At 34.2% G+C, this 121896-nt stretch overlaps 12 protein-coding genes across 20 annotated transcripts; 4 read left to right on the plus strand and 8 right to left on the minus strand.

Annotated features, from left to right (window-relative positions):
• The first annotated feature begins 10884 nt into the window (after window positions 1-10884).
• On the plus strand, window positions 10885-18083 carry TES (ATP binding microtubule motor family protein). 2 transcript variants are annotated; one of them, XM_085670611.1, is made up of 15 exons: window positions 10885-11085; window positions 11609-11865; window positions 12113-12202; window positions 12295-12395; window positions 12589-12702; window positions 12806-12887; window positions 13103-13170; window positions 13307-13420; window positions 13496-13620; window positions 14155-14350; window positions 14820-14957; window positions 15243-15332; window positions 15405-16316; window positions 17347-17654; window positions 17755-18083. In XM_085670611.1, exons 2-15 carry the CDS (start codon window positions 11628-11630, stop codon window positions 18074-18076), a joined length of 2898 nt encoding a protein of 965 aa, XP_085526737.1. In that variant the 5' UTR covers window positions 10885-11085; window positions 11609-11627; the 3' UTR covers window positions 18077-18083. The 2 variants fall into 2 exon arrangements, with proteins under 2 accessions (XP_085526737.1, XP_027920400.1); XM_028064599.2 differs by having other exon boundaries at window positions 13361-13420.
• Window positions 18084-20343: 2260 nt separating this feature from the next.
• EIF3K (eukaryotic translation initiation factor 3K) lies at window positions 20344-23467 on the plus strand. Its single transcript, XM_028064600.2, has 8 exons — window positions 20344-20587; window positions 20701-20757; window positions 20845-20895; window positions 21027-21089; window positions 21729-21779; window positions 21852-21918; window positions 22565-22647; window positions 23081-23467. Exons 1-8 carry the CDS (start codon window positions 20465-20467, stop codon window positions 23282-23284), a joined length of 699 nt encoding a protein of 232 aa, XP_027920401.1. The 5' UTR covers window positions 20344-20464; the 3' UTR covers window positions 23285-23467.
• Window positions 23468-24765: 1298 nt separating this feature from the next.
• Window positions 24766-33899, minus strand: LOC114176109 (Phosphoinositide phosphatase family protein). Of its 2 annotated transcripts, XM_028061040.2 has the most exons (16): window positions 33138-33892; window positions 32538-32742; window positions 32295-32457; window positions 31542-31764; window positions 31340-31416; window positions 30315-30502; window positions 30098-30195; window positions 29404-29537; window positions 29184-29312; window positions 28637-28997; window positions 27610-27731; window positions 27118-27219; window positions 26408-26599; window positions 25801-25977; window positions 25524-25638; window positions 24766-25387 (listed from the first exon to the last, which is right to left on the minus strand). In XM_028061040.2, exons 1-16 carry the CDS (start codon window positions 33249-33251, stop codon window positions 25271-25273), a joined length of 2517 nt encoding a protein of 838 aa, XP_027916841.2. In that variant the 5' UTR covers window positions 33252-33892; the 3' UTR covers window positions 24766-25270. The 2 variants fall into 2 exon arrangements, with proteins under 2 accessions (XP_027916841.2, XP_085527216.1); XM_085671090.1 differs by lacking the exon at window positions 26408-26599 and having other exon boundaries at window positions 33138-33899.
• A 16913-nt stretch (window positions 33900-50812) lies between these two features.
• Window positions 50813-55066, plus strand: LOC114177847 (RING/FYVE/PHD-type zinc finger family protein). 4 transcript variants are annotated; one of them, XM_085671498.1, is made up of 6 exons: window positions 50813-50831; window positions 50960-51033; window positions 51293-52222; window positions 52354-52554; window positions 52989-53184; window positions 54628-55066. In XM_085671498.1, exons 3-6 carry the CDS (start codon window positions 51341-51343, stop codon window positions 54810-54812), a joined length of 1464 nt encoding a protein of 487 aa, XP_085527624.1. In that variant the 5' UTR covers window positions 50813-50831; window positions 50960-51033; window positions 51293-51340; the 3' UTR covers window positions 54813-55066. The 4 variants fall into 4 exon arrangements, with proteins under 4 accessions (XP_085527624.1, XP_027919225.2, XP_085527626.1 ...); XM_028063424.2 differs by lacking the exon at window positions 50813-50831 and having other exon boundaries at window positions 50866-51033; XM_085671500.1 differs by lacking the exon at window positions 50813-50831 and having other exon boundaries at window positions 50866-51033; window positions 51390-52222.
• A 3136-nt stretch (window positions 55067-58202) lies between these two features.
• Window positions 58203-68795, plus strand: FAB1A (1-phosphatidylinositol-3-phosphate 5-kinase FAB1A). 2 transcript variants are annotated; one of them, XM_085670766.1, is made up of 13 exons: window positions 58203-58221; window positions 58406-58706; window positions 59087-59797; window positions 60379-61119; window positions 62146-62299; window positions 62497-62841; window positions 63453-64313; window positions 64410-64741; window positions 65534-65660; window positions 65742-65912; window positions 66106-67614; window positions 67729-67995; window positions 68130-68795. In XM_085670766.1, exons 3-13 carry the CDS (start codon window positions 59184-59186, stop codon window positions 68433-68435), a joined length of 5427 nt encoding a protein of 1808 aa, XP_085526892.1. In that variant the 5' UTR covers window positions 58203-58221; window positions 58406-58706; window positions 59087-59183; the 3' UTR covers window positions 68436-68795. The 2 variants fall into 2 exon arrangements, with proteins under 2 accessions (XP_085526892.1, XP_027919331.2); XM_028063530.2 differs by lacking the exon at window positions 58203-58221 and having other exon boundaries at window positions 58306-58706; window positions 63453-63903; window positions 63985-64313.
• A 577-nt stretch (window positions 68796-69372) lies between these two features.
• LOC114178193 (sec34-like family protein) lies at window positions 69373-80989 on the minus strand. The gene is made up of 25 exons (XM_028063954.2): window positions 80786-80989; window positions 80457-80540; window positions 80278-80385; window positions 80137-80181; window positions 79975-80049; window positions 79777-79872; window positions 79297-79374; window positions 78459-78544; window positions 78244-78310; window positions 78041-78103; window positions 77828-77929; window positions 77587-77691; window positions 77391-77483; window positions 75715-75803; window positions 74996-75215; window positions 74327-74413; window positions 73662-73778; window positions 73526-73558; window positions 72472-72558; window positions 72337-72399; window positions 71443-71559; window positions 70947-71039; window positions 70545-70670; window positions 70062-70162; window positions 69373-69732 (listed from the first exon to the last, which is right to left on the minus strand). The coding sequence occupies exons 1-25, from the start codon at window positions 80867-80869 to the stop codon at window positions 69603-69605; spliced, it is 2349 nt and encodes a 782-aa protein (XP_027919755.2). The 5' UTR covers window positions 80870-80989; the 3' UTR covers window positions 69373-69602.
• A 1779-nt stretch (window positions 80990-82768) lies between these two features.
• Window positions 82769-85261, minus strand: RAD51 (RAS associated with diabetes protein 51). Its single transcript, XM_028062277.2, has 9 exons — window positions 85010-85261; window positions 84669-84813; window positions 84468-84578; window positions 84266-84357; window positions 84021-84115; window positions 83815-83928; window positions 83427-83556; window positions 83217-83338; window positions 82769-83120 (listed from the first exon to the last, which is right to left on the minus strand). Exons 1-9 carry the CDS (start codon window positions 85097-85099, stop codon window positions 82997-82999), a joined length of 1023 nt encoding a protein of 340 aa, XP_027918078.1. The 5' UTR covers window positions 85100-85261; the 3' UTR covers window positions 82769-82996.
• A 1559-nt stretch (window positions 85262-86820) lies between these two features.
• On the minus strand, window positions 86821-87482 carry LOC114178246 (pectinesterase inhibitor-like). The gene has a single exon (XM_028064048.2). It carries the CDS (start codon window positions 87454-87456, stop codon window positions 86881-86883), a length of 576 nt encoding a protein of 191 aa, XP_027919849.1. The 5' UTR covers window positions 87457-87482; the 3' UTR covers window positions 86821-86880.
• Window positions 87483-92093: 4611 nt separating this feature from the next.
• Window positions 92094-95617, minus strand: LOC114178245 (putative 26S proteasome non-ATPase regulatory subunit 3). 2 transcript variants are annotated; one of them, XM_028064045.2, is made up of 8 exons: window positions 95337-95617; window positions 95055-95245; window positions 94673-94810; window positions 94460-94596; window positions 94314-94368; window positions 93700-93810; window positions 93217-93456; window positions 92094-92974 (listed from the first exon to the last, which is right to left on the minus strand). In XM_028064045.2, exons 1-8 carry the CDS (start codon window positions 95413-95415, stop codon window positions 92462-92464), a joined length of 1464 nt encoding a protein of 487 aa, XP_027919846.2. In that variant the 5' UTR covers window positions 95416-95617; the 3' UTR covers window positions 92094-92461. The 2 variants fall into 2 exon arrangements, with proteins under 2 accessions (XP_027919846.2, XP_027919848.2); XM_028064047.2 differs by lacking the exon at window positions 95337-95617 and having other exon boundaries at window positions 95044-95245.
• A 3464-nt stretch (window positions 95618-99081) lies between these two features.
• Window positions 99082-101547, minus strand: LOC114177564 (Plant invertase/pectin methylesterase inhibitor superfamily). The gene is made up of 3 exons (XM_028062958.2): window positions 100415-101547; window positions 100175-100335; window positions 99082-100063 (listed from the first exon to the last, which is right to left on the minus strand). The coding sequence occupies exons 1-3, from the start codon at window positions 101413-101415 to the stop codon at window positions 99372-99374; spliced, it is 1854 nt and encodes a 617-aa protein (XP_027918759.1). The 5' UTR covers window positions 101416-101547; the 3' UTR covers window positions 99082-99371.
• Window positions 101548-101838: 291 nt separating this feature from the next.
• LOC114177870 (putative pectinesterase/pectinesterase inhibitor 12) lies at window positions 101839-103873 on the minus strand. The gene is made up of 2 exons (XM_028063459.2): window positions 102874-103873; window positions 101839-102794 (listed from the first exon to the last, which is right to left on the minus strand). The coding sequence occupies exons 1-2, from the start codon at window positions 103760-103762 to the stop codon at window positions 102106-102108; spliced, it is 1578 nt and encodes a 525-aa protein (XP_027919260.2). The 5' UTR covers window positions 103763-103873; the 3' UTR covers window positions 101839-102105.
• An 894-nt stretch (window positions 103874-104767) lies between these two features.
• LOC114177869 (Plant invertase/pectin methylesterase inhibitor superfamily) lies at window positions 104768-108943 on the minus strand. Of its 2 annotated transcripts, none has more exons than XM_085671126.1 (3): window positions 108569-108943; window positions 107947-108481; window positions 104768-105690 (listed from the first exon to the last, which is right to left on the minus strand). In XM_085671126.1, exons 1-3 carry the CDS (start codon window positions 108926-108928, stop codon window positions 104993-104995), a joined length of 1593 nt encoding a protein of 530 aa, XP_085527252.1. In that variant the 5' UTR covers window positions 108929-108943; the 3' UTR covers window positions 104768-104992. The 2 variants fall into 2 exon arrangements, with proteins under 2 accessions (XP_085527252.1, XP_027919259.1); XM_028063458.2 differs by having other exon boundaries at window positions 107947-108471; window positions 108569-108888.
• Between the last annotated feature and the right edge of the window lie 12953 nt (window positions 108944-121896).

Genomic DNA, 121896 nt, shown 5'->3' on the forward strand with positions numbered 1-121896 from the left:
AACCTAAACAAATTTAAAACTTCACTCATCTTCCTTTCAACACCCATCCTCTTTTCAACTCTTGCTGTTAACAGCACAGTGCGTTTCAGAAAAGCAAAATCAGATTGATAAAAAAAAAAAAACTCTTTTCACTGACATTTTAGTTGTCGTTGTCTCTGTCTTTTACCAGTGTCTTAAATGCAGAACGGTAACACTAATCTTCAACTCAACACTTCACAGTCGGAGATTGAATGAAGTTAGTGGTAATTTTTTTTTTTTCTCGGGATAAAGGTTGTTCCTTTTAAAGTGGTTTAAGATATCTCTTAGGAACCAAGAAAGTATATATTTTATATACTATCTTTTCAATTTTTAGTCAAAAAAAGTGACCCTTTTATTTATTTCTGTTCTAATTCATTATTAATTATTTTTTAATTATAATTATGTTTCTTAAATCAAATTTATAGTAATTTATTTTCCGTTATTAATTATTAGGTTAATTCTGCTACTTTTTGTATTAATGGGAGGAATTTTTTCAAACAAGTGAAGAAAAAACCATGAAATAAAAAAAAAATGACAACGCAATTTCTTATCTCTATCTAATAATTGTTTTGCCCTAAATTTTGTCTGAAACCATTTGAGTGAAAGTTGTTACTGTCTGTCCGCCGCGGTTTTTGTTTTGGTGAATTGGTTTGAGCAGGTTGTCGTGTGCGTTGTGTTGGGTTCCCTTTATGAATGGACGCACTTTCAAGATTTGTACGTACCAAGTGCACTGTCACTATTCCTCACGTGATCAACCTTATCCGTTTCTATATTCCTTTTCCATTAATTACTTATCTCTATTCATTCTTATTCATTATTTATCTCACCTCAAACAAATAATTTATTCAAATATATATAAATAAAGGCATTTTATCTTTAAATATATGCAATTATAATATATATATATATATATATATATGGTGTTTCTTATTTGTTATATTTACAATGTGGCCTGGTTATTTTATTTAACGTTATTTTTGATTAGTTTTTTGAATGTTGTTGTAGCAGTGCATGAGCGTCCATACATGGAACACGTGAGTGATGCAGTGTCAGATAGAAGAGTCAGCCTTTTGCCTTTTCCTTTTTATCTTTTTCTACATCAAAACTTTTATTTATTAACGACGACTTTACGTCACCACTCACGCAGTAGATGGCAAATTACCATCACGATACAGATTTTATTATACTATTTAGTAGTTTCTTATTTTCCAAGTAAAAAACCTATGTTTACCCTCTTTTTATAGTATTTTTTTTTTTTTTTTAAGTTGGTGACAATTGGTACAACCAGTATCGTAATAGACTAATAACACATTGGTATATTTTGAATTGAGTTGGAATATATATTCAGAGAGAAATAACGTCAACTTTTATTTAAGAAATGTTGCATAAATGATAAAATATGGTACAAATAAATTTTATAAGAAATATCTAAGTTTCGGAGCGAGAGTAAAAATATAAAATTAAATATCATATAATAAATAAAGCCACAAAATAAATATTTTTGAGATTTTTTAGTTAAAAGTGATGTAAAATCTTATGCAAGTTAGACTCAATATATATATATATATATATATATATATATATATATATATATATAATTTATTTTTAATAAACTATATTTAAAATTAAATTCATATCTTAGATTATTTTTGTAAACAACAACAACACAACCATAACAACAACGGTTTAAATAGATGTAATAATATATTTGAGAAAAAAAAATTATAAAATTAAATATAATGAGTAAATATTAATTTAAGTTTCATATCGAATAAAAAAAGAGTTAAACATCATCATATAAAAATAAAAATTCAAAATTCTAATGTTGTAATTTTTTTATTAAAAATGGGTTAATTTCTTATTCAGATTGAGTTTAAGTAACATATACGGTAAACTTTTAAGAAAAAAATTATATTTTCTATTATCTAAATTCAAAATATAAAAAAACAAAGTTTTTATTATTATCTAAGTTAATTTAAAATTTTAAAAGTCAAATTCAACCGCATTTCACTGCTTAACATTAATAAAACAATTATGTAAAAACTTTCTTAAACTAACTTCATAATTCAAAGTATTTTTGCGGAGACAAAAGTTATCCTCAACTAATAACTTGACAATGACTAGATGTATTATATACACAGAAAAACGAGTTCAATCACCGTTACAGTAGTCATAAGAATAAAATAAATTTAGGTCATTTTAAACTTTATCACCACCTCCTCCACGTAAAAAAAAAAAAGTATAATTTGAAACGTACGGAGCACAAAGAGTCTTTGGGTAGTGACTGATGAGTGGATTTCTATTAAACTATAAGGTTAATGTAAAACATAATTTTTTTTTTGGTTTTATTAACCAAACTACACAACTTAGTCATGTTTTTTCTTTCTGAAAGTGACTTAATTCAATCTTTGACTTTTTCAAACATATATTTAATCAAACATGCCATGCAAAATATCTACGAGGTGGTTTGGTTTGCCTAATTAAAACCTAACTCATGAGACAATTTTTTCATTAACACACCTTCTTCTATTTCTAACAAAGCTTGGAATTCTTTCCCATCATCATTTGTAAAACTTACATCACCAAACCAAGTTCTCAATATATATATATATTATCTCAATAAACAGTGAACTGACTTCTAAATTAAAAAAAAAATGGAACTTCCGATTGAATTAAAATTTTTGAAGATGAATTACACACTCAAAGATAAGGATAATGCATCTCAACTCAAGTAGAAAAATAATTACTAAAAGATTAATCGATTTTTAAAATCACGTTCACAAGCATAGTTAATTTCCAAACTGTTTGGTACTTTTTGTGAAGTATAGAAACAAGCAGAAGAAAAAACGACGAGGAAGTGCGTTTCTAAAGATGAAAAGTAGAAACAAAAAAGGTGTAAAAGACTCACTTTTTTATTTCCCACTTTCACATGAGCTTAACTTTTTTTTTTTCTCTTTACCAACTCTACAACTAGAAAATTGTTATTGATAAATTATGGCAAAGGTTCAACTAAGCTAATTTATTATACCCACAATATCATTGAAATATACGCATTTTCATCAATATTGTACTTTAAATTGAAGGTGCGCATACTTCTTTTCATGTTTTTTTTTTCTTAGTGTTTTGTTTGTTTCTTTTTTTTACGGTTAAACCCGAATAGGTTTCTTTGATAGAAATGTGAATCCCGAAAAGAAAAAAATTTAATAATATAGCTGTGAACTGTGAACAGATGAAGAGTTTTTTTTTTATTAAATTAAATCAGACTTTTAAATTTAGATTCTCTTTTTTGTGTTTACATCATAAGCATGTTGAATTGTAAGTTACGACAAAACGAAGATATCTCTTCTTTCTTTTTCTCAAGATTTTTAGATGATTATAAGGAGAAGATATGTGGAAAGAATGTTTCTATTCAGAAATTTGAGATTAAGTAGAAGATATGTGGAAGAATTTTTTATTCAAAAATTTGAGATTAAGGAGAATATATGTCGAAGATGTTTCTATTCAGAAAATATGAGTCTAAGTCTCGTCGAAATAAGTAAGTTCAACAGAAAAAAATAATAATAATAAACCAATTATAGATCAGAGGTGGTGTAAATTAGTTATATAAATTGAATTAATGTTTCATTAGTGTTATAATTTCTTAATAATATTTTCTTTCAAAATATTCATCGGTTATTGAAATTGATATCTTGATGTGAATCAAAATTGATATCTTAGTAAGTGATATTAAAGTTAATATCTTAATGATTGACTCAAATGAATATAATATGGATAAAAAATTATATCAACTTAGATAAATACAACATAACTTAAACGATCATTATAAATATTTATTTTATTTAGAACAACTCATAAGAATTTAATTGATATTCTCTAATATTTTTTTTATACTATTGAATCAACTAAATAGTATAATAGGTTAAACAACAAATGATTAAAAAAAGAAAAGTTAAATAAATAATTTCATATTGATAATATTGTTTTCTTAAGTGTGTGACGGCCGAAAATTCAAGTGTGAGTCTAAGTTTTATATTGAATAAAAATGAGACAATTGAACATCATATAAGGATGAAGACCTATAAACCCATCGTCTTAAAGTTTTGGGTTGAAAGTGATGTCAATTTCTTATGTGTGAGTTATACTCATGTCTTATTAGTGTTAAATCTCTCCGGTGATCCCTGATAGTGGGTCAGGTAAGCAAGTCTCCTTAAGAAAAATCTAAGTGTGAATCTAAGTCGCACCATATAAGAATAAAGTGGGTTGAGAGTGATATTAATTCCTTATGTATGGATTGGACTCATGTCTTATTGATGTTAAATCTCTATAATGATCCTCTCGAAAAACCCAAAATGACTCCAACTTTTTTATGAAATTTAAGTTTAACAAAAAAAATAAATAAAGGTACGAATTTCGGTCAGCTTTCTTAAATGCAAATATCTCCCCTATCAAAATTGTATACCATCCTTTTCATAATTATCTCTAAAACTTTACACAAAAAAAAAAAAAAAAGTGCCGTACAGAGAATCCAAACCCATAAGTTGCTTGATATGTTAATAGGAAGTGATAACTTATCTTACTCTTTTATCCTATATTATTCAAAGTGAGGTAAAGTGTTGATATGACCATTGAAATAAAAAATATTTAAGAACATTTTTTCTTCGGAAATATTAAAATTATATATAATTACATTATGGGAGCTTAAAAAGTACGTAATATTCATTTCTACAAACTCCAATTCAATCATACATGTTTATAAAACAATGTATAATTAACTAACACACAAATAAAAGCTGATTAAAAACTTTACAATAGATGTTACTATTTTTTCAGAATAAAATACGTTAACAACAAAGTGTTTATCAACGAATAATTAAAATTTTATAAAATTGATTATGCAAAGTTTGGACGACTTATCTTCGCTTTAAATTTTCTCCACCAACACTTATTTAGAAAAAAGAAATATTCCAACCCCATCTGGCCAGATAATGTATGTTCTGTCTCTGCGAATCGTTTGATATGTTTGTAACATTATACAAAATCAAATGTACGTAGCAACAAAAAACTGATTTTATACTTGTTCTTTAGGAAAAGTTAAAAAAAAAAAAAAGGAAAAGGAAAAGTAGTTGAAAGAAGAACACTCATGTTTGTGCGTATATTTGAAGCAAGAGGGAGTGAGAAAATATAGTGATATGAAAAGGGAACATAAATTCTGAATTGTGTGATTATTAGATAATTTGGAACATGTGGGGTCGTTGACCAACACTAGCTTGTAATTTATAGTGATAATTGTTAAAAGGAAAATCAGTGGGTGCTTAAATGGTTTTGTGGGGACTCAGATCTAATGCAAATGGCTTTTCATTAATTGTTGGTTCTTCACAAATCAAAATGACTTTTCTTACACTCAAAGCGTCATTCATAAGCCTAAACAACATATTACAAACTATTCATTCCCTTTTCGTAGGAGTTGCTTTGGGTGCTTCAACTTTATCAACTCCTAATTTCTTTTTTCAAACAAAAAGGTATTACTTACCACTTCTTGTTAACCAATTTTTAATTTATTTCACAAGGAAAGAAAATATAATTTATCATTATTGATAATATGAATCAATTTGTGTAAAATTATTTTAATTAAAAAGTTGAGTTCAAACCATGAGAACAAATGCTTAATTATATTAAATATGTTAAGAAAATATTATCTATATAATTTTTTAAAATTTAACATAATCATCTTATTGCTTGACAACAAAGTGGTCTTCATAAATTGAGTTTGAAAATTTTATTATTAAAATAAAAAACTTATAATAGAAAATTAATTTAATTGAGTTTTACTTTATAATGACAATTATCTCTCTAAAATTGTTTCTTTTCTTTTTTCTACTTTTTTCATAAATTTATGATTTATTTATTTATTTATTTATTTATCATTTTGAAGAACAAAATTCATCACAAAACTTTTGATATATAGCAAAACAATCATAGTCGGTCAAAATTTTAATATTATATGTTCTGTTGTGTTTTACACAATTAAATTGGTAGTTAACTAGAAAAATTAGCAAACAAAAATATTTTTTACTAATTTTTTGCTATTTAATAAAAGAATGACAATGTAGCTAATTTGAAATTAGTTAGATATACTTTGATAAAGGTATAATTTCTGTCGTTGTTTCCTCGAAAATTCATTTTTTTAAGTTATGGAATAATGTGTTGTTAACCCGTACCAAATAAATGAAATTTATATCTAGGGAGAAAATAGTGTCCAAACTATTCTCTCGTTAATTTATTTATCATAATTCTATCCAAAAAATTTGCTATGATCCATTGGAGATTAGTAAGGGATAAATTGTTATAAATTGCTATTGATCAATTAGAAATAAGTTATTATAACTTGTTATGGACAGGGAGTCCCTAGAGATAAATCCTATGACTTTAGATTATTTAGGAAATAGCGTGATAATTGTATAAATTGAATGATATTTTGAGATTTGTAAGGATGTGATTTTTTTTTTGTTCATATTCTAAAATGTGTTTTGCCTTTATAAAATATGTTAGCTTGTTCTTCTTTTATTATTTATGTAGTTTTCAACTACAATAACACACTGGAAAAAGGAATGTTGCAAATGAGAGTATGAGATTCGTAGTTATTTAATTAAGTAGATATATGTTTACAAAAATATAAGTTGTTTATTGATAGAATTGCATCTTGAAAAAATTTATTCAAGAAAGACTATATTTGGTTTTGAGATATTTAGTAAAAGTTTAGTAATATAGTGGGTTATAATTATGGATAAAAAAAAATTCATAAAAAAAAAGAATTATATTTTATGAAAACATATGTAACATATATAATTTCATGTAAAGGTGAGAAGATGATAAGTTTTAGTGATTTGTTATGCCTAACATAATTGAAATGTGCAATGCAGGAGTGATAGTTACCAACCCAGAAGTTGCTATCTTTCATAGTCAAGTTAGCAATGAGTTTGTTCATATATAGCTGTCGACCATGTTTCCGCATCTTCTCTTTCAAGATATTTTATGAGTTTAGTAATTATATATTTACTACTTTTGCACTCTTATCTAATTTTGTATAATTCTTTATATATATGTATGCTATTTAAAAAACCCTTTTGTGGTTGAAAGCCTTGCTCCACCAAGCTCACTACGTAATGGAAGTTTGGAATAAATATTTTATTAAATTACACAAATATAATGAAACTAAAATAGAATAAATACTCTTTACATATAGAGCCATCAAAATGGGTTATAACCCGCGAGCTAACCCGGTTTATCATGGATCGGATCGGGTTGAGTTGAAAAAAAATTACAAATTTCTGTACAAGTTAAAAATGAACCCAACCCACTAAGCACCCGGCTCATTCGGGTTGAACCTGTGATGAGCCGGGTTGACTCACCAACCCACCAATAAATTTTAAATATTAAATTAATATATATATATATATATATATATATATATATATATATATATATATATATATATATATATATATATATATATGTATGGCTTTGAATTAATAAGTAACATTATTGTTAGTACTGTAAAATTAATTTAATTATTTAATACTTAATCTTTTAATATTATTAGTTAACATTAATTTTTTCTTGTTTGATTGTAGATGGGGATAAAGAAGATGGTTCAGGAGTTGAAAATGTTGTGAATTTAACCATTCAAGACTCTAAAACTATAATTTGATAAATGACAAAAATGATTTGATGTTAGATAGTAATTTATATTTTTGTGATTTTGGTTTGTATTTGGAGTTTAACATAATTTGGGATTTTATTTGGATTGTATTGAAGTTTATTTAGATTTTAATCGGAATTATAATTTAGTTTTCTTGAGATTGAAGAAAAAAAATTGTGTGTTTTTTTTAATTAAGTGAGTCAGTGAGCCAACCTTTTTAACCCGCCAACCCGTGGTGGGTCGGATCGGGTTCTAATTTTGTTGGCTCGCTAATAAGTGAGCCGGGTTGGATTGACCCACTAAGTGACCAACCTGTCACAGGCCGAGCCGGGTTAGATCGTATCCGTTTTGACAGTTCTATATACACATCATATTTATTTATTCACCACGTTGGTTTTAGTTGATGAAACACAAATGCACTTAAATGGAGGTGTTTACTTGTTTGAAATAATTAATAAAAAAATAAAATACATACAATTTAAAACTATAGATGTAAGTTTAAATTCTACAAGTAATAAAATATAGTATTTAAATTTTAAAATGCAAAAAATCAATATATTAATCTTATGAAAGGGAAGGCGTGTGGTTTGATTAAAATTGTTATAATGAATTGATAATGATTACATAATAATCCATCTATCCAAATTTATTTGACATAAAAAAAAGTTAATTTAATTTTTTACAAGTTAAATATGTTTTTTCCTTTAAATTATTTTTCAAAATTATATTTTATTTTTGAACTAAATTATATATTCAAAAATATTAAAATAGATTTTAATGCATGAACTAACCCGTTAAGTTGAGTTGGAAAAGTTTTAAAATCTTTTTTAAATATGGGTTAAAATGAACTCAAGTGAGTTGGTTCGTAAATCATTAATAACATTTTTTTATTAATTTTTTACTATTTTTTATAATTTTTTTATTATAAATATTTATTACTTCTAATTATATATATTAATAATTTTAAGTATAAAAATATTTGTTCAATAATATTTGAATAGTTTGAATGCTTAATTTATTTTTTTTTCAAATGATAAATTATGTAGATTGATACTTTAGTTTTCAAGTATCAAACTGCTATCTTCTTAACTATCTTTGGTAAAATAAATATACATTTTGATTCTAGTAAAACATTTTATGTCATATAAAGAATTTATAATATAACTTTCATCCATGTATCATTTGTTGAAGAAACATATCTTACATGATTTTAATAATAATAATAATAATTGATAAATAGATATATAATTCGGAGAGAGAAAATATATTTAACTTTTATTGTTCATGTAAAATAAAATTCATACTCAAAATCATGTTTATAATCATGGAAGATTGATTCAAGTAAGAAAATATTTGTTTATCTGATAATTTACAAAGGAAGGGAGAGGAATATATATTAAATTAGACTCTATTAAAGCATTAAAACTAATACATATCTATAAAGAAATATAAAGAAATAAGTTGTGATTCTTACGGATACAATAGTTTATATAGTTTATAAAGCATTAAAACTGTGGTTTTGTATAAATTAATTAGGTTTAAGTAGTAATGTTTTATTTTGAAATTGTATCATTTTTTACACAGGTCTTACTCATTTTTATTTTATTTATGATATAATTTAATCTTTTAAAGTTTCATATTCCGATTTAAGTATATTATTTTATATAAATATTTTCGTTTAGGATTTTGATGACTTCATCAAAATTTTGTCTTTAAAAGATTTTTAGTTGACTAAAATAAAAAAAGTGTATATATAATGTTTTAATCTCATGTAATGACATTATTATCATCAATTATTACATCTAACTTATTGTCTATTTTAAAGCTAGACAACTCAATCACCTATAACATGCTAAAATGTTTCCTTGCTTGTAATTGTATCTGTTCATAAAAATAAAGATAATAGAACCATTTTTTTCTTCAAAGAAAACAAAAATGAAAAATTTAATTTATTATTTATAAACAAATTTTTGAAGTGTGAGATTGAAAAAGAGAAAAATAAAATATAAAAGTGAAAGGAAGGAAAATGGAAAAAAGAAATATATATATATATATAAGATAAAATGAGTAAAATAATAGTAATAATTATTTTTTTTACAACCTTTAAAGAAATAAATATTATAATCATGATATGTAATAAATTTCTACACTTACTATACATTCATCATTTTACATTTCACATTAATTTTCTTTATACATATAAAAAAATATGTTTTTATAATCTCATTAAAGTCATCGTGAAATTGTCAAAATATTGCATAGATATTATCGGTGAATTTTGACTACAACCAAGTTGTTGTGTTTTCTTTTTAATTTTTCAATAAAAAAAAAATGTTGGCCTCCGAAGTTAATTATGAATTGGAAAGTTGAAAAAGAAAAAGTGAAACGCCTCAATCGGAACCATATCAGAATCAGGGTAATGATGAACACTCTGTACAATCAGGTTAATTAATATAAAATCACTTTTCCTGTGAAAAAAATAAACCTACTGCATTTATTTAACTTAAAAGTGATATTCGATATTCTCATTATTAATTAATAGATTTCAACAATTCTTGGAACACGAGAGACAGACATCTTCGTATGGAATAGTATAAAGTTAAATTGTACAAGATTTACCAAAAAAAGTTACATAAATGTTCTTTTTCAAAAATGTATACAGATTCAACTAATAAAATATACTCATTTTTTTCCACGGTTATCATAGACAAAATTCTTAAAATCATGAAAAAGACATTGCTGTATAAAATAAAACCCTAGCGTCATAGGCGTGACAAATGACGAGCCATGTTATTTTTCAACTGAGATTAAAATAATTCTGTAACCAACCTCTTAAAAAGGATAGTTCTGTGTATATAATTTTAAATTTAAATGAAGCATATAAAAAATATACGCAATTAAGATAAGTCTGATGCAACCCAGAACCAATTATATCACTGAGTTCTATTTGCATTTGCTCTCGTCATTATTTCACGATTCTAATTTAATTTCCCACTATTTCAACGCAACACTGTAACAAAACGGTGGCTAGCAAGAAGTGAGAGAGGCCCAAGAAGCCCAACAAAACCCACGCATTGAAGCCCATGGCGAAGGCCCGTGAAAGTGGAGGACGTGGGACCAAGAATTTGAAACATCCGTTTTTATTGTTTCCCGTGCCGATGCGCGCTCTGAATGGAAGGGCCACCATAGAAGTAGCCGTTACTATACATCATACTATCTCTGGAACATTGAATTTCAGAGCGTTTTTTTCTCTTTCCAAAAGTAAATCTCAAGAGATTCCACAGTTTGATTTTGGAACTACGTCCTTCACTACTTTCCCCGCCGAGTTCACCATTTCCGGCCACCGTGCACTCTTTCTTCACTTGCAGGTTCTTCTTCTCATTTATTTCTCAAAGAATCGTTTTCTTTTTTTTAGAAGCATGCCTTGAGTGTGCAGTGTAAAGATCAAGAAAAAGATTTACTAACATATCTTATGAATCAGTAATGTCAAATCGCCTTTGTGAAGTAGTGGGAATATTGTTTTTTTTTTTTTTTGTGTGGGTGTGTTTGGATATGTTCTTGTTACTTGATTCGGCAATATTAGTGGTTTCATAGCATACTAGGTTTTAGCTTAGTCTTCTGTCGTTCTTTGCATAGTATCTTATTTTGAAATTTGAAATCAGATTTTTAATTTCTACTTCTACGAAGCTTAGATTTCCGATTTTCTTTCTATTTCTGTTACTGTCATTACTATTCGTTCTCGTCCAACACAGTAAGCTGCAAAGAGGCTAAACGATTTCGGAAGAATACGGCGTAGTTATTATTTATAATCATTTTTCTTTTGTCTCAGCTGTTTTCTCTTAGAAATGAAGTGTTGTAAAATGCTCTTGCTGATGGATGATTGATCTGCAGAAATTAGCGGCGGAGTACGATGACGGGAACACCGGCGGCGGTGGCAACGCCGCTGTCTAAGATGCAGAGGAATCTGTCAGCCACGCCTGGTGGGTCCAAAGTTCGGGAGGAGAAAATCCGAGTCACGGTTCGGATGAGGCCGCTCAATAGAAAGGAACAAGCCATGTATGATCTTATTGCTTGGGACTGTTTGGATGAGCATACTCTTGTGTTCAAGAATCCAAACCAAGAGAGGCCTGCAACACCATACACCTTCGGTACCCTTGTTCAACTTTTTTTTTTTCTTGAGGAAGAGATGTTTGAATTTCTTTTCATTAACTGACATTTTCCTAAATGGGAATTAATGAACTTAAATTCTACATTATTCTGGTTGACGCTAGTAAATTTAAACGATTATCTTGCTCATTTATAGTTTTAATTTTTTGTCCATTGGACTTGTATTTGTTATATTTCTATTTCCTTTTATACAATATATTTTCTTATTTATTGTGTCTTACGTCACAGATAAAGTTTTTGCACCTGCGTGCTCAACTCAGAAAGTTTATGAAGAAGGGGCTAAAGATGTTGCTTTATCAGCACTTTCTGGAATCAATGGTAATTTATTTTAGCTAATGCTTTTATTAGAACTTCTCTCTCTCATTAAGGGCTGTTTTGTATCCGTTCAGCAATTTCCTCTATTTTCGCAGCAACAATTTTTGCGTATGGGCAGACTAGCAGCGGTAAGACATTCACGATGAGAGGCGTCACTGAAAGTGCTATTAAGGACATCTACGAGTACATTAAGAATGTGAGTGACTAGTTAACTGTTGATTCCTACTAAACCATGTCGATTATCTTCCACTGAGTGGGAGATAGAATCTTCCACTGAGTGGGAGATAGAAAGTGGAAAATCATGTTTTGAATCCTATTAGTCGAATTGAGGGATTTTAAGGGTAACTGCTTGTAATTAGTAACGTTTTTTTCCGTTTCGATTTCCGCAGACTCCAGAAAGGCATTTTATCTTGAGAATCTCTGCCTTGGAAATCTATAATGAGACTGTCATAGATCTTCTAAAACGTGAATCTGGTCCTCTTCGGCTCTTGGATGATCCAGAGGTATAGTTCAGAAATAAACCCGCGACTGAAATTTGTCAACGAGTGCTTTAGCTTTTCGTTGATTTGTAGCAAATCCTGAGGTGTATTTTTTCTTTCGATATAGAAAGGGACTATTGTGGAAAAGCTGAATGAAGAAGTAGCTAAGGATGGTCAACATCTAAGGCATTTAATTGGCATCTGTGAAGGTAATTTAGAAATCTGGCGTAATTTACACGTATAGGTTTCTCAAGAGCATACATTATCACCATGTTATTTGGCTAATACTTTTATCTCACTGTTGCTGATGTTCTCTTTGTATAGAATCCATGTAACAGAGTTGTAGAAAATATAGAAGTTGTGAGCGTTTTACACTTAGGTTATCGGCATAGTACTATTGTTCATGTAAATGTTGTATCTACAGCGCAAAGGCAAGTTGGGGAAACTGCTTTAAATGATAAAAGCTCAAGATCACATCAAATAATCAGGCTGGTAAGCTCACTTGAGGAAATATAAGTATTCATTATCATCATCTTTTAAGATGATATTGCATGCTTTTTTTTTCAGTATTTCAGCTTGGTTAACTTTTGGATTTCTTTTTTCTGGCTATTTTATGTGGAGATTAAAGATAGGACATTATGCTTACTGCTCTGTAGTCACTATTTTTATACGAATATTTCAGACTGTAGAGAGCAGCCTTCGCGAAAGTTCAGGTCACGTAAAGTCTTACATAGCCAGTTTGGTATGTCTTCATAGTTTGACATAATACCCTTGATAACTGGCTAGTCATACTGATGAGTGATTCTTATAACCTCAGAATTTTGTGGATCTTGCTGGAAGTGAACGCATCTCTCAAACAAATACATGTGGAGCAAGGATGAAGGAAGGGAGCCATATCAACAGAAGTTTGTTGACACTTGCATCTGTCATCAGGAAACTCAGGTCCAGCAACCGTATATTTTTTAAATACCCAAATGCATGTGGCTACTTTGTCATTGTTCTTCTGCTAAAGTTTTAGTAGCCAGGATTAAGCTGCAGATTAAGAAATCCTAAAAGGCTTATTTGTTTGTTTCTTACAGAAAAAACATTTTCAAAATTAAGAATGTGTTTAAGAGCTCCACAATAACTGCATAGTTTAAAAAAAAAAAATAGAAACCTCAAAACAGGATTTACGTTGAGTTTTTAGTTTATCCAAAGGTCACAGCAAATTTGGTTTTTTGTGACATAAAAAAGTCGCCCTAGATATAAGGTCATTGCTTTCGTCTAGAAACTGGGTTCCGTAAGTGTATTAGTACTCCACTTTCGGAACCCAGTTTTTTTCGTAATCGTTTTTTCATTCGATGACTAGAGATTGTGAATTGTGTAAATTAGTTAATCTAAAATTGATTACTATGATAAAAAGACTTGTAGGGCACCGTAATTTGGTCAATGCACAGAAGTCTGATTTATCTTTTGAAGTTTTCTTTTACTTTGCAGTGGCGGAAAACGTGGTCACATACCGTATCGAGACTCAAAATTGACACGGATTTTGCAGTCTTCATTAGGAGGGAATGCTCGAACAGCGATTATATGTACCATAAGTCCTTCCTTAAGTCACGTGGAGCAAACAAGAAATACACTAGCATTTGCTAACAGTGCAAAGGAAGTCATTAATACTGCCCGAGTGAATATGGTACGCTTAAATGTCTAAATATGATTGGTACGGTTAAATGTTGTGATTTGTTTGATTGGACCGAAGATTGATATGAAAAAGTTTTTACTCATGTTCTACATTATTTTCTAAACTGAAGCTTGCATAAGTTTGACATCTTTCAATTTTATTGACGTGTAATTTGAATGTTGCTCTCCCAGGCTTCTGGTACTTAGTTCATAGACTATCCACCACAAATTTACTAGCAGCAAAAGGGTATTTGTTTGATAGAAATATTTTAAATTATCGAGAGAAAGTTATGTATGCACATTTTTCGTAAAATTCACAGTCTTTTAATTATAGTGGCAATTCTAAAGGTCTTATTTTCCCATGTGCTTACTACGTGATATTCAATTTTCTTTTTATTTCAAGTAGCCATCTCATCGATTACATTCTTTCCACGAGAAAAGGAATGTATCATACTAAGACAGATGGTGATAATTTTTAACAGGTTGTTTCAGATAAGACACTAGTTAGACAATTGCAAAAGGAAATTGCCAGACTTGAAGGGGAGTTACGAAGTCCTGACCTTTCTTCGAGTTCATGTCTAAGGTCATTGCTAGTTGAAAAGGAATTGAAAATTCAGCAGGTACAAACTCCTTTCTTCGGTCTTAACTTTTCTTGTTAACAAACATGTAGTCAATAATTTCTACATTCCAACACTTCAAATATTCATATTCTTGATCCATTCAATGCGTTTAACTTTCCCATTCCATAACTGATCGAAATCCCGGTAACTGGCTTTCAGTTGGCTGCTTTTCTCGTCGCAGAACTTGTGAAAACCAAGTTAATAAACAAAACGTACTTTTCTTGAGTTTTTATGTAAAAGAGAAACTCTTTTGGATGAATTGAACTGATAAATACGAGTTTGCAGATGGAGAAGGATATGGAAAACCTGAGGCGACAGAGAGACCTTGTACAATCTCAACTTGATCTGGAAAGAAGAGCGAATAAAGTTCCAAAGGTATTCTACTGGTCATATCACATTAGTGTAACCCTGATATATTTTCTGAAACAAATTATATGATTTCTTCAGGGATCAAACGATTATGGACCCTCTAGTCAAGTTGTCAGATGTCTTTCTTTTCCTGAAGAGAAAGAATCAGCCAATGGTAAATGTACTCCTGAAAAAAGAGAGGCAGTAGGCAGGCAGGCGATGCTGAAGAGTTTATTGGCTTCACCTGATCCATCCATACTGGTCGGTGAGATTCGAAAGCTTGAGAATCGGCAGCTGCAGCTCTGTGAGGATGCAAATCGAGCCCTTGAAGTTCTGCACAAGGACTTTGCTACTCACAAACTTGGGGATAAAGAAACTGCTGAAACCATGTCGAAAGTATTATCTGAAATAAAAGACTTGGTAGCTGCCAGCTCTACTCCAGAAGAAATTGTGGCCGCAGATAAGGCCGACCTAATGGAAAAGATCACTCAGTTGAAAAATCAAGGGAACACTATTGCATCTTTGGAAAGGAAACTGGAGAATGTTCAAAAATCTATAGACAAGCTTGTTTCTGCTTTTAGTTCAGAGGAGACTCCAGAGAACAAGACCCCTCTGAGAAGGAAGAAAATTCTTCCTTTCTCCTTAACCAACAGTCCCCACATGCAACATATAATACGTGCTCCTTGCTCGCCTCTTTCCTCTTCGCGTAAAACTATGGAACATGAAATTGAGAACAGGGCACCGGAAAGCAACATTGGAGTTACTGGCAGTGATACTTTTCCTAAGTTAAATAAAGATACTCCGCGAAAGCATGACGAAAGTTGTGATTCTATTTTATCACGGGAAGGGAGCCCAGCCACCCGACAATCAAAATCAGTCAACGTAAAGAAGATTCAAAAAATGTTCAAGAATGCTGCGGAGGAGAACATTCGGAGCTTCCGAGTTTATGTTACCGAGTTAAAAGAGCTAGTAGCAAAACTGCACTACCAGAAGCAACTTCTGGTTTGCCAGGTAACATTAGTTTATTTCCACTGCCCTACTAGAGTGCTGCATTGCTCATTTTGTTATGTTAGTAAAACTATTTCTTGCACTGAACCATGTCAGCACTTGATAGTGACCAAATATGCAATGGAGCTTAAGAATATTAAGAAGCACAATAAAAGTCAACTTTAAATATGAATCTCATCACTCTTGTTATTGTGAAAGTAATTTCCAATCATTTTATTAGCGACAACATGTAAACACAACAAAAAGATAAGAAGAATTAGGAGTGGAATTGAAAAAACATATGACCAAAAGTATGGTATGTAGTGGAAATTAATAAAGTCAAGATAGAACAAGAACTTAGAATGTCTTCTATTTTGAAAAATGTTCATATTCAAGGAAAAATACTACTCGACTCTTAGAAGTAGAAATAGAGAAAGACTCCAAATAAAAGAGCATTTTCATAAATGCTACACAAATTCTCAAATTCTAAAAAATAAAGTATAAAGAGATGACATAGCTATTTGCAGTATTGGTCATCCAAAAATATGAATCAATGAAATTCAAATGCTAGTTCTAGAATATATATACTAGGTTCGGTCGAAAGTTAAAAGAAGAAAAGGAGTTTGTTATTATAAATGCTAGTTCTAGAATATACTAGGTTCTAGTATATTTGATTTTCAAAATTTAAAAAGAAGTTTAGAATGTCCCGTTATTGGCCGAACCTCGAGTGGTGTCTAACAATCTTTCGCGTGCTTTTCTTACCTTCACATGAACATGCTTGTCTTGGCTCAATTATTGGCTGAGATTTGTTAATTCTAATTGGACTTTAATTTGAGCTTAAATAATGCTCTTTGGACTTGAGAAAGCTAAAAAAAAGACTATTCTAAATATTAACATTTGCACCTAAATTTATAATAATTAATAAATTCTTGCCAACTCACGCTTGTATTAAATATTTTAAGAACTGTGTTTCATTCTTGCACTTAACCAATAATGGATTTAAGTTTAATATAGTAACTCATTATACTTTCATTTCATCCATGCATGGATTTAGGTTTTGGAGCTTGAAGCAAACAAGTCATTGAATGAAGGATGTGGTACTCCTGATCGATCTTCTCCGTTACCATGGCATATACTGTTTGAACAGCAGAGGAAGCAAATTATCATGTTATGGCATTTATGCCACATTTCTCTAGTGCACCGGACACAGTTTTATCTTTTGTTAGGTGGGGATCCTTCTGATCAGATATATATGGAAGTTGAACTAAGAAGATTGACCTGGTTGGAACAGCATCTAGCAGAGCTTGGGAATGCTAGTCCCGCACTTCTAGGTGATGAGCCTGCAAGCACTGTTTCTGCAAGGTAATCCCCTAAATGAAAAAGGTTTATTTATATTGGCAAGAGCTTTATTTCAGAAGAAAAACATTAATAGTATTATTAATCTTTTGGTGAAATGGTGCAGCATCAGAGCTCTGAGGCAGGAAAGGGAATATCTGGCGAAGAAGGTGAACAAACTTACAGCAGAAGAGAGAGAAGTACTTTATGCAAAATGGGAAGTTCCTCCAGTTGGAAAACAAAGGAGGCTGCAACTTGTGAATAAATTGTGGACTGACCCTTATAACATGCAACATGTGCAGGAAAGCGCTGAAATTGTAGCAAAGCTTATTGATTTCAGTGTATCTGATGAAAACAGCCGGGAGATGATTGAACTAAACTTCTCAAGCCCTTTTAATAAGAAATCATGGGCCGGCTGGAACTTTATATCAAATCTTCTAAATTTTTAAACACTAATTCTTCTACTTGTTCTTCATCTGTAAGTGTTTTTTTAAATTAAAAGTTTACCCCCACATTTTATAAGTGTCTTTTAATTATTACTTTAACATAATAATTACTGGAACTATGTTAATGTCTGCAACTCTTTCTACCTTTCTCCTGAATAAGAAATATTTTTTGAGAATTAAAACATAATGATAATAGAGGTTAAAGAAATTAAAACTGGTAAATAATGTATAAAAAAAATAAAAGTATAAATCAAATTAATTTTAAGGTTAAAGGGAACATCCTTAATAAATTACTTCTACTTATCATCGCAACGATATTTATTCACAACATCTACCCTAAAATTTGAATAAATGTTCAATAAAAAGAATTATAAATTTCGACAATTTTATTTATAATAACTTCATACTAGAAAAAACAAAAACGAGAGTTTGAAAGAAACCTTTGTTTCATTATTTTATTTAAATTATATATGATATGATTGTTATTGTTAAATTTTAAAAATTTTATATTCATATTGTTATTTTTTTATGGTAATTTATAAATTAAGTACTTAACTATTTTTTAAATTAAAAGGATATATATATATATATATATATATATATATATATATATATATATATATATATATATATATATATATATAAAAAGAACTCCTAATTCACAGCCAAGAATTATATGTATAAAATATGTAACATAGCAAAAAGTTAATAACAAAAAGGGTCAAGTTATATTGTTCCAACAAGATATCAATATATCAATTAAGTTTAACAATGTTTATATATTCACTCAGGTCCTTGGTCACATCAAGTATTTTTAGCTTTTAAATATTAATTTTTAATTTAAATACTAATCATCGAGGTCTTCTTTTGATCACAAGAAATGTAATATTTTCATTTTATCTATTATAATTTTTTATCTATTATATATAACTATATATAAAGATAATTCACTTTTTTGTCCACATTTCATAGTTTTAACTTTATCCTTTATAATATAATTATTTGTTAAATTTTAAAAAAATTAACGGTTACTTTTATAAGTTTTTATAAAACTATTACTTATCCCATTTTTTTTCTATTCATCAACAGTTATTTTTTCATGTTTTCTCATTTTTTTTCATACATTTTACTTTATTTTTTATAAATATAATATAATTTTATTTCTTAACTTAATAACATTACAATATCATCTATTACTAATATAATATCATGCATATTAAAAAAATGCGTACACATATACATATTAAATATTTTACAAATCTCTTAAAATAAACAATACTATAATTTTCTCAAATCCCTTCAAATCTTTTTATTTACTCTTTCTCAAATTCAGCTCAATGTAAATAAATCCCGAACGGATTACATGTATTTTCTTTATCTACTAACTTAATAACAAATAGAGATTTTACTTTATTAAAATACTTTGTACATACGCATTTTTTTAATTTGTAAGATATTATAGTAGTAAGTGATAATAATACAATGTTATTAAATTAATATATAAAATAAATTTATATTTTTGAAAATAAAATGAAAAGTGTCAAAAAAGATGAAAGAATAATTGTTGATAAATAGAAAAAAAGAAGAGAAACAAAAATAGATAATTTTATAAAAAAATTGTAAAAATAACGATTAATTTTCAAAAATTTAATAAATAATTATATTTTAAAGAATAAAATTAGTATTTTGAAATACAGACACAAAAGAGGAAATCTCTTTATATATTGTTATAGATTAAAGTAATTTTAAAAATTATATTTTTTATATGTAATTACTATTAACTCCATTCAGTTTTGGAGGCAACTATCTTTCAGAATTCAATAAGAAACTTGATAACAAAGTACATGCGAAACTCACAAAGCTAAAAACAAAAAAAATCTCCCTTACTTCAATCTAATTGTATATTAATCGTATTTCTCTCTATTCAGAAGCAAAATCTTCTTATTTTGTTAACGTTTTATTTTATATTCAGTCCATTACTAAGGTCTTTATTTAACAATTCATTAGTCGAATAAAGGTACATTAAATTTGGGGAAAACTTTCAAATCACACACAAAAACACATATACATCTTATATTATACTGTTTTTAGTTATAGTTTTATTTTCTAAATATTAAGGTAGATATACTTAATTAGTTAAGTGCAACGGTCAACACTTTAAAATAAAAATTGGAAATAAAAATAATTAAAAGTTAAATGAATAAAATTATGAAAATAATAATAACCAGAAATTAAGAATTTTGCAAACATGATGAAAAAAAAAAAGAAGAGAAAGAATACAACTAAACCTTGTATTTACAATTAGGATTAGGATTCCTCTGTTTCATTTGGGGTATAATAAAAAGAGAAGGGTTTGGTAGCAAGAAGTAGGGTTTGCGTTGCAGAGAGCATATGAGAGAGATGGGAAGAGAAAGAGAGGCAACAAAGGTAGCATACACAGTGGAGCAGCTTGTGGCCTTCAATCGATACAATCCCGATATTCTTCCAGATCTCGAAAACTATGTCAACGACCAGGTTTCTAATCCCTCAATTTCCTTCTTCTTCCACTTTTTCCTAAATCAAAAACCTAGGTTTCCAACCACGCGCATCTACGTCAATGCCGAATAACAATTTCTTCCTCTTGCTAGGTTTCATCGCAAACATACAGCTTGGACGCCAATCTCTGCCTTCTTCGCCTTTACCAGGTATTTCTCTTTTTTTTCATCTCAACGAAACTTGTTAATTGACTAGTTGTGAGTCGCTGGTAATAGTTTGGTTATCGATTGATGCAGTTTGAACCAGAGAAAATGAGTTCTCAGATTGTGGCCCGCATATTGGTTAAGGTGTGTTTATTCGTTTATGCGTTGGCTGTGACTGTTGTTTTTAAACTGACTGCAAGCAATTGGTTGGATTGTGAATGCCATCACGTGCTCAAATTTTCTTAATCGATTTTCTTCTTTTTGTATTTGAACAGGCGCTTATGGCAATGCCGGCCCCAGATTTCAGCCTCTGTCTCTTTTTAATTCCAGAACGTGTGGTATGATTCTCACAGATGATGATTCTTTTCTTTCTATTATTCTGTGTTGCTTTCACTCACAAATAACTAGATGTTTGAATAACTTAGTGACTCTAGTTAATGATCAATCGCATGCATGTTATGAATTTCACTCAGTTGAATTTATACTGTTTTATGGGATTTGCTATGACAATAGTTAAAGTATGCCAAGTTGTCCCAAGTGATAACAATACACATTCCAGGGACGAAGCATTAGAATATTGATTTTGGCAATTCCCTCTCAACCAAAATTATTCTTAAACATGTGATAGCAATTCGGCAAATTTGCCAATTCTTTAGTTGTATGACTTCAACCACAGAAAAGAAAACAGACATGGTTTTTTAATAATGCTACATGAACCCAAATAAGAGCCCAAAATCAAGGCAGTGTTGCTAATCCAAAAGTTATAGGATAGTTTTGCTCAAATCCATTAATGAACTGAAAGAGAAATGAGAATGGGAGGTCCATTGAAGTTCCAGTTCAACCTTAAATTTATATGTTTTGGTTTTAAATACCAGTTTAGCATTCAGCCTATCCATATCATTATCAATGCTTTTCCTTGTTTTTGGACCTTACAGCTGTTGATATCTTTCCTTATGTTGTTTTTTTATGAATCTTAGCAAATGGAGGAGCAGTTCAAGACTTTGATTGTTCTGTCTCATTATTTGGAGGTAAGCATTGGCGTTATTTGTTCGAGCACTAATTAGGCATTTAAAATTAGAAATTAATACATGCCTCTTCAGACAGGAAGATTTCGACAATTTTGGGATGAAGCTGCAAAAAGTCGTCATATAGTTGAAGCTGTGCCAGGTTGTTATATATTTTTAATTTATGAAATGATATTAGATATGATGACTAATGAATTTTGAATAATTTAATCAATATCACTTGTTGCTGCTGTATTTCGTCATGCGCTATCTGGTTAATTAGACCTTGTCATTTGGAAGTTCATTATCCCCCTTGCCATGAAATTGAGCTTATATTATAGGACTAGCCATATATATTATATAGTTGTCATCTCTTCCCCTTTTTTGAAATAATGCGCTCTTTGTAATGTTATGCTACACTGTCTTATATAGATGATAATATAGCTTTTTCTGTAAACAACTGGGATTTTCACCTAGGGTTCATTTAATACAGAGGAGAAAAATAGAGTAGACGATGATAACAAGGTGAGTGAAAGAGGTCAGAAATGAAACGAAAATTAAAGGTGTTTAGTTGAAGAGGAATAGTGAATAAATCAGAGATATTGAGATGAATATGTGAGAAATAGAATGGCTAATCGAACCCAATTAAATTTGTCATCCTATTCACTGATTAAGCTTGTAGGCTTCATTTTTTTCCCTCATTCTTATTAAAGATCAGGTTAATGGTGTGGCGTTGACTAGGCTTAAGAGATTTGTTTTTCCCTATTAATTAATGCATTTATAGAAGCTAAATTTGAATTTGATTTCAGGGTTTGAGCAGGCAATCCAGGGATACGCAGTCCATGTCCTTTCCCTGACTTACCAAAAGATTCCTAGAACTGTTCTTGCTGAGGTATATTTGTTATTTTGTCCATTTCAAGCATTGTGTCATTGCATAGTGGAATAGTGTTTCATCTCTAGCTAAGCTAGTTGCCGTTAGCCCAAAATCCTTGCTTTTATTCCCTAATTGCTTGTTGAACTGGTGTTTAATGTGACTCGTACCATAAGAATGCAACACTTCTGAAGTCCGCTATGATCCTCTATTTATTCTTTGAATGTTAAATGGTTCTTCTTGGAAACTTTGGCAACTTGTTATTTGCATTTTTCTCACTGTTTGTCAGAAGCAATTGAGTCAAACCATTGACTGGTATTGTGGATTCTTTTATTATCGGTTGGTTCTGTAAAATATGTTGTTTTTATGACTTTACCTATACGAGTGAGACAGGAACCTAGTTTCTCATTACTTTGAAATATATGATCATTGATTCTGTGTTAAACTTTCATAGGCTATTAACATCGAAGGTTTATCCTTGGACAAATTTCTTGAGCACCAAGTAGCCAACAGTGGTTGGGTTATTGAGAAAAGCCAAGGCAGGGGTCAACTCATTGTCCTTCCGAGAAATGAATTTAATGACCCAGCTTTGAAGAAAAATGCTGCAGACAGTGTACCATTGGAGCACATTACCCGCATCTTCCCCATTCTTAGTTGATTTTTTTCGGGGTAGAATGCGAAATTTCTTTCATGAAGGATATGTGCGAATGAGACCAATTGGGAGCAACATCTTACAATTTTCCCCTCGATACTTAATTACAATTAGTGGACAGCTATTGTAGTTTTACTCATGTTTTATCGTCCTGTCTGAAAATTAATCTATTGTTGGTTTGTTTTAAAATACGACTCTATGTATTATTCTCTTCAGCTTACAGGATGCGAAGGGCGAGTTTAATCAGATTTGTCCCTTTGTTAGTTTTTAACCTGAAATTAAAGATTTTTATTTCGTAATTGTGCTTTTCTTTAGACCGCTAAAGGGAATTAGAATTTTAATAGTATTCTAATTAATCTTTAAAATTTATGTCTAGTTTTATCGTATCAACATTATTCTTCAGAAAAAGTCATTTAAGTGATCATACTATCTTGCCTTTCGTATTGTTTTTACTATTTCTCTAAGTAATAAATTAATTGATTTGTTTGCCAGTTTATGGAGGTTTTAACCCATTTCAATTATTGGATACAAATACAGTGTTTACAATGAAATGAATATGGAAGATATAATTCGATCAAAGTTTTCTCTCATCCTAATGTTTTTAATGGAATGTCTTGGGAGGTATGTAAGACTTGAACCATCTTTAATGGGAGATATTTAAGCACCTTTAATATGTAAAGTCGTTCATTTGGTTGCTGATATTGTTGGTAGATGCTTTTTTTCTTTTAAGCATTGCATCAAACTTTTAAAACTGGTTGTAATTATAATATGGTTAAATCATAATTCGATGAATAGCAAAGCATGTTATAGGCCTATTATTTAGACGAAATCATGCATAATTAAAGATTTAAATGTAGTTCGACAGCGTCATATTGTCTTCAAACAACTCAAAAAAAATTTTCAATAAAAAACAGTTTAAGCAATGAATTTTTTTTTTTATTTGTTTAGATTTGATTACGACATAACAATATTTTTAAGATAATATTTTATTTGTAAAAGAAGGGTATTTGTGCATGCAACTCAACTTACTTTTTTTAAGCAATCTCTTTCATGTAAATAGTTATGGAGATTTCTATTTTATCCATTCCTCTCTATTTAACATATAACCCAATAACTTTGAAGCAAAGATTGGAGAACCGTCTTACCATACTAAAAAAATTCTAAATTTCTTCCAAATTATGTAGTCAAGAAGAATGGAATAGAAGAATGTTTGGTCATTGATGTTGGATTAAATTGGCCCAACCATTTTCACTATTTTCACTTATGAGGTGATAATTTTGTTGGATATCTAGTAGACAATGTGGGGTGCTGTAGGACAGATTTTATATTGATTGAGGCATGCACAGATGGCGACGTGGACAATGAAATCACTCTATTATTGGAATCTCCATCACCACACATTGCCAACAACTACCTACCGGTGATTATACCTACAGTTAAACAATTTATGTCTTTTTCAACTTAATAAAAAGAACGATTTTAGAATATATCAAAAGGTAAAATTGGTGAACCACTTATTCCGCTTCTTCAATGTTTAATTCACCACCTTACAGCAAGCAAAGTTTACTTAAAAAGAATCAATTATCTACAATTCTAAAAATAAAACTCCCATAAGCAGGGTAATAATATTTACAGAAAAGTGCACCACCTACTATAACTGCTCAAAGAAAATTGAAAATATTGAACTCCAAGAAGGCAACAACATAAAATAAAATGAAAGGAAAAGACTGAAGAATTTTACAAGCACTTGCTATGCACTATTTTTCTTTTCTACTATGCCTCGAGGGTTGGATCGAGATTTTGAGATGTCAATACCGAGACTGGCCTCAGGATCGTTCTTAGATTAGCACCACATACACAGAAAGCCTACCCAAATGCTTGGTTCTTCTTTACTCTGTTCCTTCTCTCTAGTCTTCTCTTCTAATCAGCATGTTTAGACCAAGCAAAAAAAAATGTCAATTATATATTAGTGCAAGATATCATGTGCAAACTTCAATGGCAAAGTGTTTGTCCATAAGACACCCATTGTGCAAAAGTATCTGGAAATTCCTCTCCTGTGTTGGATTGTGAATTACCATACGATAACTCAGATTCAGGTCGCTCTCCTCCCTGAGAATATTACATAGAATTTAGTGTCTGAATTCTGAAATAAAGACCGAGTAATTTAAGAAAATACACTTATTGGAAGTTTGGACTGGCATAAAAATCTAAGAATGATATTGTGGTATATCAGAAGCGGTGTTACCTTTAGGCTGGAGGCCCCCCAATCACTTGTGGAGGCAGTTGCTTCTCCTACCATTATTCCATTGACAACATTTTCGGAAGAAACTCCAGCAATTGGAGAGTTAATGATTGATGATCTGCGATCAATATTAATTTTTTTAAACATTTTCGGGTATAACAAATATGTAACACACCAGAAAGGAGAGACACACCGTCAGAAGAAAGAACAGGGTATAACCAAGACTACCAATTAATTAATTGCATAGACAATTCAGTTCCTATAAAAGGTGTTTGTTTACCTCTCAAATGGCTCTTCTTCACATGAATTTGCTGAAGACGACAGCCAATCCAGATCAACAAAGTTGGAGCAGCTGAAGGAATCTCCGTGATCAGGATTGCAAATATGACCACTTTCAACGCAACGCTCTCTTTGCATATCTCCAAAGAGATTTCTCCGAGGAATTGTGGGAGTGTACCTATACAAACAAAATGAATTGTGTATTATACACATACAGCTTCAAATGGAGAAAATGAAGCAGCAAATGGCTGAACACACTATCGTGCAAGCAGGTAACACGAGTTCCAATTTGTATCAGTACAACATTGAACATTTTAGATTACAAATGTACACACTATATCAGGACATTACTACATAGAACTTGTTCAAGAAAAAATAGGACAATCTAAAATAGAACAACTTTTTCACATTTTCTCGACAATATTTATTATATAAAATTTCTTATACAGAAAGTCTTGCTATGCAAAGACAAAAAATTCTAGAATCAGGCAAATGAGAGAGACAGTAGAAAAGATGGACTGTATAAAATGAGAAACTAATTATCTATTTCCTATTGTATAGCTTAAAACAGACAACTGAATTTATTTCCGTTAATACAGGACACAGACCTTGAAAACGTGATGTCATTCTCAGCAGTAGATATTTCGGGTGCTGATTCAGTAAGACCCTTGCCTCCATCTTCTAATCGGTCTGACAAGAATTGGCTTTGGAATTTTACGTGGCTGGCATTTGGGGCTGACATTGGTGTAGAACTTTCATTAAGAATGTTCCCATCTGAGAAGGATCTTTTAAAAAATGACCTAAAAAACCCATTTCAGAGTTACCATATTAGCTTCATAGACAAGCATGTTGAATGCACGTGCTTCAAGTTATGACTATATGCACAGGTTATGATTAAAAGTATTCTAAGGTTTAGGATTGGTTACAACTTAGGGTTTACAAAAACGGGTACAAAAGGTTGTAGCGGGTCAGGGGATAATTTGGCTTTTCTGAATAACAAGTAATTATCTTTCATATCCCCCTGGCCAATTATCGGAAAGATCATCCCTCTATTAGCTATGTACCACATCTCTTCACCCTATCATCTCCCAACATTTTTTCTTTGCTTTTTTGGTGCTTCACTACCAATATCTCACGAATGCAACAATTTAAACCTAGTCCTTTTTGATCTGCATCAACTTTTAATTTCGATTGTTTTATCAAAGTGTCCACAAGAGTGTCTGTTTCATAAAACCCCAATGCAAGATCTTCAAGCAAGGACCAATTCATACAAGGTTAGGAAACACATTATTCGATGGCATAAATTACATTCAAATACCTTGAATCATCCTCTCCAGGTCTTGCTGTATCATAGAGCTGATCTGAATCCAACTCCCATAGAGCAGGCTTACCCTGTTGTGGCTGAAAATGCCCCAGAAATCTGCGCCCAGTATATAGAATGATACAACTTATGATTAGAAGATGAGATTGAGTGAAAATGATAAAGACATCACTACAAACGCATGATATATCAAAAAGGTGAAAGCTGCCACTGAAATCACGAAAAGGCATGCAGAGGGATTGGAAAAGTCTGCTGGTTTTCCCAGTTTTGTTTTTGCTTTTGCAATATCTGAGGAGGATTCCTAATCTGACTTATTCTTTTTCCCATTTAACATAACCAAAACTAAATCTCCCTATTAAATGGAGGGACAGAGACACAACAGAAAAAACAAACAAACCAGATAGCAGACATGCTATAATCCAAAAACTAGAAATAATATAACTTCTAGGCATGTAAAAGAATAAGAAAATGCATGACTGTAGCACGTACACATTGATTGCATCCTGTTTCATAGCATCCATGTATGCATTGCTGTAATAGCGTTGAAGAGTCCTAAAAAATTCTTGAGACTGTGTTGCAGCTCTCCACTGACCCCTCCTCTCAGAGAAAATCTACACATAAACATGTTACAGAAAAAGACCATCCGAAAAGTGTAAAAAAATGTTATATGTATGGCGAAGATATAACAGGATAGAAAACCCTCTACGACCACTAGCCAATTTAACAGCTGGTCGATAGAATAGCACAGGCAGGAAATGAATAATCATCTAAAGATTTACCAGCCCATCAGAGACACATCCCAATAAAGAAAAATCAACTCTAATTTTATATATTATTTTAGATAATTTCTGATAATCATTAAGCCATATTTGTCAATGTTCTCACATACCCACAAAAAAGCTAACAAACTTGAAAGATATTAGTGTTTTGCACAATTGTATTTCAATATTAGCTAATAGAATCTAAACTTTTAAAAAAGTACTAACAGCTCAATAGAACATAAAAACATATAAACGAGCTACTCATTAGCCCTTAATGTCAAGCTGTTAAAAGTTTTGTCACAACTCAAATAATTAAGCATAATCAAAAGTTTGAGTTTATTTGTTTAACTCTACAGACGTTTGCTACGAGTTTGAAAAATTAATTAACAAGCTGAGCACAACAAGTTCACCAGTACTTTGGCTCCTTGACACCCCTAATAGAAAGGCTGCTGTATGCCATCCAACTAAAACAACATAATTAGACAGCTATGAACCCCTTAAACAATTTTGATCGGGAAATAAATAGAGAGGTCTGCATTCTGTACTCACCCCACCCCCTAAAAAAAATAAAAGTTTGATGGTTACCTTTGTATCACAAAATTTAAGATTTAAGCCCAGTGATGATATTTATTAAAAACAAATCAAAATCAACCATGTAATTAAGAAAGAAAAATCATGAGCAAAAATATAAGCTCCCAAGCTACATTAGAATATGCAAACTGAAGCAATTATGACAAGCAGCAAAGTGCAATCACCTTATTGTGCGCTGCTGAACCACCATACTGATGAGCAAGAGTATCACCCATCCGCTCATAAAAACCCATTAAATCCTCAGCTACAGGATCATCGAGATCAATCTTTGGGTGGTCAATAACTCCCACAGCATGGAGCTGGCGTCCAAGAGCAGCCAACCCATATGCATATTGTGCAACATTTGTGCGATCCAAACAGTCAATGCAGTTGGTCCTCAGCACCCCCGTCTGCAACTTAGGAGGCTTGGTAGAATGAGTTTCGATGACATTGTTGTTTCCTTCGCTTGGTTTCCTTTCCAAATTGTTAGCATCCTCGTTGTCATCATTGACAGGTCCAGTAGGTGAATAGGTTGCCTTAACATTACTGCACGCAAAACTTTACATTAAGTAAACAAAAAAGCCTGTGGAGGAACTTCAGGTATTTCATGTCCATCAAGCATTAACTGATCTTATACGCTGGGTTTATTCTTTCCCAAAGTTTTTTCATTGTTCTTATTTAAAGGTATCTTGAAATTGGTTATAGAAGATTTCAAACAATAGAAAAACGTACTCTGTAGTTGGCCAATTTAGAGATTCTTCTAGTCTTAATGTCGGTGTTGCTTGGCAATAGAAAAAACCTGTTAAAGCCAATGCATATGCAGCCACTTTGGCTAGAAGCTGCAAGACATTTGTAGCTTTGCTGGAAGTGCAATATAAGGTAAATCAGAATAATCCCCAAAACACATAGTAAATTGCCAAAAAGGATAAAAATATATAATTAAAAAACCAACCTCTGAAAATGTTTGTGCAGATCCCAATGAAGAAACCTAAGCCTGCTCTCCCCAGATAAATCCTTATTAATAATATCTATAGCATTAGCAAACTCTGCCCGAAGTATGGACTCACGAGGCTTCTTCTCATGGGTCTGATCATTTATAAAAAATAAACTTATCACTCACTACTCTTCTTACAGAAATGATACATTTGAAATTATAAGATTTAGATAAGGAGAAGAAAAGTTCGGAATACAAACTAAAAATAATACGATATTGTGTTGCTCAGTGTACCATTGAGGTCATACTAAATACCAACACAATAGTCTAATTATACTAATACGGGACTTCTAATCCTAATTAGATAAGTGAACAACAACAAAGTCTTACCTTACTACATGAGGTAGCTAAAATAAGGAAACAAAACTTTAAATAATTATTTTCATTGAAATCTATCATGCATACTCTTCCTCTAAATGCAGATATTCTAACAAATCAACATAAGACACATTCCAACAGAAATTCCACATCATTGTTAAAATGTAAATACAAAACTAGTGAAGACATAGCCAATTACAGCATCAATCTGTGTCAACACAACCAAGATACAAGAAAATTTAATGTTCGGGAGTTTAGATGATGGCATGTAATAAATGAGGCGGATGGGGGAATGAATTCATTTCCCAATAAAAAATAAGAAAAAGAAGATTACCTTAATCAAATTCAAAATAATAATGGGATTCCCATATCTTTTGACTAGGTTTTCAAAGTGAAGTCTAGTGGCTTGATAATTCTGATCCCTCTTTGACACTGTAGAAAAATAGGTGACTAAATAAGCAAACATATGCAAAACTCCGCATCAAAGAGAATATAAGCGAAAGATAAGTCTGCTAGTGTCACAATATTGGTTAAATGGGAGGACAACATACATATAATATCTGGTTTAATATTTAGTTTTGATGTTTCCTGTGACCAGAAAAGGGGGATTGAACCACGGTTCTGGATGACAGAGCTTATTTGGATGGGAAAACCTTCTGGAACATCCTCAAAGACCATTTGTTCTGTCTCAACATCATTTGCTACTCTGCCTTTCTCATTAACACCTCGCCTCAAATACCTAGACATAATAATCATACAAGTGAAGCCATGAAATTGTACACATGATTATTGCAAATACATAACCATCCTACCTAGCATATCATCCACTGTTCAAAATTCAAGATTTTATTGTTTGCACTCTGCTGTTTTCTTTAATTTACCCCAGAAAATCTCACATTTCATATTTTTACCCACTGTCAAATTTGTGATGCTAGCAAAAACTTTATATACTTAAAAGATTAGTTTAGTCTGCTACCTTACTTTTCTTTTTATTGACAAGTCACAGTTGGGCTAGGCCATGGACTTGAGGTGGAGTATTGGGAGAATAAATCTTACAGTGGTGGGTAACAGAAAAAATTGTGAATATAAATCAAGCAGTGCAAAGTTCAAATTTCCTCAGGAAATTTCCAGTTACAATCAAGCATAATCCTAAGGAAGACCAACCCACTCTCCGACGCTGCAATACTTGGACAAACGCACCTTAATAATTTTAACATCTTTTACACAAATGAAATTTTGAGACACATACCACCATAAGAGCATGAAAGATAAATTATTCCATACAACATCCCCAATAGTACACTAATTTATAATCCAAACTGCAAAAACGAAGTTACAATTTAAAACAACTTAAAACTAATGAAAAAATAACCAGAGTATAACTGTATATAAATGAAATCCTTAGCACAAGGATATAATCATCAGGGGAAGCACTTAATGGACTGCCAGTTAAGTTTGCACAGAGTCAAATTGTAGAACTGGATGCCAATTGAGTGCCACACAGCATATAATCACAAGGGAAAATAAGTCAAAGGATTTAATGCGTCTGGAAATAAGATATGAGGAATTTACAAACCTAGTGCCAGCATAATGACGTGATCGTCTTGCAATGAGTGTAAGTATAAACTCCCGTCCAGATATCATGAATGTATCCTAATAGATGTCAGATATTAAAGATCAGGATGACAAATTAGCTTGCATTAAGCAGGAACCGGGTACTTAATTAATCAATCAATAAATACAGTATCAATGGAACTCTGAGTGTAACTTATCTTTACCTGTTTAAAAAAGCCATAAACTAGTGCAACTGTCCAAATAGTATTTTGGAGGTGATTTCTAATTCCCCTTGTTAAGAACTCATTCCAAACAAACATTGTCTCATAAAGAACATGGCCTGTCTCATTATCACACATGTTCCTCTGAAGACTACGCATGATGTGATATGAGTAGCTGAAAAAGAAGTCCTTTGTAAGGTCAACCATGCATAAGAGCCTCTTGTACCTTAAAAATCAATGAACAGAGTATAATTAATAAAAGAACCTAATAAAGCATATACAACAACAAAATTTTGAAATAATGTCATCAAGCTGTCGTCAAATTCAAATAGGAACGAATTACAATAAAAGATCACAAACAATGTCTAATCAAAATTAGGTTATCCTCGAAAAATCAGTGTGGTTCTTCAACATGCAACATTTATATTTGAGTCGAACAGAGGGACCTAATCATGTATTTTGACAATAGATTTTCCACTAAATTTAAATCCTAATAAACAAAGAAGTGAAATAATTTAAAAATTGAATAAAGGGTATAAACTGAAAGACCATTACAAACAAAGTAATTTAAACAAAACAACAGTATTTTGAAATGAAAAGTAGCAGAGAAATATATATATAAATATGTAATATGAAAATAGATAGCATCACTTGGCTTAAAAAAATCAGGTTGTCCATGATGAGCTTATTTGACAGCATATGAATGACCACGGATTGCCCATTTGAGCTATAATATATAATATGCAAGATTGTAACCTGTTTTCATTTTTATCATTGATGTTAGACCGAACTGAAGAATATGGCAATGGAATCATCTCACTCTTCGAGACAGCATATACTGTATGACCACAGATTGCACCAATTTGCCTTCTTTTTGTGATAAGCACCATGTAGTAAGGTCCCAAAAATTTGATGAACCCTAAAACCAAAATAGTATATCAAGATAATAACAAATAATTGATCAAAAGGCAGATAGACAAGACAATAGGATTTACATACCTACAATTCCATAACAAGTTGTAACAAATTTAAGTCCACCTGTTGACTTGTTACCCTCATGTATCCGTCTCAAAAGATCAGAACATTCACTTTCTGTATATGTGGTGGAATCTTCACGTAAATTTAGTTCGGAAGGATCTAGACGATCAATCTTTAGTACTCTCCAATATGTCCTGGTCTTGTCCCTTCCTATCATGTAAAAGTTCTGTGATACAAAAATAAATGCTGAAGTTATATATTTAAAATATAAGAACAACACAATAGACTCTGCAACACCAGCAACTCACCAAATAAAGGAAAAATAACCAGCTTTGAGACAATGATCCATGACTATGTATAATAAATGGGCTAACAAGTGTTATGTATATACATACACACATATAGCTATATATGAATATCAACAAGAAACAAACGCACATATTATACTTTTATACTTTTGACCTATAGGAATATTAGAATTTCCCACAAAGGCAGAATATTTACTATTTATCAGAACACAGACCAAGCAAAATCGCGTGACAAAATCAAATAAATTTCAATGTACACGGCAAAATTAGACAAAAGTTGCAAAACAGTGGAAGGAGAATGAGAAAGCATTACCGATCGAGTCTCATATAGTCTAAATTTCTGTATACAGACATCAGAAGGAGGAGGACGACGAGTTTGGTCAGAGGCAGAAGGAGAGTGACAAGGTTCATTCTCTGACGATGCCATGATTTTTTCTGTAACACTCAGATCCCCCGAGCCTCTGGCTCAGGGAAACCACCAAATGGCATGCAAAGAGCCACACAAATAACCAAAATTCAGAATCACCACAATGCAAAAAGTCCACAACAAAAAAAATCCAAGCTCATATCCTGAACTCTAGGCTGCTTCAAATACAGCATTATTTCTTAAAACTGATTCCAATTTTTTTTATCCCTCTCCATCTTTCAGCTCCACCCACAACCACCATTACTGCCTTCACCTCTCTCCATCTAATCTCTGTGGTAAATCAACAACAACCCACTATTTCTCACCCACCTTCCACACACCCAGATCCAAAAATCAATACCCACTAACAAAAATCGAAACTTTTGTAACCGAATACGCGATGGTGCAGTCGCACAGCAGGATTGCTGTATGTTATTCTGAAAACGGAATCTTTTCATCAACGAGTCATGATGAGAAGATCAAGCAGAGAAAAACGGACAAAAACTGAAGAGAAGGAAGAAGATTTGGGAGGTTCGAGAACAAAAAGGTTGGAACCACGGGTGCAGGAACAAGAACTGCTAATTATTGATTGAATTTATTTTTTTATAAAAGATGAATATATAATTTTAATTTTGATTTAAAAAGTTTGATTGATTTCTTTGGCTGTGAAAGGGAGAGGGTGAATATGAAGGCTGAGATCCAAAGAACAAATCAAAACCACAACGACAAATTTAAATAAATAAATTCATATTTGATGTGTGAATTCTCCGTCCACACATTAAAATTTGGAAACGCGTATATATCTGGATAGGTGTGTGAAATTATTCCTCTCCGTAATTATTCACACAACATAACAAAAAATGTCAAATGCAAAATTAATTACTGGTTTTTTTTCTCTACTCATATCTTAGGATTTTTTATTATTATTATTATTATTCAATTATTCAACTAGGAACGTAGATGTGAAACGTGGCATCTGAAATTAGTTGGTGATGGATACAGGTTGATCCAGAAGCTGTAAGAGAAAATGAATTTACAAGTTTAATCATTCTGCAGGACGGCAATACAATAATGTTCATTTCAATTCTTTCCTATATACACCAATTATCTTTATCAATACTAATAATGTAATTCATATCAATTTTATATAAATATTTCTTTATTTATAATTTTTCCTTTATTATGATGATAAACTAATTGTTTATATGTGGTTGTGACTAGGTTTAGTTTGATTTTCTTAAATAAGGAATATAGATTTAAATTTCATATCAAATAAAATTAATATTTTATAACTTAATTTACTTTTTACCATACATAAAACATTATTAGATATTTTGTAATGAAGATTTATTTAACAGAGAGATATATTATTTTCTTAATGATTATTATCGTGTTCATGATTTCAACTTTATATTTATAAATAAACTACGGAATCTAATAATTATAAGTAATAATAATATGATCTGATATTATATTATATTTTCAAATATATATATATATATATATATATATATATATATATATATATATATATATATATATATATATATATTTTATAAAAACATGTTGGCTAACAATAATGGGAACACTATATATTTCTATCATTTTTTATTATGGTAATAAAAATTTAACTTTTATCATAAAAATACAAATAAAATAGAATTTATAATTATGGGTAATTAATTGAAATTTAAAATATAATTATAAAATGTAAAATATAAAATAATTAAATAATTTATATTAATAAAAATTAAATTGATAAAAAATTATATATGTAGATTATTAAATATGGATATAAAAATAAATCTATTTTATTGATAGGTATATATAATAAGTAATTGATTTGGTTAAGTTATTAATTTTGAATTTAAATTTTAAAGTCAATCTTTTGATTGAATAAATTCAATTTTAACTAATTAGATTCTTTTTAATAATTTCATTTTCAAAGGTTGTGGGAATTGTGGCCCTAGTTATTTCTCATGTTTATAAGAACTGTTTTCTTGGTAACAAATACAGTGTTTGTACTTGTTTTAATAGTATTTTTGCTATTAAAGAAAAGTCATATTAAGACTGTTTATTGTATTTTTGGGCTGTTAGAAGAGAAACTTCCTTATATTTGCATTTTTAATCAAATATTTTCTATATACAGATATATATCTTAAATGAAATTTTGATAAATATTCTTAAAGAATCGTTCTTTTTATTAGTCATATGCATGTGAAGAATTTTGATAGTTGACGTAACTAACACTGTTAGAATTTGTTGCTGTTTATGTTATATGTAGTACTAATGAAAGTTTTAATCATAATTTAGAATATATTGCATTATATTTAGTGTTGATGAAAAATAAAAAGTAAATAAAAATTACAACTATCCGATGAATAAGTAGTAAAAAAATATTATGATAATTATTCAATGAATAAGAGTTTAAGAATATTTTAGACGAGAAAGTCAATTGATTCAGAACTTGTTATCACGTGGAATTAGGAAACTGTTTCTTAGAAATGTTCAAAGTTGAGTTATGAATCCACATGGGTGAATTCACTTGAATATAAAACAGAAGCAACAAAAGTGAAAAAATAAAGGGTGTTGAATACATATAATATTCCAAAAAGTAAGATAAAAACCCTAATAAAATAAAGTTAATTTGTTTGACACGTTTGAACAATTAAAAAAGAAAAAAAGTTTGATTTAATGGTTAATCACATTTTAATTGTGGTGGATGAAGTGAGAATAGGGTTGAAATAGTTTTCTATTTCAATTATTATTCTGAAGACTGAAAAAAATCTGAGCAACGTGGCAATGTGACATAGAATATGAGATGCAAATATATGAAACTTAACCTAACATATCACATACACTTAAAATATTATATTTTATGATATGGTAAACGAAACAAGAAAGATAAACATGGAAAGCGTGAGAAGTGGCGAGATTACGTATTGTTAAAATTAAAGATCATAAAAAATTCCTATAATTGATATTCATATACATTTTGTTACACCTTCTATTGGGCTTCTTTCTAATAAATGATAAAATATAAAAATACTATGATTACATTTACAAGTTTTTCACAATAAATTGTAAATAAACTTCAAAATAATTATTAAATTAAATTAAATGAACACTATATATAGGTCTTATTGTCACATAAAGTCAAGAGTATTTTCTAGAACAAGGACAAGTGAAACATAATTTTTAAGTTTTTGGTTTATGACATCTTTGAACAAGGACAAGTGAAACATAATTATGTTCATTTATTATAACATTTCACTTAAACTAGAAATAAACAAAATATCAAAATTTGAAATCTATTTACATGATATAAAAGATATAATAACAACATATTAAAAAATATAAAAAAATAAATTTAATTAATTAATTATATATAACATAACATTTAGTTATATATAATATTTAATTATATTTATTTTGGTATAAAATAATTAAAAATACATTTTATGCTAGTCATCTTCTTTACCATGTAGGAAGTTACGACCCCATTTTTTTCAATATTTATACAAATTAATATATTTTGTTATTAAATATTTTTACTTTCATTTATTTGAATCAATTTGATAATCATAATTTTATTTAATGGTTAATTTGGATTTGATACAAAATGTATTAGTTTTTAATTTATTGTCATTATTTTTTTAAGTAGCTTGACTTCTTTGGATATATTAGTCTGACCATAATTTCAAGATAAGAGATACCAATGAAAGTTATAAAAAATATGTTAAAAATTATAAAAATTATACATTTAATTTGTCTGACTGATATTTTTATAATTTATACATATTATTAAATAAGATCCCAATTTTTATATTTATATAAATTAATATGTAATTTAAATTATTTTTGTAAAATTTTAATATATTTTATATATTTGACGATCTCAGATTTTAGTATATATATATATATATATATATATATATATATATATATATATATATATATATATATATATATATATATATATATATATATATATATATATATATATATATATATATATATATATATATAAAAGAAATTAAAGTGCGACTAAATAAGTACAACATCAAATAAATTAACATGTTCATAACAATAAATATAATTGTATTGTATGTCCCATCGGGCCATTGGCCACGTCCAGTCCTCAGGTCCATCGAATAAGATTGGGATGGCTCGTATATAAAACATACCCATCAGTCGAACGGCCTCGCGGATGAACTGCATAGGACCATCGGTCAATCAGGCGAACAAATAAACCACGTATATCTTAAGGAACCATCGGTCGATCGGCCTCGCAAACGAACCACGTTAGGGGTCATTGGTCTATCAGTATCACAAACGAGTATAAACTTAAAAAGAACAATCAGCCGATCAGCCTACATATTAATTTCGCTTTACTCCATAACGGACCATCGGTCCTTCGGTCCCACACGAACAGCGCCTTAATAAAGGACAATCATTTGACCAGCTACCGGGTCGATCGGTCGGTTAATCTCCTAAGATTCGCGTAGCGCTTTATATATGACCATCGATCCATCAGTTATAAACGAATAATTCACTTGTTAAAATCAGGATATAACTAGCCCAGTCAAGCGGCCATCGGTCGCACGGCCAAACAACACCAGCCAATCGGATTAATTAACGTTAAACAAGTCAGTAATCTTGATTAGAGGATCATTGGGTCGTGATTAAGGAACCCTAATCACAGGCCCACACCGAAAACTATAAATAAGGCCCAAAGGTAGATTGGTGAGCATCTTTAATTCGTATTTATTACGGTAGTTACACTGATACACCGAGCGGTCCTTTAACTGACTTAAGCATCGGAGCCCTTTAGACAGGTACCCCGATCGTCTGTTCAACCGATCGAGCGAGGAAGTGAATTTCTTGGAGAAGAAGTTATTGCAGTTGCGAGAAGAGGAGATTTCAAGAAGAGGAGTAAGATCGAAGAGGTTTTTAGTAGACTCTTGGTCCCTACACCCGAAATATTTTGGCGCCCACCGTGGGGCCGAGCAGTCATCTTTAGACCATACACCCTTATGGTGACCACGAGGAACCGAACTAGCAACATGGACGGAGGAAGGATGGCAGATGATCAAGCAGACACGAGGGAAATGATCAGGCAATGCAGCAGAGGAACTATGAGGTGCAGATGCAGATTCTGTGTGAGGAGAACGCCGCCCTTCAGCGAAAGGAGGAGGGTATCCCGTTAACACCCACTATGCCCGATCCGCTCAGATTGAGTCAGGTGTAGCAACATCGAGACACCGAGCGGGTGGAAAGTCGCTCGCCCCTGACAGGGCAAGAGCAATCACAGCCCCCTCGGGTAGAAAAGACACAAGCATCGAGGGGAAACCTTTCTCACACGATGGCCGAAAGCTTTGGGGCCAACGAGGGAGGTCACCCTTCCCGACAACCGATTCACGCGGCGGGGAACTTCCCCTTCACTCAATTCATTTTGGAGACGCCGCTACCGGAGAGATGGAAAATGCCGACGTTCGATAAGTACGACGACACGACGAACCCTGACAACCACATGCGGGTCTTCACGCACCAGATGATGTTCCACGCAGTGAGTGACCCGATCTGGTGTCGCGTTTTCTCGACCTCCCTAACGAGAGAGGCGCTGGAGTGGTTTTTTGAGCTGCCGGCCAACAGCATCGACTCCTTCGCCGCTCTGAAGGCCAGATTTAGCACGCAGTTTGCATCCATGCGGCCGGCTATCCTAACGGTTGATAATTTGGTGAATATCCGGCAAGAGGATGGGGAGTCGCTGAGGAGTTATCTCGATCGGTACAACTGTATGTCGATCAAGATAAAAGACCTCAACGATGAAATCGCCCGGCATCACTTCTCGTACGGGCTGCAGCCGGGTGTGTTTGTAGACAAGATAAGCCGCAAGAAGCCGAAGATGATGGAGGAGATGAGGGAACGAGCAGCTAAGTTCATACAGATGGAAGATATGCAAGAGTTTATGGTGAAGAAGAGGGAGAAGGAAGATGCAGCATCCCAGAAAAGCACCCCCTGACCGAGCAAACCCCTGGCTCGGCCCAGCGAGAAGAAGACACATAAGTTTACAACGTATACCCCACTGGCCGTTTCCCAGGCGAAGATCCTGCAGGAGGCCTTCATCACTGACTCACTTCCTGCGGCCAGGAAGAAGCCCCCACCTCCCGACGCCGACGGTAGCAAGCAATGTCAATACCATCGACGATCGACCATACCACCGAAGAATGTCACACGTTCCGCGACAAGATTGAGGAGCTAATTCGGCAAGGGCATTTGAAGAACTACATTCAACAAGATCGCCCCCAACGAAGCCCGGTCAGAGACAGGAGCCCCGCACGGAGGCGAGCCCCGGCCAGGTGGGGGAAGCGGAGAGAGCCGGAGCCCGAGAGGCGAGAAAGGGAACCATCCAGGACCCACCGAAGCCCGAGGAGGAGTCACAGCCGGAGCAGGGACAAACCCCTGAGGGGTTATATCAATATCATCTCCGGAGGAGGATCGAGCTCATCCGCTCGGAAGAGGCACGTTCGGGCGCTAAAATCAGTTCATCTGGTAGAGAAGAAGGTGCGGTTGATGCCTCCCATCACTTTCACCGATGAGGATTTCAAGGCTCCTGATCCTGATCACGATGATCCAATGGTCATCTCCATTGAGGTAGCCGAATATGGAATCGGGAAGGTGTTGGTGGACCAGGGGAGCTCCGTCAACATCTTGTACTGGAAGACTTTCCGGAAGATGAATCTCTCCGAAGATCTGATCGTCCCCTACAATGAGCAGATTGTCGGATTCTCAGGCGAGCGAGTAGACACGAGAGGCTACCTGGACCTCTGCACCAGGATCGGCTCACGAAGGGATGGTCGGGAGATAAGGGTTAAATTCCTATCAGTAGAAGCTAACACCTCCTATAATGTATTGCTAGGAAGACCTTGCCTAAACGCTTTCGGGTCAATCGTCTCTACTCTGCACCTGGCCATGAAGTTCCCATCTGATAAGGGAACGATATGCACTGTGCATGCGGACCAGCAGATCGCCAGGCAATGCTATGCCGCTGGGTTAAAGATCGCTCCCTACAGCCGCCGCAGAAAGCAACACCGTTCGGAGGTCGCCATGACTGACCTGGACCCCCGAACGAACACGGAGGATCAGATTCAACCCGGAGGAGATACCAAGGAGATCCCGATCGGGACGCGACCAGATCAGGTAATGAAGATAGGGGGAGCTCTGAGGCCGGACGAGGAGGAACTTCTGGGCGCAGTCATACTGGAAAACAAAGACCTTTTCGCGTGGTCGTCGGCCGACATGTCGGGCATTCATCCTGACGTGATGTTCCATAAGTTGACCATTTTCAGAGAAGCCCGACCGATCGCTCAAAAGAAGAGGAAGATGGGGGAAGAGCGGAGGAAAGCGATCGAAGAGGAAGTGAAAAAGCTGGAAGGGGCCGGTTTTATAAAAGAAATCAAGTATACCACGTGGTTGGCAAACATGGTGATGGTGAAGAAGGCGAGCGGGAAGTGGAGGATGTGCACGGACTTCACCGATCTCAACAAGGCGTGCCCGAAGGATGCATACCCCCTACCCAGCATCGATCGGCTGGTAAATGGAGCCTCGGGGCACAATTTCCTGAGCTTCCTGGACGCGTACTCGGGGTATAATCAAATCCCTATGTATGGTCCAGACAGATCTAAAACAGCGTTCATCATCGATCGAGCCAATTTTTGCTATGAAGTCATGTCGTTCGACTTAAAGAATGCAGGGGCTACCTATCAAAGGCTTATGGATCGGGTCTTCAGAGAGCAGATCGGTCGGTCCATGAAGGTATATGTGGACGACATGGTCGTAAAGTCGTAGACAGCTGAAGACCACGTTCGCGACCTTAAAGAGGTGTTTCACCAAGTGCGCAAGTACAACATGCGTCTCAACCCTGAGAAGTGTGTTTTCGAAGTGTCGACCGGAAAATTTTTGGGGTTCATGTTGACCGCCCGAGGCATCGAGGCCAACCCAGACAAATGTGCCGCCATTGCCGAGATGAAATGTCCAAAGAACTTGAAGGAGATCCAGTGGTTGGTTGGACGACTGACGTCCCTTACACGTTTCCTGCCCAAGCTCACTAAGAAAATCAAGCCGATCCTGAAGATTATGAAGAAGCAGACAGAGGATAAGTGGGACGATCAGTGCGAGGCGGTGTTCAAGCATGTAAAGGAGATGATTAGCAGCCCCCCAATTATGAGTCGGCCATTAGAACAATTACCTCTACAGTTGTACCTATCGGTCTCCGACGACACGATCAGTGCAACCTTAATTCAAGAAAATCCGGAGCAGCGACCGATGTACTTCATCAGCCAGGTTTTACAGAGTGCGGAAACGAGGTATCAGTTGATAGAAAAGATAGCCTTAGCTCTATTGACAGCCGCACGCCGGTTGCGCCAGTACTTCTAGAGCCATCAGGTGATCGTCTGAACCGATCATCCTATAGCCAAGATACTCAGGAAGCCCGACCTGGCGGGAAGAATGATCGCTTGGTCGGTTGAACTATCTGAGTTTGGCCTCAAGTATGAGCCAAGAGGATCCGTCAAGGGGCAACATTTAGCAGATTTCGACGCGGAACTTCACGAGTCGATCCCTCCGTCGGAACAAACATGGGTCCTCTTCGTTGACGGCTCATCGAACAAGCGTAACGCCGGAGCGGGGATCGTCATTGAAGGGCCGGGCTACTTTACAGTTGACCACTCCCTGCAATTCAAGTTCAAGGCGTCAAACAATCAAGCAGAGTATGAAGCACTGATCGCCGGGCTAAGGCTAGCAAAGGACCTGAGCGCTAGAAGAATAAAGTGTAATACTGAATCGAGGCTCGTGGTCGGGCAGGTACAAGGGGAATATCAGGTTAAGGATGATCTGCTGCTGTAGTATTATCACAAGGTGATTGAAGCCATGAAGGAGTTCGAAGAAATAACTATCCACCATATCCCCGAGCGGAGAATGCCAGAGCCGATAGGCTATCCAAACTGGCAGAAGGAAAAGAAAAAATCAGGCAAACCCTGATGAGACCCTCGGCAGGAGAATGCGCAGCAGTGGATCGACGGACAGACTGGATGAGGGAGGTGCGAGAACTCCTGAGAAGGTGTGAGGCTGGGGAAGATGTAAAACCTATCGAGCGGCGACGGACGCTTCGATTTGTTGTCATCGGAGAAGACCTGTATAAGCGAGGCTTCACCGCGTCGCTCCTCAAATGCCTATCGGGAGAAGAAGCGGAGTATGTCATGAACGAGGTCCACAATGGCGTTTGCGGAATGCACACAGGTCGGAGGACGATGAAGACGCGAATACTCCGGACGGGTTACTATTGGCCAACCATGGAGCAAGACTGTGAGGCTATGATACGCAGATGCGAAGGATGCCAAGCCCATGGAAACGACGTTAAGAAAGCCCCGACCGAACTACATAGCCTAACGGCCCCTTGGCCGTTCGCACAGTGGGGAATGGACATCGTCGGTCCATTCCCCATTGGCCGAGCGCAAAAGAAGTTCATACTGGTCGTCGTGGATTATTTCACCAAGTGGGTCGAAGCAGAAGCCCTAGCCAACATCACCGCCCAACAGGTCCACTCGTTCGTTTGGCGGAACATTGTTTGCCGCTTCGGCCTGCCCCACATCATCATCACCGACAATGGCCGGCAGTTCATAGACAAGAAATTAAGGGATTTTTATAAACAAGTGGAGATACGCCACGTAACCAGCTCGGTCGAACATCCTCAGACCAATGGTCAAGCTGAAGCCATGAACCAGGTCATAGTGGTGGAGTTGAAGAAAAGGTTGGGGGAAGCCAAGGGAGCATGGGTAGACGAACTGCCGCAGGTCCTTTGGGCCTATCGGTGCACTCCGCATGGGACGATCGGAGAATCTGCCTTCAACCTGACGTACGGAACGGATGTTATGCTACCAGTTGAAGTAGGAGAGTCGACTTTTCGGCGGGATATGCAGAACCTTGATGTAAACTGTGGACGCCTGCGAGAGGAATTGGACTGGACGACCGAGTAGAGAGAAAGAGCGGTCGTGCGAGCTGAAGCATGCACGAGGATGGTGGCCAGGAGGTATAATGCAAACGTTAAATCGAGGAGCTTCATCCGAGGAGACCTGGTGTGGAGGAAAACCAACGAGGCACGCAAAAAATCAGCACAAGGAAAGCTGTCACCGAATTGGGAAGGGGCGTTTCGCGTGACCAAAAGTCTGTAGAACGGAGCCTATCGACTGGAATACCTGAGTGGCAAAGAAATACTGAATACATGGAACGCATCGCATCTGAAAATGTATTACAATTGACATTATAAATAAAACGAGCGTTTCATGCAACTCCATCTAACTAACCAACGGGGCTCCCTACGGGACCCAAGCAAAAACCTGACCGGTCAAGGCGCGGGCTTCCACGAGGAAGTCCCGCTCGGTCAGCACCAATCCAAGCGATCTAGTGAACCCCACGGGTAAATAAGCGACACGAGCTGTCCATTGCGATCAAGGCACGACGCCAGTGATCTAGCAGAATTAAAATTGAGCGCGCAACGAAGTCCGACCGTTCGGGTCAAAAAACTAACAAGAAAACAATGAGAAGAAATAAGTCACAATTCATGGGCCGATGCCCGATCCAGCGCCAATCGTGACACTTGTTCAAGACATTGTTTATAAAACGGATTAATAGTTTTCGTTGATATCAAAATATTAAAGTACGAAAGGCCGATAGCCAACAATATCGAACTGCTGAGACGCGAATGGTCGATCGCCAACAACCTTAAACAAAAGAGCAAACGGCCAATCGCCAGCGATAACGATAAATAAAGCAGATGGCCGATCGCCAGTAACAACGACGAAATAAAAGCAAACCAACAGATGAAAGAGAGAAGCTACTTGCCATATACATATAAATGTTTGTCAATAAATAGCCTAATAACCGATCGAGCGCGATCGATCACAAGGCCGATCAGATTCGATCGTTTATGTCAAAATTTACAATATTAATCTAAGTCTAAGAGTCTGGAGGAGGAGGGACAATCGCTTCATCAAGCCAATTGAAGACCCTTTCGAGTTTTCCTTCTACCACCCCCATATGCACGTCAAACCGATTCGGGGAACAACGGTAGAAGAAGACGGCCTAATCGACGGCATTCTGGAAGCCCGTCTCATATTGGGCAAAGACCTGCTCATTGGCGATGCGCAGCTCGGCCTGATATTCTTTGGCCTTCTTTCGCCAATCGACAGCTGATCCGGTGGCGGCCAAGTGCTCCAAAGATAAATCATCGAAACGCCTTTGGAGTTTGCAGAGCTCGTCGGTCGCCTCTTTGGCCTTCAGTTGCTCCTTCTTAGCTCGATCGTCCGCAACCTTGAGTAGACCAGTGCACTTGGCATGCTCGGCCTTTATGCCATTCAGCTGATCGAACTGAGCCTTTAGGTCCGACGTCAAGGCTTTCACCTCTTGCAGCTCTACCTTCACCGCTGCTAGCTCTTTCTCCAAGCTTTCCATCTTGCACCGGTCGGCTCGAGGAAACTTGGTATAAATCGCAGCTAACCTGAGGGTCAGTTCCCCGGCCGTCCCCGGCCGTCCGCAAAGCCTCCTCCTCGGATACCTCCTTCAACATGTCCTTGACGCGAGGGCCCAGATGGAAGGAGACTTCCTCGTCAAGTCAAACCTCTCCACCAAGGAAGGCGGTGGCTAAGGACCCGGAAGCCTCGCCCTTCTTGCTCTTCTTGGACGATCGGCCGCTGGGGGAATCATCCCTCTTACTTTATTTACCTTTATCTGCCGCAGCCACGGGGACAGCAGAGTCGGGGGGTTTCATGATAAACCTCAGCCTGGTAACGACACCCGATGTTCCAGTCAGAGCCGTTGCGACAGGAGAAGGAGCAGTTGATGGAGCAGCGGGAACAGTCTAGAGGGGTGCGACCTCCTCAACGGCGTCGTCTTCCCGTCGTCGAGTCTTGGCGCGGGCCATGAACTTGGCGTTGGAAAGTGTCGTTCGGGCCATGATCTCTACAAACAAGAAAAAACGCGTAAGTTAATTGTAACCCCTACAACGATCGGGAAGATCAGAACAACTAACCATAAACCGCCCTCAGCAAGTCCGGAGAGCGGAGGCATTGTATCAACGGCCTCGGGGGGATTTTGTCGGGCAGGGTCTTGAGGACGACCAGGTCAGCCCGCTCGGCGGGGGTCAAGCGGTCTTCTGCCCATGGATCAGTAGGGGGAGGGAACGCCGTCCAGTACAAGGGGAACTTCGGTCGGCCCCCCTCATCGAATATATACTTCCTGCCCCGGTCAGGTATCGCTACCTTGAAAAAACCGGTTTTGAAACCCTTATACGAGGCGAGGTACATAGTGAATAGGCTCTTGTTTGCCCCAAGAAACGAAACCCAACCTTTCGACGCCATGGGTCGAGTCTTGTAGAAGTGCAGGAATAGAGGCATGGTGGCTGTTAGACCAGCCGCTCGGCAAAGAACCTCGAAAGCCTGCATCGACGCCCAGGCGTTCGGATGTATCTGGGTCGGCGCACATTGGATCTGACGAAGGATCGCCATCTGCCAGTCGGCGAACGACACAATCAGACCCAAATCGTTGAATAGGCAAGCATAGACGTAGAAAAACTCTAGCTTCACCGCCCCCTTGCCGTGGCAGACCCTCTCATTACTGGCACACACCTTGACCCGAAGAAACCCGTCCTCCACCTCGTCGCCAAAAACCTTGGTCCGCTCAACCAGATCCCCAAGGTCATTACCCCATCAGAATCTCGTCGCATGTGTATGCGGCTCATAGGGGGCCCAATCGTATCCCTGCACCTCTGGCAAATTGGCCTGTTCCCCCTCATCGCGAACGTCGATACGTCCCCACTCTCTTCCGAAGCGACGACCTGCTCCACCGCCTCGACGACCGGTTGCTCGGCTTCCGAGCTGCCGCTGAGAAGGATAGGAGAATCCGCTGAACTTGACACTCCCCTGAGCGAGGTCCCCGCATCTGAGGAGCTGAACAAAGCGGAGATCGATCGCCGCCCCTGGACACCTCGACCGCCCCACCTGAAGAACCGTCTGAACTCGATGCACTGGAAGACATTTTTTACCTATAGATAGAAGAAGATGATCGGTGGCTCAAGTAGAAAGAGAGAGGAAAGCGTGAAAATAACGACAACCACACATACCTATTTATAGGAAGACTTAGGGACACGTGGCAGCCCCAGAACCACACGATCATGCGTAGATCAACGACCCATACTTCGCGACGCTTCAAATCCTAACTGACAGGCACGATCTACGATGTGAGATAACTGTCAGGGGACGCCGTCGGTCCATCGGGACTACAGTCTTAGTAAACCTTCTCGCTCCACCTGCATTATCGCTCAAGGCTGGGGGGGCTTGTGTACTGTATGCCCCATCGGGCCATCGGCCACGCCCAGTCCTCAGGTCCATCGAACAAAGCTGGGATGGCTCGTATATAAAACATATCCATCGGTCGAACGACCTCGCGGATGAACTGCATAGAACCATCGGTCAATCGGGCGAACAAATAAACCACGTATATCTTAAGGAACCATCGGTCGATCGGCCTCGCAAACGAACCACGTTAGGGGCCATTGCTCTATCGGTATCACAAACGAGTATCAACTTAAAAAGAACAATCGGCCGATCAGCCTACATATTAATTTCGCTTTACTCCATAACGGACCATCGGTCCTTCGGTCCCACACGAACAACGCCTTAATAAAGGACAATCATTTGACCAGCTATTGGGTCGATCGGTCGATCAATCTCCTAAGATTCGCGTAGCGCTTTATATATGACCATCGGTCCATCAGTTATAAACGAATAATTCACTTGTTAAAATCAAGATATAACCAGCCCAGTTAAGCGGCCATCGGTCGCACGGCCAAACAACACCAACCAATCGGATTAATTAACGTTAAACAAGTTAGTAATCTTGATTAGAGGATCATTGGGCCGTGATTAAGGAACCCTAATCACAGGCCCACACCGAAAATTGTAAATAGGGCCCAAAGGTAGGTTGGTGAGCATCTTTAATTCGCATTTATTACGACAGTTACACTGATACACCGAGCGGTCCTTTAACTGACTTAAGCATCGGAGCCCTTTAGACAGGTACCCCCGATCGTCTGTTCAACCGATCGAGCGAGGAAGTGAATTTCTTGGAGAAGAAGTTATTGCAGTTGCGAGAAGAGGAGATTTCAAGAAGAGGAATAAGATCGAAGAGGTTTTTAGTAGACTCTTGGTCTCTACATCCGAAACAATAATTATCTACTTCAAATACATCGATCAATGTTATTTATACAACGTGTAATACCCTTTTCAAATCTATAAAACTTTTCTTTTATAAAAACTCAAACCAGCCCCTATAAGTAAAAGAAAACACAATCCATTTTTTTTCTTTCCTCTCAAAGAGGCGTTTTTTCCTTCTTTTCCTTTAACTTCAATTTGTTCCTTCATCTTTCTCACTCTAATTTCCATCATCTTCATAATAAGAAGGTAGAGTTTTGATCATCCTGAATATTCTTCGAGTTTAACCGAACAAAATATCTAATTGGATAAGTCAAAATTGTTGTTCTCTTAAAATGCTCAATTTATTTTTGTCTTTGCAAACTATTTTAATCGGGTTGCATGTATAATTTGTTAGTGCTGAAGTCAATAAAAATATAATAATTTATAATTTTATAATTTTGTTATCTTTTAATAATAACTCACACTATAATTATTTATTATATTTATGTTTAAAACATCTGTATGACATCAAACAAATTATTAAAACTCAATCCGTCTTTTCTCCCATAATTTTTGTAAAAACGAGAATACAAAATATTTTCCACTTCTCTTACCTAAAATTATTATATAAACTTGAGCATGCAAATCATTAATCAACCCTTGTAATTGGATAGACTGCCTTCTATTTTCTCTTTGATGTTAAAAATTGAAACCTTTATTTAAACACTTGAGTGCGATATAAAATTGGACTTACATATATTAAATTCAAGCTCCTAATTTTTTCCCTCTCTAACAATCCAACTTTTTTTTTATTCACAATAACACTTATTATTTTATTCTCCAAAACTCAGTTAAGTAATTTAATTAAGTCAAAAAAACATTTATATTATATTTTTTCAGATAAAATTAAAATGTTCCATTTTTTTCTTATCATGATCATGACAATGTATATTGCAAATACCTATTTTTGTGTTTGTAAATATAATTATGTAAAATAATAGATGAGTGTAAAGCCCTCTTTATTTTCTGCTCTTATTTTAAAGGTTCATCCTAAATCAATTTAGCCTAAAGGCGGGCCTATAGGGTGCCAAAGAACCTAAAGTAGCCAAAACACTCTCATTCAGCTCTCACTTTGCCAACCGCCCCTTACACTCTCCTTGAACTGTTTTTAGAAGCTCTGCTAGGGTTTGAGTGAGCTCCCCTATTTTTCCTCTCCGTTAAATGATTCCCTCCAAGTAAGTTGAGCTTTCTACGTTCCCTTCTTTCCTTCAAGCTTTAGTTCCAAGCTAGTCTCTGTCATAGCTCATTTTCATTCATCCCTCACTGTTTTGAGTTCCGTTGTTTGCTTGCTAGTCCGCTAAGGATCTCATTCGCTTGAGTTAGCATTTTTTAGGTAAGGGAAGTTAGGATTTATGTTTTTTAAAGTTATTTTGCCGATTTTTGGTTTGTTGTATGAATGTGATGCTTGAATGAAGTTGTTGGTCGAATAAAAATATATGGTGTGCGAGTATGTTTGATTGACGTGGTGCTACTCTTGTTTCTGCACTGCACACTTTTCGTAAAATGGAGATTTCTACTACGTTTGATCGAGCTGATATTTTAACAGCTGATCCTTAACACATAATTTTTTACTTTGACCAATCGGATCTTTAATCGGAGCTCTATAGTGAAAGCAATTTTTATCGCAAGGTCACTGTAGTTTGGTTGTTGACAACACTGCACACTTTTTGTAAAATGAAAGTTACTACTTCGTTAACCGTTGGATCAAGCTGATATTTTAACCGCCGATCCTTAACACATAGCTTTTGACTTTAACCGGTCCGATCTTGAATCAAAGCTCTGTAGTGAAAGCAGTTTTTATCACAATATCACTGTAGTTTTGTTGTTGACAACATTGACCTTTGTTACTTGTTTGGTGTACAACTTTCTTTATAGTTATTCAATTAAGTTGGTTCTTGATTCAATCATATTTAATTTGAATATAAATACAAAATTTTTGGAGCTTTACACAAGCTGCAAATTTATTTCTAAAATCCTAAAATCGTTTGCATAATGTGTTGTTATGTTGAATTGCTATGTTAAAGCATGAAATTAGTGAATATGCATGAGTAAATATGGTTTATGGGTGGTGAATGATGAGTTTGGCATGATTTTGGCATGATTTTGGTATGGAATATACATGAATGGTTGGTTATATATGTGGTCATGAATTCGGTATGAGCAATAATGTTACATTGATGGTTGGAATCATGGTTTTGGTTGGGTTAGGATATAATTCCACGATAGTTTCGTGGTGGTGCTTCATTTGTTAGAACGTAATTCCATGAGTTTCTAGGTGAGACTCAGTTAGTCGGGACGTAATTCCATGACTCTTGTTAGTGAAAGTTCATGGTGCCTCAGTTCATTACTTTTTTCATCAACAAGAAATTAGTTATATTGATTAGACAATATATAAATATACACACATAATAGAAGAATAAAGGCCTAAACCTTCACCTTCATCTAAAAAATTTCACTTATTTAATTTTATTTTCTAATTTGTTTACAAATAATACTCCATATCATTAAGTTGAGTATATAGTTGGTTATCTGTTTTTATCAGCTAGAAATGGGTTGATCAAATTAATCAATTCAATTGATGAACTATAAATATTTTTATTTTTCACGTTTCAATCAATTTCTGAATTCCATGATTTTTTTTTCAATTTTTTGATATTTCTACAAATGGATGATAATATCAATTTATTAGGAGTAAATAAAGATTACAGCGTATCCAAACTGAATCTTACAAGTCAATTTAATATTACATCATTATTAAATATGATTTTTTACAAAAAAATAATAATTAAAATATATTAATATTACAATTTTATATATTAATTTAATTATGAATAAATATATTTATAACAAAAAGAATTCTCTTTTTATGTCTACTTTTCATTTTTTAATATATAATTATTTTTTTTAACTTTTTTTTTTAAATTTTTTTATTTTAACCGTTATTTTAAAAATATTTTTTTAACAATTATTTTATTTAATAACTACTTCAAAATTTATTATATATATTTTAAAAATAAATATTATTAATCTTATAAAAATTAAAAAATCAGATATAAAGGCGCGACCTTGTATGTGTTCGTAGTAATATTAAATTACTAATCTCATTATTGATTTGAATTTCTAAGTGTATATACCGAAGCCAAACCAAATTATATGGGTGGTTTCTTCACGCAAGTATATACCTGTCTTTCCGTTTCAACGACGTCGTGTCATTTACAGTAATATGCGTAGTTTCCTTCGCAATTGAAGTGGCTATTATCTCGGTTTAAACTCTCTCTTGTTATCCTCTTCTCCCTTTTTCCTCTTCAATTGCAAGTATATACCTGTCTTTCCGTTTCAACGACGTCGTGTCATTTACAGTAATATGCGTAGTTTCCTTCGCAATTGAAGTGGCTATTACTCTCTTGTTATCCTCTTCTCCCTTTTTCCTCTTCAATTAGGTTTATCGGCAATTCCAAAGTCTCTTCAACTCGGTTACAATTCCAGCGCAAAAGGTTATTATTATTATTATTATTATTATTATCATGTAATTTTCCCACCTCATCCTTGATCCTCTTGGTTATCTTTCTTATGCATCAAAACCCTAATTTGCATCCCTCGCGCTTATTTTTATTGATGAACTTTAATATGTTATTTGAATTATTGGCTTTTGTGCGCGCAATACGGTCCAATTTTATTTTTGCCCTTGAAGTTGTTTGCCTTAACTGATTCGCTATACAATAAAGTGTGTTACTTTGGGACTTTCTATTGCAGTTTTGCATTGCTATATTTAAGTAGATGCGGTGTTGCTTTGTTGTGTGAATGGCAGCCTCTGATGCTAGAGTTACTTATTCTTCACTTTCTAAGCTAGATAAGGAAAACCCTACCCATTTTGGCCACAGTGCGATGAATCATCACGGCGAATCCGTATGGATTGAGCCTAAGCCTGACACCACATGTGGCCAATTAGGCTCAACGTTCGCTGACAAAGAGATGTTATATCAGTTCCCCTCCGAGGATGATGATCTGTTTGATGGAGGTTATGAATCAGGTGACGATGCTCGTGGGTTTGTACCGTCTAAAACGCCTCCGGAGGTGAACTTAAAGAACGTGCTTTCTGGGATCTTTGCTATTTTAACTGGACGGAACAAGGGTCCAAGTCCGAGGGCTACTGCAAACCAGCAGCTCCCAAGTTCAAATGTATCATTTTTCGACTCTGGAAAGAATGGGGATGTCCTCCTTGATTCTTCGGTTTACACGCCAAGTGCGCCACCGCTCTGTCTGCCCAATGGGAGTGACTATAATTCATACAAAGAGGTTTTGGAAGCTGAACCCCCCGATTGGCTCCCTGATAGTTCCACTAATGTTTGTATGCAGTGTGATGCTCCATTTACTGCACTTACTCGTGGTAGACATCATTGCCGGTTTTGTGGGGGGATTTTCTGTCGAATATGTACCAAGGGGCGGTGTTTATTGCCTGTTGGGTTCAGGGAAAGGAATCCTCAAAGGGTTTGTGATGCCTGCTATGATCGGCTTGATCCTTTGCAGGGTGTTCTTATCAACACCATAAGCAATGCTGTGCAGGTGGCCAAGCATGATGTCGTGGACTGGACTTGTGCTAGAGGATGGATTAATCTTCCTATTGGTTTATCTATGGAGCATGAGATATATAAAGCATCTAATACATTAAGAAACTACTGTCAGGTTAGTTTCATTCGTTGTAATTTAACTGAAGAAGGTTTCAGTGCAAATATATCCATTAAGCATCTTATTAAGATTTTTCAGAATATGAACCTTGCTGGTTTTATCTCATGTGAAGTGCTTTTTTTTGGCAGGTGGCCAAATCCAATCCTGAAAAGTCCATCCCTTTAACGGTTCTTAAAAGTGCCAAGGGCTTAGCTATTTTAACAGTCGCCAAAGCTGGTGCACTCGTCTCTTACAAACTGGGTACTGGTTTGGTTGTTTCTCGAAGATCAGATGGATCTTGGTCTGCACCATCAGCTATATTCTCCCTGGGTTTGGGATGGGGTGCTCAGGTATGGAGATTATATATGGGTTTGGTTTATTTGTAGATGTTTGAAACTATGGTTATGTTCCCTGATATGATTTGACAGAATCAATGGAGAAATAATATAACAAATAGAGGGGGAGCCGTTTTGAAATTTTGTTCGTGCTTAGAATTTCCCCCAAATATTGACATGATTATTCTGTCTGTGACTTATTTATATGAAATACTCTTGAATTGCTAGTATAGCCAACTTCAAATAGTGGGATAAGGTTTTGTTGTAGTTGTACTTTTGGATTTGTAGTGACCATTTTTGAGCTATCAATTCATTCAATACTATCCTTATTATAGATATGTAAAAAATAGAGAATATAAAATTCCTCTCTGGTCATACATGACTAAGTTAACTTAGCCAGGAATTCATTTCTGACTGATAGATTATATCTGTTCATCCTATATTCTCAGATTGGTGGTGAACTTATGGATTTTATAGTTGTTCTTCGTGATATGAAAGCTGTGAAGACATTCTGCAGTCGCATGCATTTTTCTCTTGGTGCGGGTTGCAGTGCCGCAGCAGGGCCTGTCGGGAGAGTGCTTGAGGCAGATATTCGTGCTGGTGACAGAGGCACTGGCATGTGTTACACTTACAGCTGCAGTAAAGGTCATTTTTGTGTGATTTTTTCCTTCATGTCACTGGATCGTTGTATGTTTAATGCCAAAGACTTCTTTTAATTTCATTTACATGCATGGATGTATATATATATATATATACATATATATATATATACATATATATATATATACATATATATATATATGTATATATATGTGTGTGTGTCTCATTAGTGATCATGTTAGTGTCCAAACTATTGCTTTCAAATTGAATAGTTTCAACATCTGATCTAATATTTTGTCAAGGTCATGTAATAAGCAATAATCTTCATAATGTTTTTAATATGCAAACCTAGATTTCTATTTGTAAGCATACTAAAAATTGTTGGTAGATAATTCCATGCAAGTCCCACTCTTTGTTTAGTGGAACCTACACGTATTTTTGCCAATAATATTGAATAGTGTTGCTAAAGGCAAGCCTTGTCGCTAGGTTGTTGCTACCTCGTGTTTTGATCCATAGTAGAGTTCCTGAGTTCAATTTTTGAAAATAGTTTCTCCAATTGTGAGGGTAAGGCTACATAAACGTTCCCTTGACCTACTTTATAAAGTGGATTGAAGGCACTTACTTGTTCGGGTCTTTGTCTTTATTGCCTAACATTATAGTGTCAATAATTTGTCAATTTTGTACGTGCTAAATCTTTGTATAGTTTGATAAGGACTTAGGTATTATGTGGTGTCTTAATCTCACATTGAATAGTGTATGGAATGCTTGGTGGGTGCACTTTAGTGGCTTTATTCTCCTTCACTTTTAAGGGGAGGGTATCTGAAGTGCTTTGGTTGCAAAGTGACTTGGAAAGAGCTACATATGGAGGGATGACCATAAAGACTGAGCAATGCATTAGAAAGTGTAGCTGCAGGAGCATAAGGTCTTTGGGTTGGCGTTGTGTTATGATAAGAACTTGTGTACTGTGGAAAGTCTAAGATGCAGATCAAGTGATATAAGATGTTCCGTGGAGTATTAAGTAGCTTGGTTTATCCCTTGGAATAATTTTGAGTGATATAAGACGTTGAGTGGAGTATTTGAGTAGCCTGGTTTCTCCCTTTGATTACTTAAGTGCTTTGGTTGCAAAGTGATCCCAAAAGAGCTACCTATGAAGGGATGCCCAAAAAGCCCGAGCAAAGCATTAGAAAGTGCTGCTGCAGGAGCATAAGGTCTTTGGGACGGTGTTGTTTTATGATATGAACTTGAGTACTGTGGAGTCTAAGTTGTACATCAAGTGATATAAGATGTTCAGTGGTGTGTTGAGTAACTTGGTTTTCTTCCTTGATTACTTAAATTCTCTGTTGCTTTGTTTGGCACATAATTTATTGTTTGCCTGTGCCTACTACATTGTTTTTATCTTTGTTCTTATGTTATTTTCCATTATTAATGTCCGTTTTAGATGACGTTTGAGTATAATGGCTAACCAAATGGAATGTTTGGAAACCGTAGGTGCATTTGTGGGAGTGTCTTTGGAAGGAAATATGGTGGCAACAAGGATGGATGCCAATTTGCGGTTTTATGGTGATCCTTACCTCACCACATCTGACATTCTACTGGGGATGGTGGACAGACCAAAAGCTGCTCAACCCCTGTATGCCAGTCTTCAAGAACTGTATTCCTGTTTACGTTTCTAAGCAGGTCCACAATTACAGCTTCTTTCTGTCTCTGCTGCTGCCGGTGTCTTAAATACCTGCCTCTTGTATATACACTTCTTGTTCTTGCATGGATTTCTGAATTATGATTCCCATTGTTAATTCCAACTCCTCCATGTTCGGTCATATTTTCATTACGATTGATATTGATGCCCTATACACGAATTTATGATGTGAATATTATACTAATTGTACATAGACAATCCATGAAATCAGTTATTCGTTTGCTTTTCTCTCATTCTTGCTGATGGATTTTTCTGGAATTGGAAATATTTAAAATAGAGTAATATACTGCCTAAAGGCAAATAATGTGTCTGGAAGCTCGAGGAGACGGCCAATTTCTTTTGTTTACTGGTTGTTCAAATTCAAGCAACGAGTTGTGCATGAGAATTGGTGTTATATAAAATGTTCTGTTTTTACTCTTCTGGTTGAGTAGAGGTTTTTTTAACCTGCAGATGCATTCAAACATGGTTTAAGTGCTATGTGGTTAGTAATTAAGAATAAATCTTACACATCGTGATAATACACCGTGACATGTATTGCTTAAACTATATAGTAATTAAGATATTGCTTAGTACAGGAACACTTTGAGTTTTAACAGGAATTGATAAAGGTTTGTTTTCATTGGTTTATGTTTAAAAAAAATAATAATTCGAGAAAATCGTGTAAAATTACATTTTATTTGAATGTCGGGACACGGGGGATCTTGATATATTCTTTTATAATCATGGTTTGATTTTCTATTTTTAATCAGATGATTGAAGATTTTAGTCATTTATATTGGTTAAATTTATTCTCATAACTTAGGCATTTATTTAAGACCCTTTATGTTACGTTAGTTTCAGGGAATATTATTTTACGATATCCAATCTTAAGTTTAAAATCCTGACTATGAACATAGAAGATATATCAAATTTAAAAGGTATAATTATTGATTTTGTTTTTTAATTTTTTAGTTTAGTTTAATTTGGTTTTCATATTTTTTGTTGGTTCAATTTAGTATCTTAATTTTTTAAAAGGGTTTAATTTAGTCATTTTTGTTAAGTTAATATCGTATAGGATATGTGTCAAGTTGTAAAATTTTTTAAATTTTTAATTTTTTCTAAATTTATAATCTATCATGTGTCACGTGATACAATAATAACTTAATAGGTGATAGATTATAAATTTTTTACAATTTGACACATGTTATTTTCTGTCACGTGATACAATAATAACCTAATAGGTGACAGATTATAAATTTTTTACAATTTGACACCTGTGTGAATATGTTATTAATTATAATTTAATAAAAATAATTAAATTAAACCCTTTTAAATAGTTAGGATATTAAATTAAACTAACCAACACCCAAATTGAACTAAATAAAAAATTACGAAATAAATCGGTAACGATACCAATTTAAAAAAACTAAAAACTTATAATAATTTCGCACATTAAGATGTCACGTCTCTGATCGTCAAACTCTATCTGTAGTCAAATTCTTTTTTTTTTCCCTAAAAATTGATCAAAGTTGTAATTTATTCGGGTTAACAAAGTTTTAATTTGGTAAAAGTATTCTACCCCATTCATATCAATTCGTTGAATGTGAGAAATAATTAAAAACTTGGTAAAATTATTAAACGTTACTCTTTAATCATTCTTAAAAATATCTTTTAGAAACTAAATTATTTTAGGAATTCTAAATTATGATTTTTATTTTTTTATGAAACGTTTGGTAACAATTATTTTACTTTTTTTCGAGATTCGAAACTTTATTTTATCTCCTCGTAACACTAAATTAATCCCCAAGAAAGTACGTTGATGCAGACTTCATCTATTGAACCACTTCTAGAATTTTTTTAGTCATGATCGAATTGTAACTAATTCTATTATCTAGACACCAAGGCAATAAATTTGTGAATCAATACGTGATTAAATTTTCTTTTCCTTCGTTGCTTTAGAAAATTCCTAAATAATGCAAAAATTGCTTGAAAGTTATCATTCTATTGATTACTATCTTTCATGTGAATATTGAATAAAGTTGAAAATATGGCATATATCATAAACTCAACTACCAAGTTTGTTCCTATCGTTGCCAAATCCAACTCTCCTTTCAGAAATCTATTAACTTTTTGAAACTGCGTGATTTATCATGTGACTAAGACTTTGCCACACGAAATAAATTTCTTTTTCTGTGAAGACGTATTTATCAAAATACAATGATTTAAAATCATTGACTTCTTTCCTTCGAAGCTATGAAAAGAATTAACATATGAATTAAAATTCTATTTACTGCTTCCTTTTATTTCCTCTTTCAATTTCACAGTTTCATCTCAATTTATTATGTTAAATTAAAAATAAAAAATAATTCATTTTTTAGGTACATGATCGATTGGTTGTCCATAAATTTATTGTGGCTCTACTTTTGAAAACTATAGCAATGGATAGTTTTAGTAACACGTCATTTTAGCAAAAGTTGGTGAAATTTCTCGTGACTTTGAGAGGAAAAAAACATAAATAATCGTGATCAGAAGAAAAATAGAAAAGAAAAGAAAAGAAAAGAGTTTAGTTATAGAAGAGACGAAAAGTATTTTTGAACGTAAAATTTTTATATTATTATTTTAATCAATAAAATTACTGCTAGTCTAATTTTATAAAACTAATAAATTTATATATACAATATTCTATTGAAGTGATAATATAAAATAACTTAGACTTAACAATGTTTTAGATTCTAATAAATTTGTATGATTTATTGAATATTTAATAAATTTAAGTTTTAAACTAATTTTTGAATTTTAATGTTAATTTTTTCTGTCAAATGATATGTTATTATTGGTGGTTAATTAGCTAACCAATTATTATCTTGTTATTATGTTATGTTGTTTAGTTGTTCATATTTAATTTTATTATTTTAAATTTGTGTAAATTATAATTTTGTAATCCGCACCATCACTGGATTAATAAAGAATGTCAACGATAGAAGTTTGATCGAAAATTTAAATTTACTTACTACTACTATAAATTTATTAGAAACTCCACTAAAAAATATCAATTTTCTTAATTAAGCCAACAATTTATATTATTCTGGGTCATTGATTGATGTTTAAAAATTTAATAATATAAAAAAAAGAAAACGACAGAACGTATAATAATTACAGAAACCACGTGTAATTATAGAAGCTCGTAGTTGTCCAGATGTACAAAGCGCGTGGCGGTTGGTTGGTATTTCTTCTAACAACTTTAAACAAAATAAGAATAAAATAATGTATGAAAAATAGGAACAATAATTAACCTGAAAAATAAACATCACAAAATAAATGATGAAAAATAACATATGGTAGAAAATGTCGGATATGCACGTGAAAGGGTGGCGCTATGTGAATGAGGATTTTTCTATGTGCTTTTGGTTTGTCATCACTTTCTTTTCCCTTCATTCAAAATACGTATTTTTTTATTTTACGATAATTATAATAACAAAAACAATTTATTACAGTATTATTTTATTTGCTCAATCACTGTTTGTAATTATTACTCTGCTGGGTGTTTCTGGAGGGCTTGTGAGATCTGATTTCGGTTGTTTGAGGTTTCAGGGCCGCAAAAAGTTACTGTCTTTACATGCATGCTCAGAGTTTAACGGTTGATTGCTTGGTGGGTCGGTGACAGAGTGGAGAAATTTTTGTGAACCAGCTTAGGGTGATACTGATTCTGCGCTTGGTTGCTTGAGTGGTTGGTGTTTTTGCATCTGGGTGGTTGTTTTGGATTGAATTTTCTTGCTGTGTATGCGCGGAAGTGAGGCATTGAGCTGAGCTGTTTAAGATCCTATGAACTGAGATGATGGGTTTTTGCTTGCCATGGCGGTGGCCAATGGTGGTCTCTGCCTTTGTTCTGGAAGTTAGTCTGAACCATTTCATTTGTTAACTATGTATTATCTGTTAGCTGTTATTGGCTTTCCAATGTTTTCAGTGATAGGATTGCAGTAATCATATCACTTTGTATACTTACTATTTCATTGTTCTTTGATCAACATTAAATTTAAACCCCTTGCCAGTGTATTTTTCATTACTTATGGTTTATGCAGCTGTTGATTTTTCAGCCGTTGAGAATCAGTGAATTTCTTTCGTAATTTCTTTAGTAGTATATAATTACTATTGTTGTTCATCAACTAGTTATATCTTTAAAGGAAACAAATGGTGATTACTAGTTCAAAGAAGTGGTGTTGTTTCATTTTTCTTTGCTTTTTAATTTTTGAAGAATATTTATTTGTTTATCAGGATATGCTTCTTTCCGGCATCATAGATCAGATGGCATGTTAACAAGGCTGGTCAATGAGGGACTCATAATGAGAGGGCTTGGGTTGAATCACAGTCCATGGGCACCCCCGACAAGAAAAGATCTGATATTGTTGATGTAGTTAGGTCTTGGATCCCTCGAAGGACTGAGCCACCAAATGTGTCCAGGGACTTCTGGATGCCCGACCAGAGTTGTAGGGTATGCTATGAGTGTGATTCGCAGTTCACGATATTCCACCGCAGGCATCACTGTCGAATCTGTGGGCGAGTTTTCTGTGCAAAATGCACTGCCAATTTTGTTCCAGTGCCTTCAGATGAGCCAAATACTGTCCGTGAAGAGTGGGAGAAGATAAGAGTCTGTAACTATTGCTTTAAACAATGGGAAGGGTTAGCAACAGTTGATAATAATGGCAGTGCAGACCCTTCGTCCACCCCTTGTCTTAGCCCTTCACCATCTACAACAAGTTTGGTCAGCACTAAATCCAGTTGCACCTGTCATAGTAGCAGCAGCACTGCTGGTTCAGTTCCTTATACAACTGGGCCTTATCAGCGTGTGCCTTATAGTCCCCGTCAATCTTCGCAAATGAATCAGATAGCCGATGAACAAGATAATTCAAATTCTAGTGGGAGTTCAAATCCCTCCGAGGCTGTAGGGAATTTGACTTCTAACCAATTTGGCTATTGCTTCAACAGGTACTCCTTCTTTTGTGGTTCTTCTTTTAGGACTGCTGAATGCAATTGTCTTTCCTTGCCCCTTAAATATTAGAAGTCATTTAAGTCATCACATTTCGGATGTCTACATCAAATATAAAATAAGGATGAAAAGGAGCTAGAGTTTTTGGTTATTGATAATCTGGTTGTACACAGATGAATGTGTCTTGCAAGCAAAGATGTGTTTTTCTATGGCTTTGCTAAAATTTGGATTTTGTATGTCTGTGCGGCTAAGTTTTGATATGATGACTGATCATGTTCTGATCTAGAGATGAGCCTAATGGTGCCGTTGATATTGCCTGTGAGATTTTGGTACTGAAAAGGAGGGTGTGTATAGAAGAAAGGATCTCATTTCACATTAGTTCTTAAAGTCATTTGTAGACTCTAGAAAGACATATTTGCCTAGTGCATGTGCAGCTTAGTAGAATCTGATTCATTGACTTTAGAAAGATATATTTGACTATTGCATGTGCACCATCAAACCTATATGATGAATACTGCTGTTGTCATCAGACTTTTGTTTTTCTGTTCTTACTATTAGTTTGTTTATTCTTCTGAGTCAGGAGTGATGATGAGGATGATGATTACGGTGTTTATCATTCGGATACAGAATCAAAACATTATTCTCATGCCCATGACTTTGAAGATCCAGTTAACATTAATGGGGTTGAACATGTCTACGGGCCTCATCAAATGCATCCTGATGAAGCTAGCATTCATGAAAAAAGCTTGAGTAGCCTAACGCCACCACATAATCTTGATCTAGAAGGTATAGATGGAATTGAAGCACCTGGTAAAGAAGCTCATGAGCAGGATCATGCTGATGGATGTGAACCCTCTCCTTATCATGAAGAGAGCAATAATGCAGATACTGTGGATTTTGAGAGTAATGGACTACTATGGCTACCTCCTGAGCCAGAAGATGAAGAGGATGATAGGGAAGCCGTTCTTTTTGATGATGATGAGGATGAAGGTACTACTGGAGGTGGGGAATGGGGATACCTACGATCCTCCACTAGTTTTGGCTCTGGAGAACTTCGTAGCAGAGATAAAACAAGTGAGGATCATAGGAAGGCCATGAAGACTGTAGTGGAAGGGCATTTTAGAGCTCTGGTCGCTCAGCTCTTACAAGTGGAAAACCTAACTAGTGATGAAGACGGAAAAGAGAGTTGGTTGGATATAATTACTGCTTTGTCTTGGGAAGCTGCTACAATTCTGAAGCCCGATATGAGCAGAGGTGGAGGTATGGATCCTGGTGGATATGTAAAGGTTAAATGCATAGCTTGTGGACATCGAAATGAAAGGTAATTTTCATAAACCAACTATCACAAGCTTAATCTCTTAGGTGAAGACAGAAATGGTTATATATATGTATATTATCATATTTTTAACAGAAATAATTATGGAGTATAAAATATTAGTTGATAAATGTACTGAACTGCATACATGTTTTATTATTTTCTTTTCTTTCAGTATTATGGTAGATTTTTATCTGCTTTTAACTTAATGCTGTTGACAACTATGCTTCTAATTCGTTTCAGTATTTTCCCTGTACCAGAAAGAAAAGAAACAGGGAAAGTATGTAATAATAGTATGTGCTCCCATTGAAACAAAAAAAATAAAAGAAAGAAAACGAGCAAACAATATGTGCAGTCCTTGCCCTTTTCTTTACCCATTATACATAGATAATTCATAGCTCACGAAGCTATGCTCCTGAAATTCATTTTACGTAGATGGGTGTTCCATTATGTTGAAGGACGGTTGATGTTTTCTCCTCATGTTAATCCTTTTCTCTCTTAATAACCCCATTAATAAAACTATGGAACGAAGTTCGAATAATTGCTAGTACTATACACTTGTGTATATTTGTTGTCTGCTTAAGTGTGTAAATTCATTGTGCCTCTATGGGGCCACTGGAGTTGGGGCAATCATAGGATAGTAGAGTGTTAAGATTTGTTATATTTCTGTATCGTGATTTCCTTTTATTTCTACGACTAGGTTTCTTGACAAATTTGTTGCCTGAAATAGGGCCTTATTCTATGCAATTAGTTTTGAGCCTAAGTCTATATGATGTAAATACCACTGTGGTGTAAAATAATCAATAATAATATTTAGAACTTTTTCATTTTTTGAGTTAGAGTGTATGCTAGTGTGAACCTGTTCTCTTAATAATACATCAATGTTATGTGAGCAAGCTGGTGAATGGAAAATCGTGTTATTCACTGCATATGATTAATGTTTTGGGCGAAGTCTTTATAATTTATAAGTCTGTTCATTATTTCTTCTATTTGTCTGTATACACTCTTGATGTTCTAGTTTTCTATTTCCAGCATGGTGGTTAAAGGAGTTGTATGCAAAAAGAATGTGGCTCATCGAAGAATGACATCAAAAATTGATAAACCACGTTTTCTAATACTTGGAGGTGCTTTGGAGTATCAGCGTGTTTCTAACCAGTTATCAAGTGTTGATACTTTGTTACAACAGGTTCTCTCCACCCAATCAGCTCTTAAAACTTCATAATTATCTGCCAAATATGCTTGCAGTTGCTGGCCTTAAATCTGAGCAATCTTCCCTTCAATCTGATTTCTATTATCTGACCGTTCCTATTAGAAGATTTGGTTGTCATTGTTTTATTTCCAATAATAATGTTGCTGAATTTCATGATTTTTACTCATTCCCAGGAGATGGACCATTTGAAGATGGCAGTTGCAAGGATTGACGCTCATCACCCCAATGTGCTTTTGGTTGAGAAATCAGTATCTCGTTATGCCCAAGAGTACCTTCTAGCTAAAGACATATCACTTGTTCTGAATATCAAAAAACCACTTTTAGAGCGCATTGCCCGTTGCACTGGTGCACAGATTGTCCCTTCAATTGATCATCTGACCTCTCAAAAGCTGGGATATTGCGAAACATTCCATGTGGACAAATTTTTTGAGGAGCATGGTACTGCTGGGCAAGGTGGGAAAAAATCAACAAAGACTTTGATGTTCTTTGAGGGTTGCCCGAAACCTTTAGGTTGCACTGTAAGTTCAATGACTTTACATATTATGGGACATAAAATTCAGTGTTAGTGCATACACAATCTTACTGTCTTTGATACATCCTTAACCGACACTTTCATTTGATAATAGGCTAAAAAAAGACAGTTGACAAATACAGAGACGGAAAAGTTTGTATAATTTATGCAGCAATTTGGGTCTGCATTATGCTTTTTCAACTTGCTGATCAACTAGCATGTTGGATAACTGTCGAACAATTAAGCTAATGATGGAAAAGGGAACCAAAGTCATTAAATTAGCATCAAAACAAATTGCAACTTTTGAAATTTATTACATAACATTATGTATGGTGAATTAAATCATGTCCGTGAAAACTTCTCAAAATTTGAGTTTGTTTTAGATATTCTTGATTGGATTAATTGTGAAAGAATTGATGGAGAAACTTGAAATAATTGATTTTGAAAGAAGGTTAAAAAATGTGTGTGGGAATGATATTTTGAAAGTAAGGTTAAATTTATCGTAATTAGTTTGGAATAGTAAGTTGTAAAGGAAAGTTGAGTTGTTTAATGCTTACTATTCTTCTCCTTCCATGTTTTTATTTACTTATTTTGTGTATTTTTTCTTTTACTTTGAAGATCTTGCTGAAGGGTGCTAATGGGGACGAGTTGAAGAAGGTGAAACATGTGATCCAATATGGAGTCTTTGCAGCCTATCACCTGGCACTAGAGACATCTTTTCTGGCCGATGAAGGTGCTTCACCACTAGAGTTTCCTTTGAAATCTCCCATAACTGTTGCATTACCGGATAAACCATCTAGTATTGTGAGATCCATTTCCACTATCCCTGGATTTTCTGTTCTCTCTGCCAGAGAGTCTCAAGAAGCAAGACCTTTTGAAATACCAAAATCTGATGACATGCACAAGACTGAAAGAATCCCATCTAGCTGCAGTGAGTCCACTGAAAGATCTTTGGTCAGTGACTCAATCCATATGCATGAATTCTCAGAGGGGGCCATCCAATCAGCTCAGGATATGCCACCTTCCCTCCGCGAAAGTTTCCTTTTGAACACTGCTTCTAAGGAAGATGGTAAGAAATGTCCTAAGGAATTTTTTCAATACAGACCAGATGAGAGAAGAAACATTATGTTAAACAATTATCTTATTTCAGATTCTTTTGGAACCTTTGACTCTTCACAACAAGATGGCAATAGCTACCTCAGAGCTGCAGCATTGTATGCTAATCAAGGCCCTAGCCCTGGGCCATCATATGTAAAACATGATAATAGTAATAACAATAATGATCATGAGGACATGATACACTCAAACGAAGATTTTCTTCCCTCAACTTCTGACCATCAAAGTATTTTAGTCTTTTTATCAACACGTTGTGTGTGGAAAAGCACTGTTTGTGAAAGGTCCCATCTTGTCAGAATTAAATACTATGGAAGTTCTGATAAGCCTTTGGGACGGTTCTTGAGAGATCAACTACTTGATCAGGTATTTTTTTTTCTTCTTCCAAATCATTTCTTTCATTAAATAGATTTTAACAATGGCTACTCTGTGAACTCAAAACTGATAACATTCCCTTATTAGAGTTACACCTGCTGCTCATGTGAGTTGCCATCAGAAGCTCATGTTCATTGCTATACTCATCGGCAAGGCAGCCTGACAATTTCTGTTAAGAAACTATCAGATTCTGCTTTACCAGGAGAACGAGAAGGTAAAATTTGGATGTGGCACAGGTGCCTGAAATGTCCTCGTGTAAATGGTTTTCCTCCTGCTACACGGAGGGTCGTTATGTCTGATGCTGCCTGGGGCTTATCCTTTGGAAAATTTTTGGAGCTGAGTTTTTCAAATCATGCAGCAGCAAGCAGGGTTGCAAGTTGTGGTCATTCGCTTCACAGAGATTGTTTAAGATTCTATGGGTACATTTTTCAACTCCTAAATTGAATCTATTATAAATTGGGGTGTGGTGGAATATTTGCTTGGAAGAATATAAGGGAATCAAAGAGTGTGCTTGTTTCAAGGTTTGCATTTATTCCTTGGAATGTGAACTTGGGAATGTAATATTTCCATGTTTATTGCAATGTTTAAAAAATTATTCCCAGGTATTCTATCAGCCCTGGAAAGTAACAATACTTTCTTTTACTCCATTTTCATTCCCATGATGAAAGGTGGGCATTACTATGAAAATACCGTAAGTTGTTTCCCAAATCCAATCATAAAACTTCCATTTCTACACTATTTTTTTATTGTAAGGTTTTTGTTTTAAATAATATTTTTCTGGGATTATTAAAATTTATCCTATCAGATTTTGAATGTACTCAAGAAATAGCATTAATACACTATTATACCTTGAAATAACTGCGCAAAAAGAAATTAGGCAAATTTAATTAGTTAGATAGAGAGGATTACTGAAGTGATGTATAGATAAACATTGTTTAAGTTGAGAAAAGCGAGGCAAGGGCTTGCCGCTCTAGAAAAGAAAAGATGCAAAAATAATGAAATTATAAACAGGGAAGATTGGTTGTCTTGCTCTTCAATGTTTTAGGTGGGTATTTATGGAGCAAGTACCGTTGAATCATGCATAATTTTAGATTGGAAATAGAATCATCCTTTTTTCTTTTATTTTTCTCAAGTCTAGTATCGATAAGGCTTTAACGGTATCACTTGAGATTGTGAAGCACTTGAATTGAATAGTGCTTTTCTTTGTGCAGTTTTGGGAAGATGGTTGCCTGCTTTCGTTACGCTTCAATTCACCTTCATTCTGTTTATCTTCCCCCACCTAAACTTGAATTTGTCAACTATGATAGGCAGGACTGGCTACAAAAAGAAGCTTATGAGGTTGGTAGCTAATATTAGTTGAAATATAGAATTCTCTTCTGAATGCTTCTGTATTTATGAGATTGTGATCTTCTTCACCAGCTGCATGACAAGGCTGAATTACTGTTTAATGAAGTGTACACCGTTCTGCATCAACATTCAGAGAAGGTTTCAGGTCTCGTGTTGCAGGAGGGTGGACATAGGGTGTCAGATTTTAGGAATCTGATTGTGAGACTTAAAGAAATGCTGCAGTATGAGAAAGAAGCATTTGAGGTAAGTGGTTTGAGACTGAGATTCGTTGCCCCTTTTGAAACTATTCCCCATTCCGGCCCCCTCCAAAAGAAAAGTTTAGGATTGATATTTTTTCCTGCATTTTTGATCTTTTGGTTGAATTCCTCCACTTATATTCTATTTTGTTGTTTTTCCTTGCTTGAATAATTCCTGTTTATAATGTTGAATTACCCAGAACTCGCTACGAAAATGGCTGCATAGAGAAGGCAAAGCTGAACAGCCTGCGATTGATATTCTAGAGCTCAATAAGCTGCGAAGGCATATCCTTATCCATTCTTATATTTGGGACCAGCGCTTGATATATGCATCCAATTTAAGTAAAATTATTCTTCAAGAAAATTCCAAGATTTTAAATCATAGAGAGAAGTTGCATGGTCCTAGGGAAAAACTTGTTGAAGCAGATATTGCCACTAGGCCAGCAAGAGGCCACAGCAGTTGCGATTCCTTTCTTTCGGAAACAAAAGCTGATGGAAACCTAAATTTAGAAAATTCTAGCCACCTTAGTCACCCTGGTGAGGTGATTAAAAGTGAGGACAAGGTTAAAGATACAAATCATGATAAGGTTGACCTTTCTCTCTCTGGTGGTGCAAATATCAATGATAGATCTGATTCTGTAGAATTTGGGGGGTCTGTAAGGAGGGCTTTGTCTGAGGGGGAATCTTCTGTTGTGGCCAACTTATCTGATACCCTTGATGCAGCATGGACAGGTGAAAGTCACCCTACAATTTCATCAGTCAAAGAAAATGGTTGTCTATCTCCTGATATGGCTGTTCATTCACCTGTTGCAAATTCAGTTACATCAAAATCGAATTCTGATAACTATAATGCTGAAATAGACGGGATTGAGGCAGGATGCACTAATTACTCTAAATTACTTTCCAAAGGGCTTGATACTAAATGGAAAGCATTGCCTTTTGCAGACTTCTTCGGTTCATTCGACAAAACTTCTTCCTTCAATATACAGAAGCTTGTTGAGTATAACCCTGTCCATATTTTATCATCTCGAGAGCTGGAGCGCCAGACTGGTGCTAGACTGCTTCTTCCAGCCGGAACTAATGATACCATAGTGCCCGTTTATGATGATGAGCCCACAAGTGTCATAGCGTATGTGCTTGTGTCAGTGGATTATCATATGCAAATGTCAGAATTTGATAGACCAAAAGACAGTGGAGATAGTTCAATTTCATTGCCACTCTTTGATTCAAGTATACTTTCTCTCAACTCTTTTGATGAGACAATTACTAATACATACAGAAGTCTTGGCTCTTTTGATGAGAGCACGTTATCCACTGGGTCTCGGAGTTTACCAGCCGGGGATCCACTCTCATACACAAAGGATTTTCATGCAAGGGTTTCTTTTACTGATGATGGCTACCTTGGGAAAGTGAAATATACTGTAACTTGCTACTATGCTAAGAGATTTGAGGCTTTAAGAAGAACTTGTTGCCCTTCTGAGTTAGATTTTGTGCGGTCCCTTAGCCGTTGTAAAAAGTGGGGAGCTCAGGGAGGTAAGAGCAATGTTTTCTTTGCAAAAACCCTGGATGATAGGTTCATTATCAAGCAGGTTACAAAAACAGAGCTGGAGTCTTTTACCAAGTTTGCACCAGCTTATTTTAAGTATTTATCTGAGTCAATCAGTACAGGAAGCCCTACTTGTCTTGCGAAGATCTTGGGAATTTATCAGGTACTTTTTGTTACACAAGAGTTGGGTTGAATCTTTCTTGTAAACAGCCATTGCTTTAACTCATTTACATGTTTGTATGCTCTAATTGGGTGTTATTGTGTTCTTTCTGTGAAGGTAACATCTAAGCACCTCAAAGGAGGGAAGGAAACAAAAATGGATGTTTTGGTGATGGAAAATCTTCTTTACAGACGAAACATAAGACGGCTTTATGACCTGAAAGGTTCTTCCCGATCACGGTACAACCCAGATACAAGTGGGAGCAATAAAGTGCTGCTGGATCAGAATCTCATTGAAGCTATGCCAACCTCTCCAATATTTGTCGGTAACAAGGCAAAACGGTTGCTGGAGAGGGCCGTGTGGAATGATACTGCCTTCCTTGCAGTAAGTGTGATGCCTTCTTTGCAACTTGCTTTTCCTTCTTTTTGCCTGCAATACGATAAATAATATTTTAATGTTGATAAATGCAAAATTAAGCATCTATTAATGGAGTCTAAACGAGTGTTTGGTATTTGCAGTCAATATATGTTATGGACTACTCATTGCTGGTTGGGGTGGATGAGGAAAAACATGAACTGGTATTAGGTATCATTGATTTTATGAGGCAGTATACATGGGATAAACACCTGGAAACATGGGTGAAGACCTCAGGAATCCTTGGTGGACCCAAGAATACATCTCCAACTGTTATATCACCGCAGCAGTACAAGAAAAGGTTTAGGAAAGCAATGAGTTTATATTTTCTTATGGTGCCAGATCAATGGTCTCCTTCAGAGTTACACCCCAGTGGATCCCAATCTGACATTTATGATGAAAATGCGTAAGGGGGGTACCCATTTGATTCACGTGTTCAAAATTTTACCTTGTAAATGTTACGATTCCAGCATCCGTTGACACATGTTCATTCTCTCTCCTTAATGTCCGTAATATTTGCCTGCCCAATAATGCAGCTGTTCATCTGTGTTCCTTAAAACATCGGAGGTGCGCCTCCAGTTACCCGTATGCTGGACATATCCATCAAGGGTAACTAACTGTACAGCGACTTGCCCCCCCTTCTTTTTTATTTTTTTTATATCATGTATTTTAATCTCTTGTTTTTGTTACCTGTAGTCTTCAAATTTTGATTTTTAAGTCACCCTATTATAAAGGGTGCTTGAATTGCACATTGCTTTGATTTTGTCTCACTATTATATGACCCGAATTGTGTTGTGTGTATGTGTACATACACATATTATATATATATATATATATATATATATATATATATATATATATATATATATATATATATATATATATTATGAAAATTGGTTTTTCTTATGGCCTTACACATGTCAAGTAAAGATATTACTTGAATGTTTATCACACTAACAACTCATCTGACGGACATTTGAATAAAATTATTATCAATGTGAAAAGCCTTCATTTTATAAAAAATTTAATGATTAAATTCAATTATTCGACATTACATCAAAAAATAAGTGAAAAAATGTAGACTTGCTTTATCACTATTAACTACCCATTCTAATAGCTAGCATTTAAGGAAAAATTAAGAATTGATTTATGTATGATGCCATTTACTTTTAGTTATTGCTAAAGGGATAGTTTCAGAAATTATCTGTAATCAGCATTACTTTAAATACTAAATAATCGTGTTGGACCCTATTATAACTGAAGACCAGAAGCGAAAACATGAAAAGAACATATAAAGAGCTCTATTATTACCATTCTATAGTCATCGCATGAAAGAACAAGGGCAAGTAATAAAATCCGTATGTCGCTCACTAATAAAAAAAATGTACATCAATAACGACCATCAGTGTTGAAAAAATGAAGATAAATTGTCCGCAGCAAAACCACAAACTCTGCCATCTTTTTTGCTAATAATTCTACAAAACTATCTAGAATGTGTATGTAACTAAGTCTTTGTTCAAGATCCTCCAGCGGGTAAAAATTGGACAAGAAATTATTGAATGGCGTTTACATACAAATTAGAGAAAATTATCAAGCTCGTCTTGCAGATCCTGTACGGATTTCAGCTTAATGATCTGGATCTCTTCACTCGAGTATTCTGATTGTAGCAGGGATTGGACTTGGATATGGGCTTCAACGATATTTGTCCTGCATGAACACCAGAAGAAACAGCATTTTTAGATCGATTCGATTCTGCATACCCAAGTGTAACAAATTCCGATCAACATTAACCAAGTTTCTACCCAAAAAAGCATCAATTCACAACATATTATCACCTAATTAAAAGGCATTTATTTCTATGGGGAAAATTCTTCAAGTGAAACTGCCACGTTATAGATTTTAGAAATTTGACTGAGTGAAAAACGCAAGTTTTCCCCCCATCAAACAATACGAAATGATAATCAAGATGCACTTGTCACAGTAAAGGTGTGCAGAAAAATGTTCACACCGTAACTCTATGTTGCATATAAACTTACTTTATTGGTTTGAAAAGAATAGTTCTTGTTGACGAATTCTGTAAATAAAGCTTCATTTTTGTGATCACCACCGGCAGTTGCTCCTGAATAGCAGCCCTGACCTATTAGACCACAGAACATCAATTTAGCTCCATAAATGAGAAATTCCCAATCATCATAACGAGACGAATATTATTTTCTATTTTAACTTGTGTTATTTAGACATGACTTCATTAAGACGTAGATGAGTCTCTAGCATGTTCCATAAAAAGGACAATTTCGTTGGCTAGTGATGGTTGATCAGCTATATAATACCTGGAAAAAAAAATTCAGCACTTCTGCTTTATCTAAAGCACTACTTATTTTAAACATGGGATTAGAATCGTCATATCTTTATTTTATTTTTATCATCATTCAATTATAGGAGTTCTTCCAGAGAATCCTTTCATAGCAAACTGTCCTGTAGTTCAATGAATAAATAATGTAAATAACTAAATGACCTACCTTCTGAACAAGTTCAGCCACCTTATCTGGAGTAGCGAAGGCTTGATCCTTCAGAGGTTTGGCCATACCTGACTCTAGCTTTTGATTCTGACCACCTGAAGATAATGCAACTTTGACTGCCGTGACCTAAAAGGCAAAATGAAAACTTTAGTAAATACATTTTCTCTTTACCAAGATAATAAAAGAAGTTAAATCTTCAAGTGAGAGTTGTAAGAAATAAAATAAAAAATAAAAAATAAAAAATGTATGTTCATGACACAAGATTTACAGCAGGCAAATAACAAACAATTTGTAGTAAGAACCAATTATATATATTTGCATGTGCATTTGCTTTAAAGCCATGGGTCTATTTTAGTTCACCAGCTGGCAAAACATCAAATAATTTTGGTTACAGACACGGACCTTTGTAACGAATGAAAGCAAAGGATCCACAACAAGCTTAGTAACCGACATGATGAACTCCTCACATGTGGCTTTGAGGCTCTTTTCCAGCTCCTGAAAGAAACCATACGTCAAAGGCCTAGAAAATGGTAGGAATTCGGTTTATGCCACATACAAAATAAAATTATTAAACAGCCGTTGAAAAGAAAATGCTGACAAAGATATGGACACTAAGGGGATGGGGGTGTTAAAAGTGGTCAGTATGTGATCTCTTCCCAAGTGGTTAATATTTTCCTGTACCTCGTCATGACAGTACCACCAGTAAAAAGGGTTGCAATTATAACCACACATTTAGGGGCGAAATTATTTGAGTTAACTAGGAAAGAAGTAAAACAGGTAACCATTACAGGGAAAATTGATCACATATTGGGTTTGACAACTAAACATGTATGTCGCAATCAAATTAACCTTTAATTTAAAACTCTTGAACGATCCTAAATTCCACAAAGTCACAAACCTTCTTGGTATCAATTTGATTTTCCAAAACTCTTGGAGACAATGTCCTTGCCAATGAGGTTGATCTTGACCAGTCAAATAGTGAAGCTTGACCTCTTAGAAGTCTTCGTAGATGCTCCTGATCCATATTCAATATTCATAGAGACATAACATATTAGTCTTAGTGATACTAAAGAAAAAATTAAATATTAATCATGACATGGTAACAGTATCAGTAGGCAAAGTCTTTTAGCATCCACATACTCCTTGAAAACTTTAACATAGTAGATCAAAGGATGTGCAAATAAAATATATTAAGAACAAGCAGTTCTTGTAGTTTATTAGATCATTGGTAATTTTACTTCCTGAGTTGCCTCTTTGTTCTATGATATCTATCTATTGGGTGAGCACTGACACTTTTTTCTTACAGAGAAAAGAGCATGCATTTTACTTAATCTCTTCACTAGACATTTAGGGATAGAGTCAACCAATTTGCAAAGAAATTGGGATGCCCTACTTGTTCTTGTTCTATTGTTTAATTCTTTTTTCAGCCATTTAAGATAATCTTATCCTAATCTCAGTATACTTATTATCTTCTTTTTCTCTTAATACTTTTTTTACTTGAAAAGTAACTTCCTCTAAATGGCTCCAGGCACAGATAAAATTGGAATAGTACTCAGTCCTCTAAGCGAAGTTATAGGCCTCATTTGATAAGAGTCGTGACCATGAATAAAGCAACATCATCTCTGACTCCTAAGCATAACAGTAGACAGAATTGCCACAAGTCCAGACACTTTTCAATGTAGTAAAGTTGAATTATGAGAAATAAATACAAATTTGATAAGCGTTTGAAGTCAGAATGACAGTGCATTAAACTCAGCTAACAAAATATAGCATTGGGCTATGAAACACTAACCAGCAAATGAGAGAAATCAAGCTCCTTTTGTGTGACTGAAAATTCAATATTGAAGGGTGCAATCTGGAAGACAAAAAAATTACTCAAACTACAAAATCGATTAAATAGTTACACAAGAAAGTCTGACCGGATTACCTGCTCCCTTAAAATTAAAAGATGCTTTATAAGGAAGAGCTGTCCATCCATTTGTGATGATCTTTTTGCAATTAATTTGCTTGCTTTCTGTGGCAGACAAGAGGAAGCAGAAAACAGAAACAAGCCAGTCAAAACAAAATATCAAGCACGTCAAATTTAAATAACCAGGTACGGATAACGTCCTCCACAAAAGTTCAGACCTCTCCTGCTTTGTCTCCTAGGTCCTAATATATGTGCAACTGTTCTTTCTAGGCTTCAACCGTTTTTGCAGTTCTTCAGCAATTTTTCTTTAGAATTACATTTTTAGGATTTTCAACAAAAATTAGACCTGCCCTGGGGGTTACATCTGTTTCTCCTTATTTAACTTCGGAGATTTTTTCTTGTACAAAGAAGCCAAGATTATGTGGCAGTGCTGTCTTTGCAATTCTCTGCCATGTTTGGCTGGTAATGAATGCTAGAATTTTCAAGGTAATTTCTTTTTCTACAAGGAAAATGATAATATGCCTTGATTTGGATGTTGCAGACTTGATGGCAACAAAAATTTATCTATCCAAATGTGCTGTGTGCAGTTCTGATTCAGGGAGTTTGCCTTGTTCCGTCCTCCATTTTTCAGTAATGAGCCTTTTATTATTTCATGTGAGAAATTGGATCCTAGTTTGTTGAATAAGTTTCCTCATGTTAACTTTCAAGGGTTTGGCAATAATAAGGAAAACAAAATCTCGAGGCTTGTGTGAATTATTGGATTTTGTGGTTGTAATGGAAATGAGTGTATCCTCAACAGTTTATTTCGACCATTGATCTGTTTATAGAGTACGGTTTTGAATATGACACTTGGTCTTTAGTGCATGTATGTCAGCATATTATAATTTAGAACATGCAAAAAGATTGGACAGCTTCTACACTAACTATAGGAACTTCTATTGCCAATCTATGTTTTGATTTTCTTTATCTGGTTTGAGGATTGTGTACACTTCTTCAATTGAAGGACGGGGTTGGGAGCAGGGCAGGGCGGGTGGAATATGACCCAATACAGAAATCACTTGTTTGCCATTACCTGAATCGAAGTTGAGCAAACTTCCACAGCTTCCTGATTGAAATAACAAAAGCAGATCATTAATTAATTATTCAAAGTAAGAGGAATTTGGGGGCCCAGGGGAGATTAAAAATAGTTAAAGTGAAACCTCCCATACCTGGGCTAAACCTGTAAAAACTTCTGACTCTAAACAACGATACAACTTTGAAAGACATGATAGAGTTTTCTCCAGGGGTGGATACCATGTTTTAAATATATCTGGGTTGTCATCAGCCTGCAAATTGAAAATTACAGAGGATGAAAGACAAATTTTAAAATCTAGACCTATTTACATAAAGCAAATATTCAGCAATAACCACAGAACAAATACAAATCTGGTTGAGGTCTCCAGTATGTGTGCAACAAGCACAAGAAATATTCACTACTTTATTGATAAATTTGCTCTCTTGGTGAAATTGGGGGCAAAATCAAGATGGGATTGGGAAAAATAATTGATTCATCAGATGGTATCATATCATCAATACCTCAATTACCAGATTTCAACATCCTGTAAGCCATATCAGTTTACGGTTAAGAAAGGAAATGTTTGGAAGTTGAAAATAAAAAACAAAGAAGAATCACCTGTAGTTGTCAACACATCTACATTACTCAACCGAAAACTAATGAAGCAGGCAAACAACCAGAACTCAAATTACTAAATATATCTAACAAGCATTACCATATGAAAATCAGCATATAGTAGTCATCATGCGTGAGAAACAATCATGGCTGAATATGTATATTCAAGCAAAACCCAATAAATTGCAAGGAAAGACACTTTACAGGATTGATCTCAGAAGTACTTTCTACAGATATCTTCAGCTTTTCAGGGTAGTCCAAGTCTTCATTAGTTGGGATGTAATTTGCTATCTGTAAAAATACAACGAAATAAGGTTTTCAAAAACCAAAATATAAGAAAAAAAATTATAATAAATTTGGTAAGCCAAAAAATTGTTAACCACCAAACAAATAGAAGTATATGTAACCTGACAATTTGATTCTTAAGACTGAAAATTATTTATTTCAATCAACTAAATACATTGAAAGGAGTCAGCAAGTGAGTATGATTTAAAGTAAGGGACAACACAAGAAGCATGGTAGCAGTGAGTAAGTCATGTCACAAACTTTTGTTTAGCCTTCTATTTGTGGAAGTTGAAGCAAATCAAGACTTGAGTTAACTAAGGAAAGAGGATTGAGATTTGAGAGGGAGAATGAGAGTCTTGGGGAGGATGGCTATCAAGTAAAGGCAGAAAAATAGAGGAAAGCAGATTTGAGTACATGAACAAAATTGACACAGTTCAACAGATAATGTATTTCCTTTCAGTATTGATTAGAACAAACAAGTAGAGAGGCAAAACCCAACCAAGAAATATCTTCAGCATTTAAAACAAATGTATGAGGGTAAAAAAATAAAATATTGTAATTTAAAAAAAAAAAAAACTAATAACCTACCTCATCCCGTATATGAGTCCTAGCACGAAATGTCAACCGCTCATGGACATCTGCCAAAATTCTCTCAAATGTCGGACGAAGACCAGCTAGTGATTCACTCCTCCTACTATGCTGTTCACCCAGGACTTCCATTTTAAGTATATCAACAAGTTCACAAAGAAAATCAATAGTTGTTTCGTGAACAAGTTTAGGACGCAGTGTATCATACAGATATGTTGATCTGCAAGCAAAATTGATAAAATCATGAGTTGCAGACACTATAAGCATGGAAGTTTTGCTTTTAAAGAATAACATTCACAACAAACGTAATGAGAAAGATGGAGAAATAAGCTGGGAAGTATCTAAAAATGTAGGAATGTGCCACATAGCAAGTGGAGCTTGTATCAAACATTAATGCTCCTTCACTTCCCTTGCCAAACACTCTGGAACCTTATGTCATTGGTTATGTCTTAATGAACACAAGAAAATAAGTTATTTGTCCACGATTGAAAGCTCCTTTTTATTTCCACTTATCATAACTATGAGAACAGTGAATTCCAACTTTCAAGGTATAAAGTGAAAATGAAAGGAATAATAGGAATATTTGGATAAGACCTTGTTTATGCACTAATGTTTTGTTCTTTCTCTCACTAAGAGGATTTCTTTTCTTTCTTGTAATGAATGTTTCTTCTGTTGAAAAAACAAACCAGGCATTCTTGTTAACAGGAATACAAACTTACAGAGGATCCATTAATGGAGCTAAACTTGAAATATCCTTTGATGAAGCTGGAAAAAAATGATCAAAAAGTTGGTGTTCAAGTTGACAGACCTGCACAAATTATAATCAATAAGACTTCCTGCCATAAAGATATGAAGCAACTGACACCGTTAAAAGTTTACATCTAACACAAACAGAGTAATCACAAGAAGTTAGCCTTTATTCTTCTGTTAAAAATCTGTATGCTGTGCATAATACTGTAAGTGTGAGGAAAATAAATTAATTAATCCCCCGGACCCCAGCAGCCTTGGGCTTCAACCATCCAATAAACATCACAATTTCAAGTTTTAGACATCATAGTTGGAGAGCCTTGCAATTGGATTCTACCAAGCTACCGTGCTATGCAGTCTTGCCACACACTAGTCCTTTGACTAGTTCCAGGCCAAACAATGGAATGTTGACATCCTCACTCAAGTCACTCAGTTGCAGTTGAAAGAGACGATGGAATGATCTAATACCAATAAGCCAAACCATAAAAGCTAATTGTTGTAGCTAGAGAACCTAAGACCTTATAAACATACTTACAATATTCTCAAACCTTGAAACTGGATCCTAACACATGGTGCCGAAAACAAAGAAGAATTAACAAAACAATTCAGAACATCAACAAATGGAATTACAAGGCAATATTGGTACCGAAGTTGAGAAAGATTATATTATATATTTTTTTTCTATTTAGTAAACAACATGATAACTAACTGAATGATTTAGAAGATTTAAAATTATTTTTTACAACTTAACATTTTTTAAAACAACAGGAACTAGCACACATATTACGTATGATATGAAACGATAAGTACTGGAAAATATTTAAGCTAAACCTGAAACATGATTATACTCTACGAAAAAATATTTTAATAAAACTATCCTTCCCAAGAAAACAAAAAGACAAACTTCAAAAGAAATAAAAGGGGATCAAATTGTAAGACAGTAGAGGCAGATCTAAGAAACCATACGAGAAAGAATTAAAATATACTTTTAAAGTTGGTATATTGAAATTTTGGTTTTTCATCAAACATAATCGCCTTAATTTATCCATATTATTAGCTGCACATAATGATACATAATGCCTTGTTCTCATTGTGATATATCATTAGCAAAAACTTCCTTAGAATATGAAACATCATTGAATTTTATTAACACAAAAAAATCATGGAAATCTAGGTTTAGAATGATTAGTAGAAACAAATAACAATATATTTAATGTCGAGGAACTACAATATACTAGATATCGAAGGTCAAATATGTAATGTTGTGTATAACACTGGCAAAAATTTCAAATATGCAAAAAAGGACAGCTAAGATTAAAGCACAAAACCAAAATGAAAGTCTTGAACCAGCCTAAAATAACTTAGATAATCTTATCAGTGCATGTTCAGCGCACAATGGACAATTTACAACTCAGCACAATGATCAATTTCTCTGCATCTCTCCGTCTTTTTTTTTTCACAATTATACGCAGTTTCTGCATTTCATACTACTATCTGAGTGTTGCCACTTTTAGCACAGTCTAAACTCTAAAGCTAATATGGACACATACATATCATAGTGATGCCATTGAATATTTAAAAAAGACACCAGTGACCAATATCAATAAAAGGTATCAAGATATTAAATTGATAAAAAAAATAATAGTACCTGTATGAGATAAGCACATCCTGATCTAGTCAATGATGGCAAGGACTCCTTCTTGGCAAACTCAGATATTCGGCGCTGAACTATACCTCTTATCTACATGGAATGAAATAAAGAATTTTGTAATCATTTGACTTCATAATACTGAAAAAACATATTACAGACAACATAAAATGACCAAGCATGTAAATTTTCTCACCAAAGAGAGTCGCTGCTCACAGTATAGTCTGTGACATTCGGCAAGGATTTGACCATACTCTTTCCTTGAAGACCTGCTTTCAATCTCTTCAAGTAGTGGCTTAAGCTGCAAAAGTTACAATTCTTAATCAGCTGCACATACAGTAATTATAGATATGCTGGAGAAAGCTTATTCAGTAAAGCTGTCCACTTTCTATATAAACCTTCAAATTCAAAGATTTAAGTCAAATGGAAAAGGTTACCTCACTTGCTGCTGCCTTGAACCGAACATATATAACAGATGCCTCTACTCCCTCAGAGATAGATGCTTTGTCACCCCCAGTTCCACGGATCGCTTCCTGGACCTGATGTTCAGGTATGTGACTATATATTATCATAAGACTCTAAATGCTCTTATCCTTGTAGAATACATATATGCACATATATTATCCGCTCAACCTGCAAACTAACTTCACCTGAGAAGAGGCACCTTTGAGAACCGCAAGTACATGAGAACGCATCATGCCCAATGCTCGAGACTACAAAAAAATGACAATATTTCCAAATTACTAAAGTTTAAATATCTATCAAGCATGGCTCATATGATAGAACAGATTTCTAGCTATAGACTGAAGATTAAATGTAGAACAAATGGTTTCATAACGTTAATTTTATATACCTGGAGCTGCCGAAATTTAAGCAAGTAAACACTAGATTCTGCATACTGTGGATTGCTTTCAACATACCTTAATTAAAAAATAAAAATGTCAATGAGCACATTTGTTGTTCAACTATAGAAGCAGATGAAGCTTAAGTTAAACAACTTGATGAAATTCTATACACTTGAGCATGGAAAATGTACAAATCAAAAGAATGAAACTGAATTTTACTTACGAGATGCATTCATCAAGTCGTTTGAGAAGTGGGAGAAAGTTTTCATTTCCAACGTTCATGTTTGGAGAATAAAAATTGGTAGCAACCTGTACGAAAGAATTTAAGCAAACCATATAAATAACTTAAAATAATAACTACTTGTAGTTTTGCAAAACTTCTAAACAGACCTCCAAGCTTTCTATGTAATATATATATATATATATATATATATATATATATATATGCACACACACACACACACCCATACAATTTCAATTTTAAAGTTAAAAAAAAGACTAGAATAGCAGACAAATCAGCAAGCATACTGAATAGGCACGGAGCGTAGATTTTGAAGATTAAAGCAGCAGCATTAACAGATACCTTTTCACCAACACTAACGCTGAAGAAGTGATAATTATATCAATTAAGTGATTGTAGAACACAACGTCTTCACAGCAAAAAAAAATATTCACAGGCAACAGAATATAAATGTAAATTGTATATGCTAGATTTCAAAGGTAAAAGAGAAAAACGTATTTCCAGTATAAAATCTCTCTGAAATTCAAACCAAGAAGCATATCTCAAAACCTAATTTATTATAAAAGTATTAAAAAATCATTAATTTGATGCATGTACAAGTTTTTCAGTTTCACAACGTCCGAAAATATATGCAAATGCTTATTACACTATCCTAATGTCCACGACAATTGTACCTTTCAGTGGCAGATATATATATTTTGTATGTACTTTGGTATGCTCAAATTCTTTAACATACTATCAGATGATTAAACCAAAAAAAGGGCAATGATGGAAAATTAAATCAAGAAAAGATCCAGTCAAGCCAGCAGTCAAACCTTACATTCTCCAGTTCATCAAAGTAATTGAGTTTACTACGAAGTGCATCTGCAAAATCAATTAGTCTTTGCTTCTCTTGTAGCTGTAATAGGAAAAAAAAATGTGAGCAAATCAGTCATTTCAGTCAATGAAGAAATGTCAGGCAGCTAAGTAAAATTCAAAAAAGATCATAGACTTCAAAAGGCCAAACAGGAATAATAGATCCAACAAAATGTGTGGTGTGTAACTCATTTATATGACTAAATTTTGTTACTATCATGCATGAAGGGAAAAAAAAAGAAGCCAAACAACCAAGAATCTCCCATTCCATTAGCTGGTTTTCCTGATTTATTAGTTTAACATTTACATCAACCTATGTGGTCTATTACTAAAGGAATAACAACAGAACAGATAGCTGGCAGCCATTACCTACAGTATGAATTTTGCAATCATTCAATTAAACACTAACGAATAAGATTTGAGGTGATAGATAACCAAACCATACCAGTCTATCGCATGCATCATGAAGCGTTTTAGTCTTTGTAGCTACAGCCTGATGCTGCAACTGTAGCTCGTTAAATAAGTCCAGGGTGTCGTCAACCTGCATTAGATCAAGTCATCCAAACCGAAAACTGAATGAGAAAATGATAGTAAGCAAATTAGATATCCATAACTAACCCACCAGAACAAGATAGAAAGTAACCTGTTGGAGAATTTCATCACATGTCTGTATGCGGTCTGTTAGAGTGTTCACGTAATACTGATATTTCTCTTCTGTCTACAATTGGAAACTAAGTTAAAAGATCGCAAACAAATTAACAGAATATAAAAAAATGGCGGCATAACAAGTCTAGTAACTAGTAACCTCTGATTTCATCGCAGATTCAAGATCCGCAAACCATTTGTAGAACTGCATCAAATTCAAAGACAAAAAATATCAACCGTGTCATATTTTAACTCATTCGGAGCATTAAAAGCCAGAAACCAGATTGCGCAGACAACTTGCCTGATTGGTATTGACCATAACAGCCTCAATAGCACCGGAGTCATCGAAGGAACTATCCTTCGTTTTAACTGACAACTTATTGTGTTGCACCGACGCATTCTCTTGAGCCTATAAATGCCAGAATTATATTTTAATTGTTTCGAGAGAATATCAATAACACGTAAATGGCAAAAGCTTACCAACTTGAGAGGCAACGGTCGCTCAGAAACCGAGTGAGAGAGAGACACAATCGCTGTTTGCTGTTGCTCTGTCAAAGGAGCATTCTGCAAAAACACAACTCACTTCAAAAAACCAAATAACTGCAAATAAAATCACAGATCTGATCCGTGACAGAGTAATATTCATTTATAAGCAAAAAGATCAATTAAGATGATGTGATAATAATTGAGCGAGAAAGGAAGATGCAAAATACAAGATCTGCGAAATCAAGGTAACTAGGTGGAGAAAGAGCGAAAACACAGAAGTGGAAGCGTGATTTGGATGCGAAAGGGAAAATGTTGAAGGATACCTGTTCCCAAGTGGAAGCGAAGTTGTAACCCTTGGAAATGGCAGCGGAATTTGGAAGAGATTGAGGTGGACCTCTGCTTCCCATTTTCCTCTGCTTCGCTCTGCTTCTGCTTCCGCTTCCGCTTCCGCTTCGTCCCTTCTTGCCCCCCCTGCTTCGTTACATACGTTAACAGCTCCCAGTTTGAGTTTTCCGCACCGAACGCTGCGTTTTGTTACTCAGTTTATCTTGACTTGTGTGCGTTGCATCCTAAGCTTTGTCTTCTTATTACAATTTTAATTTAATTGGTTATGTTTATAAGAAAAGAAAATATTTGGAAACAAAATAACTTTTACACAAGGTATCATTGTTCTTAAATTATTTCACTCAGATCTCCTAAGAAAAATAAAAAAGGTAAGTCAAGTTTAGATAAACTAAGATATTTAATATTTTGTATTTTAAATTGAAAAATGCAGAATTATATGTATTATATTTATATAAGTGATAATACATGTACAGGTGTATTTGATTTTTTTTCATAAAAACAAAAAATATAATTATAAAGCATTTTTTACAAATTTGTTATAAATAACTAGCGAACACTTGTAACTTGTAAGTAAATTTTTATTATAATTAACTAGTTTAGTTTAAAAACGATTAAATTTAAAAAAAAAACAGACATTTAATGATAAAATTAATAAAATAATCATTTTAATTTAAAAATAATTACTTAAAAAGTAATACTAAAAAGAAAAATATAGATAGAGATGTAAGTGTCGTTTTTACAATAATGATAATACAAAAAATGCACTACCTCCTAAAAGACATTACATTCTCATTAGATTTAAAATATACACTTTTATTTTTTAGCATTTATGTCAATACGAAATTTCACCAGAAAAATAAAATATACTAATTTGAATTGATTATTTTTTTTTTTTTGAAATATTTTATTTTAATTAAATTAATCAAAATTTTGTATTTTAGTTACTAATAAATATGAAAATTATACATTATAAAAAAACAATTAATTGAAATTACTTAAAATTTATGTTTGCTGTAATTATTTCAATCACATATACCAGGATTATTTTAGTAAAATTGTTCAGGTTGCACCTCCATCACAGACCTTTGGATCGAGTAATCAAGAATAAACTCCCGAGATGAGTAATCTGAAGGATTACATTTCGGATTGTTCAATCCAAAAACCACTATTGAGTTTCAGATCGGAGAATCCAAAATGCATCACCAAGTCTAATTCTGCATTCCGGATTGATCCATCCAAAATGCATATCTGAACCCAGTGTTACAATTTAGATCGATCAATCCGAAAATCACAAATCTGTACAAGATTGACCAATCCAGAATGCAATCTCAAATCCGATCCTATATTATGGATTACTAATTTTGGCATTGTATTCCGGATTGTGTGCGACAAAGGTTCGGCCTGGACCTTTCTTTGCAAGGAGGTTCAGTGGAGTAGCCTGAAGGAAGGAGCACCGAATTGTGAGAAAATGAGAGGGAGATGTGTTATTTGTTGTTCGCGGAAGTAAAGTTGTGGAGATGGGGTGCAATGGGACGACGGGGAGAAGACGAAAGAGGAAAAAGGAATTAGGGTTTTTAGTGTCAGTGAGGTTAAAAGGGATATTTTAAAAGTTAAGGGAGTGTACGAAGAAAAAATGGGGATGGGGATGGGGATGTAGGAAGAAATGACCTTAGTTGATTTTTGTTTGTGTTCTTTCAGCCTATTCCAATAAACTTGTCCCAATTTGATTTCGTTATTTCAAATGAAAACTAAAAAAAAACGCCACCATGCACAATAATTATTTGAAAAAAAAGTAATAAGCTGCCTCCCTCCCTAGAATTTCCAACACTAAATAAATAACAACCCCGTGCTTAATACCAGTGACGTATATACTGGGTTGATTATATATTCTTTAAATACTGATATTTAGTTCAAATTCCAGCACAAAACTTAGTACAGGTGGATCTCTAGTTGATTGCAACTGAACTCTACAATACAAATTTATTAATATCGACATAAAAAAAAAAACGAAGATACACATTGAGACATATAAATGAAATGAAGATCACCAAACTGCAAATTATGCAAAATTTGACACTAGATACGTGCAAATCAACTGTCATATATATATATATATATATATATATACCTTACAAAAAGAAAGTCAAGCAAAGAGGGGAAACAATAAACTTCATACATGCTGAATCTGCTTAGTCTTTAACATCTGAAACCCCTTCGGCACAAATCTGAAACCTTGCTTCAGCTTCAGCCAAGCAAGGAGAGCTTATCACTTTACAGATCCGTTCTTCCCCTCTCCCTTTCCTAAGAGCTAGCCTGTCAACAATTAAATCCGGTAAGAATGAGCTCAGAGAAAAACTTAAGACTGCAGAACCTGCTACTTGTGAAACTACTAGTATTTCAGGTTCATACCTAGTTGTTGTAGCATGAGCCATGATGTTGCCTCCAATAGGTTTGATTTGAGGTCCAGCAAAGACCGCAGAACCGTCTACTTGTGAAACTACTTGATTTGTTATAACAATAGCCACACCAAACTAAAAAGAGAATCAGAAAAAAAAAATTATTAACTCCAAACATGATATGCTCGATAATTCAACATCCCGTTAAGTCTGAAAGTTTTACCTCGTCCGCCATTTTTTGAAGACTTCTCAGGAACTTTGCTAGATGCATTTGACGGGCTGAAAGCTCTCCTCTTCCCGAGAAATCTGTCCTGTAGAGGGCAGTAGCACTGTCTACTATCATAACAGCAAACCTGTGTATGTACAATCAAAATCAAAGCCTTAAAAAACTGTATTTTACTAGCTAAACCAAAGAAAAGTTTCCACAATCATTATCACTAATTAAGGAAAATCTTTCCGCTTTAGCATAAAAAAAAACAAGGCATATAACACTTTACCTGCTAAGTGATAAACAAGATGAGAAAAGAACAAATAATTATGGTATTATACCTACACATTATATAATTTTCGACATATCTTAATATTAAGTAAAGAACCATTGCAAGGCACACCTTGTTTCCACCATCATCGAAGCTGCTTCAAGCAGAAGCCGTGATTGATGATCGGTGTTGTATGCTCTAGCATAAGCAACATTTTCCAATACATCAGCACCATTCAGTCCAAACCTGCAGCACTGGAAAACATTAATACTAAACGAAATAAACATATCATATACACACGATAGCAGCGAATTCATATCAAGAATCATTCATTATACCTATCTGCTATCTGTAAGAGTCGCTGAGGTCTAAATGTGCCCTCAGCATCTATGTACATAGCTTTACCCTCTCCCCCTCCTTGGTCAAGTGGCAACTAGAACATCAACAAAAATGAAAATTTTGCTAAAGATGTGAGAGTTGCAGATAAATATGAACCAAGAGTTTCACAAACTCAATTTCTAACACCAAGTACACTAGAGCAATTATCATGAAGCATGGACACTTAAGGATCTAGACTACTAACTTGGCAAGTGACACAAAGAGTGTGACACAACTGAGTCTTCCCAGATCGAAATTCACCGTATAATTCAGTGATAGAACCGGTCTCAACTCCACCTAATAGGATCAACCATATCAAGTCAGACACTCCAACAATAAAATTCACAAAGTTCCAAATCCAGACGCAATAAAACACTAAAAGGTTCTTAATTGTTTCTGATTCCAACCTTCCAATATCTTGTCAAGCTCTCTCGATCCCGTGGTTATCTGAATGATTGCATCACGCTGGGCATGGAGTTCACTAGCACTGGTAAACCCCATAGGCACCAGCTTAGAAGCTGGAAGTAAACAACAAACATTTAAACCAATACCTTAGCAAGTATAAGAATCGGGCAATAAGGAAAACAAGTGTAAAAGTGTTTATTCACCTGCTTCAATGATTTTGTCGACTTTAGCTTCACTGATACCTTTGATTTGCAAAAGGTCTTTCCTAGGAGTATAAGCAACGGACTCAACAGTGTGAATGCCCGCATCCTTAAGCTTCTTAACGTCCGTGGCGGCTATGCTCGAAGCCTAGGATGATAATTAACGATTAGGGTATCAACATGAAAAACGTAAAGAGGGGATCTTGCCCTAAAATAATGAAGGGTGACAATTGAAAGCCGGAAACCGAAATCGGGGAAATTGGGTTAATGGGGTTGGTGAAAAGATGAAAAAGAAATGATTTTTGAAGAAAAGAAGTGAAGGGTAAGGGTGCTGAGGATTAAACCTGAAGTTGCTCAACGGGTAAAGGGCCATGTTGCATCTCTTCGGCTTCATCTTGTTGTTGGGGGCGTTGCTGCTCCATGGTTGCCGACATTTGATTCTGACCGTCAAAGATTCAGTGTCTGAGAACAAAGGGATTGGGGAGAAGGGGAGAAGGGGAGAAGGAAAGAACGAAAATTGGGTGAAGTGGGTCACTGAGGAGAGGATTCAAAAGAACACTAAAAGAGGCGCCAAAATAAATCTTCTCTCAGAGGGAAGAAGCTTACACCACAAGCTCAACAAAAAAGGTTTTTAAACCAAACATTTCCTCAAAAATTAAATTAATTATTATTAATTAATTAAAACTTGAACAACAACAACACACAAGGTGGCCAATTTTGTCCTGAGATGAACATTACAGAAGTGTTGAATTATTTTTTATTTATTATTTAATTTATAAAATAACTTTAATATAAATTTTTTTATGTAATTATTATTTGATTATAATGTATTAAAATTACGTGAATTATTTTAAAGATATTAAATTTTATTTTCTCTCTTCCCTTCTATATTATTGTCTTTCCATAAATTTTTTAAAATAAAGAAAACTGTTCTCCAAATAGTTACTGATTTATTTAAAAATAAAGAGGAAGACTTTACAGAATAACATATCTCACAAATATTTTTTCTTATATTGCCAAGAAAAGTAGGTAAGAAAAGATCAATTATTGAATCTTTAGGAAAAGGACCGAAAACCAAAGAAATTTTAGAGGAAAAAGCATGTCCTGAAATTTAATATTCCATTACTGTCAAACTCAAATATTGTAATAAAACATAACAATTACTTTAATAAAAAAAATTATTTGATAATATTTTCATATTATGCTCCACGTCTTAAATGTTAAATCACGTTGTACATATTAAACTACTAATCAGTTTTTTTTTTTTTAAAACTTCTGTAATTATTTTATACACTTTCAAGCTATTAATGAATTTTTTTAAAAAATGCAATTGACAATTCCCAAATAATTAATACAAAAATAAATAATTTAGTTAATAATAATTAATATTAAATTTTAATATAAAATTTATCATTTTATTAATTTAATCTAATTATATATTAACTTTTGCTATAAATAAAATTCAATGTAAAATATAAATTTAAATAAATTTAATCGTGTTAAAAATATTTAATAAAAATATCAATTTTAATAAAAATATTTAATATCATTTATATAAAATTAAATTTAGTTTCAATGGATACAAAATTACTTAATTTTCACAAAAGATTAGATTAAATTGAGACAAAATAAAAATACAAACTAAATTAAGAATGAGAAAATGACTGGCGTGATAGGAACATGTAACATTATCACTGCTACATCATACTATAACTCTTATGTGGCACAATGTCAACTTAATATATAATAAACTTTTTATTTTTTAAAAGTAATAAATAAATAATTTTAAGAAAATCACAACATGTGACATCTTCCCAACATTCTTAGTCCAGCACTAATGTAAAAAATAAGATTGCGTCACTTTTTTTCAAAATAAAGATCAAATTGAAACAAATAAAAAAAATAAATCAATATTTTTATACAAAAATTGAGACTAAAGACATAATTTAATTCTTTTTAAATTACCTGAACTTGGAACATTTTTTCGTTTTTAATTATCTAGACAGATCATTGTTGAAAATTAGTCTAGGAATAATAATTTTATTAGATTGTTATGTGAGAAAACTAAACTCGTTTAATTTTTGATGGAAGAAAAGCTTATTGCGTATGATCTAGAATGTTAGGAATGAAATCAAACAGTTAAAAAATGAAGAAGTTGCTAACAGAAGCCAATATATATAACATTAACAGCGTACATGGGATGAACAAGATTCATTCAAACTAGTAATTTTGTGATAGCAAGAGCATTACTACATAGTTCAGAGAAGTAACGGTTACGTTCAGCTAGAGAAGTTGAATAATTGTCCTCACTTTGCAAGTCCTTGAAGCCATCCTCACATGTCTCGGCATCAGACATAGCAGCAGAAACCAATGTATCCACTCTGTCACAATCTCCATTGGCAAGTGCTTCTTTTGAGTCCTGCAAGTTCTCTATGGCTTCCGAGAATTCCTCTTCACAGTCTCTTAAGCAACGGAACAAATAAATGTTATTAGCAGCGGAAGAATTGGATTGCAGTTCATGAACACAGGTCAAAGTGTCTGCAGCATATGCTGTGCTGAGATTCAGTGCTATCTCAGCAAGCACTCTGAGATCTGATGTGTTGCTACTACTAGGGACTGATCTTAGGGAAGAATTGCATACTTGGAAATGAAGGGTGTGTTTGCAGGTTGCTGTGACCAAATCTTCTCCTTCTGTGTAATGTGGCCTACCACATTGAACCAGCAAAACAAAGCAATTCATCAGCAACATTGGCAGAAGCAAGCATTGGTTAAAAACTTTCCATGATGCCATCTCTGGTTCTGATTGTTTAGGGGTTGTGTCAGTGCCATATATAAATAAATGTTGTAACCAAATTAATTTAATAAAACTGTGTGCTGTGTATATGATTGACAGATAGTATGTCTTTTTTAAACCTGTTATATGTTAGAGGTTCAAGAAATTAGTCTTTAGATTTTGGGTAGGAATATCTAGGTTTCTTAAAACTAAGTTGTTGCCACATAGAGACAAATCCAAAAGTTAAATATGTTTATCAGCTGCGGAACCATTTAAATCGGTAAACAATGTAGATGCCAGAGATGATTGCTGATAGAATAACACTTTTTATTGGAAGGTGACGTTTGAATTATTTGGGTAGGTTTCTTTGAGCTTGTGTATATAGATCATGACAGCTCTTTGCATTTGCTTTGTCTGTGAGAGGAATAAAATAGATCTACCCAATAGGCCACTGGTACTTGCCTTATGTTTCACAAACTCATACACTTGAGCCAATCGGCAGGTTTTGGCATGATAATAGCAATGTATCCTTCTCTGTCAGCCTGATGTATTGGTGAAAAGAAATTTATAAAGAGGGTAAAAAGAAGTAAAATGAAAAGGAAAAACAGATAATTGCATGCATGAAGATAACATTGTAACAAAGTCGTGTACGCTCTAATGTCACAAGTATTTAGCAGTGGCAGCAATCGTTGTGATGGAAAAAGGATGTGTTACAAAACACGGTCCTAATAAGTATCAAAAGATTGCTGAGCCTCTTTGGGTTAGTCAAACGGCATCGTTTTACTGTTTGCAAGTTAATAAAATATATTTTATTTTTAATATTATATTTAAACCATAGAGTGATATATTTCCGATCATGTGTCATTTAGCCAACTCAACTCTTGAAATGGGGTGAGAAAAAAAAAAAGTAAAGCGGTGGTTTTCAGCAATGCGAACCGTCGGTGGTTCACTGGCGGGGCTCCTTCACGGATTAAAGTATAGCTTCTCTCCTCCACCACCAACCCACCTCCGAAACCGGCTTTGTTGGGAGTGCCATTGACACCCCGAAGTTGCTTTTAAATATCTTCCCACTTTTTATTTTATCTACTAATACAACGTATATTTTAAGTTTCTTTTTAACTAATTAAAATATTTATCATATAACTTAATTTTAAATTAAATTGAATCAATTATATATAATGTATCAGTTTTAATTTCAACGAATCACAAGTGCGATAAAAATTAATTCTTTAAACAAAATTGAATTAATTATGATAAAAGTTAACATTTATAATAATAATAATAATTATTATTATTATTAAAACATAAGACGTGTTAACGCTTTTTATTATTATTTACATTTATTCTGATAAATTTTAAAAGCAATGATTCTTTGCATTATTAGTTTATTATGAAAAAATAATTCAATTACTGCTATTAAAAATAACAAATCTTCATATAATTATTTTAATTAAAAATAATTTACATCGGAACCAATTTAATTACAGTTAAAATATCTTGTTTAAATCGTCAAGGTAGTTTATATATATATATATATATATATATATATATATATATATATATATTCCTTTTTCTAAAGTCATAAATGTTATCAAGATAATGAGAATCACATTGTATTTACTCATAAAAATATTTTTATCCTTAATTCAGAAATAATCTGCATTAATAAAAATAGTATTACGGAAATAACATGATAAAAAGTAAATAAAAATAAAAGTCACACGGAATCATTATAAAAAATATAACATGATAAAAAATAGTATAATAATAAAAACTAAACATTATAACCTTATAACATTTTATACATAATAATAAGTTTCGTATAAACATTTTGTTTTACAATAAAAAAATGCTTGTGATGAAACTGAAGATCAAATTAGCAAAGGCAATACATTGCTTCTAGACTTAGAATACCACATATATAGATTTTCAGGGAATTAGACTGATACATTTCCAAATTCTCGATCACTTTATAGTTCATAGTATAATTAAAATTCCGAAGATATTTATTTCCACATGGCTCACACCAGAACTGACACATGATTCTCTCAGGTAATTGGAATGGCTATTCGAGATTCTTGATTATGGACATCAAAATTGATGAGTTCGAATGTCCAATTGGCCTAGTCCACACGGTTTGGTCCCACGTGGGCTAGGATTAAAAAAGTCCACTTCAAAAGAAAATTTTCATCAAAGAACCAAAAATCTCATAAAAGTTTCTCTCAGTTAGGGTCACTCTATGGACTTTTTTCTTGAACATGAAAAAACTTATTATTTTTCAAAATATATTATTAAATTTTCTAGCGACCTAGACGTACCCGACGATCTGGATTGGTCAAACGGGCTCATCAACCTGGATGATGCCGACGACCTAGACAAGTCCGACAATATCGACGACCGAATGGGCCTAATGATCAGGACGGACCCGACGACCAAGATAGGTTCGACAATCCAAACGAAAATGACAAACAGACTTAACAATCTGGACGGGACCGACAAACTAAACGAGCTCGACGTCCTAGATGGGTCTGACGATCCAGACGAACCCAACGATCCAGACGAACCCAACGACTTGAAAGGTCTTGACAATCCAAACGAGTCCAATAACCTGGACGGGCCCAACGACCAAGACAAGTCCAACGACCGACCCAAAAGGGTATGTAGGCCTCGATTGGCCCAACAATCAAAACGATCCCAGACGAACCCAACGATCTGAACGGTCCCAACAATCCAAACAGAACCGACGACCCGGATGTGCTTGACAACCCAGACAGGTCCGACGACACGGACGGGACCAACGACTCGAACAGGCCCAACAACCTGGACTAAGCCGACAATTAGGACGGGCTTGACGACTAGGACAGATCCAACGACCAGGACAAGCCTGACGACCCGATCGGGCTCGACGATCTAGACGGGTCTGACGACCCGAATGGCCCGACAATCCGAACAAGCTCGATGATCCGAACGATATCGATGACCAGGACAAACAAGACGACCCAAAAGTGTTTCTTGCAATGAATCAAAAGTTAAAAGGAATGTTTAAAAATATTTCTACAAATATTTAATAAAAATGTCAATTTTAGTAAAAATATCATCATAAGATTTATACAAAAACTAATTGAGTGTCAATTTAAGAATGAACAATATTATTTCATTTTTGCAAAAATTATGACTAAATTGAAACTAAAAACAAATATAAAGATCATATTGAATCATGTTGATACGTGGCACAACTGTGGGGTGACACATGTAAAATATAAAAAAAAAAATCAAAAAAAATCAGAAATTGACACATGGAATTGACTTTAACACCGTTTGATCAAAATTAACAGCAAGAACTAAATTGAATTATTTTTTAGAAAATAAAGACCAAATTGAGACAAAAAAAAACTTGAGACCAAACTAATATTACTTTGACAAATAGAAGGACCAAAAGAATAATTTAACCAATATTATCAAAAGACATAAAAACAAATTATTTAAAATATATTTTAATTTTTCTTTTTTTTGTTTGTTTGATATAAGAAATATTGAAAAATAAAAATTAGATTGAACTGTTACAGAAAAGATAACAATTGTGTACCTTAAAAGTGGAGAAAATAGGTATCCTTAACAGTAATCTTGAAAGAAAATTGTGTAGATAAATTGAGAAATACCCATTGTATACTGTTATACATTTAAAAATTTAAAAACATCTATTCTTTTATATTATGTTAAATCAGTTCTTTCTCCATGATTTTCATACTCCTTAAAAAGAATTGATTTTCATAATGTGTAGAGAGATCTTTGGTACACTTATATTGATAACACACTATAACTAACAACGGAGATATTTGCTCTATAAGGACAACACACTTTGCCACAACCAGATTCTTTTTAATCTCTTCCTCAAAATTTTTTTATCCTACTTTGTACTGAGCTTATGTACAAAAGATTGAAAAGGAAAGGGAAAAGTAGTGTTGGATAAGCAGTGAAGATTTGCATGTCTGAGAAAGGAACAGGATGTCGTTACCCGAATTGAAAGTGCAGAACATGATAGAGAAAAGAACCTAATCCAATTGTTACAGCCGGTTGCAATCACAGGATCTACATGAATCATTTGACTTTGTTATGCACTGTAGCATCACATATAAACCACCATGTTCGTATAGAGAAACAAGTTGATTAGCGAATGTGCCAAAAAGACATATGCCCTTGTATTTAAGGTGAAGTGACTAAGACATGGATCAAATGCAGCGTTCCTTGAACAATTTCATTCAATCCGATCTGCAGTGGCTTACAATTGCACATGATCATAGCCGTAAAAAGTTGTTTTACATAGAAAAACTAATAATTAAGATAAAAGAAAAAACGTGATTTCTGAAATAAAGGAAATCGATTTGATCTTCGCAGATTGGAATCTTTAGAGGATCCAGAGCCCTGTAGCCCCCTATAGGGAACCTTTGACCCAGCTCTTTAAAGGCATGTGTACCTAAAGCCCGACACCTTAGTCTACCCCTCGGGACTCTTCCACACCAGGTTTTAGATCTCCTTTGTAACACCCAAAGGAAAAAATTATAATCAACCCAAATAGAAAAGGTATACGCCACCCCTCCTTTCCTTTCTTGCAATTCCTCATGTTTTATCAAAAGCTCTAATGTGTTCAAGGACCCTAGAAAATAAAACATTATTGATAGCAAACTAAATTGTCAAAATATAATTAATACATCCTTCAGAGCAACAGTTTCCAATCATAACTTCTTAACAGAATTGATATGATAACTAACAATTTTTTTCTTCAGGTCCTAAACATAATTCTCCGGATAAGAAACAAAACATAGCAATCATAATGGATGTAAATACTAACAGAACATATCTTTTATGTGTTAAACTTACTTTCAGATATCTTCCACATTGAAAAATAAAAAATTCACCTCTAGAGAAGGAAAGGATAATGGAGGTTCTTCGAAAGAAAAACATCAGCAAAGGTTGGACATGAAGGTGCCCTGATAGCATTTGGTAGGGTGAAAAAAGATATTTCTCAGAAATCGTCGTCATCCTCCTCTGCAATATGCTTAGCCAGCTCCTGTTCTTGTTGTTGTCTCTCTCTTCTTTTCTCAGCACTCTCCTTCTCTTTGTGTGTGTTTGGTGGAAAACGAAGTGCTCGTACTGCCTCATTGTGCATGTTAAGACAGAATGCAATTCGAGAATTAAAGGCCAACTGAGGCTCATTTGTGGAGTAAATATCTCCAGTTTCCTTGGACACCATCCACCCGTGGGCATGATCCAATGTAGCGTCAATTGCACCATCACGAATAGCCTTTGCTACAATGCTCTCAGCGTCAGCAATAGGATTCGGAGAGTTCAACCTCAGCTTTTTAGCAACATCAGCTAGAGAGATGCGGGAATAGGAGATACTAATGTTACGTAAACCAGTCCTGATAACATTATGCCGCAATCGAACAATCAAGTTATGGGTTCTATCTGCATTAAAGGTACTGGCAAACTTGTCTGCAATATTCCTGAACAGTTCCAAGTCTCCAATCCGTACAGCCTGAAATTTTTACAACATAAGTAACAATATTACAAAAGAATATAGTTTTGAGATACCAATAGAATTTAGAATATGTAAAACTGAACCAGTTCTTGTGGAATGAATTTATAATTCAACTAACAGAAAATTTACTTGTCATGATTAAAATAGAGAGGGAAAACGAGGCAACTAATCATAACGATATCAGAACCAGCCTACAGTGTTATTATCATGATAAACTTAGGATAATAATGTAGACTTACATTTGTAAGCTCAAAGTAAGGCCTTAAGGCTTTTTCCATTCCTTTCTGCATAAAGACAGTGCGCTCAGGTATTTCTCCCAACAGTAACCGAACTATCACAGCCCACTTGTTACATTGAATTCGAAAACCTCGCGCAGCAACTGGAGCTTTCCGGGCAGCCTGCAGGAGAGACTCTTTTGCATCTGTATACTCCAATTGAATTGTCCTAATTTTCCCAAGGTAGAAGAGGTAACGACAGAACTGAAAGGGAGTACCACAAATGAGGACAAGTGGAGGAAAATGAATCAAAAAGTATAAAAACAAATATATTTAACAATAAATTAGACTACATAAACAACAATAACACAATGATTGAAGACTTCCACAAGGTCTTCATCACAACATTGATGAGCACTGTATAAGAGATAGGTTTGTCTACCCAAATTAAAAAATTAAAAATCAAAAATCAAAACTTAGATGCTCAGAATAACAAAACCACCGTACCTGTTGGTTTGAATGCGCTTCAAATCGAGGAGCCTTAGACCTCAACTTTTCTGCCTGATCATATAAATTGTAGTGAAGGTAATTGCGGAGCAACAAATTAAGAAGTGTTTCCTGCAATGAATCAACAGCTAAAAGATAAGTTTAAAATAAAAGAATTTGCATAAATTTGTGACTAATCAGTTTATGCAGGGAACATTTATTGTATGTACATGATTAAATACAACAAAATTTTTAAGAAAATATAAAAACCCTAATTACTTACATATCACTGTGCATATCGATTGAGAATCTATAATAACTATCACATGTGCCTGGTTGAGTTTGTTGTAACAGCAACTACTGAACTATAGCAAGGATCGTGAGCACTTTATATATACTATGTGACTGATCAGTTTATGCAGGGAACATTTATTTTACGTACATGATTAAATACAACAGAATTAAAACAAAAAACAAACAAACCCTAATAACTTGCATATCACTGAGCATATTAATTGAGAATCTATAATAACTATCAAATATGTGCTTGGTTGAATTTGTTGTAACAACAACTAGTGAACTCTAGTAAGGATCATAAGCCCTTACATAAAAAAGCTAAAGTGGAGAAAAAAAACCTGGCTCAACTCGTCATGGCGCAGGGTGGCAATTCGGTGCAATGCAAGGAGGTTGCTGAAAACAAATTCCAAAACTAAAATTACTTAAAAATATAATTCAGTCGTCAACCTCTCTCAAGTATTACATAAATTAGTACTTAACTCACCCACGGATTTCAGCAAGATCTCCCGTAAGCTCATAGCTATATGAATAGTAAAAATACAGTCTGGATGCAATAACATCAACAGTTCTCCTGTTTGTGTTCTTCAGCCAAACAATGCTAGCTGAGGAACAAGCTTTGGCCTAAAGAGGTAGTAGAAACAGCAGTATATAATCAGTTTCACTTGTCAATTCGCAAAGTTGAAAGAGGGGGACTGACCTCATTGTATTTTTTTTTATCAATCAGAAAGAGTAGAACAAGCAGGTAACAGTAGATTTCTAGCTCGGGCAGCAAGTGTTTAGCTGGGGTTTGAATTGCAGAAGTTGCGGCATCCACTTCCATCTCATGATCATCCTCCTACACAATCAATGCGGACATTATGACCCCAAAAATCATTGAAATACACTCATAGACCCACATCCAATATCCAGTTAAACAGAAGTTAAATCATTCGTCGGCGCCATAATTTAGATTTTGAATTAAATGGACCAAAAGAGACTACTCACAAACGTCCACCTCATCATTCAAATTAAGTTAATAAGAACAAAATATGTAAGTCCTTTTCAACAGGAACAACCCCTAAATCTAACCTGAAGTTCACCTTGGGAAGATACGCAGACAATTTGGCATGAGCTTCAGAACCAGGAGTGAGGACATGATCAAGAAAAGACGAGATAATTGACGCTGATAATTTACGCCTCAACGCAATTGTAAGGCGAATAGCACGAGCAATTCTACGAACTTCCTTCGAGTACGAACCGGTCTCGATAAGAGACGCTATCTCCCTCAAAACTGCGATCCAAACCGCAAAGCAAAAAAAGTGAAAAACTAAAATGGCTTTATAGAACTGCGAAATCGGAACAGAGGAAGAAAATTTACTTACCCTGCAGAGTAGACGGAGCAGGTAAAGAAACGGCGTTGGAAGGCGTTGAGCGATCCTTCATCTCGAGATCTTGAGTCATGTTGAACAGAATCCAATGAAAGCCGCACACAAGAAAAATTGGGGGAATCTGATGAAAACCCTAACAGGATGACAGAAGAACCACGAAGTTGCGATTTGGTTTGCAATTTAGTGGCACAGTTGTTTGGATGGACGTTGTTGACATAAGAGGCCTTGGGTCTTGAACCCTAACATTCAAGACACGTCCCAATTATAAAACTTTCACTTTTATTCCCATCATGTATATTACTATGAAAATAGTGTATAAATGAAAATTTTATAATTAGCATGATGAGGTGTGAGAGTATTACTATGAAAATACCCCAAGTAGTTTTCCAAACACAATTATAAAACTTTTATTTCTACACTATTCTTTTATTCTAAGGTTTTTAATTTCAAATAATGTTTTATAAATTATTAAAATTTATCTAATCAGTTTTTAAATATTAACTGAAATGATAGTATTTGAATTTTTTTATCATATTTAATAAATTTTTCATAATAATAATTGAATTAATTATCTAAATATTTTTCTTTAATATAAATTAAAAAATGCATTTAAAATAATTTAACAAAATTTTATTAAAATAAGCAAAATCACTTAAAGAATTAAATTAATTCAAAGTTTTACAAAAGAAAAAAAAAATACTGGCCCACCAATGCTCAGCCTCTCCAGTGAGCATGTAAACTGTGAAAGCAAGCCTGCTCTCATCGGGGCACCTCTTGGCATCAAAGATGCGTTCCATATCCTTCATCCATTGGTCCGCCTGATCGGGACTCGTCTTGCCATCAAACTTGGCGGGGCGGTGCTTCAAGAAGTCTTCCAAACTCCATTCAGGGGGTGGAGGTTGGGGATGGGGACCATACATCTTAGCACCAGCAGCATTCTCCCCTAACTGACGGAGAGCATCCACATGCTGCCTCTATGCGTCCTCCGCAGCCTGCCTAGCAGCTTCCATCTGCTGCATCATGAAGTTCTACTGCTCAAGAGAGGCTTCCTGACGCTGCATCGCCGCCTCATGCTGTTGCATCATGGCATTACTCTGTTGCGTCAAGGCTGCAGCCATAGCCTCAATCGCCCTAGCCAGATCTTGTCTGTCGCCCTGAGGGGGTGGAGAAGGAGCGATACGCGGGGGTGCCATAACACTGGACACACAGAAAGCACCATTAGAAACTGGGTTAGACTGGAATCTCACCTAAACACGACAAGGAGGGCGCAACAAAAGCTAAGCAAACACATAACCCACAGACACTTAGGAACGAAGGCTCTGATACCATAAAAGTGTGACGTCCCATTTTAATAGATTAATCTACCAAATAAAGCGTCATAAAATTCTGATAACGAGAGCCAATCGACTAAACATGAAACGTACGGAAAGTGACTATTACAGTCATCCAAAGGAGTACTTAGAAGAAAACATGGACATACAACCATGCCATAGCTAAAAGAAAACTAACAGAATCCAACAGTTTTGCAAAAGGAGTTGCCACTGGCAACTGATACAAAAGGCCTCCTGGCCCTGAAACTATTCCTAAGACCTCCAAACAGGGAAGTCTAGGCCGCACCGCTGCGTCTCCCAGATCCATCACGAACCTCCCTCCCATCTGCTCCCACCAGAAGGTGATCATCGCAAAAGAGGAAACATAACAGAAAACAAACACAACATGCAAGGGTAAGCTAGTGCAATATAATACTTATCATGGTATAAAGGAATAAATGCATAAACATTCCCAGACATACAACACAGAGGTACATAATTCATGTTATGACAGACAAACAAGACACTATGACTCAATTATCCGGATACATATATTAAGATCGGATTCATTGGATGCCTGCACTCGTGGTGGCCTCTACTGCTCTGCAGAGCCATTGCCAATGGGTTTCACCCTACCACTCACGAGGTTAGCCTTTAAGCGTCTAAGGCCATTATCCTGCCAAAGACTAGGGCCTCCTGCTACTCTCACCACTTGGGTCAGATTTCTCTACCTGAGACTCACTGACCCTTTTAGAGTTTCGGGATGCGATCCTTACCTGAATCCTTATCTTAATATATACACTACACGCCACCATAAAGTCTCCCCATGGGACTCATGGAATTACGCCTATCTCATCATCACAATCATGTTTCTCATACAATTCCCACCTCTTTTTGGTCATTCATCCAATTTTCACGTTAAAGCATCACGAAACCACAACCCATGATGAATCCCATACCAAGCATGCCAATTTCGTTCATAAAATCCAAACACCCAAGCATATTCACTCATATCATATTTAAGAGGAATAATCAAAACAATGCATGCAATAAATCATTTAACAGCCAAGGAAACATAACACCCACTCGCACACTCGCTCAGGCGAGACGCTGACCTTCCTGATGCAGCGGATTCTCGCCCAAGCGAGATAAGATAAAGGGGTCTTCACGCATTCTCGCTCAGGCGAGATGCTGTCCTCACAGAAAACAACGAATTCTCGCCCAGGCGAGACGCGCGACAGTGGAGGCTTCACGAGATCTCGCTCAGGCGAGGCCTTCTCGCCTAAGCGAGACCGTGCGTCGCTCAAAATGGGAAAGGGCCGCCTAGGCGAGTTCTCGTGGCAGGGAGCACTCTGGTACTCTCGCCTAGGCGAGACGAGCTCGCTTGGGCGAAATTAGCAGAGTTCATCACTGTCCACCCACATGCAATGGCGGAAACCGCCCAGATCCACTCCCAAACACACATGCAACTCCATTTCATCCAACAAAAGCACACTATGCACGCATACAAACAGACAACGACCAAAAACAGCCAAGAATAACTTAAAACCGATGAATCTAGCTTCCCTTACCTCTGTTTTGGAGAGCAACTGAACAAACAGGTTCGAAACTACAGGCACCACAGCTCTCGGAGCTAGAGCGGAGCTGAAACATGAAGATCCAGACCAAAACGGGGTTAGGAGATCGAGCCCTAACTTACTCCGAAGTGCTCAACAGCAAGGAAAAGGGGAAGGAGTAGACTAGAGCCCTAGAGTTCGACTTACCAGGAGTACAGGATGGTTACGCTAGCTTGGAAATGGAAGATGGTATGCCCTAGCTGAACTTTGCTTCGTAGAGGGAGACAAGGAGGAGCTCTGCTTCTGAAAAGGGAGACCAGAGGCATGAATGAGTTCTGAGGGGGTATAGGGGGTCCCTTAGTGGGCTGGCCTTGGACCCATGAAGAGGCCAGGCCCAAAACTTTACTAAAAGAAAAAAGGGGCTTACATACGAGATAGTAAATATTTCCTTTTCCTATCACCATTCTTCTCATAATTCTATTTGTGTCTTATTTATCATTTTTGTTCCTCTCGCCATTCGATTTTTTTGAGACTTGAAATTTAATTAGTATATATTAATTATATTAGACTTCACTCTAATAAAAAGTGAAACTGGTGACTGTCATTTATATCCTTAAAAAAGTTTGATATTTTTCACTTAGTTAATTTATTATATATATTTGGAGCATCTTGAAAGAAACAATATTTTTAAGTAAATTGTAGTGTCTGTAAAATTGTTGAATCCTAAATAAAAGGTCTATGATAAGATAACACACTTATATTTATTTGTAATGAAAAAAATGAAGAATAATATGTGGAGTGAAGTAGAAGTGTGTGAAAGTATATTTTTCCTAAATAAAATCCAGAGACATTGGAGAGTGGTTGAGAATGAAATTTTTTATTAACAAGAATGGGAGAAGCGTAAGTATGTATAATATAGTTTCTTCTATTTTTTTGGTGACACAATCCTATAGCAAGTTGTTCCACCCCACTGTAGTTAGTGCAAGAATACAACAAATTGAGATTAAATAATGTTTTTAAAAATTAAGGAACAGGAACGTAAAAAAAAAAGAAAAAAAAAAAGAAAAAAACATTACAATTGATCAAAACGAGGAACACCATCAAGTTTATTGTCCAGTGTGCCTAAAGAAGATGAGGAACACCATGAAAATGGAAGGAAAGGTTTAATTGTACAAGCCTTGCGTAGAGGGCACTCCCGTGCTCTGAACCCATGAGCCTCTCAAGAAAACGCCAGGGGTGAACTGGGTAGCCTCATCCTTGGTGATGGTTTTGTAACCAGGCCATTTCACCCTGGCGGAGGTGGAAGCACCGGGTCCTGTGTTCTCGAACTCAGCATAGTACAATGTTTTGAGAGCGAAATCACCGTTCCAAGCTGTCCATCCATCAGGGTGAATGACGTCACCGATTTCTGATTCCATCACAATGGTTCTGGAGTACTCCTTCCATGGCCTTCCGAGGTAGCTCCTGATCTTGCTCTTCACCGGGATCAGTGCCTCGTCGGCTTTGATTGTGCACCTCTGCAGCACAATTCCAGTCGCTTGCTGCTTGTCCACTCTCCCCTGAGCCGTCACCATGTTCTGCTGGTTGTCGTTTGGCTTCCTCACGATCAGGATGCAGTTCTGGAGCACCACCGCCGCATCGCCGAAGATGAAGTCGATTGTCCCCGTCACGATGCAACTCCTGTAGAATTGTCTGTGAGCATGGGTGTATAGAGTGTCTTGGTACCCCTCGAAACGACAGTTCGCAAACACCACACGATCTGCCTGCACTCTCGCCGCCACTGCTTGATGCCCGTCAGGCCCTGCGGTGTTTCTCACACCCATTGCCATGCCTATGAATCCCTCTCCCTCCACCACTGTATGTACCCAAACAAGTTATTAAATTAGCCAATTTAAATAATATGCTTCTTGTTAATTAATTAATTAATTAATTACTCATCGATGCATGCATGCATGCGTAAGCGCACCAAAAGTTGCAGTGAGGAAAGTCCTCACTCCGTCCCTGAAGTTTTTGTTGCCGGTGACGATGGTCTTTTGGGATCCATCACCGTACATGGTTATGTTTACCATTTTCTTTGTAATCTTCACTATCTCGTCGTATATTCCTTCTTTGACGTAAATCACATACCTGCATTTTCCGATATGTACATGAGAAAAAGCATTAAAATGTTATATGAGGAAGCATGAGAAGGTGGTGGTTTTTATACCGTCCTTCAAACTTTTCAGGGATAGCATTGACAGCTTCGTTGATGGTTTTGAATTTTCCGCTGCCATCTTTTGCGACGGTGACATTAGGTGCAGGTTTGTTGTCGACGGCCTTCAAGATCCTGCGGTCATCGTTGGGGAGCCAATAGGGAAAGTCATCGGCTGGGTCGAGAGAAGCGGCGGGGGAGTTGGAGAACTGAGAAAGCAAGGATCGGCCGGATGATGAGGCGGCGTTGGCGGCTGTTTCGAATGTAGAAAGAGCCGATGCGAGCTGAGAGATAATGGCAAGGGAGTTGCTGATGAATTCCTTGGAATCGTTCATGAGATTTTGAAGTTCAGTCTTGATGTTTCCCTCGGGGAAGCCATCAATGCAGGTCTGTTGGAAGGAGATGACAGCACTGAGCCAGCTGTTGAGATCGGGACTCTTGTCAGTGACATTCTTGAGCTCAGTTTTGGATAGTTCAGAGATGGTGGTTGCGATGTCATCCTTGGCATCCTCAAACAGCTTCTTGCAATCCTCGAACGCTCCTTTCTCTTCATCAGTGTCGAACTTCATCGTATTGGTCTTGTTGAAGGCCTTGGAAACCTCTTCCTCTGCGAGCTTCACGTAGGCCTTGAGAAGGTCTTTGGGTTCGGAGAGCTTGGAGTCTTTCTCCATGGCCTTGTTCAGAGGCTCCTCACACTTGTCCTTGAAATCAGCGGAGCTGCACACCATTTTCACTAGCTTCTCCGTGTGCGCCACCTCCCCCTTGGGGGAGTCATCTTCAGCCTTTGCAGGTGGTGAATGGCTAGTACGTGCCTTGTTGGTGCTCTTGGCATTGGCATTGGTATTGCCATTGCCATTTCCAGTGTCATCATTCTTAACCACGACGAAGAGAACTGCACCGATCATGCCGACGAGGACGATGGTAGAAACCACGCCGATCATGATCCTCTTCCTCATCCTTTGCTTCTTCTCATTTCTCCGCCGCTCTGAGATGAGGTCAAAATCCTGAAACGCCATTGTGTGAGAGTTTCTCTAAGGCAGAGGATTTCAGGTCTCTGCCTTAGCTTCAAATTGAAACCACTCGCGGAGAAGAAAGGTAGAAAGATATCCAAGGTACGCTTTGCCTTGACTCCTTTTTACACCTTGTCTGTGTTTCATCGCTTCCAACTTTAATGTTTTTTCTCTCCATCCGAGAGTGGACGAGAGACGTTTCAGCTCTTTCCATTTCACTGTCAACCCTCCAAATAACGTGTGATGCTGCACTTTCTCCTCATTTCCACCTTCTTCCCCGCCATTTTTAGAATCGCTTCCTCTCTCCTTTTCCAATCCTAGGATCATCTTGCCTCTCTAACCCACCCTAAATTTCGGACAATTTAACCTCATTGCCTGTCCATTTTTTTTATAAAAAAAAAAACTGAAAATGTTACTTTTACAATACAATTTTAAGAATAATCATTCATTTTATTTTTTAATTTTAGCTGTTTGGCATACATAAGGCAGAGAAACCACACGTAGCAGCTTGGTTCAAGTACCTTTTATCATAGACGTTTATGATAAAACATTGAACTTAGATAATACAAATACATGTCATGTTTCAATTCCAGCTTTTTCATTTTACACATGCAAAGGCCACGTGAACAAGATAAAGGCCTAAATGTTATTTAAGTTCTCACACACATCGTCCCTCTCTGGTTCAGTAGATAAAAATTAAATCCCATTGTCATAAGGGAATGATGTAGACCCTAGCCAAGCATCACCAATGATAAATTCCGAAACTGAGAAGTTGTAGGCACTGTCGTAATCCATTAAATGGTACCCAGCCCAATCTACTCTGTTATCAGTCCCCGAACCAGGCCCATAATTGGAATACTCTCCATAATACAAAGTGTCCAAGCCTTCGTCATTGGACCACCGGGTCCACCCCTCTGCCTCAATAAATGCATCGATGTAGGATTCAAGATACACAGTACGAGAATAAACCCTCCACGGTCTTCCTAGGTAGCTCTTGACACTACCAGAATCAGAGTACAGGTCTGTGGTAGCTAGAATGGAGCAGTTTTGGATTGAAATACCGGTGTCCTCATCAGGGGAATCTCTGGACTGTGCAGTGATGACAGTGAATTGGCCTGGCATTGGCATTCTAGACACAATGTTGCATGCTTGTAAAACCACCGCTGCATTCCCAAATATGTAATCTATGGTTCCAAAAATCTCACACTCTCTGTAGAACTGTCTAAAGGAATGAACATATAGAGTGTCTTGGTAACCATACATGGCACATCTGTAGAAAGCAGTGAAATCTGCATTCACTCTCAGCGCAACTGCTTGATGCTTCTCTGGCCCTGCCTTGTTCTCGAAACCAATATCACGTGCAAGAAAACCCTCTCCAGAGACCGCTGATAAACAAAGACACGCAATTTCCATTTTATGTTGATAATCTATATTGATACAGCATGTTAATAGTTCAGGGTTTACCCAGAGTTGCAGATCTGAAAGTGGTCCAGCCATCAATGACACTTCTGCTGCCGGTGATAACAGTGACATCCTTTCCATCGCCAAGCAGAACAATATTGGTCTTATAACTTGGGATTTCAACATTTTCCTCGTAAGTCCCTTCTTTGACATAGATTACTGTCCTACCGACGCTGTTGTTTGGAGCAAAGTTGATAGCCTCAGTGATGGTGCTGAACTTCCCCGTTCCATCTGCAGCTACAACAAGCACCCCATCGTTGCCTTTCAGGAGGCGGTGGTTTGCCCTTGACAGCCACAACAAACGCCGGTTCTTGTGTCCTTGGAAAGCCTTCTTCTCTGGCTTAGGGAGCATTGAAAGAGAGTCACTGACATGCTTGTAAGAGTTGATCACAGAATTCACCAGAACTGGCTTAAGGGTACCCGAAGCAGAATCTAAGCTCTCTAGACACGTGCCTTTGTTGGTGAGGGCTGCACTGAGGTAGGTTCTTGCATCAACTACTTTTCTGGAGTCTTGGGAACGGATCCCTGATAGCGATCGTTGTAAGGAAGCTAAGGTGGATTGTTGAAGTTCTCTGCAGTCTTGGACTGCTCCTATTTTGTTCTCTGTGATGCTTGAGTGTCCTGCATTGTTTAATAGATCAGATAGTTTTGTGGCATCAGATATTGCTGCTTGGAGGGACCGAAGAAGGGTGTTGATGATGTTTGGATTTATGTTTATCGAGATAGAAAGCTTAGATGAATCGAAGCTTACATCATGAAATAAGTTTGTTCTATTTAAGAAAGAGTGGTTTGCATGGAATGTTGGGGTTGTAAAAGCATTGGAGGACTTAACAGCTACGGCATGTGAGAAGAAGAATGCCAAAAGAAGGAGGAAAAGTTTAGGAATAGCCATGAAATTACTATTACACCAACAGTAAGAAGAAAGAGGCTGATAAAATGAAATTTGGAGATGAAGGGTTTCAGTTTTTGACTCGTGATAAATAAGGCAAGTTGGTGAACATGAAATAGAAATTAGAATTAAAAAATAGCACGGGCTTCGATTTTTTAACCTTTAACATAAAGAGGGTAGACAATTGAACTACCTTTTCAAACATGGTAACATGAAAATCAGCTTGTGGCCAAAGGGGATGCATGTGGTGCACAAAAATTAACGTCTGCCGTATTAATTTTCCTATATTTCTGCTTAGGTTGGGTCACCTCTTTTGTTTTTACTCGCAGACCAACTTGGTATTATTGGCATTGACGAGCACGATGGGAAGTGAGAATGAGAAATACCCGAAAAGGAACCGTCATTTGGTTTAGAGTGATGGTTATCTATGAAGTTGATGTAGAAGTACTGAAACACGTGTCGGTGAAAGAGAATGATCTAAGAAAAGAAGACATTGCCTCCATTTTGGGTCATTCTGTTTTGGTTTTTTGTGGATAGCGGTGAAAATAATGAAAGGGTTGGTGCTCATCAAGTTCTGATTGAAGGGACCTTTGTACGTTGACAGTTCCACTTCGAGAATAACAGTTTCAATACTTTAATTCAAGAGTTTCGGTAACATCTTCCGATTCCCAGAGTAGTCAGAAACCAAGAGTGGGTCACTGCTATTAGTGAAGTACTATCAGACCATTTGACGGTGACTGATAAATAGAATAACTATGACAACGACACCTTCATGGTTTATCTCATGGCTTCAACTTTCAAGAAATGGTTACCTTTATCTTATGCAACCCCAGAGCCAAAAGTTAGTTGTATTGCTTCATTTGTTTGTTGGGGATTAGGACTGAGCAACTACTTGTTTAAATACACAGTGGTGAAGCAAGTGTTTGATATTTTGGAATTGAAAAAACTTGCTTTTTAAAATTTTACATACACTGTAATGTTCAAGTTAGTCCAGATTAAAAAAGAGACTGAAGGTAAACCACAATCATCTATGATAAATTAATCAACATGACACCTCCATTAAAACTTAGTGAAGCTGCATGTGCTGTAACACAATATTGCCTCCATCTTGTTCAACAAAACTCAAATCATTAACAGTAATAAAGTCCTAATTAATTGAACTAAACACGGACCCATAAAGAACCACTTGAATAGATTATAAGTACAAGAGTGAGAGAGCGTGGCAGTGTTGCGTTAGACTTTGAATGCAGCAGTGTAGGTTACTCCAGTGGAAGGCAACCACAGATTCCCCTCAATAAACTGAGCCACTGTGAAGTTACTCACCTGGCTGGAATCATTGAATGCATGGTACCCTTTCCATTTCACACGGTTCGCTACGCCGGCACCTGAGCCAGTGTTCAGGTACTCTGCATAATACAGCGTGTCCAAAGCAAAATCTCCATTCCACTCCAACCACCCCTCTGCTCTTATCACCTCACTCATGAACGATTGCATGAAAACGGTTCGTGAGTAAGTCTTCCAGGGTCTGCCCAGATACGTTTGAGTGGTGTTGACGAGGGGTGCGAGGTCGGAGTCTGCAGTGATGTTGCAGAACTGGAACGAGAAACCCGTTGGCTCATTTGGGTCTTTTCTACCGTGTGCTGTGATCGTGTTCTTCTGATTTGGCAAGCCCTTCTTCGGTTGTATTAAGCAGTTCTGGAACACGGCGGTGGCGTCGCCGAAGATGAAGTCCACCGTGCCTGTTACTCTGCATTCTCTGAAGAATTGGCGCATGGTGTGGGTGTAGAGGCTGTCTTGGAAACCCAAAATCCCACATCGGTAGAACACAGATAGGTCTGAGTCTGATCTCAGCGCCACTGCTTGGTGCTTCTCAGGCCCTGCCGTGTTCTGAAAGGAAATGTCTCTTGCTATGAACCCTCTGCCACTCACAGCTGCACACACATTTTTAGTATCAGACATTATTAATGTCACAGATAGTTAAGAGTTTGATTCGTGAACTACATTAAATGTTTTTGTTTTGATTCAAGAATTTGGTTGAACGTTTCAGTCAGTGAATAAGATGGGTTTATTGAGAATTTTAATTGTGTTAACGAGCTCATTTAATGCTAATTATGGGTTAGTTGCATACTGGATTTTGTTAGCTGGTTAGTAGCTAGTGTGATTAAATATTAAGGCCCTACTTACTGAAGGTTGTTAAATGTCGAAATTATATTTAGGCACTTACTTGCTTTGTTGGTTCAGAAGAAGTGACTGTTCCTAAAACAGAACAATTTTAACTCTATGCATTCATGTTTGTGCTGATTCATAAGGAGTTAGCTGGCAGACGTGGATTATCTTGGTTGGTTCTTGAACACTCATAAATATTTGATGTAAAATAGTGATCAACACGTATTTATTGATTCTAATGATATCGTTAATTTTTGCAAACCTTAAAAAATTAAGATATCAAAGCCAGGCATTAACCTAGGATCATCTTCTGTACAAAATAACTTTACTACCATTTTTTGTATCGATTCAATTTATTGGAAATACAATTTTGAAAGGTTAGGACATAGTACAAGTAAAAATAAAGGATTATGTAGATTTACACCGTCTATGCTCAGTTGACTTAATAAAAAATACTATACCAAATAATGTATCTTATTAGTGACCGAGTTTAGAGATAAAAAGTAACTAATTAAATATCAATTTATAAAAGAAGTTATTAATAATTTAAATAATTTTTAAATTGATTATTACAGTAAATTGGTTCCTAACATTCATTACAAAAAAAAGTTGGTTTTTAAATTTGTGTTTTTAGTTACCAATTTAAATACAAACATTGAATTTTTGTTTTAAGTAAATTCTTAGTAGTTAGTGTTAATAACCAATATAAAAATCAATTCATTATAATAATAATTTATAAACTATTTTAATTATAATTATCTTTTAGTTTATAAATTAATATTTAAATAAATTATTATACTAATTAATTATTTTTTATCACTAATAAAAAAATTTATTATAATAAATTGAATAATGTAAGGTGGTCTCTCGTAAGCAATTACTTATCTTTTTTTTTTTTTCTTTATCAAATCACCTTCTGCCTTTCAGTAACAATATAAAGTTCTCAATGAATTGCCAGCTAAAATATATAAGGAAAAACTATTTTTACACCAGCATATTATTTCTCTTACATCTTTGACACTATGTATAATAATAATAATAATAATAATAATAATATTATTAAATTAAAATTTAAATATAAATTAAGTTATTGAATAGAAGATAATAAAAATGATTGTAGGATGGAAGTAGAAACTATTGGGTTTCAACCTATAAACACCTAAAGAAAATTGAAAGGGTGATTCTGAGACATTTAATGCAAGCATTCAACTCCGTCTTTCACAAATTTAGAATATTCATTTTACTAGAAACGCCAAATTTTTGGAAACAACAAGTGTCATCCCTATTTGTAATTTTTAAAAGTCACCGGGAGATTTTAAGACCGAGTATTTAAATCAATCCCGAGAAATTAAAAAAAATCATTAAAAGAATTCTTTGTTCTATTGTTCCTTTTATTTTACATGAAAATACACTAAACCGTAGTTTATAAAATAAAAATAACATATAAATCTTAAAACTTTATAGAATCAAATATTAAGAATGTATACATCCAGTTTGTATAACAAAAATATAACTTAAGAAAAAATTTCCAAGAGATCAGTAATCCAATAAAATTTCTTATATATAAGCGCTAGCCTGTTAAACGATAATTAAATAATTATAAATTCAAATTAAAATAATAAGATATGTTTCTATTTTTTATTAAAAGAAATAATCAATGAGTCTTCTTGCATCCGCTAACGACAAAAACAAAAGTACGGTGAAAAAATTTCCCCTTGTCACGCACGCTTTTACCCAATTTCCCAGGCAACCAAGATGTTCAAAATAGAAGATTCCACCGAAATTTAATGCAAGGATTCAAATTTTGCATCATAATCCATGTCCATTTTTTTTTTTTTTAAATTACCTTTTTTCTTTTACTTGCGTTCATCGTTTAAAACTAATGTTCATAAATTGAACACTGCAGTCTAGTCTATAACATGAACAATTATATTAGAAAAAAGAGAGAGAAATATGAAAGAAAGAAGAAAAGAGTAGCATGAGAGTGAGAGTGAGAGAGTGAAGGGCAATGGCAAACTTACCGAATGTAGATGAGCGGAAGGTGGTCCAACCGTCGATGAAACTCCGGTTACCGGAGATGACGGTGGCGTCCATCCCATCTCCAACAATCATGATGTTCCATTTCTTTTTCTTGATCTCCACGTTCTCAAAATAAACACCTTTCTTTATGTAAATCACATACCGTTTCATGCTATAATCAGGTGCCGCAAGCACCGCATCCATGATCCTACCGTAGTTCCCACTCCCATCCAAAGCTACCACAGCATCAGGAGTCACTCCAATCGATTGAAGAAGCTTCCTTTCCCTGGGTTTAACCCACGAAGGAAATTGCTCCTTCCTGGCGTCAAATTCATCGTTTACTGGCACCACCTGCGCAAGAAGCTCTTCCACCAACGACACCACTTCGCCGATGCCAGCCGATACCAAACTCTTCACAATGCCGTTCGTCCCTTCGAATCCCTCCAAGCAAGTTTGTGGATGCGAAAGTACCGCACTTAGCCATGTCCTCAAATCGGAGCTCAGGTTCCCCGTGCTGTTATGCTTCCCTGCAACAACCTTAAATTCTTATAAATCTTCTCCAAGAAGTTTTCATTGGTAGCAACTTTGGCAGTGTGATTTAGAAGAGTGTTTTTGATTTGATACCTTTGGGGTTCTGAGAGGCGGAGAGGGCCCAGGAGAGAACGTCGGAGGAGATGTCGAACAAGTCGAGGCAGTCGGCGATGGCAGTGGCGAGGCGGAAGTCGGCGAATGGTGTGGAGAAGCGTGAGAGAATGGAGGTGAGTTGTTTGATGGCAGTGATGAGTTGGGTGACTGAGCCGGCGAACTGGGTGGGGGAGACCCCGAGGCAGGCTGAACCGGCGAAATCTGTGGCGGCGGTGAGAGGGGTGCAGAGTGCGAGAAAGAAAAGGCAGCAGAAGGAGAATGCGAGGGTGGAACGATATCTGACTGGAGAAACAGCCATCTGGAACAAGTGGCGAGTAACAACACAGAGATGGGTTCCATATTTATAAGGTCCGAGATTTGGAGTTATTATCATCATTGTCTTCTAACAATTTTGGTTAATCAAATTGCAAAATGTTGACTTTCATGGTTTTTACCTTGTTCTAAAACATTAACAGTATTTCTTAAATATTTTCATCGATATTCTTAAGCGAGTTTATGCAGTTTTTTTTTTTTTTTATTTGAAGTTAAATTAGTAAGAATGGGTTTCTTTAATTTTTTGTTAAATGAGAATGATATTATAGGTGAAATTATCCTCTATCTAACCGGTTTCTGATTTTTTACATAGGAAAGTGAAATCGGATGATATAATAACGACTTTTCATTGGAAATTAGGAACACAACGAATTCAATATACCATTTAATGAAAACTGACTGTCATGATGACGACTTCATATTGAAAATCATATTTTTTAATATTGACTTTATTTTGTTCAAAAATGTTGACACAGGCACACGCTAGTGCAATCTGTTCTGCACAATTCATGTTCATAGGCACGGGTTCACACATACAAACTATTATATGTAGTGAAGATTTTACTTTTTTGAAAAAAAAAATAGTAATCGATTGGGTGAAGGAAAACTTCACCTGTATCCTCACAACTTAGACCTAATTTTGAAAAAAAAAATCAAATGATCTTATTTTATAAATTTATGATCAAATGGACGTAAAATAAGAAAAACCAAATTTATAATATACAAAAATGAATATTTAGATAATATATTATTTAGATAATAAAATATAACTAAGAATTTCAAACAACAAGAGAAATGATGACGGACTGGTCTAAAAATCATACATAATTATGGAAGAAATACATATTAATTAAACCTAACTTATGAAGTATTTTAAACTTTAATTTTATTAGATTCTTATACTTGAAAAATACATGAATACAGTTTTTTCTAATACAACGAAGTTAATTTCTTTTTTGATGTTGACTTACAATATATTGACATGTGTTTGCTCTTTTAATTTTTCTTTTTCCATTTTTTCTTTTTTTTCTTTTTCTTCATTTTTTTATTTTTTCGTTGTTTTCCTCCATTGTATTCTTTTTTAGATTCCAATAAATCATCTATCCAACTCTTTCTTCTCTCTTGTTGACATTTTTATGCATTCACTTTCTTCTATCCTTGTCCCTCTTCGACTTCACTCTCTCCCATTGATCTCTCGTCAATATCTACCCTCCTGTCTCTTCAAGTCCCCTTTCACCTTCTACTTTTGGGACAATGATAAGTTTGAGATCATTGTTGAACACCCTCCCTCAAACTTTTCTATGATCCCAAATCTACTTAAAACGTCATTGCAGTTAAAACCCTCTATTCTCTGGACCTCTATAAAGCTTCTCTTTAACACACAAAACCAACACCTACAACACAGATTTAGTACCACTTGAGAATTGATACCCACAACCGCAATAGGTTATCACTGGAATCTGATTGTCGTTATTTGATTTTGTTTGATGTAATCTCTTGACCAAAATTGTTTGATGTTAATACCTTACAGGATTGTGAGATTTTATTTTGGATTATTGAGATTGGAAGAAGATGTTGAAGGAGATGGAAAATGAAAAAGAAAAACAAGCAAGACAAAGAAAATGAAACAAAAATAAAGATGTTTCGGGTATAGGGACCAAACACCTACTTCCAACACTCAAATTACCCTCGAGTCCTTTTGTGTGGCGTCCTCCTTAGCGAACTTATATAGTTCTTTCTCTTGTCGTTCGGTCGTCCAGTCCAGCTCTTCTCGGATTCGCCCACAGTTAACATCCAGGTCCTGCATTTCCCTCCGAAGCTCGACTCTCCTCCCGTTCGGCTAGTCGGGCGATCGGGGTACATGTCTACAAGGCTCTGATGCTTAAGTCAGTTTAAGATCGATCGGTAGGTAGCAGTAAATGTTGTAATAAAATGCGAGTTGAAGGTCCTTACCAACTTACATTGGACTTCTATTTATAGTTTTTGGTTTGGGTATGTGATTAGGGTTTCTTAATCATGGCCCAATTGCGTTTTAAACATGATTATTAATCCAGGTTTTGGTGTGGCCGCCCGACCGATAGGTCGTGCGTCCTGTCGATTGTCTTCATAAATGAGGATCCACCTGACCGATGGTTCTTAGTCTGTCTGACGATGGTTCGGCAATAGGCCATACTGTACAAAAAAAAATACAAGACGTTTCAATGTTTTATAGGTTAATATAATTTGTCTTTTGTGATATAAAAAAAAGTTAACAACGGTTAAACAAAAATAACTACATCATCCATTCTTAAATATAGAAATCTAATGATTTGAGATATAGATAAAAATAAAAAATCTTGTGTTATAATTTAAGAGAAAAACATAATTAGTCCTAAAAATAATAACACCAGTAAAATAGTGTACTTTGTAATAAGATCTGATAAGTATGCAAAATCTTATTATATAAAGATAAGGTGGATGCATATTGTATATGGATTGCAAATTTTATCACTCCAATTTACTTTAAACTATAAAATCTAAATCTAAATCTAAAAAGCTTAACAAAATATGTAATTTAAAAAAATTATATTAATAAGTTTAATTAATATTTTAAATATAAATATTTAATATATAAATTACATTATATTATATGTTTTAATAGATAATATTAATTTTTTTTAAATATAACAACTATTTTCGCAAACAGGTAATAGAAAATGGTCCCCTCAATCTAAGTCTATTTATTGTACAAGTAAATCAAACTAAAAATGACCTGATAGGTAATTATTTATTCAGCGTTTTACACTCTTAAATGTCCTCTTCACTTATTTCAATGTCTTATAACAACTACATTCAATCGGCACAAGGCTTGTCTTTAACTAGTGATTTTGAGGAGTGAAATGAAAAGAAAAACTAGTATTTCAAGGAATTTGTATATTTTCACGACAAAACTTTTCGATGACATAGATATATTGAACCCAACTAATTATTAAAAATAATTATACTTTAACTGATTTTTTTTTTCTTCAAAAAATAATGATACGAAGTTATTGAAAACAAAAAAAAAAATATTTAAAATTTGTTTCGCCAACGAAATCATTTAAAAAGGTCGTAGTTGGTATTTTAATATTACACTCTTTATTTTCGACGATATCAGCTCTTATGGAGTATTTAAGATCACTTTTTTTTTTTATGCATTTAATTAATATCAGCTCTTATTTCGCATTATAATACCTTCTTCCTTCTTACTTTTAAATCATTCTTTTGCTGGGAAACTTATAGAATATGACTTGAATTTCTAATTATTTTTAGTGCTTGTTTTTCCGTCTGATTTAAAAAAACAATAATGTTGTTCTATCCATGCTGAGGTGACTTCCAAGAAATAACTCAATGTAAAATATGTAGTATCTTGTTTTTTTAGTGTGTTTAATATATATATAAATATATATATATATATATATATATATATATATATATATATATATATAATTTTTTGTTTTGTTCGTTGTTCTTCTTAGGCTCTTATTAGGAAGTGAGATATCAAGTGGATCTTTACATGCTATTACATATTCATTATTTTCGATTTTTTTTGAAAGTACTCCAAGTTATAACTTCTCTCATTCTATGATCACAAATTCTTGAAATAAAAAAAAAAAAAAAAAAAAACAGTTATACTAGGCAATCACTAAAGTTCCAATCAATATCCGATACAATGTATCATTCAAATTTTCTATAGGATGACACTTCACTTAATGGTAATTAAAATTTTTTATCATTTATTTTATGGTGTGTTTGAACGAGATAATTAATGAAGGTAATTCATTTATTTGAAAATTTTTAATTTTTTTTAAAGAAAATGAAATGTTTTAGTGAAAAAATTGAAATTGAGAAATTTTAAGAAGGTATAACATACAACTAAAATAATTGAATTTGAAATTTATTAAAAAAAGGAAAATAAATTTTTTCAAGTAGTGAAATTGTTTATTGATTAGGATAAAAAGTCAAGTCAAAAAAGTCGAGTCCGGTTAGATAGAATGTCAAGATGAGTCGATCTGGGTTGAAGGTCAACTCAAGTCGGGTCGGACTAGATTAAAGGTTGAGCTGGACTCGCTTGGTTGGCCTGAAGGTAGGTAAGGCCGAAAGCTAAACTGAATCAAGATGAAGGTCAAACTAAATTGGTTCGAACCAGACTGAAAATTGAACCGGATTAACCCGAATCGATGATAATCAAAATAAAAATTGGGTCAAGTAAGTCAAACTGAAAGTTAAATAAAATCAAATCGAGTTAAATTAGATCGAAAGTTAAGCCGAAAAAAATTAACATAAACTACAAATCAAAACAAATCGTATTAAATTAATAATCAAACTAAATTAATTAAACTTAAACATAAAATTAAGTTCGATTAAATTATTTTCTGGATCAAGAGTTCTGATCCATCAAACAGCTACTCTCTCGTCTAAGTAGAGGGATTCTGAATTTTACACAGAAATAGTGAGAAGATATAGCTTCCAACATGAAAAGAGAGAACCTACGCAACAAAAAAAAGTGGTGTCGGCACAATCAACTATGCGTGTCACTTTAGATATGCAGAACCTCCTCCACTCTCACTGCACCTTCCACCCAATCAATTTCTTGAATTCGCATCCACCGTCATAAAAATAGTCACAAAAAAATGTTAATGATATTTTTTTTTTCAATTAAATACAGTAATTGTGTTACTTTAGTTTTTTTGGTTTTTCAGTTTTAGTTATAATAAAAATGTCTTCTAGATTTTATAAATCTGCAATTTTAATTTTTTATATTTCTATATTTCTTAGAAAAGAGTTATGATTTGTAATTGAAGCGAGCAAGTTAAACAAAGTAGTACGGGATATGCTGGTGAGTATCAGGAATACCTTGTTTTCCTTCACCATTGGCAAGAAAAGAATTTCAACCGACACACTTTCAATAAGTCTACCAGTATTGGGAGAATGTTTTAACAAATTTGTTTATAATTTTTTTTTATAACTTCACGTTAATAATATTAAAGAACTTTTTGTATCAGATTTTAACTAGTATTTAAAATCCTTATTTCATTTAAGTTATAAAAATAATAATAATAATATGTTACACAATATGTATCCTGTCAAGAGGTTTTATTATCAATACAATACAATCATTTAAAAAATATATTTAAAAAATTTTAATATCAGACTGAATATAAATATAAAATAAATTACATTTAATTAATAACAATAAAAAAAAACAAAAAAGAAATAAATAAATCATGAAGTAGTTTAAAATTATTTCTACTCTGCTTTTCTTAGTCAAATAACGCAACTGACTTATATCACTTTCTCCTTTTCATTCTTTCGATAACAAAAAGCAAATAGTTAAATTTTCATGTATAGCTACTTTTGGCATCACTACAAAAAAAATAAAAGTCTAAAATTCGGAAATAATATTATAACTAAATTGAATAAAGGAAAATAATACAATCATAAATGAATCATAAACTGATATATGTCATTAGTATTGACATTTGACATAATTATAATTTGATATATGGATAATTTTTTTAAAACTAAAAAAATTTAAAAAAAATCAAAAGAAGTTATTTTTTTTTATAAAAGTAAAAGATAAATTAAAAAAATCAAGAACTGACACGTAACATATACGATTCAAAAATATTATAGTAAAAAGACCAAATCAACAACAATTTAATAAAAATAAAAATTTAATTAAACACAATACAAAAATAAGAATCAAATTAAATAAAAATAAAAAAATAAAAATCAAACCACATTTATATTTTATTTAAAAAAAACCCATTACATAATGTGACAGTCACTTTAGATTTTATTTTTTCTATTAAAAAGTAGTACAGTACAATTAAGTTTCAAAAGTTAGATCCGATCAAGATAAATGGTTTAAATTTTGCATCAGTAAAAAGTGTGTAACTTTTATTATTTATTTAAACTAAAATTTGTATAATAATCATTACGTTATTTAAACTGTTTAAAAACTTACAAGTAATTTGATTTTTAATTGGCTAGTCTGAAAAAGTTTACAGTGAGACATATCAAAATTAAATTCATTTAAAAAAATGCATAATCACAGGAAAAATTCGATTACTATCAATGACTTTTAGATGTAATTTTGGTTTCAATATTTTACAAAAATAAAATGCATTTATTAGTTTTTCTTTTATAAAACTTTCAATGTGTATTTTAAAAATAAAACTGTGATAGAAATTTTAGATTGCAACGCAAACAATTTTAAATCAAAATTTTGAGTTAATTCACCCTAAAAGTATTATCTGAACATACTTTACGTTTGAAACACTTTTAGTTTTATTTTTGGTTTAATTACTTTTTTCGTTTTTTTTCTAAAAAAATAAAATTCGTTCTTCGATTTTTTTAAATTTTAATTTGGTTTTGATTTTAGAAAAATTTATGCAATGTAATCTGTTTTGTTAAATTTATTTAAATGTATCAAGAATTTTTATCAAAATTGAATTTATTAATAATAATTTGTTTTATTGATATAATTAATATAATTATAGTGTTAATTTTAATTAAAAAAATTATTATTTCGTTTTAAAATTTTAACAAAAATAATTAAATTGTATTAATTTTTTAAAAATCTGAAACCAAATTAAAATTTTAAAAAAATTTGAGGACCAATAAAACCTTTTTGGACAAAATCATAATTAAATCTTTATTATTTCATAAAGTTATAAGTTTTACAGTCCTATCTAATTTTTATTCTCAAATTATAAACATGGTATCGTTGGTGTTAGTGATAGTTTATTCTTCTTTTTCACACGTATCCATTTGGGAGGTTTACGTAATTGTCATTGAAATAATGTCAATAAATCACACTACAAAAGAGAGTCAATATTTGATTTAAAAAATGATGTATTGAAAGTTACTTGATATTTTATTTCGTTATCAACAAGAGAAGCAATAAAGAAGCATTTGCCAAAGCATCAACCACACCATCCACTTCGTACTAATGTTTGGATAAGAAACTAAAACAATAATCTACTATCTAACAACCCAAAACCCATCTAATCAATATTTAGTTAATCGAAATTCATTTAACTATTTTTTATATTTATTTAACCTATTATATTTTCACACATTGTTTTGATCTTTTCAAATAAAAAATAATTAATTTTGCAATAGACTAACTCAGGTTCTGTATGTAGAAATAAATAGAAACTTTTTTAAGTAAAAGAAAGACTTAACCACTTTCAAGTACATTAATGGTTAATTTCTTTTTATACATTAATTTGTAGTGAAGTTTGTTAATGAAGGACTATCCATTCATTTTCGCATTAAAGTTGATGCATTTATTAACAAAACAGTTTAAAAAATGATCAATTATCACTCAAACTATTTAATTTTACAGAAATATTGAAATTAGATATAAAATTGTAATACTTCATGCTTCTTTCTTTATATATATATATATATATATATATAATAGTTTTCTTAATGAATTGGATACCGAATCTTAACAAATGAGCATCGAATGGAGTGAAATAATGGATAAGGATAAATAAGATTTTTCAAAATAATTAATTTATGTTTATGAGATCTAAATTAAAATTTATCCAATTAACATATGATGTTAACCATAATTGTATGAATTTGAATTTAGATTGAGAGCATGTTGGAAGTCTCACATTATTTAGAGATAAGACAATTTCATAGTATATAAGTGGATATAAACCTTATGATTTTGTGTGATTGAGTTAAGTTTAAAGTCTACTTCTAACATGGTATCATAATCATTGTTTAAAAAGCTTATCCTATCGAGATTTCTGTTTCTTAGACATATAGTTTTACTCCTATTGGGTCGCTATCAAACCACTCATTAATGTCTAATCTCACAATATGTAAATACCTTAGTGTTGCGTAAAGTGGATAAAAATCTCACTTTAAAATCGATTTTGTAATTAAATTAGACTTAAAACCTAACGTAGCTAAGTGTTCATGACTTAAGAGTGAAGGTTGTGTAAGAAACTTTATGATGATTGTGATGACACATAACAAGCATAAGCTAATTAATCCCAAGAAAGAATAAACAAGAAGGAAAGTGAAGAGATCCCAAATGTGTCATTCTCAAAAGCAAGAAAGCCAAAAGGGAAGTGCTTTGGAGAAGAGATTGTGATGCTGCTAAAACAAAAAACGCGTTTACAGCTTGTTATTCTGCCGTTTTTGCTTTAGCATTATTCTAAGAAAAACAACCCTAATAAATAATAATGGCAAAGGAAAAAGAGAACAAGATTAAAGGAAGATAGAACGCGGAATTTGAGCTTTCAAGGATCTATTCGTTGATCTGGCACGTGTTGTGGCTATCACAAAATATGCAGCACATTGTCAAGAATATCACAGAAAAAGAATAAGCAATATGAAAATGAATGGGGGAATTTAACTTGCCCTTTGGATTTTGAAGATGCTATCTCTAATCTGTGATTGCAATTTTAAACAATAAACTTTCGGTATAGTGGCCCTTCGCACACATTTATAGCAATCACAGGTTTTCGGATTTATTCCAATTTCAATGTCAAATCATATCAAATTTATCTCTCCGTAATCTAAGTTACTTGAATGTATTATCTTTCAAAAAGAAGTTGAAATATTTTTATATTATTATTTGATTATAAATGTTATATATATATATATATATATATATATATATATATATATATATATATATATGTATATATATATATATATATATATATGTTTTTTAACTTGTTTTTAATTTATTAATAACACTGAAAGATGTTTGTAAAATAATAGAGAAAATAATATAAAAATATTTTAATAATAAATGGTTGAAATAGATTTTTATTAACAGAAACTCATTTTGTATAAATTATTATTTTTCTAAACTTTCTTTTTAAACTTCTTTGTTTTTTTTTAGATTTTTAACTTCGATTTTCACCCTTTTGAGAATAAAAAATCGTAGGATTGCTCCTAGTAAAGAGTTTTACGGTTTTTTTTTATTTTTGGGTTTTTATGACTATCAATTTGTAAAATAGGGTTCGTTGGAATTTTTTTTGCGAAACAAGTCGTCGTGGGGGAGGACGACATTAAAGGTGAAGTCGTTCTCCCCCAAACCGGTTTCATTTTTTTTTTTTTGAAAAAGGGGATGTCGTTAGGGTGAAGGCCGGTCGTTAGGGTGAAGGCCGGTTTTATAATATTTGAGATTGAAGTTGTTAGACCCAAAGCCGGTTTCACTTTTAGTTTTTTTTTTTTTAATGTTAGGCAATGAAGCGGCTGTAGAAAGGGAAACCATTCCTACGAGCACTCTCTGATAGAGGATGAGCGCTCTGTGAGCTCAACAAGATGCATCATGAAAAACTTTATCAAGGATCTTTTTGTGCTTTGAGTTGATTCAATCAAATTTATGATAGAAGGGATATTGCTTGGCCCATGGAGACGGGCCAAGACTCTGAACTTCTCAACCATTTCATTCCCGGACCTCCAAGAACTGTCACCCAACTTCCGCCGTGTTTTCATTGAATTTCCTCGTGCTAGTTTATAGATCGCCATCACTATTGGTGTTGTTATGAAGGCTGTGAATAGAGCCATGAGCACTAAAATTGCAAATATTTCATGGTTTAAATTCTAGAAAAAAAAAGTTGTTACATTAAAACAGCAAAAAACAAAAGCTAAAAGTGAAACCGTGATCCAACTTAACGACTTCAATATAAGATATAAAGAAACCGGCTTCCACGCTGACGACATCACTTTTTTAAAAAGAAAAAATAAAATCGGTTGAGGAGAGAACGACTTCACCTTTAATGTCATGGACCCCTACGACGACTTGACCCTGTTTCGCAAAAAAAAAAATTGAGAGACCCTATTTTACAATTTTGAGATACAATAGACCCTTAATTACAAAAAAGCCGAGTTTTACGCATTCATCCGATCAGATTGAAAAACAAAGTAACTTTACTTTTTACCCTTTTTGAAGTTGTTTTATTCTTTGAGTTTATATGTGAGAACTATGATGCAATGCATGTGATTCAAATGTGCTTAGAGTGAATATATGTTGTTCTATTATTATATATAGTGATATGTTTAAATTTTTAATTAGAGTTTTATTTGTTTAGTTAAGTCATTTTGTGAGAAATAGAGCTCCAATGAGAATATGTATTAATGAATAAGGTCAAATTAGTTTATTGGATTATCCAACTCAACGAACATTCCTACTTTGCAAAATTCCATTTACACAATAGGATAACTTTTTACACATTTTTATATTTATTGAGTAAGATATCCTTTTTGAAGTAATACACTTATAAGAAATTCATATGACTTTGTCCTTGGTCAATTCACTCTTTAGTACTTTATCGATGTTTTTCATGAAGACTAGATAATTCATTCAACTTCTTTGTCACACACATTATTAGTTGTTTATTACAAAAAAAAATTGATATTGTTGACGACCAAAATCATTTGATAATGTTTAAAATCCGTTAATAAATCAAAATTATTGATGACGATAAAAAAATTGTCTGCAAAATTTTTTTTAGTAAATTTTACCGATGGAACAAGAATTTTGTCAATAATTATTAACATAATATCTTTTTCTCCTTCATTCTCTTTCTTCCACAAATATATATACATACATACACGAGTAAACTTGTCTCCCTTTAATTACTTTGTTTCCTTTGTAGTTTCTTGCAACTTTATGACAACACCAATGTAATAAAAAATTTTGATGCGACTTATATCTACAAAATAACTAGGAGTTCCCAAAAGCATTGTATATCATATTTACATATTTATTTTAACACTCTCTTATTTAGCTAAACATTCTCTTGAACGCGGTAACATTTTCATTAAAATGTAAAAGATTATTGATTATTGATTTATTTAGTTACATGATGTGTTGTTGTGTCTTAAACCACGTTCCACATTTAAATTAATTTTCATTATTTTCTCTATGATAATATATAAACATTAAACTTGTCAATTGCGTGTTGTATTAAAAGATTGTAGACTTAAAATTTATTTATTATTTTCCTAAATTGGTTAAGCAACATTATATATAATTTGCTTTATTAAAAGAAAAATCTTAGGATAACATATTTTTGATTATGTATTAAATTAGTATGGTAAATTAAATTAAATAACACTAAAAATGTGGTCATTAGGGTGTTTTTTTTCGAAGATGTATTGAAAAGTGAATGAGTGAATGAATTTAAAAATAAATGTTTTATGTTTCCACTGAGGAGTTTGGAAATTAGACCAAGTGAATTTGTAAAGAAAGTTGTGAAATTTTATGGATAATTTGATTGATGTGGTAAATAAAAAATTTTAATAAATATCAAACAAAATTATCCTTAATATATAAATTAATATGAAATGATTTTATTAGTTAAAAATATGTATTTAACAAACTGTTAATCAATAATAATGATAAAATAATATTAATAATTAGTTAATATATTCAGTTTTGTATTAGAAAAATTAAAAATTTAGATATTAGATAAGATTAGGTCATCATGAAAATAAAATTAAAGTTAACATAGTTCATGATTACGCATAATGCAAACAACCTATTTCATTAAAAACAACAGTTCATACAAAACCCTCAGAGCAAAAAATAAACTTTGAATACAAAAAAGTGCATTAAATGATATTAAACAGACGGGGTTATTTTTCGTAAAAATATTAAACTCACAAATCTCCTCAAAACAACGGGATGACATAAGTTCCTAAATCCGCTCTCTGCATTGCCCTGTACATTTGTCCAATTGAACAAAAAACATCATCGCATAATGCGGATAAAAATCCCATTCAAAAGAGCGCACTGTCTTAAATACCACAACCTAAACGTTAAAATACTCCTTTTGTCCATGTTTTTGTTGAAAAATCTCAAATAGTTCTTAAGATTTTTTTTAGTTTCAATTAGGTCCATACTTTTGAAGATGTGTAACAATTAGGCCCATTCCGTTAGTATAGAGTTAACGGTGTTAAAGATATGTCACGTGTCAGCTTCTCATTTTTTTGAATTTTTTAAATTTTTTAAATTTCTTTTTAATTTTTGTAATTTTTTTTTGAAAATTATTCATGTCACGTGTCACATCAATATTGTGTCACGTGTCAAGTCAGTAAGATGACACGTGTCAAGTCATTGTTTGAATCTCAATTTGATTCATATATTTATTATTTTAATTATATTTCAGTCCATTTTTTTTTTAATTTTCAATTTCATCATTTCTAAATTGAGATCAAATTTAACTTTTATATAAATTTTATAATGATATTTTTATTAAACATTTTAATAATATTAAGTTTATTTTATATTTTGTTTTAAAATTTCAAAATATTTATTTTAACTTATTACAAAATTGTTTTAAATAATTTATATACAAATGTTAGAATTGGTTTAAAATTAATAATTTTATAAATTTAAATATAAAAGTTTAAAACAATTTTGTAAAAAGTTAAAATAAATATATTTCAAAGAATTTTAAAAAAATGGACTGAAATGTAATAAAAATAACAAATATATGGACCAAATTGAGATTCAGACAATGATTTGACACATGTCACCTTACTGACTTGACACGTGACACAATACTGATGTGACACGTGGCATGAATAATTTTCAAAAAAAATTCAAAAAATTCAAAAAAAAAATTAAATTAAAATTTTTTTAAAAAAATTCAAGAAAATGTGGAGCTGACACGTGACACATCTTTAACACCGTTAACTCTATTCTAACGAAATGGGCCTAATTGTTACACATTTTCAAAAATATGGACCTAATTGAGACTAAAAGAAATCTTAAGACCTATTTAAGATTTTTCAACAAAAACATGGACCAAAGAAATATTTTAACCCAACATAAAAGTTCCAAATGTTCTAAATAGTCACGGATTTACATAGGTTACAAATCGGTAACCAATTATCGTTAATGTCCAAATGAGATTAAAGGAAGAGGAGTAAAAGAAAAAAAAAATGAAAAATTTGAAAACACAATAAAAATATTTTATTTAACA

The sequence above is a fragment of the Vigna unguiculata genome, chromosome 3 (genome assembly GCF_037176805.1).
Source record: "Vigna unguiculata cultivar grain cowpea cultivar isolate G323 ecotype 2 chromosome 3, ASM3717680v1, whole genome shotgun sequence".
Lineage (NCBI taxonomy): Eukaryota > Viridiplantae > Streptophyta > Magnoliopsida > Fabales > Fabaceae > Vigna > Vigna unguiculata.

Excerpts from the sequence above, each read along its gene's own strand:
- TES (XM_085670611.1), top strand. The coding sequence starts at position 11,628 with ATGACGGGAACACCGGCGGCGGTGGCAACGCCGCTGTCTAAGATGCAG. Across the intron at positions 11,866-12,112 it reads TGCAACACCATACACCTTCG|ATAAAGTTTTTGCACCTGCG; the intron begins GTACCCTTGTTC and ends CTTACGTCACAG. Across the intron at positions 13,171-13,306 it reads CACATCAAATAATCAGGCTG|ATAGGACATTATGCTTACTG; the intron begins GTAAGCTCACTT and ends TGGAGATTAAAG.
- EIF3K (XM_028064600.2), top strand. The coding sequence starts at position 20,465 with ATGAGAGAGATGGGAAGAGAAAGAGAGGCAACAAAGGTAGCATACACA. Across the intron at positions 21,090-21,728 it reads TTTTAATTCCAGAACGTGTG|CAAATGGAGGAGCAGTTCAA; the intron begins GTATGATTCTCA and ends TATGAATCTTAG. Across the intron at positions 22,648-23,080 it reads CTAGAACTGTTCTTGCTGAG|GCTATTAACATCGAAGGTTT; the intron begins GTATATTTGTTA and ends AAACTTTCATAG.
- LOC114176109 (XM_028061040.2), bottom strand. The coding sequence starts at position 33,251 with ATGGCATCGTCAGAGAATGAACCTTGTCACTCTCCTTCTGCCTCTGAC. Across the intron at positions 30,503-31,339 it reads CGTCATTATGCTGGCACTAG|GTATTTGAGGCGAGGTGTTA; the intron begins GTTTGTAAATTC and ends TATTATGTCTAG. Across the intron at positions 30,196-30,314 it reads TATTAAACCAGATATTATAT|TGTCAAAGAGGGATCAGAAT; the intron begins GTATGTTGTCCT and ends ATTTTTCTACAG.
- LOC114177847 (XM_085671498.1), top strand. The coding sequence starts at position 51,341 with ATGGCAGCCTCTGATGCTAGAGTTACTTATTCTTCACTTTCTAAGCTA. Across the intron at positions 52,555-52,988 it reads GTTTGGGATGGGGTGCTCAG|ATTGGTGGTGAACTTATGGA; the intron begins GTATGGAGATTA and ends CTATATTCTCAG. Across the intron at positions 53,185-54,627 it reads CACTTACAGCTGCAGTAAAG|GTGCATTTGTGGGAGTGTCT; the intron begins GTCATTTTTGTG and ends TGGAAACCGTAG.
- FAB1A (XM_085670766.1), top strand. The coding sequence starts at position 59,184 with ATGGGCACCCCCGACAAGAAAAGATCTGATATTGTTGATGTAGTTAGG. Across the intron at positions 62,300-62,496 it reads TTGATACTTTGTTACAACAG|GAGATGGACCATTTGAAGAT; the intron begins GTTCTCTCCACC and ends ACTCATTCCCAG. Across the intron at positions 65,661-65,741 it reads TACAAAAAGAAGCTTATGAG|CTGCATGACAAGGCTGAATT; the intron begins GTTGGTAGCTAA and ends CTTCTTCACCAG.
- LOC114178193 (XM_028063954.2), bottom strand. The coding sequence starts at position 80,869 with ATGGGAAGCAGAGGTCCACCTCAATCTCTTCCAAATTCCGCTGCCATT. Across the intron at positions 79,873-79,974 it reads GTGATGAAATTCTCCAACAG|GTTGACGACACCCTGGACTT; the intron begins GTTACTTTCTAT and ends GATCTAATGCAG. Across the intron at positions 73,559-73,661 it reads TTTTTACAGGTTTAGCCCAG|GAAGCTGTGGAAGTTTGCTC; the intron begins GTATGGGAGGTT and ends TATTTCAATCAG.
- RAD51 (XM_028062277.2), bottom strand. The coding sequence starts at position 85,099 with ATGTCGGCAACCATGGAGCAGCAACGCCCCCAACAACAAGATGAAGCC. Across the intron at positions 84,814-85,009 it reads TACCCGTTGAGCAACTTCAG|GCTTCGAGCATAGCCGCCAC; the intron begins GTTTAATCCTCA and ends TTATCATCCTAG. Across the intron at positions 83,121-83,216 it reads GCTCATGCTACAACAACTAG|GCTAGCTCTTAGGAAAGGGA; the intron begins GTATGAACCTGA and ends AATTGTTGACAG.
- LOC114178246 (XM_028064048.2), bottom strand. The coding sequence starts at position 87,456 with ATGGCATCATGGAAAGTTTTTAACCAATGCTTGCTTCTGCCAATGTTG.
- LOC114178245 (XM_028064045.2), bottom strand. The coding sequence starts at position 95,415 with ATGACTCAAGATCTCGAGATGAAGGATCGCTCAACGCCTTCCAACGCC. Across the intron at positions 95,246-95,336 it reads TGCTCCGTCTACTCTGCAGG|TTTTGAGGGAGATAGCGTCT; the intron begins GTAAGTAAATTT and ends TTTGGATCGCAG. Across the intron at positions 93,457-93,699 it reads AAGCGCATTCAAACCAACAG|TTCTGTCGTTACCTCTTCTA; the intron begins GTACGGTGGTTT and ends ACTCCCTTTCAG.
- LOC114177564 (XM_028062958.2), bottom strand. The coding sequence starts at position 101,415 with ATGGCGTTTCAGGATTTTGACCTCATCTCAGAGCGGCGGAGAAATGAG. Across the intron at positions 100,336-100,414 it reads CCTGAAAAGTTTGAAGGACG|GTATGTGATTTACGTCAAAG; the intron begins GTATAAAAACCA and ends CGGAAAATGCAG. Across the intron at positions 100,064-100,174 it reads TTTCCTCACTGCAACTTTTG|TGGTGGAGGGAGAGGGATTC; the intron begins GTGCGCTTACGC and ends GGGTACATACAG.
- LOC114177870 (XM_028063459.2), bottom strand. The coding sequence starts at position 103,762 with ATGGCTATTCCTAAACTTTTCCTCCTTCTTTTGGCATTCTTCTTCTCA. Across the intron at positions 102,795-102,873 it reads TTTCAGATCTGCAACTCTGG|CGGTCTCTGGAGAGGGTTTT; the intron begins GTAAACCCTGAA and ends TTTGTTTATCAG.
- LOC114177869 (XM_085671126.1), bottom strand. The coding sequence starts at position 108,928 with ATGGAACCCATCTCTGTGTTGTTACTCGCCACTTGTTCCAGATGGCTG. Across the intron at positions 108,482-108,568 it reads CGCCTCTCAGAACCCCAAAG|GTTGTTGCAGGGAAGCATAA; the intron begins GTATCAAATCAA and ends TAAGAATTTAAG. Across the intron at positions 105,691-107,946 it reads CTTCCGCTCATCTACATTCG|CTGTGAGTGGCAGAGGGTTC; the intron begins GTAAGTTTGCCA and ends ATGTGTGTGCAG.